This window comes from Oryx dammah, unplaced genomic scaffold (assembly GCF_014754425.2).
Source record: "Oryx dammah isolate SB20612 unplaced genomic scaffold, SCBI_Odam_1.1 HiC_scaffold_21, whole genome shotgun sequence".
In the NCBI taxonomy this organism is placed as follows: domain Eukaryota; kingdom Metazoa; phylum Chordata; class Mammalia; order Artiodactyla; family Bovidae; genus Oryx; species Oryx dammah.
This window is the reverse complement of record NW_024070205.1, coordinates 36,560,660-36,703,282: the sequence shown is the minus strand read 5'-3', so window position 1 is coordinate 36,703,282 and position 142,623 is coordinate 36,560,660. Positions and strand designations below refer to the sequence as shown.

The window sequence follows — 142,623 nt, the reverse complement described above, 5'->3', positions numbered from 1 at the left end:
ACATGGATTATCGAGGAATAGAATGTAAAATTATTGTTAGGATTAAAAATAAAACTTGAAGCTTCAAAGCAAGGTCATGGTTGGGGTGGGCTGCAGCAGGCAAGGGTCACAATCCCATCTCTCTGGTGGGAGGAGTGGGTGGGAAAGTTGGAGAAGCAAGGTCTATGAGGGTAAAGGTCATGGCCAGCTGCCTAGCCATCTCCCAACCACTTTCCCACAAACCTGCAGCAGAAAGCCGTCCTGGGACGGCTGCCTTCGGAGCAGCCTGCCCACTTGGGCACCCCATCTCACTGCTGCAGCTTGCAGGTGATGGGGCCGAGATCATTTGATGGTAGTCCTCACTAGAAGCCTCACCTCCACCCTCCTCAGCCTCTGTCCTCCAAGCTCCTCCAGACCTTGAACAGTTAGAAAAAGCTGGGAAAAAAAAAAAAAAAGAACCTCCTGGCTTTGGCACATCTGAGAGGAACAGGCTGATAACAAAGGGCAAAGCGATTCCAACCTAAAATGGGGGTATTTACTGACACACACCCTGTGCATTCCAAAAGGATCATTTGTGGGAGAATCAAATAAGATAGTGGTTGGGGACTTTCCTGGTAGTCCAGTTGTTAAGATTCCACACTTTTTTCAATGCAGGGGGAGAGAGTTGAACCCTGGTTAGGAAACTAAGATCCCACATGCCAAGCAGCATAGCCAAAAAGTTAAAAAAAAAAAAAAAAGATAGTGGTTGAATAAACCTTAGCACAGAAGCAAGCCTCAACAACTTATGACAAAGATACCTGTCATTTAAATCCATTCAGTCCTCCAGTGTGGGGTGCAAAGATTCATTCATCCAGTGGCAAACATAGCAACTTTCGAAGTGCCCATTCCAAACTAATGCAAGTTTTTCCTTATTTCTAATCCTCACGACAATCCAATAAAAGAGATATGGTTATGTCAATTTTCAGATGAAAATCTGGAGGCTCAGAGAGGTCAAGATCACTAAGCATTTAGGATCAAAACCAAGATCTCAACTTCCATCTAGTTCCTAAACTCTTGCTTTTGACATGAACATTAGACTTTCTCTCTACTCATTCTCAAACACTGTGCCTCCCACTGGAAATACTAAGCCTCACACATCTTATGAAGCTCCCTTATATAAGACACAGGGCAGCACTTAATTGAAAATAGAGCACGCTTCATCACTGGTTTCCCAATGACAGTAGGTGAATATTTATTCAAATATTCATCAAACCACACAATAGGGAAAAAAGATTCATAACCCAGTGAGCTGGCTTTTGGACCCATGAACCATCAGAAACAAGAGTGTGGTTTTGGTCATCTTTTCATTGGCTCTGAACATGAGAAAGGTTTTTCAATGGAGTTTTTTAAGAGGGACAGGTGAGAGGGGAAGTTGGGGGGGTTTTTGGTGGTTTTTCCACTAGAAGAAATTTCTCATGAAGCTGTTTGAGATCAAGACCCTGATTTTATTGATTTCCTCCCCAGACACAGGTCGGCAGCAAAGAGTAAAATGCATGCTTAAACAAACTGTGTATTGGATGGACGACCCTCACCTCAGGCTACCTGACGCGCGCTTGAGAGGAGCTTGGATGCCGTTTCACTCTGTGCTGTGCTCAGCTGTGTCCGACTCTTTGTGACCCCGTGGGCTATAGCCCACTAGGTTCCTCTGTCCATGGAACTTTCCAGGCAAAAATACTGAAATGGGTTGCCATTTCCTACTCCAGGGGATCTTCCCCACCCAGGGATCGAACTCATGTCTCTTGCGTCTCCTACACTGGCAGGATTCTTTACCACTGAGCCATTAGGGAAGCTTTACTTTTTACTCTAAAGGGCTGCAAAAGCCCACTTCATGGTCAGGAACCCACGCTGGTGCTACCCCAGGGTCCTGCGCCTGTGGGACCAAACCGCATGAAGGAGCGATTGGATGCGGACAGAAACGATCACCAAGATGAATTCTGGACGCCACCATTCGTAAGCCTTTACCCTCATTTCCATGCTACAGGGGTGATGGACCCCAGAGCACAGGTCCTGCAGCCCCTCAGTCCCGCCACACCTCTCAGCAAGCATCGGTTCATGCATTTGCTCTGGGTAGGCTCACACCCAGATCCAGGCAGACAGCTGGGGACTAGGTCCATTTTAACAGAAGGGCTGATCATCTACCTTTACAGCAGAAAAACGGATCCCCATGCTTAACCCAAATCCCTTTGGCTTAAGTGTAAACCATCTCTCCTTGTAGTAACAAGATTAATCTTGAGGGTAAATGGAGACTTGTTTAATAAAATAATGATAATAACAGTAGTAGTGGAGTGGGTTGCCTTGCCCTTCTCCAGGGGATCTTCCTAACCCAGGGGTCAAACCCACAGCTCTTACCTCCCCTGCACTGGCAGGTGGGCTCTTTACCACCTGCACCACCTGAGAAGCCCATTCCTTGGCCACACCACCCTAAATGCACCTGATCTTGTCTGATCTCAGAAGCTAAGCAGGATTGAGCCTGATTAGTACTTGGGATGGGAGCCTGCCCGGGAATATCAGGTGCTGTAGGCTTGGGCTTCCCTGGTGGCTCAGACAGTAAAGAATCTGCCTGCAATATGGAAGACCAGGTTTGATCCCTGGGTGGGGAAGATCCCCTGGAGAAGGGAACGGCAACCCACTCTAGTATTCTTGCCTGGAGAATTCCGTGGACAGAGGTGCCTGGTGGGCTGAGTATCAACTATATGATACGCAATGTTCATTTTCTAGTTTATCTCATTTAATCCTTAAGACAACACTAGGAACAGCTCCCATTAGCTTCACTTAACAGAAGAGGAAACCGAGGATCCAGAACGTAAGAAATCTCAAGGTCACACAGCAGGAATGTAGGGAAACTACAGTTTAAATTCCAGAGTTCCATCCAATTCTAGAGGTCAAATGTTTAATTGCTATGTTATACTGCAGCAAACTTCATGCTATACCTACAGCTAACAACCAAATAGAAAGCTATTTAGCCTCATTAGTAAAATAAATAAATAAAACAAAAAAATTTAAGATGACTACCTTTTAAGCCAATTAGTAAAACATTTTTTACCAATATTATTAAATGCCATCATGAAACTGTTCTATATCACCGGGATAAACTCATTCAATATTTCCTGGAAAAATATTTAGTTCCACGAGCCGTAAAAGTGGTCAATACCTTTGATGATAATTCTTGAATATGGGAAAATTCAGATGCCTGAAAATATCTGTTACAGAGCTTCAAAAGTGGGGTGTGTGTGTGTGTATGTGTGCCTGGAAGCAAGATAAACGTCCCACAATGGAGGATGCCGGAGAAAGTAATGGTGTCCCTGCACTAGGACATTTATCCTGCCAATAAAGGATAACCAGGTGATGAAGTGATGTGGAATGCTAACGTGCCCCCGTTAAGTGAAAAAAGCAAATTACAAAAGCACATGATTTGCCCCTCACACAATTAAGTGTAGAATTATCACATGACCCAGCAATTACACTTCCGGGTATATAGGCAGAAGGATTCAAAGCAAGGACCCAAACAGGTATCTATGAACATCCACACTCATAGCAGCATTATTCCCAACAGCCCCAAAGTGGAAGTAACCAAGTGTCCATAGACAGATGACTGGACAAGCAAAATGCGGTCCGTCCATACAATAGTCCTTATTCAGTCCTTAAAAAGAGGGGGGTGCTTCTGACACATGCTGCAACACAGATGAATCCAGAGGTCATGATGCTGAGTGAAACGAGCCAGTCACAAAAGGACAAATGCTGTGCGATTCCATTTGTATCAGGTACCAAGAGTAGTCAGCTTCTGAGACAGAAAGCTGAATGGTGGATGCCAGGGGCTGAGGTGGGGAGAGCCATACAGAGCATTACGTTTTAATGGGTAAAGAGTTTCGATTTTGCAAAACAAAAAAATTCTGGAGACAGACAGTAGTGATAGGTGATGACAATGTGAATGTACTAAGTGCCACAGAATGAAATACACTTGAAAAAATGATCTAAATGGTAATTTTTATGTATGCTAAGCTGCTAAGTCACTTCAGTCGTGTCCAACTCTGTGCGACCCCATAGACGGCAGCCCACCAGGCTCCTCTGTCCCTGGGATTCTCCAGGCAAGAACACTGGAGTGGGTTGCCATTTCCTTCGCCAATGCATGAAAGTGAAAAGTGAATTTTACCACAATTAAAACATAAAAATCAAAGTAAAAAAGCATATGCCTAATGCAGGGTTCGATCCCTGGGTTGGGAAGATCCCCTAGAGGAGGGCAAGGCAACCCACTCCAGTATCCTTGCTGGAGAATCCACATGGATAGAAGAGCCTGGCAGGCTACAGTCCCTGGGGTTGCAAAGAATCGAGCACGACTGAGAGACTAAGCACGCAGCACACTGGTCACAGTTGAAAATGCACATTAAAAGATGGAAAAGTGGGAATTCCCTGGTGATCCAGTGGTTAGGGCTCCACGCTTCCACTTCTGAGGGCCCAGGTTCCATCCCTGGTCGTGGAACTAAAATCCCACAAGACGTTCTACACACCCTGTACACATCAGCTCTTACAGACATAAGCGTGTGCCTGGCACTTTACACATGACTATATGAAACGTTCAAGACTGGTAATAAAATTGCTATTCCAGTGTTAAAACTGGGGACTCTGAGGCTTTCGAGGGTTCTGTGATTTGTCTAGTGGTTAGGAAGGACTTCCCTGGTGGTCCAGGGGTTGGGACTTTGCCTTCCAATCCAGGGGGTGTGGGTTCGATCCTTGGTAGTGGACTTAAGATCCCACATGCTTCTAGGTCCAAAAACCGAAACATAAAACAGAAGCAACACTGTAACAGGTTTAATAAACGGCTTTAAAAATTATCCACACTAAAAAAAAATTTTTTTTTAAGTGGTTGGGATTAAAATTGAGTCTGCTTGCCTCCAAAGACGTACTTTTTCTTCCCTGTGGCAATCCCTCCATCATCACCTCTGCACCCCACCCCGCCTATATATAAAGGACTTCAAGTTTCAGTATCATAGCTATGAACCTGCTTCCCTGTTGAGAAGACAGCATGTCTCCAAGATTTCACAACCAACACAAAAAAAGGCAATGCCCCCCTGCAATTCTAGATGGGGAGGTGGAATAAGAGCCCTACCCCTCCAGAAAGCTTCCACCCCTACAAACTTCAGTAATAGGGATGGGGCTCCCCAAATCCCTTCCCACACCACCAGCCCCATCCCGCCCCACCTCACAATGGTGGCGCTCAGGAGAAGGACATAGGGACATAGCAACAAAACTGAGCCACCCCAACAACTGCTCAAGAGAGGAAACTCCAAACTGGGAGGGGCTGTGTGTCCCCAGACAGAGGTGGGAAGCCCTGAGCTGAGAAAGCGCTGTCCGAGGTCAGGTGGGACCAGAGAAGAAAAAGGGGGCTGAAACAATTCCCTGCAGGCGAAGAGCTTGGTCTCTTGGCAGTTCCTTTGAATTCCAGGAATTTTCTTTTCTACCTTTGGGACCCTGATTGTGGAGGGTACTACTAATAGCAGAGCTAACTTCTAAGGCGGCTGCCAGTTCACGAAGCTAGGGAGAGGGCAGCAGGAGGGCGGAAGGAAGGCTGGTGACAACAGGACCTCTAGTGACTCTGAAATCCTTGCCTGATGTCACCCACAGTAAAGTATAGGGCCCAGACATAGGGAGCGTTCCATTCCCTGCAAAGATGACTGGGCTCAAACCTTCCCCAGAAAATACCAAAGACACACACTCCCATCCTTCTGTAGTAGGCTGAACGGTGGCCCCCTAAAGATATGTCTGCCTTCATCCCCAGAACCTACGAATTATTTGGAAAATTAACTTTGTGCAGAAAGGGTCTTTGCTGATGTAATTAAGGACCCTGAGATGAATTCATCCTGGACTGTTCAGGTGGACCCCAAATCCAATGACAGTTGTCCCTCTAAGAGACTCAAGAGGAGAAGACAGACAGAGAGGAGGAGCCGTGTGAACAGACGGCCAGAGATCAGATGATGCTGCCACAAGCCAAAAACAGCTGGAGCCCTCAGAAGCAGGAAGAGGCAGGGGGGAGGCTTCCCTAAGTCCCTGGAGAGAGGGTGGCCATACAGACACCTTGATTTTGAACTTTTGGGCTCTAGAACTGCGAGGGAATACATTTGTGTTGTTTTAGACCACAAAAACTGTAAGAATTTGTTATTGACTGCCACAGGAAACAAATACGGCATCCCTCCAAGACAGTAAAATCCAATTCAAGCAGTTCACTCCCTTTCTGCAGCTCTCCCCTGGCCCATCACCCCATCTCACTTACTCTCACGTTCCTGGCATTTCCTCTAAGTGGAAAAAGTAATTTCCCCCAAAGTGAGTGAAACACAAGTGAACTGAAATACCACTTTAGGAACAGACACACCCATCATTCTGAGGACTCTCACTCTCGGCTCAGAAAGTAAGCAACCTTGGAAAACACCCATTTCCAGGAGAAGCCCCAAGAGCCCTTCTCTGAGGGGGGTCAGGTCACCACCTCTGATGGGGAGGAGTAGAGATTTCTACAAGCCACACCAGTGCAGCACCAACCTCAGGCCCCAGGGGCTGTGCTGGCCTCCAGGGAAGGGAGAGGGAGCCAGATTTTGGAATGACCCAAAGCAAGTCATTATTTGTCTGCAAGGAAAAGAGTGAAGAGAGGGGCTCCCCAGTTTTTTTATTGTTTTCTTCCCCCACCTTGAAACTGGCAGCATTTCTGATATGATTGCAGGGGATTTCCACCAACCAAGTTGAAGAAAATTCAGTTTTAGCATTAACTGCAGGGAGAGAGGAGGAGTTTTGCAACCTTTGTCATTTATGAAACACCAGCAGTGGCCCCAAAATGAAGATGCTTTCCTTTCTCCCAAAACAGTCAGGCTCCCACCACCCTCCATGGGCTGGCGCTAATTACCATACGCGTCTTGACTCTGACGGGGGCAGTGGGGCACTGACCCTCCCTGACCTTCCTGGGAGCCTTGCCCTCCAGTCCTGCCCCTCCAACAGCTCGGCTGGGAAAAGTGTTTGTCCTCTGGAGAGTGGCGGTAAGAGCTCTTCTGAGGTCCCACGGTAAGGAAACACTTGGTGGGGCCCCAAGCCCCACCGTCAGACCCACAGAAGCAGCTGGAGGGAGGGAGGTGCTCTCTAAACAAAAATGGTTTTGAAAAATAAGCTAGCCAAAGGGGAATTGCTTCATAAGTTGCACATTCACTTCTCCCTTTAACTGTGCAATTGAAGGAAAACAAGGTGAAGCAGGAACTGACCCTTCATACCCCCTCATTCTCCCCCACCCCACAATCTCTCTTGACATAGGCACAAAAGCAAAGCTAACCAGGTTGCTCTCTATTTATGGATTGTCTTGCCTTGTAGGCACCCCCAGGGGCTGGTACTCTCTCTGCCAGCCTGCCTTGTTTTTAGCCTTGGCCCCCAGGGGGATCCGTAATAAAGCAAGAGAAAGAACAGAGCCCCAAGCATCATTCAAAGATGTACTTTACCCGTCCTTCCTGGGCAAGGACCAAAGCAGCAAAAATGCAGCTTGTCCTGCTGGAAAGGGACATCAGCGTGGCCAGAAGGACCTCTGGGGCAGTTGCCCTAATTCCAGAAACATCTGTATTGGCAGCGTTGTTTCTAAAGGTGGGTGGAGAGGTGAGGGGAAGTAAGCTTGGCTTGTCTTTAGAGCTGGCAACTGCCAACTAGGTTTTAAGAATATACTCATCCTCCCACCCCACCCCTACACCCCGGGTGTTTTCCACTACTTTGCTGAAAGCACCAGAAGAGAATAAACCTCACTATGTGCTAGTCAGAGCCCTCCTGAGCCAGGATGGACAGAAACCCACCATCAAGACATTAAGCCACAGCGGGCATGGGAATGTGAAGGGGTTGGCGATTTCTGCTCTAGGGAGAACAGAAAAGAAAGCTCTATTCTGCTCTTCTTGTGTTTGCTGGCAGCCTTCTAAATCAGAAAAATCTTCACCCCCACTTATCATGTTCCTCAAACCTGGTGGGTAAGGGTGGCAGGGTTTTACAGGAGAGCATCTAGGTGGGCACCTTAGACTCTACGGCTCTGAAAGGACACCCACATCCCAGGTCCGAACACCAAGCAAACTGTTAGGCGACATACATTCTTCATCTGCAAACAGCAACACTATCAGATGACTAAATGCTCTGGCGTCTAAAGGAACCAGGATTCTGGATCAGCTAATTGTAAACGTGTGGGTCAGCAAGTTTTTGCTGTGTTGAGCCTTGGTTTCCTCCAGCGCAAATGGAGCCCTCATTCGGCGCCTATGGCTAACTGAAGATACACGTAAAAAACCCTATGGCACCATTCACTTGAGAAGAACACTGAGGCACTCAGGCACGCAGGCGGTAGGTGTGCAGACCCTCTGCAAGCGAGCAGTGGGATTAGTTCTCGGTTTCAAAGTCCCTCTGGAGCATTGAACCTTTCCCGGGGAGATTCCTGGGAAAGGAAGCAGCTCCCTGCCCCAGGGCACACACCTCACACACGCGTGACTGTGCGTGCAGGACATTTCTGGGGGTGGCGTCTGTCGGGGTTTCTGCAAGAGCCCCGGGGAATAGAAGCCCCATTTGATGGTCCTGTGGGGTTCGAGACCCACAGCGCCCTCCTTCCTGGGGACACCTGAACGAAATGAAAGCTGCCCAATCATCCGACGGCTCCAGACCGCTCCATATGCAAACTGGGCAGATCCCAAGGGTGCTGCGCTTGAACCTGGTACGTGGGCCGCCGGCACGGGCTGCCCCACGGTGTCCCCCACTCCGACCCCGAAATCCCATCCCCACTCGCTTCCCCTCCCAAAGCGCCTCCTATCAGTCCTCTCCTGGCTATCCATCTCCCCACCGGAGCAGGGCTCAGGGCGCAGACTGCAAAGCAGTGCCCCTGCCCCCACGTCCCGGTCCCCCAAAAAGTTCCCCCGAGTCCTCTCTCCTAGATCTCAGAGAAGGGGGTGCACAGGACGGACCCTAAATAAAAACAGGAAACTCGATTAAAAAAAAAAAAAAAGCAGCAGCAGCAGCCTCATTCAGGCTGAATTACGGGTAAGGGTATTAAAAAGAAGAAAGAAAGAAAGAAAAGAGTCCGGAAATGCAAAGCTGAAGGCGGTTTTACCGGCGTAACCCGGACCAAGCCGCAGATCCGGCGCTCCTCTCGCCGCGCTGCTGCAGTAAACACGCGGTGAGCGGCGCCGGCTGCCCGAGCCCCGCCGTGATCGGCGGGAAGGACCCGCCGCAAGTCCAAGCGCCCGGCAACGCCTTCCTTGGCCTCTCTCCAGCCACGGGTCCCGCTCTCCGGGGTTGGGGAGGGCGCACCGGGCCAGGGCGCAGGGAAGGTGTGTGCACCCCTCTCCCCGGGGCTAGACTGGAGCTCGGGGCGGGGGTGGGGGGAGGCGGAACCGCCGTAGGGAACTTAGCCTGCACTCCACGGCATAGCCCGGGCGCCCCGGGTCCCGCTCGCCAGCCCTCGGGGCAGGGCGCACGCGACTAAGCACTGTCCTTCCCTGGGCTCGGCTGGTGCATACGAGGCTGTCTCGCCGCAGGAGCGCACCCCGTACCCCGCCTCGGGCCCGGGAGCTCCCCGGTCCCGCTCCGCGGGGCATGCAGTCCCCACGCACGGGAGCTGTGTGCACCCCTCTCTCGGCGGACGCTCCGGGGGCCGCCCCGACCCCGCGCACAACCTTGACCCAAGTTCCGGGGGGCGCCCCCTCGCCCGGCTCGCTAGACGCGGGCGGGTGCATAGGACCCGGGTGCACCGGCTCTTCGCGCCGGGAGACGTTCACAAGCCGGTCCCCCGTCTCTTCGAGGTCCCCCGAAGTCCCCCGTCCCAGTCCTCTCCCCCACCTCCCAGAGGCAGCCGGAGGGGAGCGCTTACCCGTCCGGGCGCAGCTGGCAGCCGCTGGGAGCTCCGGCGCTGGGCGCGAGGGAGCCTCGAGGGACGGGGGCGGGGCGCGGTGAGGGCGCCCCGCCTGCTGACAGCCCGCACACTCCACTTCCCACTTTGTTTCCCTTTTACTCGCAACTGGAAAAACAGCAGGTCCTCCTGCCGCTTCCAACCCTCCGCTTGCCTCGCCTGCCCCGCTCCGTCTCGGGCTGGAGGGGCGTCAGCCCAGGTGCCTCTGGAAGCTACACCTTGCCCTTCTTCAAAACAAGTTTCTATCTGTATCCAGAAATGGAGTGTTTCCTGCCGTGTCAACATACAAAGATGTCACAGCCATCAGCGATTCCGGCCCTCCAAATGTGAATATCTGAGCCCGGAGGGCGCCCAGGAAGAAGGATGAAGCTCCCATAGACCAGCTGTGAGGAGCTGAGGGTATTGGTGGCTGGGCACGGGCATGTGAAAAAACCCAGGATTCTGGCTCCCCTAGCTGAGATGCATATGAAAGCAATGATTTCTGCAAGCCCAGGCTCTTGCATCTTTTCGCACACAGAAAAGTGCTGAATTCCTTAACTTGAGATATCTGGTTTTTCATAATTAATAATAATCTTTTGATGTTCAGACTACTTGCCCCTTGTTGCAAACTTCTATATAATTTCACTCCTCCGCACCCCCCCCCCCACCACTTTATCACTAGCAGTTCTCTCAGGGTTACCTGGGATGCTGTCTCCCAGGCTGGCCGTCTTAAAAAATTCCCACCAAATAAAACATAACTCTTGACTTTTATGTTGTGACTATTTTTTAAAGTCACAGTTTTTATTTATTAAAGAAAACAATCAAATCAAGGTCCTAAGAGCTCATAAAAGCCCCACACCTTCCACATGCACACACCAAAGGATTTTAGCCCTGGAGGGAGGAAAGCTGGAGGCACCCAGGAGGGCCCCAAGGCCAAGAGCAGGGAACTGGACAGGAGGGTGGGTAAGTGGGGCGGGACTTGGAGCTCAGAGTCCATTGCGCCCAGTCCTGGAGGGAAAGCAGTGGCCTGTGGGCTTGGATGAGTCAAGAGCATGGGTCAGTGCCCCCCAAGATTACTACAGTGGCTTCAGATCTTTCCAGCATGTGATGGGCGATGAGCCAGTCAATTTCTTTGTCCAATGACTTAAAGGACCCTCCCCAACCCAGCCTGGGAAAGAAAGCACCTGTTTGCTTTCCTTGAACAGAAGAAGACACTGAGGCTTGGAGAGGCATTCCTTCTACCCAAGAGATCCTCTGGCCACCCCCAGGGCGGGCTTGAGCCCAGCACTGGCTACAATACTGGAAGGACAGGCAGTTCTGTGTTCAGCCAGGAAATGGGAGAGAATTTGGGCAAGACGAGTGGGTTACTAAGTCATCCCCGTTTCCTAACATTTGGGCTGCAGGCTCTGGTCTCTCAGCTGGATACCTGTGAAGGAGCCAGGAGAGACCATGGGTCCCTATGGGTGAGAATGCTGGGTCTGTTCCCAGGAGTATACATCCTTCCCAATGAAACATCTGAGGCTCACAACCTCACTACTACACCAGGCCAGGACCACTCCAGGGCTATCAAAAGCCAGAAGAGAAATGGACATTTCAGAGAGAAAAATCTGATGGCAGGTTCTGATTTTCTGAACACCTGTCCCAACCCTGATTTTGCCCGTGTGCGATTTAAACATTACTCGATAATTTCCAGAGCTGGTTGTAAGAAACAGTCAGGTGAGGAAGGTTTTGCATCATCCAAAAGAACTCTTCGTTGAATATGTATTTTCTGTGCGTGTGTGCTAAGTCGCTTCAGTCATGTCTGACTCTTTGCGACCCCATGGACTGTAGCCCACGAGTCTTCTCTGTCCATGGGATTTTTCATGACAAGAATACAGGAGTGGGTTGCCATGCCCTTCTCCAGGGAATCTTCCCCACCCAGGGACGGAATCTGCATCTCTTGCTTCTTTTGCATTGCAGGCAGATTCTTTATTACTTGAACTGCCCTCAGGAAAGCCCTATGTATTTGCTGACAACCAGTCAAATCATGCTTTGTAATATGCAAGACAGAGGCATGCCAAGTATTCAGATGCACTTCACACATTGTTATCTCTGATCTCAACAACAGCCTCCCAAGAAAAATCTTATCATGTCCACTTAACAGATAAGAAAACTGAGACTCAGGAAGGTTGAATCATTTTGAGGGGCCACACACTCACTGTCTGCTTTCAGATCCTTGATTCTTTGCCCATGCCACACTGCTTATGTTCCAGTCTGAGACCAAGTTTCACTTTCTGTAACCCAATGCACTTCATTTTAGAGGCCAGATTATAGGACTTATCCCCCCTCTTTTGCCTGGGGTGCCAGGAAGCTCAGGCTAACTGTAGCATCAAGTATACAGCCCCTCAAGTTCCCGGTAGACTTCTGCCTTCCTCTCTACAGTTTCTGATCTCTCTTTCTCACTTTATTTTTAACTGTTGTCATGTGTGTTTTGGAGGAAGCTACTTCAAGTTCCTTTTGAATCGTAAGTGAAATGGACCAGCTATGGTAGAGCATTTATTTATAGCAGTCCTAGAAGAAAAGTGACACCTGGGCTTTAAGGAAGGCAACACATGTTACTCACGTGACCTCCTGACTGGGAGATCCTCTGGCCCCATTTTATGGAAAGGAAGGGAGATCTCAGGTATTGAGGGGAGCCGGTCAGTGGAGAACATGGACGGGAGGTCCCCCGGGGGACTCAGAAGAGCACACACAGCTCTCCAGACCTGTTTCCTTCTGAGCCTGCTACCCTCTTCCTGCAGAACTTCCCCTGCAGCAGCCATCCAGCCTCCGTGGTTTCTCACAGATGCAGTGAGCATCTTTGCTCTGTTCAACCTTGAGTGCTTACTACCGCCACCCACACATGCCCACAAGCAGGGTTAACTCAGGGCAGCCAGAGCCAAGTTGAACACCTAGCTGCATGGGTACAAGTGAGGAGCCCACTTCCTCAGTGCCTCCACGAGGGGGTCCAGACACTCACCTCCATGACCTGTCCTGGCACAAAGCCCAATTTGCCGAAAGGCCTTTCCTTCCAGGCAGAGCAAAATTATCCACCTCAAACCCTTGCCCATTTGCCTGGGTGTGGTGAAGGAAAGTGTGGTGAAAATTCGCAATTAAGAGCACCTTCCCTGCAGCCAAAGTGCCTGGCACTGCCCCTGTGGAGCTGTGGGACCTCAGATGAATGGCTTAACCTCTCTGTGCCTCCATTTCCTCATCTGAAAAATAAGGACGCTGATAATGGCTTCCAACATTGAGAACTGTTGTTAGGTTAATACACGTAAAATGCTTTGAGTACCCAACACAGAGTGAATCCTGAGAAAATATTAGTTATTGAGCTATTCCAGAACAGAGTCTGTGGTTTGCGGGACTGGATGTTTCTGCTCTCAGTTCAATTCAGTTCAGTCGCACAGTCGCGTCCGACTCTTTGCGACCCCATGAACAGCAGCATGCCAGGCCTCCCTGTCCATCACCAACTCCTGAGTCCACCCAAACCCATGTCCACTGTGTCAGTGATGCCATCCAGCCATCTCATCCTCTGTCTTCCCCTTCTCCTTCTGCCCTCAATCTTTCCCAGCATCAGGGTCTTTTCAAATGAGTCAGCTCTCCGCATCAGGTGGCCAAAGTATTGGAATTTCAGCTTCAACATCAGTCCCTCCAATGAACACCCAGGAGTGATCTCCTTTAGGATGGACTGGTTGGATCTCCTTGCAGTCCAAGGGACTCTCAAGAGTCTTCTCCAACACCACAGCTCAAAAGCATCAATTTTCGGTGCTCAGCTTTCTTTATAGTTCAACTCTCACATCCATACATGACTACTGGAAAAACCATAGCTTTGACTAGACAGACCTTTGTTGGCAAAGTAATGTCTCTGCTTTTTAACATGCTATCTAGGTTGGTCATAACTTTCCTTCCAAGGAGTAAGTGTCTTTTAATTTCAGGGCTGCAATCACTGTCTGCAGTGATTTTGGAGCCCAGAAAAATAAAGTCAGCCATTGTTTCCACTGTTTCTCCATCTATTTGCCATGAAGTGATGGGACTAGATGCCATGATCTTAGTTTTCTGAATGTTGAGCTTTAAGCCAGCTTTTTCACTCTCCTCTTTCAGTTTCATCAAGAGGCTCTTTAGTTCCTCTTCACTTTCTGCCATAAGGGTAGTGTCATCTGCATATCTGAGGTGATTGATATTTCTCCTGGCAATCTTGATTCCAGCTTGTGCTTCATTCAGCCCAGCATTTCTCATGATGTACTCTGCATAGAAGTTAAATAAGCAGGGTGACAATATACAGCCTTGACGTACTCCTTTTCCTATTTGGAACCAGTCTGTTGTTCCATGTCCAGTTCTAACTGTTGCTTCCTGACCTGCATATAGGTTTCTCAAGAGGTAGGTCAGGTGGTCTGGTATTCTCATCTCTTTCAGAATTTTCCACAGTTTATTGTGATCCACACAGGCAAAGGCTTTGACATAGTCAATAAAGCAGAAATAGATGTTTTTTTTTTTAACTCTCTTGCTTTTTCGATGATCCAGAGGATGTTGATATTTTGATCTCTGGTTCCTCTGCCTTTTCTAAAACCAGCTTGAACATCAGGGAGTTCACGGTTCAAGTATTGCTGAAGCTTGGCTTGGAGAATTTTGAGTATTACTTTACTAGCATGTGAGATGAGTGCAATTGTGTGGTAGTTTGAGCATTCTTTGGCATTGCCTTTCTTTGGAATTGGAATGAAAACTGACCTTTTCCAGTTCTGTGGCCACTACTGAGTTTTCCAAATTTGCTGACATAGTGAGAGCAGCACTTTCACAGCATCATCTTTTAGGATTTGAAATAGCTCAACTGAAATTCCATCACCTCCATTAGCTTTGTTCATAGAGATGCGTCCTAAGGCCCACCTGAGTTCACATTCCAGGATGTCCGGCTCTAGGTGAGTGTGAGTGATCACACCATAGTGATTATCTGGGTTGTGGAGATCTTTTTTGTACAGTTCTTCTGTGTATTCTTGCCACCTCTTCTTAACATCTGCTTCTGTTAGGTCCATACCATTTCTGTCCTTTATCAAGCCCATCTTTGCATGAAATGTTCCCTTGGTATCTCTAATTTTCTTGAAGCGATCTCTAGTCTTTCCCATTCTGTTGTTTTTCTCTATTTCTTTGTTTCTGCTCCAGGGCAGTATTTTTCAAAAGCAGCAACCACAGGTTGTGACATACTAACGTGGTAGTGTACTGGGAATCCATTCAGCAGGTCGGAATGAAACAGAATAAGGTTTCCCTGGTCGCTCAATGGTAAAGAATCTGCCCACCAATGCAGGAGACACGGGTTCAGACACGGGTTCAGTCCCTCATCCAGGAAGGTCCCACATGCTGGCCTTGGAGCAACTAAGCCTGTACGCCACAACTGCTGAGCCTGTGCTTCCTGAAGCCACAACTGCTGAGCCCATGTGGGCAACGACTGAAGCCCTCGTGCCCTAGAGCCCGCAACAAGAGAAGCCACCACAACGAGAAGCAACCAGAGAGTAGGCCCTGCTCGCCGCAACTAGAGAAAAGCCCAGGCAGCAAGGAGGACCCAGCGCGATTAAAAATAAATAAATAAACACAATCTATCTGATTTTATTCCACAAAGTAAGGGTGATATCCCTGCCTGAGGCTTTGTGTCTCATTGATTGGTGTGTGTGAGCGTACATTAAGTCAAGATGTAAGATGTATTCTCACTGCGGTTCCCAGTCAACACAACTGGCAAGCTGCTACTTTCTGCAGACAACATACTGGTGATAGCGATACAAGGGCACCACAAATGAGTAGAGAACTAGGCCAAGGTCAGACTTGATTCCTGGAAGGTCTGACTTCTTTAAAAATATATTTATTTGGCTGTGCTGGGTCTTAGTCGAAGCACGTGGGATCTAGGGTTAGGATTAGGCCCAGGGATTGAACCCAGGGCCCCTGTCTTGGGAATGCCAAATCTTAGCCAATGGACCACCAGGGAAGCCCCTGCAGCCTGATTTTTGAGGACACAGACTCCAGCCAGTACAGGGAGGCAGTCAGGTGGGAAGGAGAAGAGAAGTCTGGGCTCCAGGCTGTGCCTACTGTCCGAGGAATGACACAGAGGTCACCCCCAAAGACAGAGGGGGTGTGCCCTGCACTTCATCTCATTGTGTTCATGAGGTTCTCAAGGTAAGAATACTGAAATGGTTTGCCATTCCCTTCTCCAGTGGACCACATTTTGTCACTCTCTGACTAGCAGGGACCTGCCCTTCAGTCACTCCACAGAGCCTGACGACATGCCTGGTCTGCAGTCTTGGACTGCAAAGAGATCAAACTAGTCAATCCCAAAGGAAATCAACCCTGAACATTCATTGGAAGGACTGATGTTGAAGCTGAAACTCCAGTACTTTGGCCACCTGATGCAAAGAGCTGACTCACTGGAAAAGACCCTGATGCTGGAAAAGGTTGAGGGCAGGAGGAGAAGTGGGTCGCAGAAGATGAAGTGGTTGGATGGCATCACCAACACAATGAACATGAGTTTGAGCAAATTCAGGGAGATAGTGAATGATAAGGAACCCTGGCGTGCTGCAGTTCGTGGGGCTGCAAAGAGTTGGACATGATTTAGTGACTGGACAACAGCTTTATCTGAGAGCAAAGTAGACTGGAGGGTCTAGAAAGTGAAAGTGAAGTGAAAGTCACTCAGTTGTGTCTGACTCTTTGTGACCCAATTGACTGTATAGGCCATGGAATTCTCCAGGTTAGAATACTGGGGTGGGTAGCCTTTCTCTTCTCTAGGGGATCTTCCTAACCCAAGGATCGAACCCAGGTCTCTCACATTGCAGGCAGATTTTTTACCAGCTGAGCCACAAGGGAAGCCCAAGAATACTTGCGTGGGTAGCCTATCCCTTCTCCAACGGATCTTCCTGACCCAGAAATTGAACCAGGGGCTCCTGCACTGCAGGTGGATTCTTTACCAACTGAGCTATCAGGGAAGCCAGAAAAACCCAGGTTAAAAAACTCAGAGGTGGCCTGGGTGAACCTGTGGGGCCAAGGCTTAACTGATGGAGAATGAGTTTTTGTGCCCACCTGGATGGGATCTCCAAACAGAAATCAAGTTATCTTTTTTTGTAAAATGAATTCAAAACCCAGGCTGCCTGGGTTCAAATCCCAGCCGTACAACTTTGTTGTAGTCAGTTTGGTACCTCCTGACTCTGCGCTGGGGAGGGTTCCCTTAGTGGGTGGTTCTGCCCTGGCACAGTCAATATTACAGAAACAGGAGTTGGCTTTATTTCTTTATTTAGCTGCATTGGGTCTTAGTTGCATCTTTGATGCACCATGCAGGAGTTTTCCTGGTGGCATACAGGACTCTTTGGCTGTGGCGCTCGGGCTTAGCTTCTCTGCGGCATGTGGGATCTTAGTTCCCCAACCACGGATTGAACCTGCGTCCCCTGTGTTGCAAGGCAGATTCCTAACCACTGGACCACCAAGGAAGTCCCAGAAACAGCAGATGACTTAAAAAAAAAATCCTCTATGTGTTAGTTGCTCAGTGTTGTCTCTTTGCAACCCCATGGACTTCAGTGGACTGTAGCCCTCCAGGCTCCCCTATGCATGGGATTTCCCAGGTAAGAATACTGGAGTGTGTTGCCACTCCCTTCTCCAGGGGATCTTCCCTACCCAGGGATGGAACCCGAGTCTCCTGTGTCTTCTGCACTGCAGACAGATTCTTTACCATCTGAGCCACCAGCTTTTCCTATTCCAAGGTCTGGGGGAAATGTGGAAAGGGGATGGTGGGGAGCAGCAGGGTTTGGGGTCATGAAGCTAGATCCAAGCTTGATTCTCCATACACTGAGGGTGACCCAGGCTTTGCAACACTGATTCATTTGGCAAGTTCTGGGCTTTGGGAGACAGCACTGTATGAGCCAGAGACCCGCCCTTCTGGGGCTTACATGCCAGTGAGAAGAGAAGCTCTGAAGAATGAAAATAGGATACAGTGTCCTGAAGTAGTAAATGCTGCAAAGAAATATTCAGCGGGTTAGGAGGGGAGAGGGTTTGGGGAGGAGATACTGGAGGTCAGGACCTTCCAGCAGAGGGGAGATCTGAATGAGGTGAGGGAAGAGCCCTGCTCAGTCTGTGCTCAGTTGTGTCCGACTCTGTGCAACCCCATGGACTGAAGCCCACCAGGCTCTTCTGTCCTTGGGATTTTCCAGGCAAGAATAATGGAGTGGGTTCCCATGCCCTCTTCCAGGGGATCTTCCCGACCCAGGGATAGAACGCAGGTCTCCTGTGTCTCCTGCATTGGAAGCCAATTCTTTACCGGCTGAGCCACCAGGGAAACTCTGTCTGAAGAAAGAGCATTCCCAGCAGAGGGAACAGCCAGTGGAAGCAACAGCATGCTGGAAAACCAGGAAGGAGGCCAGGGAGGGTGGAGGTGGGGTGGGTGTGAACAGCAAAGCGGGGGATCTGGGAGGGGCAGCGGGGGATTTGGGCTTTGGCTGAAAGGGTGATGAGAGCAGAGGGAGGGCTCTAAGCTGGGCTGGGAAGAGTGGGCTGTGACTTACATGTTTAAAAGTCTACAATATGTGCTTATACACTTTCTTGGTCTGCCAGCTCTTAAGTTGTAGAAACTTTAACCCCCAGGAAGCAATGAGCATACACCCAGCACCCAGATCTGGGTCTCTAATCCCACAGTCCTTGATAAAAGGAACCAAGGCTCTTTGGAGAAATGGCTGCTTCTTTGATGGGGGCCGGAAATAGACAAGATGACCCTGGAGCGTCTTAAAGTGCTGGAAAGAAAAGAACACCACAAAAACAACCAAACAAAGCACCACAGTGACAGGGCCAGTCCATGGGACACGATAGTGAACTGAACAGGTTTCCAGTGGCCAATGAGGGGACAGTTTGAGCAAGCAAACAAAGTAGTATTGGATTAGAGCCAAAGGTACAAAATCTTACCCAACTTTTCCTCTGCAAACATATTATGAAGTGAAGTTGCTCAGTCGTGTCCGACTCTTTTGCAACCCCATGAACTGTAGCCTACCAGGCTCTTCAGTCCATGGAATTTTCCAGGCAAGAATACTGGAGTGGGTTGCCATTTCCTTCTCCAGGGGATCTTCCCAACCCAGGGATCGAAACCTGGTCTTCTACATTGTAGGCAGACGCTTTACCATCTGAGCCACCAGGGAAGCCCTGGAACATATTATAGGATGTTAATAATCAGCCATGAGACCACAGCCCTCAAGGCACTCTCCTGCAGGGCTACAATCGTTTGCCTGGAGGGTTGCCGCCTTAAAAGTTTAATTCATATCTCCCATGCTACTGATATAGCCATAAACTTCTAAGAAACAAATGAATACATCTACAAAAATAAATCTGGGAAGAGAAGTTAGAAAATTCAAAACTAATCACAATAAGCAGGAAAGATTGAGAATTTAATTTTTTTGAGAATTTAAATTTTTTGAAGGTAGAGATCTTAAAATTTCTTTTTTATTTGTTTGTTTTCCTACACTGGGTTTTAGTTGTGGTATCTGGGATCTAGTTCGCTGACCAGGAATCCAACCCAGGCCCCCTGCACTGGGAGCATGGGGAATTAGCCCCTGGACCACCAGGGAAGTTCCCAGAGATAATTTTTATTCATCTTTACTATCATAAGAGTTGTCACTATATTTAACTTAATAAATTATTTTTAAGTGAATGACAAAAAAAAAACACAAAAAACCCAAGGTATAAAATAAATATCTGTGAGTCCAGACTGATACAAATAAATAAACAAAGGAGACTAGACCAATCTTCTGCACAGATGAGATAATTTAGGAAGAAGCTTCACCAGCCCTCATGGGGGAGGAGCTTAAGTCATCACCCCCTCAGTGCAGGCTTTTGGCTTCTTCCAAAGAGGACAGAGTGGAAGGGGGACAAACAGGGGCTTGGCAGTGGACACACCGGGCAGCCGCCACCTCGGCCGGGTGACCGAGGTCCCATCGTCAGCGCTAAGTGTGTTGACAGCAGGCACCCTTGGTGTGATATGGTGAGAATGACACTTTGCTCTGTGGTCTTTCTACGAAGAGCTGATAAATAACCAGTCTAGTCATGAGGGAAACACACACACATTAAAAAAAAAAAAAAAAGCAACCATGCAAACTCAAATAAGGAAACAGTCTGAAGAGTACCTGGCCAGTTATCTTCAAAACCATCAAGATTATCCAAGACAGAAAACTGGATAAACTGTCCCAGCCAAGAGCAGCCTAAGGTGACCTGACAAAGAAACGTCATGTGATGTTCTGGATACAATCTTGGAAGAGAAAAAGGACATTAGGTAAAAACTAAGGTAGTCTGGATAAAGTATGAACTTTAGTTAATAATTATGTACTTGTGACAAATATACTGTAGTAATGTAGGATGTTGAAAGTTGGACCACAAAGAAGGCTGAGTGCTGAAGAATTAATGCTTTTGAATGTGGTGTTGGAGAAGACTCCTGAGAGTCCCTTGGACTGCAAGGAGATCAAACCAGTCCATCCTAAAGGAAATCAATCCTGAGTATTCACTGGGAGAACTGATATTGAAGCTGAAATTCCAGTACTTTGGCCACCTGGTTAAAAAGCTTGACTCATTGGGAAAGACTCTGATGATTGAAAAGACTGAGGACAGGAGGAGAAGGGGACAGCAGAGGATGAGATGGTTAGATGGCATCACCAACTCAATGGACATGAGTTTGAACAAACTCCAGGCAATGGCAAAGGACAGGGAAGCCTGGTGTGCTGCAGTCCATGGGGGTCACAAAGAGTCAGACACAACTTAGCAGCTGAACAACAACAACAATGTAAGATGTTAGCAACAGAGAAACCAGTATGGGGTGTATGAGAACGCCCTATACTATCTTTGCAACTTCTCTGTAAATCTGACACTATTCTAAAATTAAGATTTTATTTAAAGAAAAAATATTAGAATGATGTTGGGGGAATGTGGAGAAGGGCCAAGCTGAATCCCTTGAGACCATGAAGGATGTGCAACCAGGGGCATTGTGTTAAAAGCTTGGCATACAGGGACTTCCCTTGTTGTCCAGTGGTTAAGACTCAACACTTCCAATGCAGGAGGTAGAAGTTCAAACCCTAGCTGGGAAACTAAGATCCCACATGCTGTGAGGCACAGCCAAAAAAAAAAAAAAAAAAAAAACCACCAACAACCTGGAACACAGTGGTTTGGGAGGTGAGGCAGAGCCACAGAAAGAGAGGAGTCAAAGTGCAGAAAGTTCAAAGGCAAGGCTTTTATTCTCTGGCCCTGGAGATCTGCTGGAGTTGGGAGGATGAATATTTTTGAACCCTCTCTTCTGGGAAGCCTGAGATCCAGTCCTGCTCCCACATCTTCCAGTCTGTCCCTTCCTCTGTAAAATGATAATAAAAAGTTGTGAGGCCAACTTCAGAGAGATTGTGAGACTAAAAAGACATGCTTCAGTGAAAATGGCCTGGAGCCGGTCAACACTTTGCAAATACAGTGCAGAAGACGTAGTGCTAAATGGAGCTGATGGTTATTTCCCATCCATAAACCAGCACACACCTTACCCCTGCTCTAAAAATGCCTGTCTACTGAGAAAAGGCCCCTCTAGATAGCTAGCTATCTTTTAACAGTGCCCATTCTGAGGAGCACCCTCATGTGAAACCTTTACAACCTCAATGAGAAGGCATACCGCTGATTACTCTCCCTGCCACAGACAGAAAAAGCATCAGCAAGAAAAAGACAGGGACTTCTCCGTGACCCAGTGGCTAAAACTCTGAGCTCCCAATGCAGGGGGTTTGGGTTCAATCCCTGGTCAAGAACTAAGTGTTCACATGTCCCAACAAAAGATCCTGAGTGCTGCAACTAAGACTCAGTGCAGCCCAATAAATAAATAATGTTTTCAAAGAGAGAAAGACAGAGGAAAATTCAAGTCAGACTATGAGGAGGACACAGAGATAGGAACGAGAGAGGGGCATATGAAGACAGAGGCAGAGGCTGAACGAATGTGCCCACCAGCCAAGGACCTCCTGCAGCTACTGGGTGCTGAAGAGGCCAGGCAGGAATCTCCCCTGGAGTCTATGTAGGGGGAAGCCCTGCTGAAACCTTGATTTTGAATTTCTGGCCCCCTGAACTGTGAGAAAACAGATTTCTGTTGCTTTAAGTCACATTGCATGTGACAATTTGCTACAGCAGCCACAGGAAACTGATTTACACTCATTCCTTCCTTGGAATATTACACAACCAGTAAAGTGAAAATTACAAGATGTGGCCTTATGGTGAGGGTCTGTTGTTGTTCAGTTGCTAAGTTGTGTCTGACTCTTTGCGATCCCATGGCCTGCAGCACACCAGGCTTCCCTGTCCTTCGTTGTCTCCTGGAGTTTGCTCAAACTCATGTCCACTGAGTCAGTGATGCCATCCGATCATCTCATCCCAGGTGAGGGTCTGGGTTACATAAACATGAAAAAAGGCAGGAATATTGTTGAGCAGTCAGCCTGCACCCTTTTTGTTCATTATCCTGTCTTAACCTTTAGTAACCATGTGTACTGGGTGTTTTTATTCCCGTTTTATGAAGGAAGAAATTGAGGCAGTGCCTTGGGTAACTGGCCAAGGTCACCCAGTTGGCAGCTGAGGGTTAGCAGACCCCATGTGTCTAGATCGATAGCTTCACCAATAGATGGCAGCCTCCTTGTCACCTGACTCCACCTTCCAATGCAGGGTACCTGAGTTCAATCCCTTTTTGGGGAACTCAGAGGTCAGGTGACAAGGAGGGTGAGGGGTCTATTGGACGAGCTGCGGCAGTAAGTTGGCCCATGAACCAAAAATGGGAGGAAGAAGACAAGTCACCTTGCATCATGGAGGGTCTTCCCCTGGCCCGAACTGTCCAGAGGAAGGCATGGTCCACTCACAGAATGGAATAGTATGCAGCCATTGAAAACAGTGATTGTGAAGACCTGTAGCATCACAGGAAGTGATCCCGTCATCAAGAGACAAGGGCTCCATGCAGAATTGCCTCTGTGCTGGGTATCACTACATGAGCACCTTACACACACACGTGTGTAGTAGGAGGTGGCTTAGGACAGTGAAAGCTGTGTGGGAGGAAGGTGACAGATGTTTTTCTTTCCATTTCATTTTCTAGTCACACTTTGCCAAATGTGTAATAAAAATGCAAAAAATGTAAAACTTTATTTCCACTCCCCAAGTTAGAGCCAACCCCTCTTTACATCCATACATTACACAAGCCATCTTTTCATCCTGCCTGGGCTCCAGTCATAGCGTACTGCAGCCAAGTGTCAAGTATCAAGTCTCTTGGTCAAGATGGTCAAGCATCTGCAAATCAAGAACAGGGTGACCCTGTAGGGATGAGTATCCAGAAGAAGGACTCCTTTGGGAATGCAGGTGGCATCCGGGAGGTCTGTCAGTGGATAGCAGGTCCTCAGCCAACGAGAATTCCAAACGAGCAAGGCATCAGTTGGTGAGAGCACAGCGCTCTTGCAGGGGCGGGGGGCGGGGTGGGTACTGTGTTCAACTCCTTTCTCTAGACACACTCCTCCATTGCATGCCTGTGGCTACACTGCTGTCTCGGTCAGATGCGCTTGTCTTTGAGCCTGCCTGAGTTGATGGGGCCAAGAGTTGTCACCTGGTGCCACATTTGCCAAGCAGTGATCTTGATGGGAATATGGAGTTAGAACCAGGAGAATAATGTTTCTTCAGGTCCCTGGAGCTTGGGTGCTGTGACAGGTAAGCTGGGGCGCTGTAGGACCTCTTATGCCCATCAAAAAGACTAAAGAAGGGACTTCCCTGGAGGTCCAGTGGTCAAGACTCCACCTTCCAATGCAGGGTACCTGAGTTCGATCCCTGTTTGGGGAACTAAGATTCCACATGCTGCAGGGCAACTAAGCCTGAGCAGTGCTCAACTATTGAGCCCACATGCCACAACTGGAGAGAAGCCCTGATGGCACAATCTGACACAGCCGAAATAAAATAAATATATTTTAAAAAGACTCCACACTTCCAATGCAGGGGACTCAAGTTCAATCCCTGGTCAGGGAACTAAGAGCCTATGTGCTAGGCAGCATGGCCAGAAAAGAAAGTGTAAAAAAAAAAAAAAAAAAAAAAAAAGACTAAAGAAATCAGAGAGGCTGCTGAGCAAGAGAGATTGAGAGATGACCCCTAAAGCAGGTGCATGGAGAGGAAGTGAGGATCACAAATGAGAGTGAAGATTTGGGCAACTTTTCAGCTCTCATCTTTTTGAGGTCCCAATGCGTCCTTGCCCTTGGGTTCTTCTGAAAACCCCCTACACCCTTAAGCCTGGCTTCACATGCTGCTTAAAATCTGGACCCACTTCCCAGAGTTGCTGTGATAAATGACTGCAACCTGGATGGTTCCAAACAACAGAAATTTATTCCTTCACAGTTCTGGAGGCTAGAAGTTTGAAACTGAGGTGTTGGCAGGGGGGGTTCCCTCCAGAAGTTCTGAGAGGGAATCTCCTCCATGCCTCTCTCTTACGTTTATCAACCAAATCTCTGCCCCTCTCCAAAGGGCATTCTCCCTATGCCTCTGTCTCTTTGTCTGAATTCCCCTCTTCTTATAAAGACACCCTCATCCAGCACAACCTCATCTTGACTCATTAGATCTGCAAAAACCTATTTCCAGTTAAGTTCATATTTTGAGGTTGAAGTGGGCGTGAATTTTGGAAGGCCAATAGTTCACCTAGTACAAACTCTCTTGAGTCAGGATCTGTTATTTGAAACAATCAAACATTAATAAATCCCGGTTAAAACAGACATTCTATCAGAAGGAGGGTGTTGAAAGAAACAGCTTTGCAAAGAAACTAGGTATCTCTTTCAAAAATGTTACAGAAGGATAGTTGGTTTACACTGTGGTGTTAATTTCTTCTGTACAACAAGGTAACTCAGCTGTATATATACATTCTTTTTCATATTCTTCTCCATTATGGTTTGTCACAGGATATTGAATATTGAAACTATATGATTTGAAGCAGAATGAAGGGCAGTAAGGAATCTCTGTCCTAGGAGAGGACACCAGCAGGTCTTGCTATGTGGTAATAGATCAGTTCAATTATTTTCAATGGTCTCATGAGGCCCAGAACTTGTGCTCATCAAGGCTGAAACTTTAGGAAACTTGGTAGCAAAATGTCCAGGCTATCAATCTATCTGTTACATCTAGCTATCTTTAGAAGGTGCTACAAGGTAAGTTCAGTTCTGTTCCATTCTTCTAAAGATCATGAAAAAAGTGGGACAAATATTGAGCTCTGTTAAGGGAGATTCCTTTTTCCCTATAGCAGGTGACTATCCAGAGTCTGCTAATCATGCCCATGCTATGAGCTGCAGCCCGGGTGTCTGCCTCACCTGTTTCTAACACGCATGTTGGCACACATGCATGTTAACAGAAGAAAAACAGAAAGTCTGCAGGCTCAGCATTTGGAATGAGGATAACTGGGAAAGGCCTAGGAGTGAACAGTCCTCAGTGTCTGGTCCCTCTGAAGCCTTCCATTGCCAAGTGACCTGAGGGCAGGAATGGGTAACATTCCAAGAATATTAATTTATTTTTTAAAAATGTATTTACTTGTTTATTTTTGGCTATGCTGGCTCTCCTTTGCTGCTCAGGCTTTTCTCTAGTTGCAGCGAGTGGGAGCTGCTCTCCAGCTGTGGTGCGAAGGCTTCTCACTGCGGTGGCTTCTCTTGTGGAGCACAGGCTCTAGGCGCTTGGGCTTCTGTGGCGCGTGGGCTCAGTAGCTGTGGTGCAGAGGCTTAGTTGCTCTGCAGCATGTGGTATCTTCCCGTATCAGGGCTTGAAACTGTGTCTCCTGCGTTGGCAGTTGGATTCTTTATCACTGAGCCCCCAGGGAAGCCGGCAAGAATATTTAGAGAAAGAAATCGTCCTTCTATCCTAAGTCAGATGATGATCCCCCTTCTCATCTTTAGGTTGAAAGAAGAAACTTGCCCCTGTGCTTGCTGCTGAGAAACCCCAGCCCTGGGGCACAGTCTAGCCTAGTATTGAGCTGGACAGGATTTCATGGAATTGGATGTTGGTAGATGACATGACCCAAAATAAAATTGACAGGCCAACAATTCAGGTTTCATGAGGGTTGAAACTTCAGGAAACCCTGAAGCCTGGAAGTTGGGGCTTGTGATGTCTTAAACTCTGGGCAATTCCTAGGCTCAAGTACTGGTACCAACAAGAAGCCTCCTGATGAGCCAGCTGCATCCTTTTCTAATTTTCTTTTCTACTTCTTTTTTTTTTTTTTTCTGTGCAGTGTGCAGGATCTTAGTTCCCCGGCCAGGGATTGAACCCATGCCCCCTGCACTGGAAGCACAGAATCTTAACCAGTGAACCACTGGAATGTCCATGCATCCCCTCCCAGAAAAAGCCTTCCCTGGTGGTCCAGTGGTTAAGACTCTGTGTTTCCAATACCAGAGTTGAGGGTTCAATCCCTGGTCAGGGAACTAAGATTCCATGTGCTGCATTGTGTGGCAAAAATGAAAGAAAGAAAGAAAACAAAAAGTCTTCCCATGAACTTCACAAGGTCAGGCCTGAAAAACTCTAGACAAGGGATCTCCTCACAATGGACAGAACCTGGGGCAGCCACTTTTGCCAACAAGGGGGCCAAGGAAGTTAACCCGCTGAGCAAACCCCACATGATAGCTTGTTCCTAAAGCTTCATTCACTCTGCCCATCTAGAAGGCTGTTTTGTGTGCTCTGTATGGTGCTGCCTTTTTTTGATCTATAGATCAAGTACAGATGTTGTTCAGTAACCGAGTCATGTCTGACTCTTTGTGACCCCATGGACTGCAGCACGCCAGGCCTCTCTGAGCCTCACCATCTCCCGGAGTTTGCCCAAGTTTGTGTCCACTGAATCAGTGATGCCATCCAACCATCTCGTCCTCTGTTGCCCCCTTCTCCTTCTGCCTTCAGTCTTTCCCAGCATCAGGATCTTTTCCAATGAGTTTGCATTAGGTGGCCAAAGTGTTGGGGCCTCAGCTTCAGCATCAGTCCTTCCGGCGAATATTCAGGGTTCATTTCCATTAGAATGGACTGATTTGATCCTCTTGCTGTCCAAGGGACTCTCAAGAGTCTTCTCCAGCACCACAGTTTGAAAGCACCTGTTCTTCGGCGATCAGCCTTCTTTAGATCAAGTACGGCAGGGTAAGTTAAATTGGTCATTTAGTCTATCGATTGAGGGGGATCCTGAGGAGCCACCATAGGGGAGATTCAACAGAAATAGAGGGGGTGGGGGACTTCCCTGGTGGTCCAGGGGTTAAGACTCTGTGCTTCCAGTGCAGGGGACACGGGTTCGATCCCTGGTGGGGAAACCAAGAGTCCACATGCTGTGTGGCTCAGCCAAAAGATTAGAGAGAAAGTAAGAAGGAAGCAGAGGGGGTGGGGATCAGCTAGGGACGAAGCCTAGGGCACAGTGGTTTGAACGACCTGGGCTGCTTCACAAGGGGTGGGGCATCTGTGGTTAAGGTTGCGGCGTCTGGTTGAGCAAGTGTAACTGGAACGGAGATGCCTTGGGAAAGCCACCGGAGAACAGCAATGGGTGTCGGGGCAAGGCAGGACAGACAGTCCATCTGTTCCCCTTTTCTGGGCACCCTCTCTCATGTGGTCATGGGGACAGGCAACTTGGCACAGGAGCCTGACCCCTAGCCATAGTCCTCTGGGTCAGAGGACTGATTCAAAAGTGAATAGTCAACTCCTTCCTGGGAAGATGGCCTTGGGACCTGGAAACAGTTCTATCTAGGGCAAGGGATCCAGGATCCCACACTGGGGGGAACCAGCAGGACCTCTGTCCTTTCTCTCTCTTGCCTGCAGGCCCCTGACCATTCTCCTGGGTAAAGCCTGACTTGTCCAGCTGTGATTGTGTCGTTCACACATCTGATTCATTCAGCGCTGCAAGTGGGTCAGTGGGGACCAGCCAATAGTGCTGAGAGAGTGTCCAGGGGTGTTTGGTTCTGGGACCCCAAAGCTGGGCTGTGTCTCTGGATTCCGTGTGTATACACTATACCCGTGCCACAGAGTCCTCGTTCTTCCTTCAGCTAACAGGGCTGATTTCAGATTCTCGGAAACATTTGTGTGGTGGGAGAGTGACCTATACTAGGTATCAAGTGAGGCTGAGGTTCAATAACAAGATTGTTGTTCAGTTGCTAAGTCATGTCTGACTCTTTGTGACCCCATGGATTGTAACACACTGGGCATCCCTGTCTTTCACTATCTCCCGGAGTTTACTCAGATTCATGTTCATTGAGTCACTGATGCTATCTAACCATCACATCCTCTGCTGCCCTCTTCTCCTTTTGCCTTCAATCAAGAGCAAGGAAGTCATCAGAAAATCAAAGGAGTCAACCCAGCTGACCCCCCAGGGTTGCGGGCCATCCTCCACATGGCACCCTGAACTATGACTTGAAGCTCCAGGATACCCCGGGCTTGCTTTCTGACTCTGGGCCTTTGCTCATGCTTTTCCTTCTGCCTGGAGTGCCTTCCCCACTCCTCTTTCTGTCCCTCCCCACCACTTTATATTTGCTTGACTACTCAGCACAGGTGTTACCTGCCTGGTTCCCTCACCCAGAGGGAACCCCCAGTCTATTCCAGGCTATGCCATTTCCACTGCAGACTTGGGTGACCGCCTGCATGCTCGGCTGCTCCCTGGGAGCAGGGACTTTGCAAGGATGTGGCCTACTCCCTGGCTGCAAACTCCTGTGTCAAGCACCCAGAGTGTAACAAGTGAGTCTAGAAATGCTGAATGAATGAATGACGCAGTCATGGCTGGACAAGTCAGGCTTTGCCCAGGAAAATGGTCAGGGGCCTGTGGGCAAGAGAGAGCAAGGACAGAGGTCCTCCTGGTCTCCGCCAATGTGGGAACAGCCCTTTCATTTCTTTCCAGCAGGGTCGTCAAACCCAGTGACACTGAAACCGGATGCTCAGAGAGCATCAGGGAGGCAGGGAGGCTGGGCCACCTTTCAGAGCGGCCCCTCCACCCCTCATATCAGCAGAGGTGTGGCTGCAGCCTGGATCAGTCCATCCCTCAGGCCTGCCCCAAGCATAGGAATGCTGCTTCCTGATTGAGAGTGAGAACATATTACCCCCTCCTCCTTTTATCAGGCAGCCTCCTAGCCTCCCCCTCAGCCAGCCTCCCAGCCCCTAGCATCCTAGTTTACTCTGAGTGGGAGCCCACAGAGTCCAGAGCTCACAGCTGGGAGGCAGGGCACAAGGCACACAGCACACTCCTCTTTCCTGCTTCCCCAGTTCGCCTTCCCAGCAGGCCTCCGCCTTCACCCACCACCCCCCAGCAAGGCCTGATGAAAGAGCAATGGTGCAAAATTCGTTGGGGAGAAAAACAGGAAGTGGAGCCGGAGAGCTCGGCTGCAGAAGCTCTACCCCAGCGGAGACTGTGGCAGCCCCCTGCCACCCGCAGCCTTACAGGAAAATGGTGAGGGGGCAGCCCCAGCCCTCCACAGGTGGGGATGAGGGGAGAGTCCGGTAAGGACCCTTTGTCCGTGAGGGGCTTCATTCCTAGGTCAAACATCACACCTGCCTCTCGCATTTCGCATCTTTTCTCACCTACTCAGGACAATTCCTCAACGTTGGTACCTTTACCCCATCTTACAGATGAGGAAATAAACCCAGAGAGGTTAAGTGACTTGGCCGAGGCCACACAGCCTTTCCCACGGCTGGGTCATGGCTCCTTGATTCTTTCTCAGGCTTTGATTTCTATTTGTGGTGTGTTTTTGTTCTGGGCCTGTGAGCGCTCAGTGGGTGAGGGGAGGGTGTGTGTGTGGTGGGGGAGGGCTGTTTCTGGCTCTTGCATCTGAGCACATCTGAGCTGGTGGGAAGACAAGGAGCAGGGCCGGCAGCTGAGGGCCTGGTTCCTGGAATGTGTGAGATGGAAGGAGCAGGAGAAGAGGGGAGCCCAGGACAGGGGGTTGGGGGGGGGGAAGGCACTGGAATGAGGGCCTTGGAGTGAGGCTCCCCAAATACTAAATCAGGTGTTTATGACCTCAGCTGGCCGACTGTTCAAAGGACTCAGAACTCCAGCTGAGTTCAGAAGCCCCTTTCCCTCCCAGGCCTGGAACTCGGGAAGCCTCAGTTCTCTCTATATGTATATATGTCTGAGAAGCAACATCCGAATGGGGCCCAGGGGAAAGAAGCAGGACTTGAGGTGGCCTGAGTGCAGCAAGGTGATGGGGTGGGGAGGTTTACCCCCCAAAGGCTGCTCCCCACCCAAGCCCTCACTTGGACCCCAGCTCTCCCCAGCCCGGGGATCATGAAGCCTGCCTCACTCTGTCTGCCCTCTCCTGGGACAGACCCTGGACCGCAACCTGGGGCTTCTGGGGACCTCCCCACGGAGTTCCCACCCCAAGCCTCTCCCTGCCCAGGTCCGCTCCCAGCTCTTGGGCACCCCCTCTCGCCAACATTCCACAGAGCTGCCCCGGCCCTGCGCAAGGTGCTGCCCTGCTGTCCCCTGAGGTGGAAACCATGGTGTCGTGCTGTGGCCTTTGTGTGCCGCCGCCGCCACCAGGCGACCTCCCGGAGATAGGGCGCCCTTCCCAGAAACGTCTGGGCTGCGAGACCACAGGGCCTAGTGCTCTCCCCGTGGGCTGCAGGCGAGAGGGGCTCCTGCCTCAGCGTCAAGGCGTCCCTCCTCTCCCTGACCCCTGCGGGTAACAGCACCCCCCAGCAGCATCCCCCCTCCTTTCCTCTGTGCAGGAGCCTGGGCCTCTGGTCTCCAGCCCCTCCCGTTTAAGAGGGTGCTGTGAGGACCTGCTGGTACAAGAAAATGCTTAGAACAACGCCTGCCCTCAGGGAGAGCTCAAAAGACGCGTATTACCATCATCTCCTTTAATGGTCACAACAATCCCGTAAGTGAGCATTATGCTCCTATTTAACAAGTGAGAAAACTGAGGCAGAGAGGCCGGCAGTCGCCGGCAGAACGAAGGGGCTGATGAGGGATTTGCATCTCGGTCTCTTGGAAGCTGTGCTCTCAGACCATGCGGAGGGCTTGCCCACCTCTCCTGGTTTAGGGCCAGACTTGGATGTACACACATGCACGCACACACACACACCCCAGCTTTGGATGCACATACACTGCACACACACACCCACACAGCAGCACACACTGCAGCACATCCTGCACACACTGCGCACACGCACGCTTTGGATGCACACACGTTGCACACGCACGCACGCACACACCTAGTGCCTCTCCCACCCCCGCAGAAGGGCTCGATGGATGCGAGGCTGCGCCTCTCTCTACAAAGAAGTTGAAGTGGAGCCGGGGGCGGAGCCTTCCGGCCGCTGGGCCACCTTCTCCCACGCAGGCCTCTCGTTTGAACTCCAAGAGATCACGGCCGCCACCTGGTGGCAATGTGAGGTAAAGGCACCGCTGTCCCAGCCGTGCTCCACTGCGCTCACTGCGCTCCCTGCCGCCCGAAGGAAGTAGGCCAAGCCAGTGGATTACAGGACTGGGCATTCACTCTCCTTTCTGCCTAGCTCCCTCTAGGGAAGGGGAAATGAGCAACCCTAGTGTTCCTCCAGTACTCTTGCCTGGAAAATCCCATGGATGGAGAAGCCTGGTAGGCTGCAGTCCATGGGGTTGCTAGGAGTCGGACACGACTGAGCGACTTCACTTTGACTTTTCACTTTCATGCATTGGAGAAGGAAATGGCAACCCACTCCAGTATTCTTGCCTGGAGAATCCCAGGGATGGGGGAGCCTGGTGGGCTGCCGTCTATGGGGTCGCACAGAGTTGGACACGACTGAAACGACTTAGCAGCAGCAGCAGCAGCAGCAGCAGCAGTGTTGCTGTGTTTGGGCTACTGGTGGTTTGGGGTAGATATTGTGTCAAGAAGTTTATTTTGCTGAAAATACTTTGTATATTGCAACAAACTTCCTGTTCTTTTCTTAATTCCTGTATGCAGGTGGCAGGTTATTCCAGAGGTATTTAGCTTGGCGCTGGCAGCTCAGCTCTTCCCTCCTCCCACCACCTTCTCCCAGAGGCTCAGCTCCTGGGCCTGGGGGTGCTGGCTGCACCTTGTTCCTGGACTTTGCTCCCAGGCTCCTGGCTGGGTCCCCAACAGCCTGGTGGCCTCTCCACTTGGGCCTGTGGCAGTCCCCTCCAAGGAATCTGCCCCCAACCCGACTTCCCACCAACCCGCCCTCATCTTGCATTTCTTTTCTGCTTCAGTGAAAGTTGCTCCCTCTCCCCCGCACCCCCAGTGGCCTAAGCCGAAACCTGCCTCACTGTTTATTTCTCTTTCTTTTGTGCCTCACTTAGGTGTCACCAAACCTCACCATCCATGTGACCATCGAGGGATGGGGGCTACAGGTTTCACTCATTCATTAACACACGTTGTCAAATGCCACCAAACATGGCCCGGAGAATGCAGGGTGGCCTATGTCCCTGACCTTGAGGACTTTCTAAAGTGGGGTGGGGGGAGTGGTTTGGAGGGGATGGGAGGCAGACAATACAGGAAAAAGCAAGAAGCAAACAGGCACATTCATAACACGTCACAGGCAGTGTGCACCATGCAGAAGAAAGCAGACAGGGGCCACCATGGCCAGACCCCCCAGGTGCCCTCCTCACCTCACTTGGTCTCCCACCTCACATCAGGAGGCTGCCGCCCTCTCTACACAAGCTGCCTTCCTCACTGTCCGGGCTCCTGGCCCCAGGCAAAGACCCACTCCCTCTCCCCTTCCCCGTGCCTCACCCTCAGGCTCTGATACCCGCCACCAGGCCGCCCTCCTCATCCGGCTGGGACTCCAACATCCACACCTGGCCACCCAGGGCAGCTGCTGTGTGGCCTGTCTCCCCCTTCCTGGTGCCTTTTGGACAGAATTCATTAAGAAGGAAGGGAAGGAATGGAAGGGGAGGAGGGAGAGAAAGCCGCCTCTCAACCTGATATTTTGAAAAATTTCAAACTCTCCAAAAGCCTGAAAGAGTAGTACAGCGAGTGCCATACGCCCTAAAGATGCCTAAGATGGGAAGAAAACCAGCCTGGGGGGAAGCAGGTGGAGGGAATGGTCCAGAAGGAAGGAAGGCAGTGACGAAGCAGAAGTGGGAGGGGCTGGGCTGGATGGGAGCATGGATGGCCCCGGTGACAGGCAGGAGGGAAGAAGACAGGGGATAGCTGTCCATAGACTGGCAGAGAGGTTGTGGGAATATAGGGACTTCTGGGGTTTTTTTCCTGTTAATTAGGAAGCAAGCTCATCAGCTGAGAGAGAGGAGAGGGGAAGAGGTGCTGAGAACGGAGGCGAGAAGCGAGGGTGTGAAAGTCCGCCTGGGATCCTGTGAAGAGGAGCTCTGGGAGAGGGGTGGCCGTGTGTTCTCCAGATGCTCTGGGCTTTCGTCCCAGTGAATCTGCACCTCTGTCTTCCCTCCCCAGCCTCTGCCCAGCCTTGCTCCCTGCCTCACCATGGAGTTCCCCATCTCTAGGGTTGAGGAGGGGAGGACAGTGAAGCTCCTGCCTCCTCCTGGCTCGAGTCTCTCTGCTGAAGTTGGTTTGAGCCAGTTTCTCTCACTGTATCTCCTTGAACACTTTACTCGAAACTTCTAACTTCAATTTCTCTCCTCTTATCCATCTGCCCTCCTGTCCCAGCCAGACCCTATTTCCAGAAGAGATCGTTGCTCTATAGGCATTAGCTAGGCAAAGACAAAGTTCTGGAAAGTTCCAAGGTCCTGAGTGGGCGTGATCACAACCAGTGCTTACCAAGCATCAGGCATTGTTGTAAGCAGTCTTCACCCAGTTAACTTACCCAAGTCTCACAGTGGTCCTCCACTCAGCCTCTACTATGATTCCACAGCACCCAGGAAAGGTGGGGGAGCGGGGGTGGGGCTGAGCTGGAATCCATGCCCCTGGGGCCTGCCTTGGTCCAGAAGCTGCCAGGGCCCGTGCAGCTGGATGGTGCAGGAGGTTCTGGTTCAGGGTTCTGGTGGGATCGGTGTGTTGTTGTTGTTGTTCAGTCTCTTAGTCGTGTCTGACCCCATGGACTGCAGCCCACCAGGCTTCCCTGTCTTTCACCATTTCCTGGAGCTTGCTCAAACTCATGTCCATTGAGTCAATGATGCCATCCAACCATCTCATCCTCTGTTGCCCCCTCTTCCTCTTGCCCTCAATCTTTCCCAGCAGCAGGGTCTTTCCCAATGAGCTGGCCCTTTGCATCAGGTGCGAAAGTATTGAATTGGTATATAACAAGCAAAGGGGAGTTAAAATTTTCCAGATGAAGATTTCCCTGGTGGTCTATGTGATTAAGAATCTACCTTCCAATTAAGCGGACATGGGTTTGATCCCTGGTGGGGAACTAAGATCCCACAAGCTGTGGGGCAAGTAAGCTTGCTTGTGGCAACGAAGATCCAGCACAGCCAAAAAAAGAAAAAGAATTTCCAGATGGCTTTTCAAGCAGGTTATTAAACCGAGTGACAGGCCTCTTTTACCACATGGCTCAGACACCCAGAAACTGGGCATGTGGTGGAAAGAGACAGGAGGACTGTGGCTCAGGGCCTCTTAAGGGAGGTCCAGAGTGAGTTGTCACATACAAACGTGAGAGTTGGACCATAAAGAAGGCTGAGCACCAAAGAACTAATGCTTTCAAACTGTGGTGCTTAAGAAGACTCTTGAGAGTCCCTCCTAAAGGAAAGTCCATCCTAAAGGAAATCAACCCTGAATACTCATTGGAAAGACTGATGCTGAAGCTGAAGCTCCAATACTTTGGCCACTTGATGTGAAGAGCCGACTCATTGGAAAAGACCCTGATGCTGGGAAAGATTAAAGACAGAAGAAGAAGAGGGGGACAGAGGCTGAGATGGTTGGATGACATCATCGACTCAATGGACATGAACTCGGAAAACTCTGGGAGATGGTGAGGGACAGGGAGGCCTGGCGTGCTGCAGCGTATGGGGTTGCAAAGTGTCTGACACAACTTGGCAACTGAACAGCAACAACAGGGTGGGTTGTAGTAGGTGATGCTGGTGCTGCTTTTGCCTTCCCACAAGGGGCCCCCTTCCCAACCTTCCAGGGACCCCTTGTTAACAGTAAAAATGTCCTCAGGTCCTGAGACCCAGGAAGCAAGGGCAGGGGAACAACCCACATCAGAGGGGGGGTGTTAGGTCTTTCCTGCCAAGTTTGACGTGATCCTTCCTCCCTGTCCAAATTCCCTTCTCTGAACTCAGAATCCCCAGAACCCAAAGGGATTCTGGCCTCAGTACTAGCAGCTGCTTCCCATCCCCTTCTTCTCCCCACCTTCTCCCGAGGTCACTGGGGCAGGAACATTTTAAAATGTGTGGGAGATATGTTCTGAGCATTGCTCACATAGAACTCATTCTAACTCATCTTCCATCCAGGGAGCCCAGCGCTGCTCACTTTAATGAAACCTGATTCTCAACAGCAGGGGGTTGCTTAGAAAAACTTATGGTGCCAAAGATGAAAAAATGTGCCATCATCAGGATTGTGTAGAAGAATATTTAATGAAAAGGGAAAATGCTCAAAAGATGAGACATTTTTTTAGAAAGCTGCCTTAAGGAAACAAAACCAGCATGCCCCAACATCATCCCAGTTTTGCTAAACAAATACGCACATTTTCACTCATTTATTCCTTCAACTGACATCTATCAAAACAGGAGCCTCCTCAGAGTCAAGCCTCACTCTGCAGGCAGCAGGATAGGAGCCGGGGCTGGGGGGCATGGCTGTGAGGAAGCCCACCTGCTTCAGCCTCTCAGGTGAGCCCAGGCAGTCTAGGCCACGGAGGAAAGTGCCAGGGGCTGTGGGAAGCTTTGGAGTCTTCCTGGAGGAAGCAGCACTGGAAGGAAAAATTGCAGGAGTGAGCTACTTGGGCAGAGAGTGAGGGAGACCCAGAGACTTTGGAGACCTCACCAGTTTGGATACTGGCTAGATTAAGCCCAGGCAATGCTCAGGCTGAACTGGAGGAGGGGTGAGGGGCTCCTGACTAAGCCACATGGGGCCCCGGGAGCCACCAGAATGGGAGCCGCCCAAGAGTCTGAGTTGATCCATCTCCTGTCCCTCACATACAGTCTTACAAAGGAAATAAAAATGGGTGGGAAAAATGGGGGTGGGCAGGGAAGGCTCCTCTGAGGGGATGAGATCTAAGCAGAGACTCTTGGGAAGAGTGTGGGGAGGGTCATCCAGGTAGGAAGTGTCATATGTCTGCGGGTGCCAAGGCTTGGAAGTGGGAGGGGCCTGAGATATTCCAGGAGCTGCAGAAAGATCACTGCATTGGAGGAGGCTGCTCCGCCACGTGCAGGGATCCTGGAGGGTGTCTGCGGGGCTTATGTGGTGTCTTAGACAATAAAGAATCTGCCAGCAATGCTGGAGACCTGGGTTTGATCCCTGGGTAGGGAAGATCCCCTGGAGAAGGGAATGGCTATCTACTCCTGTATTCTTGCCTGCAGAATGCCATGGACAGAGGAGCCTGGCGGGCTGCAGTCCGTAGAGTCACAAAGAGTCAGACACGACTGAATGGCTAACACTTTCACATTTGTCTGTATAAACAATCCTGAAGAATGCAGAATCAGCGTGGCATCACTGTCTGGGCAGCCCAATCTCATGTGATTCCCCGAAGTAATGCCCTTCTGGCCAGTGGGAGGCACCCCAGGCTCCCTCCTGGGCTGGCTGCATAGGTGTGAGGACCTGAACTTCTCAAAGCATCTGGGTGGTTAAATGCCCCAGCTAAAGGACAATTCTAGTCTCTGTTGGTCCCAGGCATCGAGGAAGATGTTCTTTGAGAAAGGTGATCCGAAGTGTGGGGGACCCTGAGGTGTGGGGGCTGAGGTTCCTGTACTGTCTTTTCTGGGTCTAAGGGTGGTAAGGGGTTGGAGGGTGGGTGGTGAGCCAGGGAGCCAGGGATAAGGGAGGGAGGGGAAGGCAGGGTTGAAGGGGGCGGGGCCCCCAGGGACTTAGCTGGATGCTCAGAACCCAGGGAAGCCAGCACTAAGTGTTGGCAGCACTGGTCTCCTTTGGGTCTCAGGCATTGGGAAGCCATGAACAAGCCCCCTGCCTCCCAGAGCCAGAGGCAAGCCCCTAGTTGCACAGGCAGGACCAGTGAAGGCAATGAAGCTCTGCCTCTAGATTGCTGGGATCCCCAGTACAGCTGTGACCAGCTTGAGGCATGTGGGGTTTTCTCAGTGCAGGGTGGGAGCGGGGAGCCCCTCCCCACCTCTTCCCTCCATGTACTCCTGGAATTAGGTGAGCTGGTCTCTCCCCAAACCTCTCCCTGGTGTGGGCCCTGCTTAAGATAGAGGGCCCAGGTGCCCTCTCTGCAGCCTGGCCTTCCAGTGTGCTCAGCACCCAATTAACAGGTAAGCAAATGTGACCACCATGACCGAGCAACTACTCTTCCCTCCCGCCTGGACTCTTCACAAGCCTGGTAAAATGCCATGATGTGGCATCAATGCCCACAGTATAGGAGACCCAGAGACCTTGTGCACCTTGCCCAAGCCCACCCTGATAATGAGGGACAGAAAGGAGATTTAAGCCCAAGTTTATCAGGTGACATCAAGTAGCAACATCCTCGTGGGTCACTCCCATGGACCAAGCACTGACTGGTGTCTTACTGACAGCAAGGCATCTAACCCTCACCATGGCTCTGGGAAAATCCAGATCCACCGTATCGCAGCCACAGGGGCATCCAGAGAGCCCCTCGTTGTGAAACCCATAAGTCATTCTGCAGCAAAATGTATGGCTTGCATGCAAAGCATGAGGGGGCAGGGACTGGGTGGATAATTGAGATTGTAGCCTCACCTCAGTGGTCAGAGATTTAACCAAGTGAGTTTGTGCTAAATTCAAACACATTCTGTTTTCAGAGCTTTGGGGGCTTAGCGATTGACAATAATGGATTGTGAGTCTAGATTGCTCCCATTTTATAGATTACAAAACTGAGGCACAGAAAGGATCCAACTTTACGTGGGAATTGGTTGAGTTTGGGACTTACATACTTTTTTGGTTTGATTTTTTTTTGCCATGTTGCTTGTCCTGCAGGATCTTAATTCCCTGACCAGGGATTGAACCTGGGCCCTGGCAGTGAAAGCACCAAGTCCTAACCACTGGACTGCCAGAGAATTCCTTGAGTTGAGACTTAAATCAGGCCATGTTGTCAGCTTCTGTGCTCCCCTGCCCACTGTATCGCCAGCTCAGTAACTATGTAACAAGCACCTTTATATACAGACTCAGTCTTACACCAGCCCCAAGAGATAGAAAACAAGCCCCTAGTTTTTTTCCATGAGGAAACTGAGTCTCAGGAGAGTAATTTACCGAAGATGAGCAAGCCGGTAACTGACTGGTAGAGGCAGAGTTTCACCTGGTTCTGCCTGCTCCAAGCCCACGTTCTTTCTACTGGACGGCTAGATTGTGTTCTGGGTATACACGTAAAAGTTACAAAAGAGTAAATGCTTGTAAATACATACAGTGTACAGAAAGATACCAGAAATCCTGGTGTTTTCACGCCCTCCAGTCCTATTCTGCACCCCACTCCAGTACTCTTGCCTGGAAAATTCCATGGATGGAGAAGCCTGATAGGCTGCAGTCCATGGGGTCACATAGAGTCAGACATGACTGAGCTACTCCACTTTCACGCATTGGAGAAGGAAATGGCGACCCACTCCAGTGTTCTTGCCTGGAGAATCCCAGGGACAGGGGAGCCTGGTGGGCTGCCGTCTATGGGGTCACACAGAGTTGGACATGACTGAAGCAACCTAGCAGCAGCAGCAGCAGCAGTCTTATTCCGCAGAGGTTAGGGCTGACAGTCGGACATGAGTTCCTTCCTGGCAGGAGGGGCTACATAATCGCAGGGCCCAGTGCAAAATAAAAATATGGGGCCCTTTGTTCAAAAAAGATGAGGAATTTCAAGATGATGATAGTAAACCAAGTGGGTCACAGAGCCTTTCTGGATAGGGGCAGTCTGTGCCACTGTCTGGTTTTTACACCCATGAACCCAGCTCTGCTCGCTGACCAGGGATCAAACCCAGGCCTGCTTGCATCGGGAGGGTGGAGTCTTAGCCACTGGACCACCAGGGAAGTCCCCTCTCTCTCTTCTTAAAAGGACCCCAGTCCTGTTGGGCTCAGGACTCCACTTTTATGACCTCATTTCATCTTTTTTTTTTTTTAAGTTTTAATTTATTTGTTTTAACTGGAGGCTAGTTACTTTACAATATTGTAGTGGTTTTTGCCATACATTGACATGAATCAGTCATGGGTATACATGTGCCCCTATCCTGAACCCCCCTCCACCTCCATCCCCATCCCATCCCTCTGGGTTGTCCTAGCGCACCAGCTTTGAGTGCACTGATTCATGCATTGAACTTGGACTGGTGATCTATTTCACATATGGTAATAAACACGTTTCAATGTTATTCTCTCAAATCTTCCCACCCTCGCCTTTTCCCACAGAGTCCAAAAGTCTGTTCTTTACATCTGTGTCTCTTTTGCTGTCTCGCATATAGAGTCATCGTTACCATCTTTTAAATTCCATATATGTATTTATTAATATATAGTATTGGTGTTTTTCTTTCTGACTTACTACACTCTGAATAATAGGCTCCAGTTTCATCCAGTTCATTAGAACTGACTCAAATGCACTCTTTTTGATAGCTGAGTAATATTCTATTGTGTACATGTACCACAGATTTCTTATCCATCTGTCTGCTGATGGATACGTAGGTTGCTTCCATGTTCTATCTATTGTAAACAGTGCTTCAGTGAACATTGGGATACACGTGTCTCTTTCAGTTCTGGTTTCCTCAGTGTGTATGCCCAGCAGTGGGATTGCTGGGTTGTATGGCAGTTCTATTCCCAGTTTTTTTAAGGAATCTCCATACTGTTCTCCATAGGGGCTGTACTAGTTTGCATTCCCACCAATAGGGTAAGAGGGTTCCCTTTTCTCCACACCCTCTCCAGCATTTATTGTTTGTAGACTTTTGGATGGCTGCCATTCTGACTGGCGTGAGATGGTACCTCATTGTGGTTTTGGTTTGCATTTCTCTGATAATGAGTGATGTTGAGCATCTTTTCATGTGTCTGTTAGCCATCTGTATGTCTTCTTAGGAGAAATGTCTGTTTAGTTCTTTGGCCCATTTTTTGATGGGTGACCTCATTTAATCGTAATGACCTTAAAGAGTGTTTCCAAATACAGTCACATTGAGGGTTAGGGCTCAACATATGAATTTTAGGGGAGTACAGTTCAGTCTGTAACATCATCCAGACAGGAAGGCACACGAATCCTAAGTGTACAGCTTGATGAGTTTTCACAAGGCATACCAGCTGCATCCAGCTCAGGAAAGAGAACATGATAAGTGCCTAGAACACCACCTCTCCAGGTTCCCTTCTAGGCACTTTCCGTTCCCCCAAAGACTGACTGATACAACTCAGACTTGGCTGTGCTCACTGGACAGCGCATAGGAAGCCAGTCTGCCTACACTGGGCTCTGGTGAAGGAACGGACAGCGTATAGTGCAGCTGCCCGATGTGGGCCAAGCGCCGAGAACGCGCAGCTTGTGCTCAGAAGACCTGAACCCCCCAGTGGCTTTCGGGGAAGGTGTTTTGTACTTTTGGCTGCATCGGGTCTTAGCTGCAGCACACAGGATCTTTGTTTCGGCACACGGACTCCCTAGTTGTGGTTCATGGGCTCTAGGATGCAAGGGCTCAGTAGTTTTTTGGCATGTGGGCTTAGTTGCTTTGCAGCGTGTGGGGCCCTCAGTCCCTGATCAGGGACTGAACCTGTGTCCCCCACATTGCACAGTGGATTCTTAACCACTGGATCACCAGGGAAGCCCCTGGGGAAGAATTTTTAAAGGCAAGGTAAGGGAGAAGGTCTCAGGGTGCCTGATCAGCTTGTGGACAGTCTTCTGATTGGTTGGGAGGTGAGGCAACTGGGTGGTATTTCAGGAGTCAGCATCATCAACCTTCAGGCTCCAACTGGTCTGGGGTCTAGGTACTGGTGGTCAGCAAGCAGTTAACTTCTTCCACCTGGTAGGGGGTTTAGCATCTGCAAAACAGCTCAAAGATATGGCTCGGTATATTATCTACAGTCCTTGAGGAGGAACTAAAGGTCCTTGACTTTGTTTTATGGCTAAACTATTAGTATTGTCTTGTTTGACTGTTTTCCTTTGTTTCTGCATTTTCTCACTTCTCTGATTATGTTTGCTCTTTGAATCTCAGAGAAGACCTAAGAGGTTAAAACTCTGGTACACCTGGAGAAGGCAATGGCAACCCACTCCAGTATTCTTGCCTAGAGAGTTCCATGGACAGAGGAGCCTGGGCTACAGTCTATGGGGTCTCAAAGAGTCGGACACGACTGAGCGACTTCATTTTCACTTTCACTTTCCTTTCTCTGTAAGTACAGGGAACTACACTCAGTGCTCTGTGGTGACCTGAATGGGAAGGAAATCCAAAAAAGAGGGGATATATATGTATATATAACTGATTCAGCAACTACACTCCAATTAAAAAAAAAAACAACAAAAAACTTTGGTACAAATAAGAGGTGGGAGGGAGACACTGGAATCTGTTCCCAAGGAGGCCCCATGGGGTCCTTCTTGATTTTACAACCACTATTGTGATTCTAACCTTATAGATTATTGTCTGATTTTAAACTTTTGTTTTAGCAAATGTATTTATTTTTAATTATTATTCTTAAAAACAATTTTTTTTGGCTGTGGTGGGTCTTTGTTGCTGCACGTGGGCTTTATTTAGTTGCAGTGAGCAGGGGCTGCTCTCCTGTTGTGGGGTGCGGGCTTCTCATTGCCGTGGCTCCTCCTGTTCAGAGCACAGGTTCTAGGCTCGAGGGCTTCAGCAGCTGCGGTTCCCAGGCTCTAAAGCTCAGGTTCAGTAGTCGTGGCGCACAGGCTCGGAGTCCCATGGGGTCTTCCTGGATCAGGATCAAACCCGTGTCCCCTGCATTTTAAGGAGGACTCTCAACCACTGGACCGCCAGGGAAGCTCTGTTTTAAGTTATTTTTTAATGTTTCTTTTTATTTATTCAATGTTTTGGACGCTCCTTCCAGCATGCGGGATCTTAGTTTCCTGGACTAGTGACTAGAGCCCCCTGCATTGGCAGGGTGAAGTCTTAACCACGGGACTCTCAGAGGAGTCCTTGATTTTGAAATTTTTATGTATTTATGTGTTCAGGGCTGTGTTATGAGTTCATCCATTAAAAAACATCATTTTATTTATTCAGTTAGTTTTGGGTCGTGCTGGGTCTTTGTTGCTGTGTGGGCTTTCTCTACTTGCGGTGAGCGGGGCCTTCTCATTGTGGGGGCTGCTGTTGTTGTGGAGCACAGGCTCTAAAGCGCAGGGTTCCTAGGCTCTAGAGAACAGGCTCAGTAGTTGTGGCACAAGGATTTTGTTGCTCTGAGGTTTGTGGGGTCTTCCAGGATCAGGGATTGAACCCATGTCTCCTGCATGGGCAGGTGGACTCTTTGCCACTGAGTCATCAGGGAAGCCCATGAGTTCATCCATTTTGTTGCACATAGAAAAAATCTGCTCGTTTCATCTCTGCGTCAGTGTCTACATGTGTAAAAGTCCACTTTAACTGTAATTTTTTACCCATTCCATTGTAGATGGACATTTAGTTTGTTTCCTGTTCTGGGTCCTGCAGCAACTGCAGAGAGCAAACAGGGACTGCGAAATGAAGGTCAGTCTCTGAGAATCTAACAGGTGAAAGAATCGGATTTTTTTTTTAAATATTTATTTCTTTGGCTGCATTGGGTCTTAGTTGTGGCACGTGGGATCTTTCGTTGGCAGCACACAGACTCTCCAGTTTCAGCGTTCAGGCTTACTTGCTCCGCAGTGTGTGGGGTCTTAGTTCCCCAACTAGGGATCAAACCCAAGTATCCTGCACTGCAAGGCAGATTCTCAACCACTGGGCCAAAAAGTGCTTTTGTTTGATCTCTTGTGTTTATCTGCATCCATATTTTCCCCCTTCCCCAGCTCATTTAGCACATCAGGATCTCTGAGGGTGTGAAGCAGCAACAGCGCTTCTTAAAGTTCCCCATGCTTCCTGCATGGCTCAGTGGTAAAGAATCTGCCTGCCAATGCAGGAGGTGTGGGTTCGATCCCTGGATTGGGAAGATCCTCTGGAGGAGGAAATGGCAACCCACTCCAGTATTCTTGTCTGGGAAATCCCATGGACAGAGGAGCCTGGTGGGCTACAGTCCATGGGGTCTTAAAAGAGTTGGACATGACTTAGTGACTAAACAATAATAGGTGATTCCAGTACCCTGCCAAGGCTGAGAATCAGGGATTCAGGCTTGGAATTTAAGAGCTGTGTGTTAGTGAGGCAGGGAGTTCCAGCCAGCCTGTGAGTGTTGCTTGGGTAATCTTGGTGGGCCCTGCATCAGGAACTGGGTTCTAAATGCCAGCCTCGGATCAGAAGGAAGATTGGAGGTGGTGGGGAGCAGGTGCTGCCTCCTGGAAACACCCTCAGGGTCCCTTCATCTGGCAACACCCTCAGGGTCCCTTCATCTGGCAACAGACTGTGAGCACTGTTTCTGGAGCTTGTTAAAAACGCAGATACCTGGGTTCTTCCTCAGATCGAAGATTCAGACTTTTAAGGAGTCCTGTGCACTCAAACTACCACACAATTTCACTCATCTCACACGCTAGTAAAATAATGCTCAAAATTCTCCAAGCCAGGCTTCAGCAATACGTGAACTGTGAATGTTCAAGCTGGTTTTAGAAAAGGCAGAAGAACCAGGGATCAAATTGCCAACATCCGCTGGATCATCAAAAAAGCAAGAGAGTTCCAGAAAAACATCTATTTCTGCTTTATTGGCTATGCCAAAGCCTTTGACTGTGTGGATCACAAGAAACTGTGGAAAATTCTGAAAGAGATAAGAATACCAGACCACCTGACCTGCCTCTTGAGAAATCTGTATGCAAGTCAGGAAGCAACAGTTAGCACTGGACATGGAACAACAGACTGGTTCCAGATAGGAAAAGGAGTACGTCAAGGCTGTATATTGTCACCCTGCTTATTTAACTTCTATGCAGAGTACATCATGAAAAACACTGGACTGGAAGAAGCACAAGCTGGAATCAAGATTGCTGGGAGAAATATCAATCACCTCAGATATGCAGATGACACCACCCTTATGGCAGAAAGTGAAGAGGAACTAAAAAGCTTCTTGATGAAAGTGAAAGAGCGGAGTGAAAAAGTTGGCTTAAAGCTCAACATTCAGAAAACAAAGATCATGGCATCTGGTCCCATCACTTCATGGGAAATAGATGGGGAAACAGTGGAAACAGTGTCAGACTTTATTTTTTGGGGCTCCAAAATCACTGTAGATGGTGACTGCAGCCATGAAATTAAAAGACGCTTACTCCTTGGAAGGAAAGTTATGACCAACCTAGAGAGCATATTCAAAAGCAGAGACATTACTTTGCCAACAAAGGTCCGTCTAGTCAAGGCTATGGTTTTTCCAGTGGTCATGTATGGATGTGAGAGTTGGACTGTGAAGAAGGCTGAAAGCCGAAGAATTGATGCTTTTAAACTGTGGTGTTGGAGAAGACTCTTGAGAGTCCCTTGGGCTGCAAGGAGATCCAACCAGTCCATCCTAAAGGAGATCAGCCCTGGGATTTCTTTGGAAGGAATGATGCTAAAGCTGAAACTCCAGTACTCTGGCCACCTCATGCAAAGAGTTGACTCATTGGAAAAGACTCTGATGCTGGGAGGGATTGGGGGCAGGAGGAGAAGGGGACGACAGAGGATGAAATGGCTGGATGGCATCACTGACTCAATGGATGTGAGTCTGAGTGAACTCCAGGAGTTGGTGATGGACAGGGAGGCCTGGCATGCTGCGATTCATGGGGTGGCAAAAAGTTGGACATGACTGAGCGACTGAACTGAACTGAATTGTGCACACAAAAGTTTGAAAACCACTGATTTTAAAAGTCGGCAAGTTCAAGATCTGGAATCCAGAGCATGCATGAGATTCCTGCTGATGTTGTGTATTATCATGGGGAGAGGCAGTGCCTCAGTTTCCTCATCTGTAAAATGTGTCCTGTGGTCTCTCCTGTGGTTTCCAACAAGAGGTTCTGGTCCAGTTTGAACTAAGTCTGAGTTAGTTGCAAGTTGAAAGCTTTTAAGTTGCCATCAGGTACAATGTTAATACCTTTAAAAAGACACTACAAAAATTTAGCTGGCGTGTTTCTTTATGGTTTATTTCTTTATTTAATTAATGTATCGACTGGTTTTTGGCTGTGCTGAGTCTTTGTTGTGGTGGGTGGACTTCTCATTGTGATGGCTTCTCTTGTTGCTGAGCACGGGCTCTAAGCTCACAGACTTCAGTAATTGCAGCATCCGGGCTCAGGAATTGTGGCGCTTGGGCTTAGTTGCTTCGGCATGTGGAACTTTCCCAGACCAGGGACTGAACTCATGTCACCTGCATTGGCAGGCGGACTTTTATCCACAAGCCACCAGGGAAGTCCCTGATGTGTTTCTAATAATGAGCTAGGGATCAAGTAGAAGATTAGGGATATTTATTAGGAGGAAAATGCATAAGAAAAATAATTAAAGCAACTGTCCCATTAAGCAGTGTTATTGTAATGACCAAGGATCCCCCAAGTTCTGGAAATAAATTTTTTTAAATAAACATTTTACTTTGAAACAATTTTAGATTTACAGAAAAGAAGGCGCAGAGAATTCCTATTTATCCTACATCTAGTGTTCACTATTGCTAGCATCTGGTACAATCTTCACAATGAATAAACTGATATTACTCCTAGAAAAAACTCTCTATATTTTATTTTTAAATAGATTAATATTTTGGAAATCCATAGCAATTCCATGTGTTCTAGTGATTTTGTGGGGGAAATATACAAGGTCAACAAAATGTGTTGAGAAGCAACTTCAGGCTGGTTACTGCTTGCTCAGCACAGAAGCAGAAAAAGATAGACCTGCTGATGTGGCTTCTTCCTATACTGCGTGGCTGTGCCAGGGGTCACTTGGGGCCATTTATACCAGCCCTTCTATAAAGTCATCAGCTAATGCAGTTGGTAATTTGGCAGATTGGAGTGAAGGGGCCAAATAAAAATGAAATATTGTACCCAACTCTCCTGCCCACTTTGCTGTTTTTAAGGTCAAACTTGAGATCCATGTTCCTTGGGCTCCACTGCAGTGAATTTGGAAGCTGCAAGTTCATGATAAGCTGTTGATGTCTCTGCAAACAGAAAATCGAATCTCCAGACACAATCCCAGCTCAGCAAACCTTTCAGCAGCTGCAGGCAGGCCTCAAGGTCATAAAAGACCCTAACTGGTGATGGATGGCTGCCCGGGACTAGATCTAGTCATCAAGTCAACCCCAGAAAACCACGAGCTTTCCCTTAACCCCCTTATTCTTCCAGCATCATGTCTAAGCAAGTTGAAAGGAGGCAATCATACATCCCCTGGTGGCATCTGGCAATTCTTAGGGAATGTTCTGGCAACTTGGTGGGCAAGCGAGGGCTATGCCATGTGGATTTATGCTGACACATGTGATTTAGATGGGTGAACTTGGAAAGGTCCACTGGTGTTAGAATGGAAGAGCTCAAGTTGCTTAAAGGAATTCTTCCTACAGAGGGCACCGAGCAGCCGCAGCAGCGCGCCCTGACGCACAGGCTGCTGACTCTGGCTTAGGTGCCGCAAGCCGTCAGGAAGCCCCTATATACATACTATGAATTGCCACATTCGATCCAAACTTGTTGCTGTTGCTGTTCAGTCATTAAGTTGTGTCCGACTCTTTGTGACCCGATAGACTGTAGCAAGCCGGGCCTCCCTGTCCCTCACTGTCTCCAGGAGTTTGCCCAAGTTCGTGTCCATTGAGTTGGTGATGTTATTCAAAGCTATGTAGCGAATAATTCAGTTAAGTCAAGGAAAAGACAAAACACAGAAATGCTGTTATGCTCATAAATTTTGGGCTCTGATCTTACTTGGTTCTCCAAAAATTGAACAATTTTTATTTTTTAGAATTTTATTTACTTATTGATTTTTGGCTGTGTTGGGTCTTTGTTGCTGCTTTGGCTTTCTCCCCCTTCTAGTTGTGAAGAGCGGTAGGCTACTCTGTAGTTGAGGCGCGAGGGCTTTGGATGGCGGTGGCTTCTCTTGTTGCCGAGCATGGTTTCTAGGGAGCCAGGGCTTCAGTAGTTGTGGCTCATGGGCTGAACTGCTCCGTGGCATGTGGAGACTTCACTGACCATGGGGTCGAATCCATGTCTGCTGCTTTGGCAGGCAGATTCTTAACCACTGGACCATCAAGGAAGTCCAATAAGTCCTCTTTTAAAAATGCTCGTTTGCTCCTGTCCCTTCCTTGCTTGCACTCAACACTGGCTTTCCCTTTGCTCTTAGGATGAAGTCTAAAATTCCTAATGTGACCTTTGTGGGTCACAAATGACATCCTTTGTGGGTGGCTTCTGCTCTCCTGGGCTCAGCTGGAGCTACTCATACCTTCCATCCCAGGGTTTTTGTCACAGTAACCTTCCAATTCCTTAGGCCACCCTAGGGCCTTTGCATAAGCACTTACTCCTACTTACAGTGACCCGTCTCATCTTGCCTTAAAGTTTTGTCTCCAACCTCAAGGGACTGTGACCCATGACTTCGAAGCCCTTTCAAAGGTGTGTCACTGTGTACTCACTGCTTACCTAAGCCCGCACTCCTGCTCTATGTAGCCCCCGGGGAGCAGGGACATCTCTGTTCTGCCCAACATTGTAGCCCCAGTGCCTGGCACAGCCTGGCGCACTCTAGGGACACCACAACGCTTATTGTGAAAATCTAGTTATGGATGAAGAAGACGCACAGGAATCCTGTTTCTCGCCCCTCTTTCACCGTGATCTAGCCCACTCGCTATCACCTGCCAGATGCTTTGGGGGCTGAGAGCAGCTTCCCCCACTTTTACCCTCTGTAACAAAATGCCCTCAGAGCTGCTACCACAAAAAGCATTTTTGCAGGACTTCCCTGGTGGTCCAGTGGTTAAAAATCCGACTGCCAATGCAGGGGACATGTGTTCGATCCCTGGGAAGATTCCCCATGGCTCCAGGCAACTAAGCCCTCAAGCCCCAACTACTGAGCCTGCGCTCTAAAGCCTGTGTTCTGCAAGAGAAACCACCACAATGAGAAGCCCCCACACTGAAACTAGAGAATAGCCCTGCTCACAGCAACGAACACCCAGTGCAGCCCCCCTCCCCCGACAAAAAAAGCATTTTGCAGCAGTGGAGCCACTCCAGACCCCCCAAACATCCTCTAACGGGGGGCTTCTGTCTCTGATTGCCCCTCAGGAGGGACAGGAGGTCCACTAGGTCCTTCCACTTATGTTGCATGGAGTGGTCCAAGTGTCACACAGCTAGTAGGCAAGGTGGCTGGTACGCTGTCGGTGATTTTTCTTTCTAATCAGCACACCTTTTTTCTGACATTCAACCTTATGTGCAGCCCAGACTATGAAAACTGAGCTTCTCTGCTGGACTTGGTGCTGAGCACCTGCTCACCTCCCTTTTCCCTCCACCCACCCCCAAGTCCCTCCCTGGGGGCCGAATTGGGGTGGGGACTATCTCTTTACCAACATGACCAGGGAACTTGGATCCTCTGACCATCTTTCTATCGCCCCACATAAGCTGTCTGGGAACAAGGTGCAGGTATCCAAAGCTAAAGTTGGATCAAGGATTTTTGAAGGGAAAAAAACTCCCAAGACAAAAAACCAAACCCTAGATCACCTTCTTGTTCTTTCTAGAATGCAACCAGGCAATGCATATAAAATGCTCTGGGTTCCTGATAAACCTGTGATAGAACAAAACCCCCAAAACCTATCCTAAGAACAGTCTTTAGGTACAGAAGACGCAGGTTCCCACAAGATGCTTACCCCTGTCCTGATGCTAAAAAGCAGGAATCGAGATGCTTGGGAGTAAGGGAAGATCAGATTGCCTGCTTGTGCTCTCCAGGAAGGCACGCTGTAAGAGGGATGAGCAAGCATACTTGATACGGAATAGGCCCATGATAGTGTAGAGTGAGAAATAAAGTGACAGAATGCAGCAGGCAGAAAGATGCCATTTTCATAAAATAAAATATGAAGATATGTATGTAAAAAAAAAAGAGTAGACACCAATATTTTAATTGTGAGATTATGGGTCATTTCTTTTTTGCTCACTTGAATTTGTAGATTTTCTACAATAAACTTATTTCCCTTTCATAAGGAGACAACAGAAGATGACATTAGTGAGGTGATAATAGACACATCTAAATCCTTTTCAGAAACCAGGGTGGTATCACAGCCCTCTCAGCTGGGTCTCCTTGTCCCACCACAAGGCTGGGTGGGAGCTCTGAGGAGGGGGGCGGGTGCGACTTTTGAGGGAGCCTGGGGTTCTTCCTGGGCATGCACTCGCAGGCTCCCTGGAGGAGAGGGCTGCTAAGAACTGGGCCCTTTGGCCTCCTGAAGTCACAGCCTCAGAGGACATCACAAGACCTCTGAGATCAGTGAAGGCAACCCACTGCAGTCTTCCTGCCTGGAGAATTCTATGGACAGAGGAGCCTGGAGGGCTACAGTCCTTAGGGTCACAGTCAGGCACGACTGAAGGGACATTGCACACACACTTGGAGCAGCTTGGCCCTGCTGCCACACATGGTCGGCTGTGGTCTGTGTATGGTCAGAGCGAGTGGCTCGGGCCCATCCCTTCCCATCTGCCCTCAGAGCTGGTGAGACAGCCTGCCCTGTCATCCTCAGGGAGACAAGGCCCCACCAACCACCCTCCCTACAGGTGCTAGGCTTGAATGAGTCCTTTGCCGTAGTGTGGTGCTTCAGTCATCTCCAGATCAGCCCTGGCTGGTGGGCCTGCTTCAGAGTTAAACTGAAGCCCACAGAAATGCAGACTCTGGTCACTGAGCAGCCTGGGCTCAGAACCTGTGCTGGGACACTCAGGAGGCCAGGCCCTGGGGTTCCCACCCAGGCTCCCAGCTCACTGGGGCATCTCCCATTGCTACGTCAGGGCCCAACGGGGCCAGCGTGTGGGCTGGGGGTCCACTGGTGCACCTGGGGAGGCTGGTGCCAAGTCCACTTGCTGGGAGGATGGCTGGGCCAGTCCAAGCGGGCTTGGGGGGAAAACGTCTGTCACGTGGGTGATCCAGGGCCAGATCAGGGGCCGCTGGCTGGGAGGGGCAAAGAGCCAATTGAACCCCTGCTCTCGCTGCTTACCCAGGGCCTCCTATCTCTGCTCCAGTTCACCCTCCTGCCCAGGCCCACCCAGGTAGCTGATTGTTGTTCAGTTGTGTTTGACTCTTTGCAACCCCATGGACTGCAGCACACCACACTTCCCTGTCCTTTACCATCTCTCAGTTTGCTCAAACTCATGTCCATTGTCGATGATACCATCCAGCCATCTCATCCTCTGTCTACCTCTTCTCCTCCCCCAGATATCTGCCCTCAATCTTCCCCAGCATCAGGGTCTTTCCAGAGTCAGCTCTTCACATCAGATTGCCAAAGTATTGGAGTTCAGCTTCAGTCCTTCCAATGAATGTTCAGGGTTGATTTCCTTTAGGATTGACTGGTTTGATCTTCTTGCAGTCCAAGGGAGTCTCAAGTCTTCTCTTTCCAACCACAGTTTGAAAGCATCAATCCTTTGGTGCTCAGCCTTCCTAATGGTCTAACTCTCACGTCCATACATGACTACTGGAAAGACCATAGCTTTGACTAGATGGACTTTGTCGGCAAAGTATGCTGATGTCCTGTTCAAATCCCTGAGCCCTTCTGGGAACACAGCCATTGGTACCCACCACTCAACACCAGCAGCCCTGGGCTGCTCACCCTGGGCTCTGTATAGAGTGAATATGCCTCCACCCACCCTCCCCCAACACATCCACACAATCCTGTCTGGTGCATGAGCAAAGCAAATGAAGACAAGACAGACTGGGGTGTAGTTCAAAGGTTGGTATCTTTTTTGGTTTCCTTTTCTGCTTTTGTAAAGAAAAATAAGGTTGTGTTTTTATTTGAAAGAAAACATAAGTCAGCCCCCTCCTGGCCCAGCCTCTCCCCTGCCCCTAGAGGCGCTGGGACCACAGGCCCTGGACAGGAAGGGCCTGGCTGGCCAGGGCAAAAGAGGGCTGGGCACTCGGTTGGAGCTTCCTCAGAGCCAAAGAAGAAGGGCATTCGGGAATGGAGTTTGGCTTGGTTAGGCAAAAAGTAAAATTAAAAAACTCGACACACATGCCCACTGTACAGATGGGGGCCAAGAGGCATCACCTCCGAGTTGGAACCATCTCTGGCAGTTGGAGTCAGGGGCCTGGCGTGGCCCCTGGCCCCCCAATTCCCCGTGTTCCGGGGTGGGGGGCAGGGCAGGAAACAGTAGCTCTCAGGAGTGGGGGAAGTCAGAGCAATCTCCTTCCCCACATGGTAAAAAAAAAAAAATTACTAAAAAAGCACCCGAAGCTTAAAAAAACTAAACCTCCCTGGCAGGGAGGATTGGGGGCATCCTGCTTAGGAGCAGAACGCCTGACCTGGCAAAAATGTGTAGAAAAATAAAATTAAACTTTATCCCTGAATGACAGAGTGAAGACCCTTCCCCTGCCCTCACGACCCTCCCCCTAAGGAGACTCAGAGTTCACCGAGTGGCACAAATGTGCACGGACACACGTAGGAGTGTGCACGCATGCACGCCGCCCCACACCTGCGTCCAGAGCCTTGGGCAGTGGCGTGGGGATCCTGACTCCTGCAGGCAGTCTTCTCATTCCTCACAGCACCGTGAGGGTCCCTGTGCCTGACTTTCAAGGGCAGGATGGGACTTCAGCCCAAGGTCAGGGGGCTGCGTGGGGGACAAACCCGCAGTATCAGTTGGAAGGGCAGTGGCAGGACCGAGGGGTTCGGGGTAGGAAGCAGGCCAGCCACGGTGGCCTGGAGACAGAAGTCACACTGAGCCCACTGTGACCGCAGGACGCCTAGAGGAGCCGAATTCACGGCAGGATGGGGGCAGGGGTCCAGGGTCCTCAGAGACCTGCGGGCAGAGGGGCCCAGCAAAGCCCCTGAGGGCAGTGCATGAGGGAGGGGCCTGGAGACGGGGTGGCCCTGGGTAGTGTTCTCAGGGTGGCCGGGCTGCTGCTTGGGAAGGTCACCAGAGGTAATAAAATGGGGGTGCAGCAGGGAGAAGGGAGCTTGCAGGGGTGCTTACACTAGTCCAGCTGGGCCCCAGAGACCCAGGAACTCTGAGGAGCCCCGGGCAGGAAAGGCTGCCCACCCGGGAGAGCCAGAAGGCAGGCCTAGCCCACAGCATGGTGCAGGACAAGGGCAGACAGCGCCGGTCCTCATGGCGGTGTCCACGGGGGCTTTACCTTCCACCTGACCGGGTCAGGGAGTACAGTACAAAGAGGTGGCAGGGTCGGGGGGCAGCCCAGCTCCTGCTCCCCTCACAGTAGTAGTGGCATTCCTGCCAGGCAGGGCTGGACGGTAGGGAGGGGACCCTAGAGTCACGCAGCCCCTCCGGGATCTCTGGTTGGGGATCAGAGTGTCAGCACCAAACGCACAACTGATACCAGCCAAGGAAGAGGGCGGGGAGGAGTGCGCCCCCGAGACCACGCCCAGGCTTGCAGTCTTTTAGGTGGGGGAAGGCGGCGGGGAACAGGACTCCCTCCGGAGGCGAGGTCAAGGGCCCTGGAGAAGAGGGCGGAGGCGGCGGGCCCTCTGGAGGGCCAAGACCGGCAGTGGTGGAAGCGGCATGCACCTGGGCGCACCCTCCGAGGTTCTCCGGGTGCCAGAAGGCTGCGGACCACGGGTCAGCGCAGGCTCTGGTACAGGTAGGCCGAGGTGAAGAGGGCGTTGGCGGTCAAGCTCACGGCCAGGAGGCCCCGGATCACGGAGGGGCCAAAACGACCTTCCAAGAGAAAAACCGAGACCACTGAGCTGAGCGCTGCCGGGTTGAGGCCCCGCCCCCAGAGGGGTGGGCTCCCCTGGGCTAAGGCCCCGCCCCCAAGAAGCCTTCCTATCTGAAAAGACCCCAGGAACCTGCTGTCATTCCAAGTCTTCACTTTTTTTTTTTTTCACCCTGCAGCTTGTGGGATCTTCCCTGACCAGGAACCCGGCCCTTGGTAGTGAGAGCGCAGAGTCCTAACCACTGGACTGCAGGGGAATTCCCAAGTCCTGACTCCTTGAAGGTGCCTCCCTTCCTGACCCTGCACCACCAGGCAAGTACCTGGCTAGGGCAGTAACACCTGTACCTTGCCATGGGGACACCAGCTTTACAGTCAGGACAGGAGGAGGCCCCTGCCCAGGCCTCAAGGTAATAAGCTGACTTGGCCTCCCCACCCCAAGTTGATGCTGCTGGGTCATGTCCCAGACTCCACATGATCTGGGGGTAGCCCCCATTTCCGGTCACCCCAAAATGATTGTTTCAGGAAAATCCTTGCTCAATACACAAGGCTTCCACGTGCCCCGGGAGAGTGTCAGGACCTGATCACTGGGCTTTATCCAGAACCCCGATTCAGTCTCACAGCCCACCCCGAGCTCGCAAGCTGAGAAGCCTGGATTTGAACCCAGGCAAAATGCTGCCCAGCACAGCCTGCAGCCTCCGCACTGGCCGCCAGTGTGCCCAGGCCAACACCCACCCTGGGGAAGTTTATGGAATGGTGACAGTGTTCTGTACCCACTGTCCTCCTGAGCAGCTGCGGGCCACACGTGGCCTTGGGACACCTGCTATGTGGCTGGTACAGCTGGGCAGCCAGATTCTTATTCTGATTACACAGTAACTGTTAGACTTAAGGCAGCCACCTGAGGCCAGAGGCCCCTGTGACAGCACAGGCACAGACCCTTCGTAACTGAACCACAGGGGGCACAGCAAGTGTGGGGGGCATCAAACCACCCTCTGCCACCCAAAGGCCCTTGAGGGGCTGTTCTCCGACAGACAGGAGGGGACAGTGGCTGCAGACCCATGGCCCTGCCCTCTTCCCACACACTCCACAGGGCGCAGACCTCGCCAACTGGTGGGCTCCTCGGCGCACCCTCGGGTGGTGGTGTCCACCACACAGGAGGACTGGGATGAGTCATCCTCTCTCTTGATGGAGCGGCTGCTGCAGCTGCTGCCCCCTTCCGGCACTGACTTCGTGTCTGCAGGGAGAAGGGGCGTTTCAGTGGGAGCTCGGGGCACACCCCCAGGGACAGATGTGGGCAGCTCCACCTCCAGTCCCAGGATGGTCCATGAATGCGGCCAGTGGCCATCAGCCTTGCTGGTCCCAACTTGCTTGGCCTGCCCTGGACAGTGGGTGGCCAGCTCCTCATTCAGGTCCTGTCTGCGTAGCTGCCGGGAAGGGAGCTGGCTTTGGGTCAGGAGCTGCAAACTCAAACGCCACTAGGTGTGGAAGACGATGCCACAAGCAGGGCTGTAGAGGGGCAGAGGCTGGGGCGAGGGACCTCAGCCTGCCCTTCTACCTGTCCAGCCCGGTATGGCCAGATCTTCTGATGTCATGAGAGACACAGGAAATCCACAGGTTCATGGGAAACGTCTAGAGGTTAAATGTTGAGGCCTAAGTTAAAACGTTCTAGAACGCTTTGTAGAAAAACAGCATTTGAACAAAATAAAAAACATCTGCAGCCTGATGCACGGAACAGAGGATCCTCCAAGTCAATTGCAAAAGAAGGAAATAAAAGCAGCCAACTAGGGGCAAGGTCCTGAAGGGTTCAAGGTCACCAGAAGCCAGGCTGGAGGGTGTCTGGACTTGGGAGAGTGGCCACAGTCAGATAAGAGCCAGGACAGGCCGTGAGCAACCTCTTGATGGTGTCCCCACCACTGCACACTGACTGGAGGCCTCCCATGGCCTGTGGGGCTCTCCCACCTCCAGGGTGAGGTCAGAGGGCCGTACCCGCCGTGTGCTTTGTGTCCCGCGCGGGCTGCTTCTGTGGGGCTGGGGGCGACTCGACGGTGTAGAGGCTGCCGTTGTGGGGTGAGTGTTCGTCGGAGCTGCTGGGGGTGTGTGGGGCATCCCCAGGGGGCGACGGGAACAACAGCAGCTTCTGCCCCTTCAGATTGAGCCGGGCCGGGCTGATGAGGGGCCGGCGGTGGCGCAGGGAGCCGGCACTGGAGGCCACCGAGCCGGCCACAGAGGGCGCCGGGGAAGGGACCGGGGAAGGGGGGCAGCTGCCTGACAGCAGAGAGAAGTAATCTGGAGGTGGGAGGAAGGCAGAGATGACAACATTGTGAGTGCTCGTTCTGCTTACAGGAGCGCCTATTCTGATCTGTTGCTTTCTCGTCTACCAACCGAGCGAGAAAGGCAAGGCTGGGCCTAGACTGCTGGGCACAGGGGGCCCTGCTGGGAACTGTGGGAGGAGGCACCCAGGGAGGGAAAAAGGATCGCAGAGCCTCAGCGATGCCCCTTCTGCCTCTCTCCAATTTCTGTCCAAATCTCTGCTACCTCCCTCAGCTGAGAACAAGGCCTGGGGAGAAAGAAACCCTGGAGACCCAGGCTCAGCTAACCTGGGCCCTGCTCATTTCCAAGTGCCACCTCCATGTGTCACCACTGTAAGGACGATGGCACCATAGCTAGTCCTAGAAACTGGTGCCCATCTCACAGAAGAGAAAAATGAGGCACAGGGGTGTCAGGCACTTGCCCAGGGCTGCACGGCTGGGAGGACGGGGGCTGGGATTTGAACAGAATCCCCTCCAGGGGCCTGTCTGCCGCCCCGCCCTGCACACGCGCTCTGGAAACCCCAGCTTGCACACTGCCCGCCTGAGCCAGCTTCCCATCACTCCCCTTGGTGCTCGGTCCTTCTTACCTGAAACTGAGGCCTCCCCGGGTCGGGACACCTGAGATGGAGGGCGGCTCCCACTGAACAGGTACCCTGAGTCTGCAGACAGGAAGGCAACACAGGTCCCTGGGGAGATGGCCCATCTGCAACCCCTCCCCGAGGCATGGCTCCTCTGCGTCACCCCACATCCTGTGTCCTCAAGGGCAGGTCCCTGCTTCACAAATAAGGAAACTGGAACCCACGCAGGCCACACAGGAGGCCGGGCCTGGCGCCTGCCTTGTGCCCTTCTTTTCTCCAGCCATCTTGAGTCCCGCCTCCTCCGCTAACCTGGCGGGTGCAGGAGAGGGGCCTTCCTGCCTGGTGTGAGCTGCAGGGAGCCAGGGTGAGGCCTGCAGCAGGAGCTGCAGAGGCAGGTAGAGCTGGGCAAGACGGATCCTAGGCCGCCAGACCGCCTGACACCTGAGCCAAGGGCTGGCCCCAGCGATGGTGACTGGGTCCCGGCCCTCACATGTCATTCTGAGACCAACCTGTGTCCCACAGCACCGCCCTGGGCCCTTGGGGCAGGGGGCCTCCTGAGCCCTCACCTCAGGCCTCCCAGGGCAGCAAAGAGACAGCCTGTGGACACAGCAGGCAGGGGCCAGACCTGTGCCATCCAGCAGCGGTCCCTGCCCCGACCCTGGAGGCTCTGCAGAGAACACCGTTTTGCAGATGGGTCCAGAGGCTGGGTCCCCAGGTTCCCAGGTCCAGGGTCTTCCTGTCCACTCCGCTCCTCTCTGTCTCAGCTCAAGGGACTGTTCACAGAGGGGCCCCAGGGCCCCATCCATCAGCCCCAGGTCTGAGCAGGGCCTGAGCTGCGACTCACCTGCTCAGGGAACTCTGCTGAATAACCATTACCAGACGAGGCCCTTCTCCCAGCAACATGGCTCATGTCAGGTGACATGGAAATGCCTGGAGTCCAGATCTCAGAACTACTCACGGCTCACTCTAACCCCGTCAATCCCACCTTGCAGGCCTCAAGCACTACCCACCGCTTGGCTCACGGTGTGTCCAGCAGTGTGACCCACCCACTACCTAGGAGGACGCTGGACCGCACACAGGGCGAGCAGACGCCTGGGTTCAAACCCCAGGTCTTGGCAGCTGCAGCTGCTGGACAAGTTATGGGGAGAACAGGCCCAGGGGATGTCGGGCTGGGCAGGGGGAGCCCCCACATGGGGGAACTGCTGAAGGGCTTCAGAGAGACACTACATGTCCGAAAGTCCAGCTTAACCAAGATGCTGCCCACGTTCCTGGAAGCTGGATGCTGCCACACCACCCTGCCCGTCAGGTCATCCCCCATAGGATAAAGCAAACCCTGTGGGCACCAGGCAGCCTCCCTAAATGAGGAGGGTCATTAAAGAAGACCCAGCAGGGCCACTGGAAAGATCCTGCCGCGGAAGAGGGATGAGACAAAGCTTCTCGCGGTGGGACCAGATGCTGGTCCCCACCAGGGCTCCATGAACACGACAGGCTTGAACCAAACCCCTGGGCCCTGGACTGCAGAGGCTGGGGGCAAACTTTCCGGCCCCCAGGGTCTCAGGGGCTTCCCAGGTGGCTCAGTGGTAATGAATTTGCCTGCAAATTGCAGGAGACGCTGGGTTCTATTCCTGGATGGGGAAGATCCCCGGGAGGAGGGAGTGGCAACCCAGTCCAATATTCCTGCCTGAAAAAGTCCATGGACAGAGGAATCTGGCAGGTTACAGTCTACGGGGTCACAAGAGTCAGATGTGACAGAGCACACACATACACAGGATCACAAAACAGAAGTGATAGTAACAGGAAGAGCTGTGACACCTAAGGCTTTAAATCCATCGCCTGGCTGACCCCTCACCCAGGGTCGGTTCCACGACTGGCCTCATTTGCTTTTTGTGGGAAACTGAGGCTCAGAAAGGTTAAGCCCCTCGGCTCAGGCAGTTACTGAGTAGACACACCAGGGTTTGAACCCAGTTCCACCACCTCTACAGCAGGACCACCACCCCCACCTCGAGCTCAGCTAGGTGCCCCGAGCCCCGCACTGCCCGCCAATGCCTTTTAGTGCCACTTACCTGTTCGTGTCAGAGAGGGGATGGTTCCCAGCGAGAGGGCCCGGCTGAGGCGGCCAGGCAGCGAGGAGGGCGAGGCCCGGCGGGGGGACCGGAACAGTTGCTGGTTGGCGATTGGCAGGAAGCCCGGCGGGGAGGGGACGAACAAAGATGGCGAGGGGCCCGTGATGCTCAGGCTTGGGCAGGGGGTAGTCAGGCTGGGGCCGGTCAGGCTGGGGCCAGTGGGGAAGAGGCTGACGGAGTCTCCTGGGAAGCACCTATGAGAGAGCCCGGCGGGGCGTGGGAGAGAGGAGCAGGTCAGCCCCGGGGGGCTCTGGAGCAGGGCCTCCACCTCGGTGGGCCCCTCCCCTCCCCCACGGTGCAAGGTGGGGCCTGAGTTGGGGTCCCAGAGGAGGCGTGTGTTAGTTGCAGCAGAAAAGCGGTCCGACCACATTCACGCCATTAGGAGCGGGTGGCTGGGAGGTGCTGGCGTGACCCACCCCTCCCTGCATGCCCCCTCCGATCCCCCTCAGCCTCACAGCAAACTAGGTCTACTACGAGTCTCGGTATTAAAGTGACACTGTCGCCCTCGCCAACCTCACGCCAACCCTTCACCTCGAAGCAGAAATGCCCAGTCCTGCGCCGGGCGCTCAACTGGGCCACTTCCTGCTTGGTGCCCAGAACCTCCTCGCAGTGGCCGAGCTCGGGGAGCCCCTACTCCCCCGGGCCGGACCCCGGGAGTCCCACCGCTGCTGCTCTCTAGTCTCAGACACCGGACACTCCGCTAAAGCCCCTGGCAGAGCAGAGGGGGAGGCAGCCAGGCTTGGGGATCTCCAGGAAAAGGCTCTGGCAGGACACTTAGAAAGAGCTGTGAGCGATCGAGAGGCTGTCTGCAGACGGAAGGTGACAGTGTCTCTTTAACTTGAGCGCGGTACAGATCACACCACACGACCCAGTGGCCCCAAGCCAGAATGTCAACCATGCTTCTGATTAAGGCAACTGATTACAGAGGGGGAGGGGGTAGAGGCAGTTAATAAGGGATTAGTCCGCCGTGTGGACGGAGCTGCAGAGGTCCAGCCTTACCTCGGTCCCAAGGGACAACTGAGCCCAAGGACAATGTGCCGACGGACGGGCAGGTTGGCTCAGGCCCTGCAGCAGAGCCGGGGGCTGGCTAAGGTGCCCACCCCAGCTGCACACCTGGGGTGCCGCTGGCCAAGCTTCAGTCTACTGATCTCCCTGGTTTTCACCCCTTCCCCTCATTTTAAATAACTTCTAAGAGGGTGGGTCAGCTGATGCTGGCCCGGACAATCACGTGACCTTTTTATTGCCTTTCTAAGTGCCAGGAGGCCACCTGGACTTTGGAACCAAAGGCGGGCCCAGTGTTTGCGGGACATGGGGAAATCAAGGCTGTGGAACCTATCAAGCAAATCTATAAAGGACTCTGGGCACCTGGCTGGCTGGCCCCAGGCTGGATGCACCTACATTCCACCCAAGGACCCGTTCTGCCCAGAGTGACCCCTACCTCCTTTCCCTCAAAATGCCTGGGAAGGTTCTGACTCTAAACACAAGACACAGGTTGGTACTGTCATTTTAGAACTACAATGCCATGCAGCAGGACACTGACGACCTTGGGGAGTGGTCGGAGGTCGGGGGGGGATGCTCGGCACCGAGGGGCAGTGTGGGTGCACTGGGACCCTTGGCTAACTTGCTCCAGTCACACGAAGCCCGGTTCCCTGCACCTATACCCCCAAGACCCCTGTTGTTGTGTGCAGCAGCAGCCTGAGGGCAGGGTGTGTGGGCCACAGTGGGAAGTGGGGGCGGGGGGGAGGGGGAGATGACGACACACACACACACACACACACGCCTGAGCCTTTCCAGCGGGCGGCAGCATGTCTGCCTGCCCTGGGCTTCCTGTGCTACCTCACTGGGCAGCCCATGGGCTGGGCCAGGCCAGGCGCTGGCCAAAGTACACCGCAAGTAATTGGCAAGCTAAAGCCCAGTCGGGCTATGGGTCTTGGAGGTCGCCAGCTGGGCCTGACCAGCTCCTCCCTCCCAGGTCCTGCTCACACCCGGGGCTGCCCATCTGGCACAGGTGCTCTCCCAATCTCTGATGCAAGTGAACAACGTGGCACTGGGGGGTTGCGGGGGAGGAGGGGACGGTTCTTCAGTCCGACCCTCTTGTTGGGACATGTGATGGCATCACTCAACTAGCAGATCGTGTGAAGTGTCAGGCATGAGCCTTTGTCCTGGCTCCACAGAAGACAGTCCTCGGGAGCCTCTGGCAAAGGAGCCCCACCTCCGCCAGGCTCCCGAGCGCTGCACTCAGACCGATGCTTCCTCTTAACACCCCCCCCCACCCAGAGACCACCTGCACCCTCAAACCGCATCTCAGAGAGGCGTCCGGCCCCGGAACCCAAGCCTGTGTGCCCGCCGTGATGGAGGGGCTCTGGGGAAGTTGTGGGCTGCTGGCTGCACTGTACCCCATCTGACACTGAGGGGGGCCTCTTGTTCTCCAACCCCATCCTGGCCCAGGCCAGGAGCAGGAGAGAGAGGACGACACTTAAGGAGCAGCTTAGGGAGACAAGGAAATAAACGCGCCACCCGAGGACGGTGGGCCCTGAGCTGCTTGGGGCCCATGTTGCCAGCTCCCAAACTTGACTCTGGTGGGCGCTCCCATCCCTCGAAGCCCCCGCCCCTGGCAAAAAAGCCTCTGAAGGAACGAGAAAGAAAAAACAGAAAAGACGTGGTGCCTGACGCCCCCCGGTCAGAGCAGGGCCCCGGAGGCATTTATTGAAAATACAGCATCAAACACACTACATCTAAGGCTGGGAGTTGTGGTTACAGCAATTACAGGGTCACTAGACAGTCATCCACGTCTACACAACAGAAAGGACGGGACTTGGTGACAGTCACAGGCAGAGGGGACACTGGCCTCTCCCGGGGCTCCTGGGAAAGCATTATGAGGGAGCCTACTTGGCCTGGGGTGGGGGAAGAAGACGGTCACACGCCCCCACCCCCCATTCTGGAGGGTCTGGAGGTGGTCCCCAGTGGAGGGGAGAGGAGGCCAACACACTCCCAGGGAATGAGCCATGGTCCCAGTGGTGCCCGCACTTCCTCAGCTGTCGCCAGTAATGTTGGAAGGTGCTGAAATATGCTCCATGTAATGGAATTTGAAGGGATAGATGCGTGGTTTTAAAAATCACACAAACTCTAAAAATGCCAGGAAGCCTTCCTTCGATGAGGTCCATCTCGCAACACGGGGGTGTCTTTCCGTCCCCGCCCACTAGAGGGCAGGAGAGATGTCTGCTCAGCAGGCTCCTGGCCAGCGTGAGAGCTGGTTACGGTTATTATAAATAATTTAACTTAAATACACGCGTACACACAGATGTCCTGCTTCTACTCAATGCCAAGAAAAGCGGTAATTAGCACCATGCTGCCAGTTTCCTTGAGAACAGGGGATTCCAGAGACCAGGGGAGACACAGCCAACAGATACGGGTTCCTCGCCTGGCTCCTGCCGCCCCTCTCTGGGAGACTGGCTCACAGAGGCGAGGGACAGGCCGGCCACCCCACTCCTCCACCTTGTCAGTGCTCTTCCACCTCACCCTCCACCCAGAGCAAGCTGGGCCCAGCTCCTGACTCACCCAGCTCTCCGCCCATGTATCAGGGTGCAGCGCCACCCAATACACAGGTGGGTGGGTGGGCTGGCTTCTCAGGACCCCGAGAACGGAAGGATGGTGGGGATCGGGCCTGAGCTGGGCACTCTTCACTCAGCCCGTAGGCTCAGTGAGGTGACAGCCCTTTTCCGAGTGTCACCCTCACACACGTGACTGGCTCGTGGAGTTCCCCAGGTCCATACCTGGAGCGGGGTTCGTGCTCACCGCGATTAGAGTAGGACACGAGGCCCTGCAGGGGTGCGCAGCCTTGCTCTACCCCCTGCCATGGCCCTGGGAGGCAGCCCCCAGGCTGAGAACAGCCTCCAGAGCATGTCCACTCCCACACCAGCACCCCAGGGCCCTGGAGGGGTCCAGCTCTCATTATACAGATGGCGCACAGGATGGGGTGGTGGGGTCTGGCAGGCCGAGGCCCTGTGGACTCTGCAGCTGCCCCATGGGGAGGCAGAAAGCAGGAGCCTCCCCATGGGGCTCCAGAGGCCAGGAGGAAAGTGGTGACAAGCCAAGGAGGGACAAGGGACAAGGACCCAGTGTCATGGGCCTGCGTGTCCCTTGGGCCCCTTACCCAGTGCTAACTTCGGGCAGTTGGAACTTTTTCTGGGCGTTAATGGAGGTGGGGTTTTGGGAGGAAACTGGGGACATCCTGGCACATAGGGAGGGGGACAGGGCCCCACTACCTGCCAATCAGAGCCACCTTGGCCCGGGAAGCCTGAACCCCAGCCCTGCAGGGAGCGAGTTGAGGGCTGGCCTGTAAGGGTTGGGGTCCTGCCTTTCCAGGGCAGAGCCAGGGGCTTCCCAGGAGAGTGGGCAAAGTGTGTGTGCCCCAGTTACACTGTCTGGCTCACAGCGGTGCCAAAAAGACAGGGAAGTAAAGAACGTGTAGACCTCTCCCCCCGGTCCTGGGCAATCGTGCTCCCACCATGGCCTGGCTGTTAGGAGAGACCTGCTGACCACGGGAGAAGCACGGGTTCTATCCTCCACCTCCACGTGGGCCTCGCCCCACAAACTCATGGTCAAGGCCAGTCTGGGTCTAAGGGCTGCATTCTCCATCCCTGGGGAAGGAGGCTGAGGGATAACGGGCTCTCATAGCAGGAAACCCAGGGGGTCAGCCCTGCCTCCTCCTGGTTTCATGAGCTCCTGGCGGGGGGTGTCTGGACAACAGGTAGGACCAAAAAGACAGACCAGAGAAACGAAGGTGGGACGAGGTAGGGGGCTCTGCTTGGCCCTGACTCAGCAGCACCTGCCCACACCCAGCAGCCCGAGTTGTCAGGCCATGCGGCGAGGGCCCAGCCTGTAGCCACCGTTGCCAGCCCATGTTGGGGGCTCAGAGACGGGGCAAGGTGAGAGAAGAAGCAGAGAGCAGGCCCGTACCCCTCTTCCGATGGTGTCAGCGCCAGGAAAGGGGCCATGGCCAGTGTGGGGGTGCCTGAGCTGCCAGTGGAAGCCACGGGGCAGAGGCAGGCAGTATGCGTGCTGCCCTGTTCTGGTCTCAGAGCAGTGGTGGTGGGGTCTTTGGCCAGAAAGGTGGCGGCAGTGGTGACCAGCTAGAAAGCACTTGGGGGTGCCGGGTGGGGGGTGGCTTGGTGGAGCCAGAAAGGAATGGGGGGCCTGACTCCTAGGGGAAGTGGAGGAGCTGGGCCAGGACCCTAAGGTGGGGGGTGGTGGGTGGGGAGGGAGTGAGGCAGGTAAGAAAGAAGCAAGACAGAGGTGCCCTGTCCGGGCTGCGGGCAAACCCCGGGGCCTGTTGGTCCGTCTGTCCTCCCCCCTCAGTCACTGCTGCTTCTCTGACCTTCGGGGCCGGAACCTCCGTGGGCCCGTTGCCTTCCTCGTGGCCACGGCTGCCGTGAAGCCCACCAGGCAGCACAGGGATGTGGTGCTGAACTTGAGCGTGTCCAGCCAGCTGGGTGAGGCGGCCTGCAGGTACTGCTCAGCCAGGTGCAGCCCCAGCAGCAGGGCCCACAGGCCGGTGGAGAAGGCATCGATCCTCCGGAGCCTGTGGGGAGAGTGGGAGTGAGGGCCCACGATGGGGGTGAGGCCCCTCCCGGCCCCCACCTCCTGCCTCCTCCGTTCACCCCGGCCCTGCTCAGAGGAGAGCACTGAGGGCCTGAACAGAGTGTGGGGCTCTGAATGCTGCTTCCAACACTTCCTCACCCCATGGCTCTGAGTCAGTGTTTCTGAGCCTCGGTGTTCTAGTCTGTACAATGGGGCAAGGAAACCTCCCTCAGAGCTGCGGTGAGAGGGAGTGTCTGCATCTGCACAGGCAAGCACTACACCCTGTGAGCTAGGTCACCATTGCCCGACTGAGGTGAGGAGAGGACGCAGTGTGGCCCCCAGGGGCCCTGCCTCTGCTGAGCTTCCTCCCACTGCATCCCTGCCCCTCACGCACCTGAGGCGGCCGGCCAGCAGCATGGCCAGCAGGCAGGTGAGCAGACCCAGTGCCACGACGCCCATCTGGTGGCTCTGCCCGAAGGCCCAGGCCTCACGCAGCTTCTCGGCCACGTGCTCGGGCAGCAGGCCCAGCAGCTGCCGCCAGCCCTCAGCCCCGGTGGCTGTTCCGTTGTCTGGTGGGGCCGAGCCATTGCTACCAGGTGGCAGGGTCGGGGGCAGCGGGGCTCCCGGGGCAAAGGGGTTGCTGGTGCCATAAAGCGCGGTGGTCAGCAGGAAGGCACAGGCCAGGAAGGCGAGGGCCCGGAGCACAATGACCTGCGCTGGGGCCTTCACCGCAGATGCGCAGAAGCTCTGAGAGAGGGAGAGGCAGGTCAGCGACAGGGCCAGAGCCACCAACAGCCCTCTGGGTGCCCACTCTGTGCACAGGGGTCTGGCCAGGGGCCCCCAGCACTCGCAGAAGAACCACCAGTGATCAGAGGTGCCCTAAATTCTCACGCACTCTTGGCTTCATTTCTGGCTCACCCCTGGGTCCCATTAACCTGTCTCATTTCTGGGCCTTCACTCCACTGCGAGCTACTGTGGGCAGGAGGACTGTGCTGCCACATTCTCTACAGTAATCCTTCTGATCTGATGGTGACCTCTTCTTTCAAACACATTTCCCAATCATTTTCAAGTTATCGTAAGAAACTCCTACTGTGTGGTTTTAACTAGAATTTTAATGAATATACACACAACTCGGGTCAAAGTTAGAAAATACCCGTTATTAACTTTGTTAACTTAGGCCCATAGCTGTCCCTCTGAAACTATCACAATGTTGTTAATTGGCTATGCTCCAACATAAAATACAAAGTTAAAAAGAAAGAAAAAACAGTAAGTTGTTCAGTCTGAAAAACAGCAGAGGGGAGGAAAGCAAGGGTCAGCAGAGCTCTCTGTGCAAACAGGCGTGCGGGCCAGTGGTCAGGGGCCTGGCTGCAGACCGGAAATCTCACACCAGCTGGTTGGCCAGACGGCCACCACCAGCTAGGCACCTCTGGGGACCCCGGGCTTGAGGAGAATGGTTTCTACTGCTAAATCCACCTGCTCCTATATCACATTTTTTAATGCCAGGACACTCTAGCACCCGAGCACAGTGACAGAAACTAATGATGGTTTTAGTCAGCTGGTCCAAGGTTCAAACCCCAGGGATGCTGCACACTAGGCCCTCTCCCTGAGACTCAACCTCCCTGCCTGGTTTCTAGGGTACCTCGGAGAGCACCCACTACAAAGGTGCTGGAGGAATCCCCAGAGGTGCTGGGAGGTGCCCAGGCTCTGGAGGGCAGCCCAGAAATCCTGGCCATGCACGCAAATGACACACATTCTCCTTGGGACCCCCCCGCTCCACTCTGGGTTGGGGCACAGGTTGGGAGGCAGCCCCACAGGAAGGTGGCTGCCCCAGGGGAAGGGCCTGGCTCTGAAGAGCTGCCCCCAGTCACCAGCCCGCCCTCTGGGAAGGGGTCTCCGGCACAGACTTGTGGGCTGGGACGCCCCTCGCACCTGCATGTAGGTCTGGTCTGCCTCCCGGCGCTTGAACTGGTGGCTGAGCAGCAGGGCGCGGAGCTGCCGGTTCTGGTGCTTGATGTAGTGCTCCACGGCCGCCTGGCACGGCCGGCACAGCTTGTACATCTGCTCCAGGTGGTGCCGGTACACCTCGATCTCCTCGTCGTACCTGCCCTGCGGAGGGGGCACAGGCTCAGGGCCCCCGGGGTGACCATGTGCAAGTCATCCCTGTTCTGCACCTGCTTCCTCGGGGGCTCGACAGGACCAATGGCCTGGGAAGAGGGGCCACCCACAGCCCTGGACACAGCAGGGACCCCAGGGGACGTTCCAGCTAGTTCTGTAGCTGCCAAGGACACACCTCGAGGCCAGAGCCTGGCATGTGGCCCTTGCTCAGGCCCTGCTCCCGGACTCCGGACACCACCTGGGCTTGGACAGATGGGCCACCTGGAGGTAGACCTGCCTCCCCACTGAAGCCCAGCGGCCCAGGAAACACGAGAAAGCTCCTGGCCAGGTCAGGGCCTTGGCAGGAACTGAAGGGCCTCTGTACTTCAGGAACAGCCCAGGAAACGCAAGGCCCACCCTTCCTTCCCCATGAGATGCAGCACACCCCTCCCTATTTGCAGGGGAGCCAGACATTTCAGTCTGCAGGGGCAGGAGGGTCCTGGTTTGGTCTCTTGCTAGGAGCGAAGGTGCCAGAAACCTGCCCTGGATGTCCCGTCACACGTGCCTGCCCAGCTTTCTCCACCAAGCCCCAGCTCACCTCTATTTTCCTCCCTCCCCACCTCCCTCCTAGACTGGGCCTTGGGGAAAGTCAGGGTCTCTGGGCTTCAGCAAATATTGTCTCTTGAGGTCATGGAACCCCCAGACTAGGAGAGGAGAGATGGGCTAGACGACAAGGCTGCTGGCCTCCATGTGGACCCAGGAGGCAAAGGGCTGACCTCCAGCCTCTGGGCAGCACCCACCTCCCCTCGCCCTCCACGAGCTAGCTGCCCACCAGGCGGTGGGCTAGATGGACTCAGAGGGACACAGACAGGATGGACCCAACAGGGCCCCGAGCTGGAGCCCAAGGACCCTGCCTCCCCTTGCCCAGGGACAAATCCCTCTGGACTGGCAGGTGCTCCTAGGCCTGGGGGCCCCACAGCAGTGACAACAAGACAGGAAGTGTGAGAAGCGCCTGGCTGAGATCACACACCCGGAATGCAGGCCAGCACGGGGCTCCGGGTGAGGAGGGGGAGCCCCTCAGCGGCTCTACTGCCTCCAGCAACCCCCACTCACCTCGTCGCGCGGTGAGAAGGCGGCCAGCTGCTTGACCTTGGTGGTCTGGTGGTGGCTGCACCTCCGGCACAGCAGCACCTGGCTGCTCACCCACTGCGGGGGGGCGGGGGTGCGGGGGCCGGGCGAGCCGCTCACCACGTGGTTGAGGTGCTCCAGGTACTGTGCGGGGATCGGCTTGTTGTAGTCACCATTCTGAGGGAGGAGGACCTGAGTCAGGGGGAGGCCTCCCCATGGCCAGGAGCCTCCTGCCCCAGCTCAGGCTGGGCGACGGACAGAGGCCCCACATGCAGATACTCCCCCAAGGCAGATCGCTAACACTCCCTCTCTTTACATGCAACACAGAAGCTCTTCTTTCAAAGGAACTTCACGAGGAACCCCAACTCAGGCGAGATGCAGAGTCTGAAAAGGCCTGGGTCTGAACATAAACCCGCCTATGTCAGTGCCGTGACTCTGCCCACGTCACCCTGGCTCCCTGAGCCTGGTCCTCAGAGGAGGCCCTGGATGGTGGCCGCGGCGAGCGGGGGGCGCACCTCCTGGAAGCCGTTGTACTGCTCGCAGTGGGGGCAGTCCCAGCAGTTGCGGTTCCCGTAGGGCACCACCGTGTCCTGGTTGCAGAACCAACAGTTAACGACGGTGTGTGTTGGCTTCATCCTGCGGACGAGGACAGAGTGGAGTCTGCGGGAGGACGAGAGACCAGGGAGGGTGGGCAGCAAGCAGGGCGGGGGACGCCATGAACCCGTCCATGGGACCTGGGCTTATCCTCAGCCAACCAGGCCAAGCCTCCTTGACCCTGGGGTCAGCTGGAGACGCACCAGGAACCCGGGGCCAGCCAGGCTACAGGCCGACAGGGACCTGGCTCCAGGACCTCCCTCCCTCCCTCCCTGCAAGGCCCACAGACCTGGGCCCATTCCCAGGCTTCGGAAACGGTGCTCCCTGGGGAATTGGTGCTCACAGAAGCCCCAGGAGAGCCAGGGCCAAGGAGACCAAGGGTGGAGACTGCAGACAGCTGCTCATCCCGGGGCCAGCCCTCCCTGGCTTGGGGACAGGACAGGCTGGCCACAGTGGCCCTCGCCAGGCATATGCGTGGTGACAGGTGGGTGTGCAGGATAATCCCGGCCCAGACACTGAGGGATCTGTGCTCCAGTCCCTTCCATCCATCTCCCTGGCTGTTTGGCGGGTGTGTGTCGGGGGGTGGGGGGGTGGGGGAGGTAAGGACATGGCAACTGCCAGGGAAACCTCTCCAGTCCCAGAAATCTATGATAACAGGTGGTGGCAGCTCAAGCCTGGGATCCTGGCCTTGCCACTCCTGTCCCCTTGCTTGCCCCTAGAATCCACCTCCAGCTGTGGGGGTGCCGTCTGGGTCTCTGCTGGGATGGGCAGTCATACCACACGTGGACACCCCTGTTGTCCAGAGGATGGCACAGCCCCAAGCTTCTGGGAGCCAGAGTTCCGGCTCTGCCAATCCCTCCTCTCCCAGCCTTGGCAATCGCGTGTTATCAGGGCCCAAAGACACAAGACACGTAAAGGTGCTCTGTAACACAGGGCGCTGGCTCTGGGGTTGTCGGGGGGCCTGGCCCCCTGGAAAGAGAGCTCCTGCTTCTGACACTGAGCTGCCTCTTGGCCTTGCCTGTCCATGGACCATCAGGTCACAAGAGTTCTCCAAGCCTCAGTCTTATTACCTGTCATCTGCGGACAAGACAAGTGTGGGAAGTGCTTCCAGAGTCTGGCTGACTGCTCAATAAACAGCAGTTTACATGGGGAGGGCAGGGGAGGAGAGGGGCAGGGGAGGAGAGGAGCAAGCCCAGACAGAGGACATGGAACCAGACCCTGCAGGGAAGGGTCCCAGGGTCCACAGCGGGCACCCTGGCTTGCCCCAGCATCATCGAGCTGGAGGGCAAGGCTCAGAAATAGCAGTGCTGGGCAGCCTGGCCCCGTGGTCACGGTGTGGCCTTCAGGGAAAGTCATTTTTTTATCTGGCTGATGGGGACAGCAACAATCCCTGCTCCAAAAAGGGTGCTGAGGGATCGAGTGAGAGAACTGAGGGAAGTGCTGGGCTGGGCAAGTGGTCAGCGGAGGCATTCTGACAGCCTCACTGGCCTTCAGGCCAAGAGCAGTGGAAGGAGGTGCCTAGTGGTATGGGAATCCTCTCTGCCGAGAAGCCGCACTTGGGCAGTTAAGCACTTGGCTTTCTCTCTGTTAATTTGTAACCGCTTTACAGGCTTCTCTGTAATAGTGCACCAAGGGGAGGCGTGTCCACGTGTCCAAAGGGACGATGGAGGCAGGCCCAAACACCTCTCTCCCCTGCTCCCCCAGGTCCTGCTGGCCTCATGATGGGCCCCTCTGCCCCCTCCACCCCAGATGCCCACCATACCACGCCTGCTGCTGGAGAGAAGCCAGCGGAAGAGCTGGCAGCCCACGAATAAAGACAAACAGGAAGTGAATAAAGACGACCCGTGGTGGGCGACCAGGAACTGAGGCTTTGGGTTTGGGGGGCCAGGCATGAAGCCCCTCCTGCCCAGGAAGTCATCGTTTTCGCCCTCAATCACCAGCTTCGTTGGTGGGAAAGTGAGCCCAGACTGGAAAGGGGTGGCCGGGAGGGGAGGGGGGATTAGGCCTGGGCCAGCCCTGGTGGCGCTAGTGGTAAAGAACCTGTCAGCCAACGTAGGAGACGTACGAGACAGGGTTCCATCCCTGGGTCAGAAGGAGGATGGAGGAGGGCATGATAACCCACTCCATATTCTTGCCTGGAGAATCCCATGGAGAGAGGAGCCTGGTGGGCTACAGTCCCTAGAGTCACAGAGTCAGACACGAGTGAAGCGACTTAGCACGCACATGCTGAGCCAGCAGCTCTGGCTTGGTAATCCCTGCTCAGGGTTGTGGGGGTGAGGGTCTTTTCTCATAGACAGAGAAGCTGCCAGCCACCCCGGCCAGATGGGTTCCACTTGGTGGGGTGTCATCCCTCACAGCTCCCCTGGGGAGCGCCCTGAAAGCACGCTAAGGCCTGTGAGCCGCAGACAGACCAGTGATGCCAGGTGGGGATGTCAGTTCTCCAAGGACCAGCGACGCTCCCGCCTGCCCGGAGCTTCACATGCCAGACACGTGGGCGCATGTGACTCACATTCGCAGGCTGCACTTGATGGCTGACCTTGCAGCTCATAGTCTCCACAGCAGTTGGGCGGCCTTGGCCTGTGGGCCTGAACCCACCTCTACTGGGCCTGACACGGGAGCCAGCTCAGCCCCATCCTGCTCAGGCTAACGCCCCCACCCTGTGCCCCTCCTAACCCCTTGACCTACTTCTCTCCCAAGCCAACCACCTCCGTTCCCAGCGAAGCTCTGGTCAAACCCCTTGTGGCGGACAAGGTCGGAGGGACCAAGAGAGAGTGACCTCGTGACACAGGCAGGAGCAACTTAGATGGGTCAAGGCCTGGCCACCTCCAGTAGAAGACCAGGCTCCAGAGGATGGGCGGTTGGCTTGGAGGCTCTGGAAGGTGCTTGCCCAGCTCCTGCTGCCTGCATGCTGAGCTCCTGGGCTCTGCTTGGGTCAGGGGAGGCCTGAGGCAGCCAAGGGTAGGACGGGCCCCATGGGAGGAACCAGGGGGCAGCTGTGTGTTCCGGAACCATCCCTCCACAGCCCCAAACACACAATGGGAAAAAGATGAACACAGGCCCTAATGATGGTATTGCCTCGTGAGCCCCAAACGTGCACGCTTAGTGATGGCAAAGCTCGTGCCCTGACATCCCACTACGTCCTAAGAGGTCAGGTCGGGGCAGGGGGTCAGTTCCAGCTCACCACTCTGAGGGCTGCAGCTCCATGCCCCTTGGCCCTGGCCCCTGCCGGGGGTGGGCATTGGCCGTGAGCCCAGTGCTGTGTGAGACGGAGGAGACTGTGGGCTCAGTCCCTCTTAAGGGTTGGGGGCGGGGGTGGGGGGCTCAGAGTCTGGGGGAGGCCAATGTGTCAAGCAGTCTCCACCACACCAGGCTCTGTGAAGTCCCCCAAGGGGAACCGGGCACACAGCCTGTGACCCGTGTGCTGGTCCAGTGGGTCTGGAAGATGGTCTCTGACAGTCAGGCTGGTTCCCTCAGGACTCGAGAGGTCAGCCTCCCAGGTGAGGGGTCCCTGAGGGATCCCACACACTGCCTTGCTTGCTACTCTGTGCCCTGAGTATTGTGCAATCCAGCTGCAAGAATCCAAGGGCCTCCTGCAGGGCAGAGGCACCAGCACCAACGGGCCTACGGACTGCCCACTCCAGCCTCTAGGCAAAGCACACTTCGGTCCACAGCGGTCCAGCCAACACCAGACAGAAGGCCTGGGTCTGCTCTTGGTGGACGGCCTCCTCAGCATGGCCCGGCTGGAGAGGCACAGCCTGGGCTAGCAAGGAGGCAAAGATGCACAAGGCTCCCCACTCCTGACCCGGACGCAAGGACAGAACGACGACTGCACAGGGCAGCTGTGACAGACGCCACAGCAGAGAGCCAACGGGCAGAGCATCAGCCGTCACTCTCAAGGACAGGCCTGCCGGCCAGCAGGGCCCACAGGCAGATGGCCTTCAAACGGCTGGGACTGCCAGGCAAGGGGGCAGGGACCACCCAGTGTATGTGCGGGGAGCCAGACTGCATGGCTGTAGGAGAGCATGGTGAGAGGTGTGCAGGAGTGTGGCCAAGGCTCCACTCCTTTACCCGGGAGGCTGCGCCCTCTCGTCTCCAAACACCAGACAGTGGACAATCCAATAACCATGTCTGGGGGCTCCAGCAGCCGTGAGCAGGCTGTGCTGGCAGAAGACGAACACGATGCCCAGCAGCAGAGTCCGGGGGCGGGAGTCTGGGTGAAGTGGGCACAGGAAGCCACCAAGACTGCCCGGGTCCAGGGCGAGCAAGCCCAGTGAAGTATAATCTGGGCTTCCACCTGGCCTCCTGGGTGCAGAGCAGCAGCCAAGGTGCTCAGTGAGGACCCAGGGCATGAGGCTTGGTTAGGAGCTGAAGGGTCGTGGTGTCGCTGGGCAGGAAGCCTGAACTCCTTGGCCTGTTTTCTCATCTGCTGAGTGGGGCCACCAGCAGCACACACTGCCCCCCAGGACCCAGGCAGTCCAGTCAAGAGGATTCCATGGGCAGGAAGCCAGGATGGGCCTGCCCGAGGATCTGGGGACCACAGTACTTCAGAGAAGCAGGCTGCTGCCCCTGCTCCCTGGCCAGTCCTCCGTCCCTGTCCCTCTCTGCTGAGCCTGCAAACACCCACCCGGCCAAGTCCACTTCCAAAAACAACTCTCCTCACATGCCCTCTCCAGGGTCATTTAAAACCCACACTATGGCCAAAGCCATTCCTCACTGTCACCGACCTCCTCCAGGAGGGAGAGGGGCTCAGTCTGGGGGCTTGTCTTGCTTCTGAATCGTGACAATGGCCAATTTATGACCCCAGACAAAAGCCAGCACTCAAGGAGAATCTCAGAGCCTCCCGGGGAAAGGGCTGTCTTCTCGGCCGAAGGGTCCCAGGGCCACATCACGACCCAGGTGTATCACTGGTACCCCCGTGGCTCCCCTCAGAGCAGCTCGCAGGACACTGCACGCAGGTCTCAGGCTCTTGCCTCCGGGAAAGGGAAGGCTGTGGCGGGGAGCCCAGGAGGAGAAGAAACAGCCTCCCCCCATACTGCACACCCCCCCCGCCCCGCCGCCCTGGGAACAGCTGTAGCGCAAGACGGAGGCACAGTGGGCATATCCAGCTCAAATCCAGCCACACAATACGGGTGGGGGCCACAAAGCCTGGTGGCTGTGATCTCTGGGCTGACACTTCTTCATTCCATTTCCTGGGAGGCAAACTGGGCTGTGGAAACACCTCTGCTGTCAACATTGCTCTGGGAATCTGAGCAAGTGGCAGGTACCTCTGCACCTCAGTACCTTTGTGTATAAAATGACTGATGTGAACCAGCTGATCCTGCAAGCCCCTCCAGCTTCCAAAAACTGGGCAGAAGCCTGGACATGTTGAGATGTGGGCTGTCAGGGGTCCCGCGAGGCCACCCCCTCCGCAGCCTGCCGTTCTGGCTCATCCTGCAGACACAGCTGATGTCCCTCCCACCCCTTCCTCCCCCGGGAAGACTGTGACTCAGTCGCTCTCACGTCTTTTCCCCTTGGGTAAGAAGCGGTACATGGTGGTGGCTAAGGAAGAACAGACAAGCCCTCCAGGTTCAAGTCTCAGCTCTTCCGCCTGCTGCTGACTGGCCCTGGGCAAGTTCCTTCGCTTCTCCCATCTAAGAGCTGAGCTTCCAACATCTCCTGCTGAAGCTACAAACCTACCCACCCACCCAGAATGTTCTCACAACCCCACCTTTCTTCCTGTCCCCTGCGAAGGTGGATCAAGTGGGGAGACAGTGGAGATGCCCCTGAGGTCCTCCTGAAGTAAGAGGGCCAGTAAGCTTTTATCCCTGACCACGGAAGCCCATGATAGGCCAGCTCTGCATAGGGGTCAGCAAGGTCTGTGAACCTGGGCCAGGGAAGGGGGCCGCCACTGAACCCACCCAGGAGGAGCCCAGCGCAGTATTTCAACACCCCTAAAGTATGTCATGTCAGGCTTTCCTGCTCTTGGAGCCTGCAGAGTCCAAAGGTTAGGGAGGCAGGCTCCACGGCCAGGATGCTTCACTTCACATCCTGACTCGTCTAACTGATAACAATTTTTGCAGCTCTTTTGTCCCTCCGCTTCTCTAGACATAGCGCGGTTGAGACTGAAATGGGCTTGCTTATGTGAGATTACAACAACGCCTGAGGCAGCCTATGCCGCCTCAGGAACCACTGGCTAGTACTCAACCTACCCCAACGTGCTCCTGAGGACCAGGGATCAGGGCTCTGGGCGGAAGAGCGTGCGGCCCGATCCCCGCTCGACTCTGCCGCAGGGTTTGGGGGCCGTGCAGACCCTGCGGCTCGGTCTGCACGGGTCTCCGCGGGGGAGGAAGTTCGTACCCCCCACGCGCCCCACATTCCTGGGCTCCCCCAACCCGCTTCTCCGCCGCTTCCCGACAGAGGAGCCCCAGCCCGGTTTTCTTTCCGGGGGCGGGGCGTGCACGACGGGTCTCGGCGCGGGGGCTCGCGGGCCGGGCCCCACCGCCACTCCGCGGCCTCGAGGCTGACGGACAAGAAGGTGCCGAGCGGCCGCGGGCGGAGGGCGGGGGCGCGATACTCGCCGGCTGCGTGGGCCGCGCGCACTCACCTCCGCGCGATCCGGTAGAGCAGCACGCCGGCGGCGGCGCACGCCGTAACCCCCAGGCCGCCGGCCAGGCCGGCCGTGGGGCAGCGGGCCAGCAGCGCGCTCACTCCCTCCATGGTTCCCGGCGCGAGCGGTGGGCGGTGGCAGGCGGCGGCGGCGGCAGGGCCGAGGGCCGCGAGTAGGACTCGGAGCGGCGGCGCGCGCCTCCTCCCGCCGTGACCTTCGTCGCTTTGTAGCCGGCGCGGGCCCGCCCCCTGACTCGGCGCGCTCCCGCCGCACAGCCAATCGGAGCGCGGGGCGAGCCCGGTGGGCGGGGCGCCGGCGGAAGTCGCGGTGTTGGCCCCAGCGCGCCCTCCCGTGGCCGGAGGTGGGAGGTGACGCGGAGCCCGGCCCAGCCTTCTTCTGCTCCCGCCTCTCTCACTGGCGCCTTCCGCAAAAGTCCGCCAACTTCAGCATCTCAAGCTAGTGTCTTTCCCCTGCTTGTCCTGTTTTCCCAATGCCTTGCCAAACCCGGCCCGTGCGCGCGATGCTGTTTTGCGGCAACTTGGAACTTCTTAAGCTGCTTCCACTGAAGCCACTCCAATGGTCAAAAAATTAGTTTGTAGAAACATGAGCCCCGCTCCTTGGATCATGGGACAGCCAACGCTTCGGAACGTAATCCAACTATTAGAATGTCAGAGCTATAGGTATTGTCTTAGAGGGATAAAACACTTAAAAAAAAAACAACATGCACATTAACTTTAATAATATATGTTTGAATAAACTATCATGTGTTGTTGTTCAGCTGCTCAGTCATGTCCGCCTCTGCGACCCCGTGGACTGCAGCACACCAGGCTTCCCTGTCCATCACCATCTCCTGGAGTTTGCTCAAAATCATGTCCATTGAGTCATCTTATTCTGTCGTCCCCTTCTTCTGCCTTCAATCTTTCCCAGCATCAGGGTCTTTTCCAATGAGTCAGTTCTTTGCATCAGGTGGCCAAAGTACTGGAGCTTCAGCTTCAGCATAAGTCCTTCCAATGAATATTCAGGACTGATTTCCTTTAGGATCGACTGGTTAGATCTCCTTGCAGTCCAAGGGACTCTCAAGAGTCTTCACCAACACCACAGTTCAAAAGCATCAGTTCTTCAGTGCTCAGCCTTCTTGATGGTCCAACCCTCACATCCATACCTGACTACTGGAAAAACCATAGCTTTGACTATATAGACCTTTGTTGGCAAAGTAATGCCTCTGCTTTTTAATATGCTGTCTAGGTTTGTCATAGCTTTTCTTCCAAGGAGCAAGTGTCTTTTAATTTCATGGCTACAGTATCCATGTGCAGTGATTTTGGAGCCCAAGAAAATAAAGTCTCTCACAGTTTCCATTCTTTCCCCATCTATTTGCCATGAAGTGATGCCATGATCTTAGTTTTTTGAATGTTGAGTTTTAAGTCAGCTTTTCCCCTCTCCTCTTTTGCCTTCATCAAGTTCTTTAGTTCCTCTTCACTTTCTGCCATAAGGGTGGTATCATCTGCATATCTGAGATTATTGATATTTCTCCTGGCAATCTTGATTCCAGCTTGTGCTTCATCCTGCCCAGCATTTCACATGAATTACTCTGTATATAGGTTAAATAAGCAGGGTGACAGTGTACAGCCTTGACATACTCCTTTCCCAATTTGGAACCAGGCCTTTGCTCCATGTCTGGTTCTATGTTTATAGAAACAGATGATTGTTAATACTGAACTGCAGTTACCCAGGAAGGGCATGGTAAAGAAGATTCACTTCATGCAAGTGTTTTAGTATTGGTTTGCGCTAAATTACTTCTATAACTAAAAAAAAAAAAAAAAAGGGAATGTTTGTATTTAATGATGCAGTATCTCAGTGTCGCCACAACTATGTTTTGAGGTTAACATTAGAGTCCTTACTGTCATGGGCTGTACTGGGTGATTTAGCAGCAGTTACCTTTGACTCCTGTTGCAGGTCAATCTGTCCCACATCCTAGATCTGAGCCTTCACCAGGAGTTGCACAGAGGCAGGGCAGTGATGAGTCTGGTGGATGCTCCACTGTCTTGGAAAGTCTTTCCCACATTTTTGCTTTCACCTTAAATCAGTATCAGTGAAACTTCCCTTCAAAATGTGCGACGCTGCATTTAAGCACCATTCTCTTTCCAAGGAGACATGACATTCCCCTCAAAGGAAGGGCTCTGTGATGTATGTGGACAGAAAATGCACCCCATTGCTCTGCACTGGGCATGACTAGTACAAGCTCATCTTGAACATCATAATCTTTAAGTGAATGGAATGGAACTATGTGCTGGACCTTGGCCTCAGAGCCAGGTCATCGCACAGGCTCTGCGGCCCCTTCTACCCGACATGCATCTACTCAACAGGCAGCACAAACCACGAGTGGTTGGTTTACTACTTACCTTGGCAAGCCTCAGTGCCTCTCACATCTGTAAGGTGTCGACGGACTACACGCCTCACAAGGCTGTCAGAATTAAATTAGAAATTAAGTAGCACCTCACATACTGCTTGGCACAAAAACAGGTAAACGATGGGTAAGCCACAGGACTACTGAAAAATGGTGAAATCTCCATGATTAAGCTTGTGGAGAAGAGAGCAATCAATCATGGGATTTCTTCATTAGCAGCTCAGTGATATTTCCCACTTTAAAATCCAATAACCCCTTTATAGAGAAAGCATTTTTTCCTGCTTGTACTCCTGGTATTCAACATTTCTTTCATTTCAATGCCCTGGTGCAGAAACAAGCAAAGAACTAAAGGATGTCAGCTCAACATCAAATTTACCACTTCAAGAATGTGTAAGAATTACCTCCAAAAATTCTCATACCCACCTACTGGATATTAAGCAACCTTTTTTCTAAAATGAATTAATTTTGGCTGTGCTAGCTCTTTGTTGCTGCACTGGCTTTATCTAATTAGGGTGAGTGGGCGGTGCTCTCTGGTTGTGTTCGGGCTTTTCTTGTTGCAGAACACGGGCTCCAGAGTGCAGGCTCAGTAGGTGTGGCACCCAGACTTAGTTGACCTAAGGTATGTGGAATCCTCCCGGAATATGGATCAAACCCTATCTCCTGCATTGGCAGGTAGATTCTTAATCACTGGACCACCAGGGAAGTCTGAAACCTAACTTTTAACCTATTAAACTCTTGAGGAAAAATCCAGAATTTCATGCATGCAAAGGGTTTCATTCAAGCTGGTTTGGTCATGTCCAACTCTTCTGCAACCCTGCAGACTGTAGCCTGCCAGGTTCCTCTGTCTGTGGGATTCTCCAGGCAAGAACATTGGAGTGGGCTGCCACTTCCTCCTCCAGGGGGTCTTCCCGACCCAAGGATCGAACCTGCGTCTCCTGCATTGTAGGTGGATTCTTTACTACTGAGCCACCAGGGAAGCCCCCTCAGATTTTTCCTATGAATATTACAATAGGAAGATGTTGCTCAGTTAAAATGAGCTTCTGGAATAGAAATCTCTTTGCTGTCAAGCACTACAGAGCTTGACTAAAGTCATTTATTTTGATTTCCATTTAGTGTTGACAGTTGGAGCAAATTACACTAGAGGGCTCAGAAACACCAACCAACCTACTTTATGACCAAAAGTGAACAAAAGTTAACTTAACTGTATTTCAATTTGAAAATATCCTCTCATCCCTACCAGAACATCTGCCTGAAACTGAAGCTACAAGGTATCCATGATTAGAATCAATTATCTTTCTAAATATTCAGGCTGAAAAATAACCTTAATGTGTAATACATACAGACTGCAGTGACAGAGCTAACGGGAAGACTGTACATAGACCTCACCTGCCTCCTATCTTACTATCTTTTTATTAAAGTTCCTTTATAAATAGGGGTGGAGAGGGGGGTGGTTTAAAACTCCGGTAATTTCTCATTTCCAGGATTTTTAACCTTGTACTAGGGTATTTTGGAGAAGGAAATGGCAATCCACTCCAGTGTTCTTGCCTGGAGAATCCCAGGGACAGGGGAGCCTGGTGGGCTGCCGTCTATGGGGTCGCACAGAGTCAGACACGACTGAAGCGACTTAGCAGCAGCAGCAGGGTATTTCAGCATTACCTGTGCCTCCTACCAGGATAAAAGGGGACTCTCTTGGAGGAGCAGACAGTCAATCCTGCACCCTGCCCCTCTTCTCCAGTGGTGGAGCCCCCACAACAGCGCTGAAGACCACAGAGGGCAGGTCTGCCGCTCGCTAGCCACGTTCCACACTCACAGCCAACTCGGGAGGCGCCGAAGGCTCTCACAAGGTCCCTGGGCTTGACTAGGCTGAACCTGGGGAAATACACCCAGGGGCAAGGAAGTTGGTAAACTGTTCTTTAAAACTCTTGCCTTTGGCACTTCCCTGGTGGTCCACTGGTTAAGACTCCGAGCTTCCAATGCAAGGGGAATGGGTTTGTTCTCTGGTCAGGGAACTAAGATCCCACATGTTGTGCAGTGTGGCCAAAATAATATAAATTCTTGCCTTTGGTTCAAACTGGGGATAGAGAATAACTTCTGGGAAAGGTTTATGTATGCTCAGTTGCTCAGTCGTGTCCGACTCTGTGTCATGCTATGGACTGAAGCCCTCCTCTGTCCATGGGATTCTCCCAGTTAAGAATATTGGAGTGGGTTGCCATTTCCTCCTCCAGGGGATCTTTCCGACACAGGGATCAGACCTGAGTCTTCTGTGTCTCCTGCACTGGTAGGTGGATTCTTTACCACTAAGCTACCTGGGAAAAGGTTTATAGTTTAAAATATTTAGTGTCAGGAAGTTGTATTTATTTTTTTTTAACTTGGCAGCTGGAGAGCTCAGATGATCTAGAAATGAAGAAAGGAGACCAGCTGGGAGGTGTGTCCTGGTCTGCCCAGTGCCATCAAGCTGTGACACTTATCTTTCCATCAGAGCAGGATCTAATATATTAGAAAACAACTGTACTTTTAGTTTATCTCTACGTTTCTAAGCTTATGCTTAACTGAAGTAGTTAGCTACAGTTTACCATACGGTGGACAAAAAAGAGGACACAAACCAAATTTATACTTAAATTAAATACCATGATTTAATTTACTGGCTGCTTAATCCTGTATTCTCTTAAGTTAAAAAAACAAACACAAACACCAACCAAAAGTAGTTATAATTAACTGTTAACGTTAATGAATTTACACCTTCCAGAAAGCATGAATCCAAAAGGAAATGTCCAACAGGTGATGCGAGCCAGGTATTCTATGGCTTTCCTGTTTCGGTCTCAAACATTCTACATGTCAATGGAAAAAAAAAAAATTCTCTAGGGTTTCTCAGTTTTATTCTTCTAGAGCACAGTTTTCTGGCCTGTTACTGAGCATGGTCTTCTAACAGGTACACAATTAACTCGTAGGTAGACAACACAATGGCAGTGTTTGGTATCTGCCGGATGAGCTGGGCAAAGAGTCCTCTATAAAAGGCTAGGTAGCCTTCTTCCCGGAAGACCAGCCGAGCAGTCTGGACGAAAGACTTGTACTTGCTGCCCTCCTCCCGGAGCCGCGTCCTGATGACTTCTGCGGGAAGAGACACACATTTCAGGCTATGGGTGAACTGAACTTCCGAAGGGTGCATGGAGAGAAGGCAAAGCACGCAGCTTTACACATGTTAATGTGCAACTGTGGCTCTTTGCCACCACAGCTCCGTTTTGATGGGGCAGCCACACAGACCATGAAGAGCTCTTTTCAGAACATTTTCTAACTCTAGGAATTAGTCAATTGTCCCAAGACTTACGTATACTTCTAAGGGGTAAGAGTGTCAAATGACTTCTAAAGGATTAGGAAAACAATAGTTTCATTTGAATGAGACAATTTTAAGACAGTTTATCGTTTTCTACTCTTAAGTAAATGCTGTCACTTCCCTAGAGGCCTAATTTATATTAAGTATAGTGAGTGGTATCTCCAATAAGGCTTTCTTCCCATGTACTCCTCAACTTTCTCCTCCTACTAGGATCCCTCTGCACTCCATCCAGCTTAAAAAAACACCTCCTCCTTTCTCAGAGTCTTGCCCACCTGGCCTGGCCTCACCCTGGCCCCTGCGGCATGACACCTGGCACTGCCCGTCAAGCAGACTTCAGGGCATGTGACGCGGGAAGTGGCAGAGCCCCTCCCCGAGAGCCCGTGGGGCTGCGCGGTGCCCCGGCACATGATGAGGCCTCAATGGCCTGTTGCAAGTTGGCCGTGTGCAATGCCACAGCTGACCGTGCAGCAGGCATTGGAAAACAAAACCTGTTTTTCACGGCACAATAAACTGAGCTGTTTTTTTTTTTTTTTTTAAGTAGTTCAGTAGAACATGAGGTCTATTATGATTTCCTTACAAAATAAACTTACCCAAAATAGTTTTCCTCAGCACTCCATTCAAGGTGGACGCTGAGATAAATTTTTTTTTTTTAAAAAAGCTTGGTTCCCATATCATTTTTTTTTTAATTGAGGAATTTTAAATAAAATCCAGATTTTTTTGTTTCTTTGAAAACATCAGATGTTCCACAACACAGGGCTCACATTCTGCCGAGTGTTGGCCACAATCAGATGGAGCCAAGGAAAGCAGAGCTCCCACCACCTGTGTGACCTGCATGCACGAGATGAAGCTGGCTGTACTGGGACTCAGCTACCTTGCATCTCCCGCAGGTACCTGCATCTCCATTTGAACCCCAGAGGCCTGGAAGTACTGACACACACCAATGGCCACTGTACTGCGCTGGAAGGCCAGGCAGGACCTACCGTGGGGGTACGCGACACAGGAGGCGCATCCCTTAGAAAGAGCAGCAGCTGCCATAAGTCCAAAAAAATTCGTGGAATTTTTCTCAGTCCCATTTGTAGAAGAGGCTAACGGAGCTTCTTTCAGATACTTCTTTAAACTTTCATAAATAGCAAAACAGATGATGGTTTCCGAAATCCCAGCATACGAAGCAGTTAATCCCCTGTAGAAGCCGCGGATGCCTTCCGTCTGGTAAACATAGCGGGCACACTGGAGCGTGTTCATCTGCTTGGAGCCTCGCACTCTGCACAAAGGGGACCAATGACAGGCCGTTACGACACATGCTGAGGAGCCTGCCTGCTGCCCCCGAGTCACAAGGATGATGAAGAGAAAGTACATGGGGAGGCACCATAGTCCTCCTTGGTCTGGGGTTGGCTGAGTCCTGTCCACTGTGAGGCCAGGCCCATCAGCTATGTGGGGCCACAGGCCCACAGGATGGCACACGCATCTGTCCCAACTCGCAGACAAGTGCTCAGAGTCTTTGATCTACCTTTGGGAAGAGCTAGATGGAGGGTGTTCCCCAAAGAGGAAAATATGACTGTAATAGAATCAAAACCATCCATGTGTCTACACATTCGGATGGATGGTACAAAGACTAGACTGAAAGAGTCGTGAAGGCAGTAAGACATGGGGAAGTGCTTAAAGTGGAGAGCAAGACGAAATTCCATGAAAAGTACAATTATAATACAAACACGCTTTAAGGAAACACTGAAGGAAAATCCGCCAAGAATCTCACAGGGTGGTAAGTTTAAGTGCTCTTTGTTACCACTGTAGTCTCCAAATGCTGTCATTTTGACTCTTTCTTTTTCGAGTTTACTTATCCGGCTGCGCCAGGTCTTAGTTGTGGCGTGCAGGATCTTTAGTTGTGGCATGTGGGATCTCAGTTCTGGACCACAGATTGAAACCAGACCCCCTGCATCAGGATCTTGGAGTCTTAGCCGCTGGACCACCAGGGAAGTCCCTCCATTATTCCCACATTTGTAAAATTATAAACATGGGAGAAACTATACAATAACTAAAAGGCCTTCAGCTTGGATGCTCCTGCCCCACGACAGGAAGTTTTCATAAACTGCCTGGATACACACAGAATCCCAGGACTGGATGTGTTCACACTGGGCACACGTTGGAGACCCTCCTGTGGGGAAGCAGATCAATTTCCTGGGTTCCCCCACTCCCGCTCCCTACCTGGAATGACCTTTGTAACGCAAATGCAAGCACCCCACTCCCCTGTTTACCATCCTCTCATATGGGGTCTCTCAGTCTTGGCACTACTGAGATTTCTGGAGCTGGACAGTTCTCTGCTGGGGGTGGTCCTATGTGTTGTAGAGTTCTAGCAGTCTCCCTGGTCTCTATCCACTAGATACCACCTAAGCTGTGAGAAACAAATATCGCTGCCAAACATTCCCTGGGGATAGGGCCCTGGAATCCCTGCTCTAATAGCTCTATACCGCCTCCAAACACAGCCGAGTCCAAGCTCCTGTTCCTCCCCAGGGCTTTTAAGGATGCGGCTTCTCCAGCCTTATCTCCCTGTACCTCTTTCCTTCCCCAGCACATTCACATGCACGACACACCCCTTCTGTCCGCTGCTCAGAATGAACAAGGCTTCCCCGTCTCCAAACTTGCGGCACACCTGAGTCTCTGCCTGAGGCACCTTCACTGCCAGTGCCCACCGGCCTCCTGGGCATAGGGAGACATCCCTGCCACAAGAGCCCCTCCCTGGCTGCTTCCCTGCACGTCCCATGCAGACTACATCAGGGACTCCTCTCCACCCCCTCAGGGTCCTGGAACACTGCTGGCCCTTCTCCCACCAGCCTGTAATTCTGTTTTCTGTGAGGCTGTGAGCTTTGGGAAGGCCGGGCTTGTGTCTTGTTCTCTGCTGCTTCTGCTGCCACTGATGCACAGGAAAACATGCAACAAACCCTCATTGTTGAGGGCTCTGCCAACAGAGCCCACCCAAGCATAGCTTTAAAATGTCCTGAGCACAGGTCATACCAGGCAGATTTTAACAAATGCACATAAAGAAGGCTCTCAGCTGACCCACGCGTTTACCCCCTGCTAAACAGAAGTGATGTGAGGACATTGTGTGCACACTTGGAGGTAACTGCCTGAGGTTCTAGGAGAGGACTGGTCAGGAGGTTGCAGGACAGGAGGTTCTTGAGGGTTCTATTCCTGGTGAGGAAGGCAGATTCAAGGAGACCGAAGCAAGAGATCACGTGACATTTTTTGAAAACTGCCAAGGACCTTGAAGGTTAAGCTGAGGAGTTAGGATTTGACCCTGACAGTAACTGACATTCACTGAAGGCTTCTGAGCAAGATATCTCTTCTAGATGATTAGACCTGGTACATTTTAGAAGGTTCCTTCAGGTAGAACGGACAGGGAATGTCAAAGACCCACTTCAGAGGTTACCCGGGTCATTCGAGAGGACAATAAGCAAAGGCAGAGCCCACCTCCGTTTCTAGGTGGAGCTCTTGCTTGTGCTCTCCCCTCCTTTCTCTACAGGTAGCTTAAGGTTAGAGTGGACTAGCTGGAAGTTTCCAGAGCCCCACACACATTTCTAGGCAACCTAGTAACAAAAGGGTACTTAGAATCCTGTCAGAAAATGTTATCATCATCATCACTGACTTGAAATTACAGTAGTTACTGGGATGTTCCTTGATCTTGTTATTTAATATACTAAAGAAGTATATTAACATATTGTAACTTTTAAAAACACTGATAATTGTGTTTCAATAATTGGTTTTCATTGCTTTTAAAAATGTCATTCTAGGGCTTTCCAGGTGGTACAGGAGTTAAGAATTTGCCTGCCAATGCAGCGGACATGGGTTCCATCCCTGGTCCACAAAGATTCCACTTGCAACTAAGGGGCAACTAAGCCTTCGAGCCACAACTATTGAGTCTATGTGCCTAGAGCCCATGCTCCGCAACAAGGGGAGCCGCTATAATGAGACGTCCAAGCACCCCTGCTCAGTGCAACTAGAGAAAGCCCACTTACAGCAATGAAGACCCAGTGCAAAAAAGAGAGAAGAAGAATCATTCCAAAAAGTACCTGTAGGCTTCACTAGAGACTGCCAAAGGAGGCCAGAGCATAAGAGATGTTAAGAATCCCTGGCTACAGTTTTGGGGGAGAAATCCAGGATATTCAAGGGCCTTGCGAGACTAAAATGCCCCTTCTGAGGCTTTGGGCGCTGCTGTTCTGGCACCTTCCCACAAGAGAGGCCATTTAGAGCACAGTTCACAGCACTCCACCTGGGGGCGGGGTCTCCCAGGACTACCCCTGGGATCAGGGGCCACACCTGAATGAACTCCTGACATCCCCTTGTGTGTTATTTCTGCTGGCCTTTGTCTCCCCCCTGAGGCTTGGCAGTATAAACCTCAACACAAGAGAAGTTTCTACATATGCTTATATGCAGATAGAACAAAGATAAGGATGGTTAAGGATGCTACAGGTCTCACTCTATAACTGGAACTGGCGGAAGAAAAAAAACCCCTAAGAATTCAAGTCTTACATTAGGGAAGTAACAAGTAAAAACTTACTTCCGTTCTAGCTGCATCCGGGTTTTAACCATCCATATAGGGTTCATTAAGGAATTCGTGACAAAAGCTGGAAGAAAAAAAACAAAACAAAAACAAATAGAAAATGTTATCACTGAACAGATCTAATGCTTATTAAAACCATGTCTTCCATATGATAAACCTTGAAATCAGGCTTTCAATGGCTTAATAATAAAAATGGTAAGAAGCAGTTCCATTTCCACACAACAGATGGAAAATATAGTCCCCGAAAATGTAACATCTATTGGTAATGTGCTGAACTAAAGTAAATCTCAATTTTCTTGAGCCCTGTCCATGGACAGAGGATCCTGCCTGGAGAGTCACAACTGAAACACAAAGAGGAGGACACAACTGAGCAACTGAGGATGACTACCAGTCCTTCCAGACTCTAGTTGGTGCTGTTGGTATTCCTGTTAATGTGATTCCTATGGTGGTAAATATGAAACTATTCTAAAACTCAATTGAAAGCATCAGGTTCAGAAATAATTTGTTTTAAAGAAACGATCTAATGTGAAAGAATATCTTATATTTAACTTAAAATAGAAGAAACTAAATCTCCATTTACCTGAATCCAAACTTAGACATTTTGATATCTGATTGATCATTTTAGGAAATCGACATTTTAAGACTGGTCTGCCTATAGGAACCATCTTTAAGTCTTCTCCATCTTAATGTTGTTAATCACTCTGCTGCTGCTGCTGCTGCTAAGTCGTTTCAGTCATGTCCGACTCTTTGCGACCCCATGGACTACAGCCTACCAGGCTCCTCTGCCCATGGAAGTTTCCAGGCAAGCGTACTGGAGTGGGTTGCCATTGTTTTCTCCATCAACCAAAAAAGCAGCAGTATCGTGTATCACTGACCTGACACACAGCAAGTCCTCTGGAATATGTCATCCCTTCCACAGTCTAAATAAATTGATTAGATAATATGATTGGTGCTGTTGGTATTCCTGTTAATGTGATTCCTATGGTGGTAAATATGAAACTACTCTAAAACTCAATTGAAAGCATCAGGTCCAGAAATAATTTGTTTTATATTAGATTTATAGATTTATTATATATAGATCTATATTTTAGATTAGATAATTAGATAATATGATAAATTGATTAGATAATATGACCCTAGACATGTTCCAGTTGTGTCCGACTCTTTTCAACCCTATGGACCCTGTCAGGCTCCTCTGTCCATGGGATTCTCTGGGCAAGGATACTGGAGTGGGTTGCCATACCCTTCTCCAGGGCATCTTCCCGGCCCAGAAATCAAACCTGCATCTCTTACATCTACCTGTACTGGCAAGCAGGTTCTTAACCACTAGTGCCATGTGGGAAGACCCACACAGATAGTCCACAGATCAACAGGACCTACTGTATAGCATGGGAAACGATACTCAGTATCTTGTAATAGACCATAAGAAACTGAATCACTCTGCTGTATACTTGAAACTAACACAACTTTGTAAATCAACTACACTTGCATTACAAAAAAAGAAAAAAAAAGAATGCTACCAGGAAGGAGGGGCAAAACCAATTACAGCAACATTAACTCCTTGAAACAGCAAACTGAGGATTATTTAAAAAACAAAATTTTCCTTCAGGTCCATTTTATTTACCAAGGGTTTCTCTAAGTTAATTTGTCAAAAGTTGCAAAACCGGTGCACAGCTTTTAGTTTATGGCTAACTCACTATTGGCTGGGGCAGTGAGGCCCCACACTCCATCCCTTTGACCTCCCTGCCAGCTCTATATCCTGTAAACACCTTTCTTGTGAAGCATCTTTGCTAATGTCATTTTCCATTTGGGATCCAAAAATTATCTGTAACTATTCAGATGGATTCCTAGTAATTTTATTTGGAGGAACAGGAACAAAATGGATATATACAATTTAGAGGTCAGCAGAGGGTGGAAATTTTTCATAAAACATCAATTTAATTCTCTAAAATACCTATCTATTTAAACAGACATAAAATTTATATTGAAAATGGCATGGCCTTCTCGCAGCAATCTACAACTGACATATTTCTGCCAAGAATTTCCTGGGAGAAAAATCCTGTTGTGAATTTTCTATGGTAGGTGGGATGATTCCCTCAAAAAAGAACAGAAACGACACCTGATCTATCACCAACCCTGCTGAACAAACCCCACTACAAGCCCTAAGCCCTCATCAGAGAATCCAGCTGCTAAGGACAACTGTACACAGGGTATGCTAGACACCTGGGAAGTCACAGAAAAAGCAGCTCAAAGTTTAGAAAATAATGTGATAGAAAGACATGAAAACACATTAATATTCCTTTAAAAGACACATTACACTAACCAACAGCATGCATGAGAACATGTCAATCTTAAGGGAGAATAAATGGAAGCAAGTTACAAGCTGTTCTCAAATACTCAGATTTTATCAATTCTAACATAAAGTTTCAGAAAAATGAGTTCAGGTGCAAAACAAACAGAGAGCTAATTTTTAACCCCTGGAAAGAGACTTTCTGGCACAATGCACGCTTTAGGGAGCTGAGACATTCAGCACTCACTGGTGTAACACACCTGCAGAACCAGCTGAGAATATGTGCACGATGTTGCTGTTTGGCACGAAGACACCATTGAACTGCTCTTTGGCTTTGGAGTAGCAGGCGAAGTACACAGCCCTGTCAGAGCAAAGAGAGAACACGGTCAGGACATCTTGGGACACTGGCTCCATGCAACCTCTTGACAAATTCAGGAATATGGGGAAGAGGTTAATAGGTAATCATAAGCTTAACCTCATCTGGGCTCACACCAAAACCTGCTGCAGGCGCCTTGGGGAAGCTCCCTTCTTGTCCCTCCAGAAAGTGTGATGATGGAAGTGTCCTAAATAACTGAGGAAGACGAGGTTTTGATAGTATACATATGAAGTCCATTTACATTCTTCATTCTGGATAAATGCCAATCCTCTTAAGCACCAACATATACTGTAACTGTTAAATTTATAATACATTTCCAACGTGTATCACATGATGTGTCCTGCCTTACACCACAAGGAGTGTGTCACATATAATTTGGACTTTTTTCCTGATGACTCAGGACCACAAAGGAACATGTAGGCTGGCACATGTTTCCATAAAAGGCTCCCTCCACTGATGCACTCCCTACCCCAGAACAGGACCACCGGAGGGGTGGCACCCCCTCCCACCCCGCCCCAGCTCTCCAGTCTCCTCTGCCTGTCTCCTTTCCCCTGTCTGTCTCCTCTCAGATCGGGGCTGAGGAGCAGAGCCTGCTTGTGGCTTTCCCTGCTCTTCACTAGCAATGCCAGGGAAAATGGCATTCTTTTTTTCCAGTTGGCCAATGAATCAATTACAGAATGTATTTTTCAACCTAGGATGCTGACTACTTATCATGATTGGGTTATAAAACTGTCTTTTTTTTTTTCTACGTCCCAACTGTTCTAAATGGGTGTGGTAGCCAAGACTCTATATCAGACTGATCGGCGTTACCAAGTTAAGCACTGTCCACGAGTAGAATGATTCCGTGTTCTTCATCAACTACATATATGCAGCATGTCTGTGTTCTCTTAATAATACGTGCCCCATATAATCTCACAGGCTAGTACTTCCTGTATTTTCAATAGATTACACACACACAAGCTACGGAACTTCTAAAGGAACAAAAGGGTTTAATAAGAATCTGCATATTTATGATATCCTCAGGAAATCTGTGTATAAACTGGAGCACTGACCTGTAAGAATTCAAGAAGCTTTTAGTCTTCACTTCATATAAAATGACATTCTCATTTTTGTTATAAAGATTATCCTTAAAGTCTATTGTATATATCAATTCATATAATTGTCCTAGCAGTCACACCCAACTCCCCTTTCCGGAAGGCAACTTCTAGAAGCAGTTTCTTACCTACTTTTCAGAGATACACTGCCCCCACCCCTCCACACGCAGAAACATTCATTCCCTTTCATATCCACATATGTGTATCCTCTGCATCAGTTCTGCCCAACAGAACTTCCTGTGGAACTGGAAATGCTCTACGCCTATGGTCCTGCAGGCAGGACCCACTAGCCACATGTGAATGTTAAGTACCTGAAATGTGGCTGGTGAGACCAAGGAACTGAATTTTTAATTTTAATTAATTCAAGTAGCCCCATGTAACCAGTGGCTATTGTACTGGGACAGTGCAGCTTGATGTATTCAAATAAACTTTAAAGAAATTAAACCTTGTAACAAAAATGGGGATTTTAAAAAATACATAAAGTAAAACCTAGAAGCCTTTAAAATTCCTTCAGATGAGTGCTTCCAAATGCAAATTTTGATGTGGGTCTGAGATCCTGTCATATAAATCAGCTCTTCGGTGATGCCACTGCTCCTGACCACACACCACACTTAGGAGGAGCAAACAGAGAAAGTTCTAGGTGATAGGAGCAGAATAATTTTCAACTTAAGAATACAACAACCAACAGCCTCTTTCTAACACACACACACATTGAAAGACATACCAAGAGTTAACACTATTTCTATACATCAGATGCATTTAGGATTCTTACACAGAAAAAGAAACTAGTCATCTAGCAGTACTGCCCCTCTGGTTAAGAAAGGACTTGGTATATTACATACTGTATGTTGTGGGCTAGCTGAAAGGTTCAATGCTTACCTTGATGGTGCAACTCCAACCAAATTTGGACCCAAGCCTCTAAAAAGTGACTTTGGTCCCTCCTTCTCCAAGATTGACCTGAATAATAAGAAAAGGTATATCTTTAAAATCCTTAGGCAAGGGCTATGCAAAATGATAAGGGGTCAATCTTCACATTAGCTCCTTGAATAAAGAACAGAATGTTTACAACCCCCCTGAGGTCTTATCTGATTATATTACAATACAGAATCAGAACACTGAAGAATACTGCCTTCATTACTACAGTGAAAAAACATGCTTCAAAAGCTCTCTTGTCCACACAGGAGTAATGTTCAAGGTTTGCACAACATATGGGCACTCTTGTAAGGCAAAAAGAGCACCTGACAGGTATCACAGAATCTTTTCCTTACTAGCTGGTATCAAGTCCAAGCCTTGTAAGTGACTCCAAGGTGCACTCTTGTCTGCAAGGCCCAGACTCACTCTCTGGTCACGCTGAGGGTCACTAACTCTCTGCTCACCACACTAGACACCACTAAAGTACAATGCACATTTCTTTCTTCATGGCATCTGGGGAAGGTCAAAGCAGTGTGTTTCAAATGAAACCTGGCCACACAATGGAGTATCATTTGGTAATAAAAAGGAGAAGACTCTTGAGAGTCCCTTGGACAGCAAAGAGATGAAATCAGTCAATCCTAAAGGAAATCAACCCTGAATATTCATTGGAAGGACTGATGCTGAAGCTCCAATACTTTGGCCACCTGATATGAAGAGCTGACTCATTGGAAAAGACCCTGATGCTGGGAAAGGTTGAGGGTAGGAGGAGAAGGGGTTGACAGAGGATGAGATGGTTGTGGCATCATCGACTCAATGGACATGAGTTTGAGTAAACTCTGGGAGGCAGTGAAGGGCAGGGAAGCCTGGCATGCTGCAGTCCATGGGGTTGCAAAGAGCTGGACACGACTGATCGACTGAACAGCAACAAAAAGGAAGTACTGATGACTCACACAAGGATGAAGCTTCAAAAAACATTAGGTTATGTAAAAGCAGACACAAAAGGCCTTATGTTGTATGATTTCATTTAGATGAAATAATCAGGAGACAAGCCTATCGATAGAATAGTGGTTGGTTGTCTAGGGCTGTGGGTCTGGGGATGGGGTGTGACTACAAACAGTGAGGGGATTCTTGTAGTGGGAAGGAAAATGTTCTAAAATCAAACTGTTGTCAAGGTTGCACAAAACTGTGAACATATTAAAACAGGTGAACTGTGTGCATTTAGTGGGCAATCGTATGGTACGTGAATTACATCTTAAGTGCATTTTGAAAAAAATTTTAATTGAATTTATTTATTTGGCCACACCATTTGGCATGTGGGATGCTAGTTATCGATCAAGGATCAAACTGGTGCCTGCTGCAGTGGAAACACTGGACTGCCAGGGAAGTACTCTGAATTACTATCTTACTAAAGGAGTTAAACCAAGAAACCCAGAGACTCATTGAAGAAGTTCTAAAAGATGAAAGAAATATTGGCAGTAACAGTTTTCATGTTTTTGCTCTTGTGCTAAATCAATCGCTTAACAAAAGATAAACGATATAACTGGAATACAGACTGTGAATTAGTTATACCAATATTAAATTTCCTAAATTTGAAAACCGAACATTTTCAGATGGTTCAGGGAAAAAAAAAAAAAAAAGTATGTATATAGAGCAAAAACAAATAAACAAATGTGGCAAAATGCTAAACACAAGAGACCTGAGGTAGAGTATAAGCAAGGTATGTGCCCTGTTCCTGTCACTTTTAAGTTGGAAATCATTTCACAACAAAAAACTTAAAAATGAAAAAGCTATACGTCATAGGTCATAAAAATACTGAACTCATCCTAACACTCTAAAGGAACTACATGTTTTACTGCATTTTCACACTGGCCAGAACCAAGCCACTTGGTCCTTAACAGAGACATCAGAATTTGGTGTTTTCAACTTTAAATTCTTTACTGTTAACTCTTTCTCAAAACAGGATTCAGCTTAAAAAAAAAAAAAAAATGCTCTCTGGGAAAAAAAAACTTCTCTCAAAATAACCACACCTTGAAGTGACCTACATCTCATAGTATAGTATGTGAAAGCTTTCAAATGGTCAATACATTTAGAATTTCTTCAAGTTTAGGCTCTGTCTGTGGTCCCCACAACTGTTCACTGTACCGCCAGCCCTAGGAGACACTTAAACACAATTAAGGGCGTCTCTGGCTCCAGGAAGCTGGGAGCCACGCATCTATAAGGCAGTGAGGAACTGGTGTCCTCAAGTGACTCAGGCCTTTTAAGAGCTGCAAAAAGGCTGTCTCCATAGTGACACACATTAACAGTGGGCAAAAAGTCAAATCTGTTATATAATTCAAACTTCCAACCTATCTGGATGTTTACAAAACTTTTCTGGAACAATCAAGTGCCTACTATAAATGGTACTCCTCAGCTTCAAAATAAAGCATGTTTAGGGCCCAGACTAAGTTTCCCACAGTCCTATAAGCTTTCATTTAGGAAAGAAATGCAGAAGGAAACTAGGGTCTTGTCTGCAGTGTTTTGTTCTCTTCCCTCTTTTAGATCAGGCTATGTATACCACAGATCAAGTTCCAAGACAAAGTTCTGAGCTGAAGCCATCAGCTTTTAAAATAAAAACTACCTCACTAACATATTACTTTTCACATTAAAAAGGTACTTAAAAAAGCCCTGAAATAGTTTAAAGAACAAGAGTTTTGATTGGAACAATTTTTTTTAAAGATTATGTCCTAAGACTTTTTAAGGCAGACACTTGAATAAACTGATTATGACCCTTTGGAAAATTTAATAGAGAGAGCCTAACTGTGTTAACATCTTGTCTTCAAATAACTATATTCAAAATATAAAGGTAATCAGTGCTCCAATGGAGAATACCTTTTCTCTAATAAATTAACCTGAGACATAAGCATACACTGATTTGTATTTTGAAAAATAAAATTCCTGTAAACAAATTCTGTTGTCTGTTAAGTCTTTAAGTGTAGCACTTCCTGGAAGAATAAGATTAAAAATAAGCAGCTTAGTTTTAAATGAACAACCATCTGACTATAGGCCACCAGGCTCCTCTGTCCATGGAATTCTCCAGCAAAGAATACTGGAGTGGGTTGCCATTCCCTTCTCCAGGGGATCCTCCCAACCCAGGGATCGAACCTGGGTCTTCTACACTGCAGGCGGATTCTTCATTGTCTAAGCCACCAGGGAAACCGCCTGATAAACCCAATAGCTTCTAATTGTGAGCAGATGACCCTGGTGGGCTTTGTGGGACAGAGAAAAGGCCTGGATCCCTGCTCTCAGTTCACCACTTCCTAGAAAAAGAGCCTGCTCAGTAGCTCTAGCCTAGGGGTGATTAGTGGAAGAATCAGAAAGCACAGTCCAGTAATCCAGGCGGGTGAGGGTGATGGGGAACAAAAAAGCAGTCATCTTCTATTAAACTATCCTAAATGATTTACACTGGTACACTGGTGTGGGCGCTGTTCATGTGTTTTAAAAGATGGAGAGGTTGTTTGTTTTTTTTTTTGGGGTTTACATTTTAGTAGAAGATGTGTCCTAACACACTTGAACTAGAGAAACATTCCCATTTACCTAAGGGGTTTGGCCCCAGTGACACCCTTGTCTTCCGGGTAAGAGGTCCCCAGTTACAGTAAATAAATAAATCTACCAGTCATGCGAGATTGGCAAGTATGTAAGAGGAAGTTCACCTTGGATGTTAGCAAAGCTGGCAAATAACCTCTGTTTCACTATGTCCAAAGCCCTTCAAGTTCCTCAGAAGCAAGGCATCACTGGAAACAATGCTAGTGACTAGACGAACGGGGACGGGTGTCTTCAGAGCCGGTCTCTCTCCTTACTGACAGCAAAGCGCGCCTCCCATCTCAGTGCCCCACCTTTCCTGGCCTGCCTCTGACCTTCTGCATTTTGTGACTCCACAATCCTCAGCATTCAATTAAAAAAAAAAGATTTGCCACGAGTCTTGGCTATCAGCGACCTCTTTCTCTAGTTGGGACCTTGCCCTCAGCAGCTGGTGCTGTTGCCCAATTTGGCCCGAGCTTGGATGTACCCTGGTACATGTGTTTGGTGTGGGTGCCTGAATTACCCAGAAGTTGGCTTTACAAACAAAACATACCTAAAAATAAATTAAGCACTTTCAAATCCATTCTACCTTATCTAAACTGTAACTGAACTCTGCTCCAAATTCAAAGTGTTGTCGTTAAGAAGACAGAGAATCTCCATTTTATTGCATCTTCTTCTAACGCTTCCCCACTAAACATCCACACTGGTACACGGCTGTGTCTCTCTTGAACCCGCGTTCTCCCAAACATCAGCTTTAGAGCTCTGAGTGACGCACGGAGTCACAGTCAGTCATCATTGTAAAGTTCTCCTTTAAAAGCACAGGGTCCCCAAGCTAAAATGCAGACATTGCCAAGTGCTCTTCTGAATTTCTGATTTTGCCTTAAGCCAAATTCAACTTAAGAATATTTGGCAACTTGGTAAGCAAATGAAATATTTTAATACAGTAAAAACAGATAAACTAGGTGGGTAGGCTAGGTATGAAACAAAAATTATAAAGATCAGCTTATTAAACATATATTGTCGTTTTCCTATAAATGTAAAATTATTTTCAAATAAAAAGTAAAAAATTACAACATTTTGTTTCCATATTACTTCCTCTTAAAATATTCACAACACTTCTCTTGTGCAATTTAAAAATTCATTCTACAAGCCTCAGAGCTTCTCACTAGCACTCAAAAGACTTGGGGCAAGAGCAACACTCTGATGTAACAATTTAAACATGGATTGTTTTGAGTTTGCTTTGTTAGGTTTACTTTAACTGGCCCTGGATGGTGATCATTTGCCGGGAGCCCTGAGGCCAAGAGAGCAAAGTCAGAGCTAAAGACATTGGTATAGATACCTAGTTCTTAAATTTGGTCACAGCCTCTACAAACAGAATATCCCATCCGATGGGCTGGATAAACATTCTGTGTTGACATTGCAGGGGACGGGTGGAGGGGAGGTGCGGGTGGTATGAGGCCAGAACCGGGACTGAACTTACTTCAGAACCTGTAAGAGTCCAGGCGTCACTGACGTTTGTCTCACCACCCCAGCTCCGCTGATGGTCCCCAGATGAACCTGAGGATAATAGACTGTCCGAAGAGCTAATCTTGAAGACTGCAACCTTGTCTTAATGACTTCTAGTGGACAAGTGAAAATAGCACCAACCGTGCCCCCACACCTGTAAGAAAGGAAATCACAACAGGCTCAGAAACACTATACTGAGCTGTGTATACATGAAATGGGAAATGGAATTTTTCTCTATTAAAAAAAGAAAAAAAAAGGTACCTATGTTCATTTCATAATTAGAGCATACCAACAGGGTGGGGCAAACGGAGAGAGCAGCATGGAAACATTAATACACTAACATATGTAAAACAGACAGCCAGTGGGAATTTGCTGTATGACTCAGGGACTGCAAACCAGGGCTCTGTGACAACCGAGAGGGGTGGGATGGAAAAAGGGGAGACATATGTATACGTATGGCTGATTCATGTTGATGTATGGCAGAAACCAACACAATACAGTAATTATCCTTCAATTAAAAATAAAGAAAGAAAAAAAACTGGTTGAAATCCCAGTAGCTAAAAAGATAACCACCGCTAACATGTTAGTACATCCTTCAGGGCTTTTCATTACTGGCTTTTTAACCTCACATCTTTTTCTTCTTATCTAGATATTATGAACGTCTTTCCATGTCAATATATATACACCTACATCACCATCATTTGCAATGGTTGCATCCTATTCCTATCTATCAATGTATAATATTAGATGTTCACGTCATTTCCAATTTCACTCTCATGCTGCAATGAATATTCTAGAAAACGTATCTTTTCACAGTGAAATAAAAATTATTCAGGTAGGGCTACTATTTTGAAAATCAGTGTTTATTACAAGTCAGATTTTTATTAAAATCTGACTAATTTGGACTCCACTGAAAATCAAACTAAAGCTTACCTTTTAATAATGAAGTCTGTGTGTTTCACTCAGAACTAATCAGTTCATCCTCCAGAATTTCATTAGATGCACTGGCTCTGTGGGTCAGAGTTCCCTTAATGATCCTTCACAATTGGTTCATATAAAAATATTACCTGAACTTAAAATTTAAACATTTTCACCTATTTATCCTAATATACAGTATCTCAAGGCTGTGTATTGTCACCCTGCTTATTTAACTCATATGCAAAGTACATCATGTGAAATGCCAGGCTGGGTGAATCACAAGTTGGAATCAAGACTGATGAGAGAAATATCAACAACCTCAGATATGCAGATGATACTGCTCTAATGGCAGAAAGTGAAAAGGAACTAAGGGCCTCTTGATGAAAGTGAAAGAGGAGAGTGAAAAAGCTGGCTTAAAACTCAAAATTCTGAAAACTAAGAGCATGGCATCTGGTCCCATCACTTCATGGCAAATAGAAGGGGGAAAAGTGGAAACAGTGGCAGACTTTATTTTCTTGGGCTCCAAAATCACTGCAGGGTGACTGCAGCCATGAAATTAAGACACTTGCTCCTTGGAAGAGAGCTATGATGAACCTAGACAGCATATTAAAAAGCAGAGACTTTACTTTACCAACAAAGGTCCATCTAGTCAAAGCTATGGTTTTTCCAGTTGTTGTGTGTGGATGTGAGGGTTGGACCATAAAGAAGGCTGAGAGCAGAATTGATGCTTTTGAACTGTGGTGTTGGAGAAGACTCTTGAGAGTCCCTTGAATAGCAGGGAGATCCAACTAGTCAACCCTAAAGGAAATCAACCCTAAGTATTCATTGGAAGGACTGATGCTGAAGCTCCAATACTTTGGCCACCTGATGTGAAGAGCCGACTCACTGGAAAAGACGCTGATGCTGGGAAAGATTGAGGGCAGGAGGAGCAGGAGGTGATAGAGGATGAGATGGTTGGATGGCATCACTGACTCCATGGACATGAGTTTCAGCAAACTCCGGGAAACAGTGAAGGACAAGGAGGCCTGGCGTGCTCTAGTCCATGGAGTCGCAGAGTCAGACACGACTTAGCAACTGAACAACAATCATGAAATAGCTATTTCTGTCTTTTCTTAAACAATAATATCCATGAAACTGCATGTCTGGTGGGCTGGTTCTAGATAACAACGTCCCAGTACCACCTGAAGCCATTCCTAGACCACCAGTCACAAAGGTTCTTCTCTTTGGAGAAGATCAGAACACTGACGATCAGAACCTGCATCGTATTCATCTTTGTATCCCTGGCATTAAGATTCACAGGTTCACAAACAATATGTGTTCGTCAGAAGAGGAATTACTAAACTGCCCTATAAGGGAGCTAAATGTTCGAAAATAGCACTTACTGTCTACCTTCTATCACATGCTGGAAGGCAGGAGCTGTGTACTGTATGTTCTTGCCCTTGGTTAGAGCACAGTACTGGCCAAACAGGCGGTTCAATAAAAATGAAACAGCAGAAGCATCTATGATTGGGAAAAACAACAAAAAAGAGGAGGGACAGGCCTTGGCAAACACAGAATCTGAAAGTGAGCTTCCTGACTCAATGCAGGTGTTAAAAAATCTGGAAGTGAACCCAGCCCCTCAGCCCCCAGGACAGGCCCTGAGGTAAGGGGTGAAGTCAAGTTCCCAGGAAGCATTTTAAAACCAGGAGCCTATAGTTACATATAGCAAGTAAAATCCTGATAACCACGAGCAACATAGATGCTATCAACTTAAATTGCACTGCTGCCACTGATGAATGATTATTTTATGACAAGAATTCAACCCTCCAACAATCCTAGTAAGGTAGGATTGCTTGGCTTCAATTTACCACAAAAAACGTGAATGTCAGAAAAAAAAGAATGACATACAGACTAGGGAAGCAGGGAGGAGAGGAACATAGCCATTTGGAACTATGTAGGTTAGTTCAGTTCAGTTCAGTCGCTCAGTCGTGACTGACTCTTTGCGACCCCAAGAACTGCAGCACGCCAGGCCTCCCTGTCCATCACCAACTCCCGGAGTTCACTCAGACTCACGTCCATCGAGTCCGTGATGCCATCCAGCCATCTCATCCTCAGTCATCCCCTTCTCCTCCTGCCCCCAATCCCTCCCAGCATCAGAGTCTTTTCCAATGAGTCAACTCTTTGCATGAGGTGGCCAAAGTACTGGAGCTTCAGCTTCAGCATCATTCCTTCCAAAGAAATCCCAGGGTTGATCTCCTTCAGAATGGACTGGTTGGATCTCCTTTGTAGTCCAAGGGACTCTCAAGAGTCTTCTCCAACACCACAGTTCAAAAGCATCAATTCTTCGGCGCTCAGCCTTCTTCACAGTCCAACCCTCACATCCATACATGACCACAGGAAAAACCATAGCCTTGACTAGACGGACTTTAGTCGGCAAAGTAATGTCTCTGCTTTTGAATATACTATCTAGGTTGGTCATAACTTTTCTTCCAAGGAGTAAGTGTCTTTTAATTTCATGGCTGCAGTCACCATCTGCAGTGATTTTGGAGCCCCCCAAAATAAAGTCTGACACTGTTTCCACTGCTTCCTCATCTATTTCCCATGAAGTGATGGGACCGGATGCCATGATCTTCGTTTTCTGAATGTTAAGTTTTAAGCCAACTTTTTCACTCTCCTCTTTCACTTTCATCAAGAGGCTTTTTAGTTCCTCTTCACTTTCTGCCATAAGGGTGGTGTCATCGGCATATCTGAGGTTACTGATATTTCTCCCGGCAATCTTGATTCCAGTTTATGTTTCTTCCAGTCCAGCGTTTCTCATGATGTACTCTGCATATAAGTTAAATAAGCAGGGTGACAATATACAGCCTTGACGTACTCCTTTTCCTATTTGGAACCAGTCTGTTGTTCCATGTCCAGTTCTAACTGTTGCTTCCTGACCTGCATACAGATTTCTCAAGAGGCAGGTTAGCTGGTCTGGTATTCCCATCTCTTTCAGAATTTCCCACAGTTTATTGCAATCCACACAGTCAAAGGCTATGGCATAGTCAATTAAAGCAGAAATAGATGTGTCAGAAGAAATGGAGTAGCCATCATGGTCAAAAAAAGAGTCCGAAATGCAGTACTTGGATGCAATCTCAAAAACGACAGAATGATCTCTGTTCGTCTCCAAGGCAAACCATTCAATATCACAGTTATCCAAGTCTATGCCCCCACCAGTAATGCTGAAGAAGCTGAAGTTGAACGGTTTTATGAAGGCCTACAAGACCTTTTAGAACTAACACCCAAAAAAGATGTCCTTTTCATTATAGGGTACTGGAATGCAAAAGTAGGAAGTCAAGAAACACCTGGAGTAACAGGCAAACTTGGCCTTGGAATGCGGAATGAAGCAGGGCAAAGACTAACAGAGTTTTGCCAAGAAAATGCACTGCTCAGAGCAAACACCCTCTTCCAACAACACAAGAGAAGACTCTACACATGGACATCACCAGATGGTCAACACCGAAATCAGATTGATTATATTCTATACAGCCAAAGATGGAGAAGCTGTATACAGTCAACAAAAACAAGCCCAGGAGCTGACTGTGGCTCAGATCATGAACTCCTTATTGCCAAATTCAGACTTAAATTGAAGAAAGTAGGGAAAACCGCTAGACCATTCAGGTATGACCTAAATCAAATCCCTTATGATTATACAGTGGAAGTGAGAAATAGACTTAAGGGCCTAGATCTGATAGATAAGAGTGCCTGATGTAGGTAAACCTGCCTTTAAATCATGATGGTAATACCACCCTAAACTGAGCTTTCACTGCCAAGTGCCTGGATTCAATCCCTGGTTGGGGAACTAAGCTCTCACAAACTGTGGCAAAAAAACAAATGTAACAAAACAAACAACAGAGCTGTCTCTTTACCCAGTGTTCGCTGAACTATGGCCAAAACCCACTGAACACAAAGCAACCTAGAGGATATCTCAACCAGAACAGGAAGGGAGGATGGCAGGAAGGACTTGACCTGTGCATGGGACAACTATCATGTAAGCTCCCGATTTTGCAGGGTGGTACCATCCTGACCTCACAGGGAACCTGGGTCTCGATGAGGTTTATATACTTTCTCAAAGCCACAAGTGCCTAAGTGTCTCAACTGAAAACCAAATCCAGACCCTTTGTCTGCAGAGCCTGTGCTTCCCTCTATACTAAGGTATCCTCTCTGGGAATATTACAGAAGGACAGGTATTTATATATAGTTTGTTAAAAGCTAGTTCACACTATTTGCAATTCACAGTTAAGATGGTAAACTGTCAATTAAGACAACTAGGACTTATAACTTTAATGTGTCTTTCAGTATGAAGAAAAAATCCTGAGCACAGTTGAATGTTGGTTGATACAACGTGCTCCGAGCACAAAAACATATCTAAAGAAAATGGGATATAATAAATAGCATTTTAAAAAGGGAAAAACAAAACAAAAACAAAAAACCCTTCCAAACCTGTATTGATTCACATAAAATAAATTGCTCTTAATCTATTACAATAAAAACTAGGTGATGATTCCATGTCGTTGAAAAAAAAGAAAAAAACCCAGAGCTTGCGGTAAATTCTTGCATCAGAAAGTCAACAAGTTCCAATAAGACACTGGTCAAACACCTCTGCCTTGTCCCCAGGTCAGCCGTGTTTCTTACCTCAGCCAACTGTCGTCTACACGGAAGCCACCGGTCAGAGGATGGCCTGCAGAAGTGCTAAGCAAACACCTGCTGACAGCGAGCTGGTCACCTCCTGGGTGGGGGTGGCAGGCCACACTCGCTCTACAGCCACCGTTCTGTATGTTACACACCCATGTGCCCAGGGCAGAGGGCCGGGTGGTGAAAAGACCCCAGGCTCCTCCAGGGGCAAACAGAGGGTCTCCATGTGCCTCTTCTACAAGAGGGGTGATACCGCCCGCCCCACGGCATCCCAGGAAACATACATAGTGCTGGGAAAGCACTGCAAACCGTAAAGTGAGTGCGGCAAGAAGTAACTGCTCAGTAGCTAAGCCCCTTCTCATCTACCAGGAAACACCTAAATGAAAAATACCCAAAGGATATTTAATTAGAAGACAAAGGTTCTAACATTACACTAAATTGTCCAAAAGAAGATTCTTCCTGAAATTTAAGATATTCCATAGCAGAATTTTAAAAGCTAATCTTTCCGGGACTTCCCTGGTGATCCAATGGTTAAGAATCTGCCTTGCAATGCAGGGGGCATGGTCAGGGAACTAAGATTCCCACATGCCTCAGGGCGACTAAAAACTCAAGTTCTGAAACTACTGCGTGCCGCAAAAAAAAAAAAAAGTTAATATTTTGGTTCAATTGCTTTTTCTTTCTTTATGAACCAAACACACAGGACATTCACCATCTGAGGAAGACTAGACAAAAGAAATCAAAATACTGACTTCTCTGAGATCGGCTTTCCAAATTCTCTAGATATATAATGAGGTTGGGTCCAAAGCACCTAAGAGTACAACAAATTATATTCTTTGTAGAAAAAAAAGGCCCTGTCAATTCTCAATGCTTCAGTGCAAAGACCTTCCAAGTTAGCCCAGCTCCTCACCATGATCAAGTATCCGGGATGAAGCCCCATCGACAGCGACTCTGCCGAAGGTATTAATATTAACCGAGCTTTTCAGGAATCTCCAGTCAGAAAGGGTGGAGACATCAGCTCTGTCTGCCAGTCCTCCCCAGCCCTTGCCAGTACTTCTTTTCAGCTGTTCTCCACCGAATCCTGCCTCTCCTGCCTTTCAGTTTTTCAAATTTCGTCCCCTAGAACTTCAATCTCAAATCTGATTCACAACTTGCCTCTGCCACTGCCAGCTAGACTGAGGGGACCTGGTCTGCTCTTTCACCTTTTCCCCATTCCCATCCTTTTAGGGCTCTCTGGGCACAGGTCTAGGTCTAGTTGTGGGTCCACCTGGCTACGTGTTACGTGTATACGTATTGGTGGCCTCTTCAAATGTCATGAGTCAGTGTAAATGGTGTGCAGGCCTCCTCGGGGCGCTGCTCAATTCCCCCAAGAGCCCTGTCACTGAGAAGCCCTGTATTCAGACCCCCAGCAGTCCACCCCCCATCTCCTTTTGGCCTGAGAACCTTGCTGGCAGCACTAGGTGTGTCTCCCCCTCCTCTGGTCCTCATTCCTTGACATTAAGGCAACAGGGCCCACTAGCGTCCTTCCATGCCCACCACGAGGCAACAAGACTGACACTCAGTAGGAAGTCACCCTTAGCCCTCTCCGAGCATGCCGCACCGGTCCCTTCTCAGCCTGCTGGCTCTGGCTGATAAGGCAGCAGCCTTCCCCCTGCAGGACGCCTCTGGACACAGAACAAGGTATCCACATCTCAGCCTCACAAGGGGCTGGTGACAGGGATGGGAACAGTGACGGGCACAGCCTCTCTCAACACTCCACAGGCCACAACGCTGACAACTATAATCTATAGCCTTTCTGCTCTGCATATGCAGCCTCGGATGCAGTGGTCGATGGCTGTCCTCCTTCTAAGTTTCAGAGTAGGTTCAGCTGAGGGCCCGGGTATCTGATGCTCAGACAGCAGGGAAAGTCACACTGGATCTGGAGTTTCATGGTGACACCGTGCTAGCCCTACACAGTTAGGCAACTGACTAATTCTGATCGGACACCTGTATTTTAGGCCACTAACCTCCACAGTGGGAGAATGCTCTAAAAGGCACGTACAAAGATCCACGGCATATAGAAAGAAAGTATTACAGTCAAAAATAAAATTTCATTGTATTTAGAATCACCATTTAACTTCTATTTCCTGTATATGTTTTATAACAGGTATAGAATTAATAGGTTAATATAAATATACATAGGGATATGCACAAACATTTTAATCACAGGCTTGGGTGATCAGTCTGAAGACCACTCTTCTAGACCAGTGGTCTCAGCCAGGATGCTGCTGCCCTGGCTCCAGTGACATCCTGCAATGCCTGGAGACACTTTTGGTTGCCAAAATTGGGGGAGGGGTTACTAGCACCTAGGAGCTGGAGGCCAGGGACGCTGCTAACATTCTACAATGCACGGGACAAGCCTGACCTCTAAACAGCTGTTTGGCCAAGCTTGAGAAACCCGGCTCCAGATCGGTAAAATGGACAGTGTATGTATTTGAAGGCGGTATAACCAATGCAGAGTACTGTCCCCAGCATCCATTCCTGCTTTCTCTGTCCCAAACTTCTTAAGTCATACAGTTTGGACAGGCGTCCCTGGTGGCTCAGCTGTAAAGAACCAACCTGGCAATGCAGGAGACCCAGCAGGAGACAGGGGTTAGATCTCTGGGTCGGGAAGATCCCCTGGGGAAGGAAATGGCAACCCACTCCAGTATTCTTGCCTGGAAAATGCCACGGACAGCTCATGGGGTCACAAAGAGTCGGACACGACTTACCCACTAAACAACAAATAGTTTGAATGAGATTAAACCCATTTCTAGTTTAGTCCTACAGAGAAGGCAATGGCACCCCACTCCAGTACTCTTGCCTGGAAAATCCCATGGACGGAGGAGCCTGGTAGGCTGCAGTTCATGGGGTCGCTAAGAGTCGGACATGACTGAGCGACTTCACTTTCATGCATTGGAGAAGGAAATGGCAACCCACTCCAGTGTTCTTGCCTGGAGAATCCTAGGGATCGAGCCTGATGGGCTGCTGTCTATGGGGTTGCACAGAGTTGGACACGACTGAAGTGACTTAACAGCAGCAGCAGTTTAGTCCTAACTCACTTAATCAACATAAAGCTATGTCATCTGTTCAGAGATGGCACATGATTCAGCCTAAGATAAGTGGCATAATTCCCTGGGGAGCAATACCGCTTTAGAGCTGGATGCACGTCCAAGTTGGTCCAGTCAGAGTTAAGCTCAAGGCTTGTTCAGTGGAGGAGAACAAGCTGAGAGGTGCTGGAAGCCATTCTGTGTTCATGCAGGGACCAACCTTGGAATCAAGCAGATATTTCTGGAAAGCAGAGCAGTCATCAAGGGGTCCCACAGTGACACTGTTGAGCTATTTAGGTAAGCCCTCCCTGAAGCCTGTGCCCGCTCTAAAATTTGGGTATACATGCCAATAATCAAGGCAGCTGTAAGTGAATTTGATTTACTACTTATAACTGAAAGTCTCCCAAATGAGCCTAGTCAATTTAAAAAAAAATTATACCCAAGCTTCTCAAGAAAGTACTTAAAGGGATTAACTATTATCAGTAATTTTCTAAAACACATAGAGGACTTGTGTTTCCAGTGGACTATGTTTCTAATGGCTATGAGGAAATTCCCTGGATGTTAATTTAATTTCATTCCTAAAATCCTGCTCTAGTCACAGATGCCAAAGCCAGAGACCATTGGACTATTCCATACCCAATACCCAATACCTCTGGGATATTCTATTCAGTGAAACCATCCCAAGGGCTTGAATAGGGCAACAGAAAGGCCATGAATAGCAGTTAAATCATACATGTCTCAGAGTAGCAACAAGAGGTTCTCTGAAATCTATCTGCCTGATTTTCTAAAACAAAACAAAACTTACGACCTGTATTTTTCTGTACCTTTTTCTTCTTTTACTACTTGTCCTTCCCCTCACCCTCATTCTCTACCTTTCATTCTTCCTGTTCAGAACTGAAGTCTGTTTATTACATAAAGAAGTATTTAACTGTTTATCTTTACCCATGTAGGCCTTGCTTGTTATTCTTCTAAAGGCTGTGGATTAGGCTCCTCCCCTCTACTTTATAGCAGAACAAAGCTAAACTGGACCATTACTACTACAATACATACACTAGAATTTTTTCTATAGTCCTTATGTGATCAAAGATGAATTTTTACCTTTTAATACGTTTTTACCTTTTAACTCTGAGTTGCAAGTAACAAAGAGAATTTTAAAACCTAGACGTTTTCAACAAGAAGCTGTTTTCTATACATAGGCTCACTCAATTTAGACACTAAAGCCAAGACCAAAACACTCTTTATTATCATTGCTACCCAACTGACAGTAAACTGGTTTCTAGACTCATAGCTTATACGTAACTACAATATGGATTCTACTGACTAATAATATGGCCAGACACCCTGTGATCCCTAAATTCTGAGCCTTTGATAACTTCTCCCTTTCATCTGCTATCCCTATAGTCACTATCTGAAAAAAAAGGAATGAATGCCTCTTTACACATAATTTTCTGGAATGTTTTATTTGAATACTTAGCACAAGGCTTAGAAGATTTTGATTACACAAATTGTGTGTTCACTCAGTAAAAGCAAAATGCTTCTTTTTTGATGCAGCTAACTATCCTTTAGATGCTATTTTCTATATCCTACCTCATTTAGGAAAAAAAAAATGAAGTAGCACCTGAACCAGAAACTCTACAGTGGACTTCCATGGTGGTACAGTGGATAAGAATTTGCCTGCTAATGCAGGGGACAGGAGTTCGATCTCTGGCCCAGTTAGATTCCACATGCCGTGGGGCAACTAAGCTGGTGCGTGGCCACAACTGCAGAGCCCCTGGCTCTAGAGAACTCCTGAGCTCCCTTGCTCTAGGGCCCATGCGCCACAACAAGAGAAACTCCCTGCTCAGTGCAACTAGATAAAAGTCTGTGCACAGCAACAAAGACCCAGTGCAGACAAAGATAAATAAATAAGGACCTAAAAAACAACTTTACAGTACTTTCTGAAATGGAAGAGAATCAGTATCTTTTGCAAACACACAAATCCAAAATGTTACCTTATACTAATGCAGTTTCAGCAAATTTTACTACAGAGCCATGTTTATAATTACAAATACAGTAGTGCTTTTATTTGGGACAATTTAACAGGCTACACACCTCCAGGTTAGATGCACGATACCTTTTACTCATCTAGTTACTCGTTAAACAAGTAGCAATGATGTTATCTCTAACACATGGGGGTTACTGTATTTGGGATGGATCAGTGAAGAAAACAGACATGGCTGCTACCTATGAGGCTTAAACTTACATGACGCATAAATTTTAACAGGAATCTTTCATCCAAACATAATACATTAAAAAAAAATGTTGCATGTATGAAATACACTGGAGAAAATCAATTTACAGCCTTAGTATACTTATATAAGCCTCATATAAAATACATGGGCATACTATATTTGTCTTATCAAAGCTTCTTTAATCATTGCAAATAAATCATGCATCTTCTCTATGCGGTTCCTTAGCAAATAAATTAACATATGCCTAATGAAAGTGAAAGTTGCTCGGTTGTGTCCGACTCTTTGTGACCCTACGGATTATACAGTCTGTGGAATTCTCCGGGCAGGAATACTGTAGTGGTAGCTGTTTCCTTCTCCAGGAGATCTTCCCAAACCAGGGATCAAACCCAGGTCTCCCACATTGCAGGTGGATTCTTTACTGTCTGAGCCACAAGGGAAGCCCAAGAAAACTGGAGTGGGTAGCTTATTCCTTCTCCAGCGGATCTTCCCAACCCAGGATTTGAACCGGGGTCTCCTGCATTACAGGCGGACTCTTTACCAACTGAGCTATCAGGTATGCCTAATACTTCAAAGCTAACACTTAGCTGATACAGATTAAACCTGCAGGGACAGGGACAGTACAGAGTACAACAGGTGACAGCTCCCTGCAATGAGGGGAAAGACTGAACTGTGAACATAACTTAGATTATATTATTTTTAAAACCTTAAAGACATACATATCCCCATTAAAGTACAGTTTAAAGGTCCTGTAAATACATTTAGTGACAAGAGAAAACACCATGCCATAAAAATAAGACCTAACGCGTATAATCCAGGCCATCAAGCTCTAATCTAAAGACAGCTTAGTAGAGCTATTTCAGGTGCTAAGTACTCTCCTGAATGCTGCTTGTTCACAACCAGAACCGCCAAGTCATTCCACGTATGTGTGCTCAGTTGCTTGATCACGTCTGACTCTTTGCAGCCCTATGGCCTGCAGCACTCCAGGCTTCTCTGTCCAAGGGATTTTCCAGGGAATAAGACTGGAGTGGTTGCCACGCCCTCCTCCAGGGATCTTCCCGACCCAGGGACTGAACCCACATCTCCCATGTCCCCTGCATCGGCAGGCAGATTCTTTACCTCTAGCACCATCTGGGAAACCCAAGTCATTCCATAGGGAAAGTTTAAAAGATTTTTCTCTGTCATGAGGTCTACACATGGAAGGGCTACTTTGGAGGATTTCCGTGTTTCTCTTAATGGGTTGGGTTTAAATAGCAGAAAGGTTTTGATAGGTTTTGTTAGGGAGTAACAGTAAAATTGGTTTAGGTTTTTGACAGTGCCACCCAGATTTGGGGATAGGAGAGAAGAAAGCAGAAAACAGTAGAATCCCTAAAGATACTAAAGTGAAAGTGTTAGCTGCTCAGTTGTGTCTGACTCTTTGCGACCCCACGGACTGCAGCCCACCAGGCTTCTCTGTCCATGGGATTCTCCAGGCAAGAATACTGGAGTGGGTTGTCATTCCCTTCTCTAGGGGATCTTCCTGACCCAGGGATTGAACTCAGGTGTTCTGAATTGCAGATTCTTTAGTGTCTGAGCCACCAGGGTGGCCAGAGACACTAAAAACCAACATAAATGAATAAGGTTTGCTCACACAAAGAACCCACCCTAGGAGATGGCTAATGAAGGTGCTGATAGCGATCAAAAGTCTTAAAATTGTGTTTTGACTCAGCAATTTTACATACCATTAACACAGTTTACCCTCAGGAAATAATCAGATGACTACACAGGGACACATAAAGATGTCCAGTTTATAATGGCAACAATTAGCAATGAGGACTTCCCTGGTCATACAGTGGGTAGCAATCTGCCTGTCTATACACAGGGCACGGGTTCGATCCCAGGTCTGGGAAGATTCCTCATGCTGCAGGCAACTAAACCCCAAGGGCCACAACTACGGATCCCAAGCTTTAGAGCCTGCCCTAGAGCAGAAGCCACCACAATGAGAAGCCTACACATCACAGCTAGAAGTAGCCCCCACTTGCTGCAACTAGAGAAAGTACTCGCAGCAATGAAGGCCTGGCAGAGCCAAATATAAAATGAATTTCAAAAAATGAGCAATGAGAGGTCAGAAAGAAATTATGTAATCAGAATAAATTAGGTAGCCCTGTCATAAATGACAGTAACAGCCTCACTGAACTCCTGCCACTGGGCTTGGAAATGTTTACATTCCTCACTGCAACCATGGAACAGTGAGGGTTGATTAGACGTCTATTCAGGAAAAAAAAAAAAAAGAAGTCTATTCAGAGAATTCATTACCATGCTGCCATCAAAACTCAACATATTTCTAAGGAGGAGGCAACACATAAAGAAGGGGAGCCTATTTTAAAATTAACTATGAAATTACCTTTGCTGCATATATATATGCACACAGACCTGATTCTGAAGTGCTTATTTCTAGGTGTTGGTTTGTGGGTGGTTTCTTCTTCAGTTCTCCTCTTTCTTAAAGGGCAACGCTATACTAAAAAGATGACTATTAATAAAAACCTGACTATTACAGGTTAATTTAGGAGCATTTTTGCCTCTGCAAAGAACCCCTGCTTTTAATAATGTAGGAAATTTAAAAGACTATATGAGTTGTTTTGGGTGTAGTTTTTATTTTCTAGGATCTAAAATTAATTTTCAACTATTCATAAGTCTGTTAGAACTGATAAAAATATTAACTCGGTATCATCAATTAGTGATAGCATTAAACTTGTTTGATGTTAGCTATTCGATAAATAGGAGAAATGTGACAGAGTCTAAAAAAGTAGGGTCTCTGACTTCTTTTCAAAAGCAGTAAACTCAGTTCTCTGGAAAGAGGGGAGCTTAACAGTGGAAGCTAGTTACTTTGAGCAAAGCAATACAGCCTTCCAACAGACAGGGTGGGACCACTGCACTGCCTGATTTTAACTGCAGAATACACCCACCCATTTGATATTTTAGCTCCTTTAGTGTTCTTCCCTAAAAGAACTGGAAGCACTGTATTTTATTTTAGGCTGGTGGGAATGAGTCAAAATCCAATTAGCTACTCTGAAAGCATCCTTTTCAAACACTTATTTTCTTGCAGATCAGCAAGGAATCTTGAACTGCTAATGAAGGAATAGAAACCTGTTAAATACAATGGCCCCAGGCACCACCCTAATAAACTCCCCCGTTTTAATCGGTTCGGAGCTGTGCTGGCTAATGCAGTTTTCCTCCATCACAAGAGGCTGGTGCTCCAGCAGGAGAATCAGCAGCCAGAGGGCACTGTGAAGGGCGCGCTGGGAGAGTCGACAGGGGAATCGATCACGCAGCGAGCCTCACAGAGGCTGCTCCAGAGCAAGGAACTCTCTGGGTTCAGAGTACAAGCATTAAAAAAAAAGACCACCTCACTAGAAACAGTAAATCACTGAGAATAAAATAATTTTTAAAAAAAATCCCTGTTAGCTTGAGAAACGACTTTAATAACATGGCCAACTTGCTTAAAATCCTCCAGAATGACAAATCAATATTCTGTCTTAATTTAGGAACGCGGCCCCCTCCCCAAACCTTGTGTTACTCTCAAAATAAATCTCAATGGAAAGATGAAGCAAAATGAGAGGGAAGGGCAGAAAAGAGATGAATGAGAAATCATGCCTATGCCTGAAGAACAATGAAATTTTCTGACCGGAGAAACAAAGTACCTAGGTAAACAACTACAATAAAAAGTACAAAAAAACTCAGGAACACTCTCATCAAGGGTATTTTTGCAGACAAATTCTTAACCACTGCTTGTTTGTAATAAGGAACATATCTGGGTAGCAACTAAAACACAAAACTGCAACTAAAATACTCAAACCAGAACAATAGGATAAGTGCTACTTTATGTAGAATTGTCCTACACTTAAAAATGGCTGTGCCAGGGCTGTGAGGTCCTTAAACAAGACTCCAAACACCTAGAAGACTCCAAAAGGACCCAAAGGCTGTATTGAAAGAAAACAAATCACTAATACAAAATATTTTAACTTATCTACCGAAAACCAAAAACACCAGCTCCCTTCTTAACCTCCCTAAAAATACGTTGCCGCCACTGAAACATATAAGATACCATGACGATCCGCCAAATGATGCTTTCAAAACAGGGCACATCTTAGAATTACGTTGTTTCTGACGCTCCAACCAGCAGGTAAGAAGCATTTCAACACACCTTCCCGTTCTCACTTGATCCTGCGGTCCCCCATCAGCCCTCACACCGGTTGCTGACCCCAGCATCACGGTTCACCAGCACGTCCCAGGCCCCTGCTGATGCCCAATACCGGCATCTCTACCTTATGAACTCGTCCCTGCGCTACACTGAGGAACTCCCGGGCCACATTGAGCATCTCCAAGCCCGCCTAGGGCCTTCGGGAAAAGGCCTTGGGGGAGAACTCTGAGGTCGCTAAGTGCAGCGTGGCCAGACAGGACCGCCGAGTGACACTCGTCAGACCAGCCACTAATTGTTTAAGAGAAGAAAAAGGAGGAGACGCCGCGGGGATGGGGATGGGCGTGGGCGCCGCGTAAAACCACCGTCGGGGGATGTGGTCTGGAGGGGGAGAGGCCCCGCGCCCCTCAGGCCTCCCCGCTGCCCCATCGCCCGGACTTCCTCCTTCGGGAGCCCGCATTTCAGCCCAGGAAGGGCTGGTAACCGGCCCCGGTGCACCGAGGGTGCGCGGCGCAGCAGAAGGGCGGGGGCGCGGGGTCGGGCCGGTAACTCACCCGCCGGCGAAGAGGTGAAGCAACGTGTTCTCCTTCTGCTGAGTCCCCGTCGCCATGACCGCACCGGCTCCGCGGCCCGCAGCCGCTGGGTGCCGCGGGCTCGAGGCGGCTCGACGGGGGCGCGAGGTAGTCTCTCCGCTCTCCAAGCTGCCCTCAGGCGGCCTCCGGTGCCGCCTCCATGCGCGCGCAACCCCGCGACCGGCTCCCTCAGCTCACGCCCTCGGCCGCGTGGCTGAAGGCGCCTCACCGGCCACTGCAGCGCGAGCGCGGCAGCCAGAGGGAACCAGGCGCGCGGCTGTCACGTGGGGGGGGGGGCCGGGTCGTGACGTCACTCGGCGGCGCGGGCTCGGGGCGGTGCGCGACGGGGGTGTGGGCCCGGATTCCGCGCGCCTATTGGTCAGAGGGCGGACCTGGGCGGAGCCACTGCGCAGCCCGGGATGGAGAGACGGGTGGGAGCCGCGGGAGCCAATGCGCTTGGAGTGAGAACCGGCTAAAGCTGCCTGGTCCCTGATCCGGGAGGCTTAGAAACTGGGATTGGTGGAGCCTAGCGAGACCGTGTGCCTGGCCTTTATTCATTTTTATAGTCGTTTACTTTGTGATACTTAAACTGTGTAAAAAAGTATATAAATTACGTATGACAACTCAAGCTTTGTGCTTATCACCCAGTTTAGGGGAAAAACAAGATCCAAACAGTTTTAACTCCCAGTGGTATCATTTTGTGATTCTTTGATGTTTCTAGAAATAGCTTTTTGGTATCTTTCCTGATCATCTCCAGCCCAGACGTCTGAGCTTCAAGTTTCTGTATCTGAGCTGTTTCTCTACTTGTGTGTCTTTGGGTCATCGTCAAGCTTAACCTGGCAACTTAACTCCCAAGTCCCCACGCTCACGCAGGCCTTCCTTTGCCCCCGTTTGCTGTACATTCTACCACGTGACTCTATCTAATTTCCTCACATAGGCTTCTGCAGTTTTTTTGTTGTTTTATTTATGTAAATTGTCCTTCCGCCCCTGGAGTGTAAGCTTCAAGAGTGCAGGGACTTTGTTCCTTTCTTTCAGGGTTTTCCCTGAGAAGGTGTCTGCCCCTTGGCAGATACCAAGGTATATGCCCAAGAAAATAATGAATGAATGCCCTGAATAGGACTCGTCACTGCATTCTTCCCCTCCCCCAAACCTGTCTGCCTCTTGTATTTCCTGTCCTGGAAGAATACGATGCCACCATCTGCACAGCCACCAACGCCAATAACTTTCCTATTACTTTCGACTCCTCTCTCTCTTTCTCTCTCTCCTCAGCCCACAAGGCATTTCTGTCCTTGGAATTCTCCCAGAGTCATCCCCCTCTCTGTGTTCCTTCCACTGCGGCCGCTGGTTTCAAGTCTTCCTGTCTCTTGCAGCAAAAATCTTCCACCTGTCACAAGCCACCCTTTCATCCCTTTAGTTGGTTGCCCTCCACTCTCATTCCCCTCCAGAGGCACCAGGTACAGACTATATCAACACTTTGTTTACAATCTTCCAGGGCTGCTAAAAGCAGTACCTCAACCAGACCAGGCTGGTAGCTGTCCTGTGTGTAAACACAGTGAGAGCTTAGGCAGAAGGGAAATTGTGTGCAAACACAGGAGCTGGGTATTTGATTGCTGGGGCTCTTTAAAAACAAGTCTTAAGAGCAATCATCCAAAATACAAATATGGTGACTACTGTATATTAAAGCCATTACTACCCCTAGGAGCAGGAAAAGTCACATCAGTGCTCCATATATGGGGAGAAATAAGGAAAGAAGGAAATGAGGCAGCCAGGAAAAAAAGAAAGCTGTTTCTTCCTGCTTCCTGGATCTCTCAAATCCCTTGATTCAGTTGCTCAGAAAGTCAATGTTCGTTTTGGCTGAAGATGGTTTATGAGGCATGAGTAGAAAACAGGAGAGAGTAATGCAATGATGTTAACCAGGAGAAAGCTGTTCCCATCCCGGTGAGATTCTAAACCCAAGGAGATTCACTCTTGGAGCACAACCCTCCATCTTGGCTGCTTTTTCACACAGGTGTCTGAGGCTGGAACCCAGGCTTCTCACCCACACAGCAGCCCCCTCCTCTTTCCCTAAGCACTGTCAGTCTAGTCTGTGCCGGACACATAAATGTGTGTGTGTGCCAAGTCGCTTTAGTTGTGTCTGTTTGCGATCCTATGGACTGTAGCCCACCAGGCTCCTCTGTCCAAGGAATGCTCCAGGCAAGAATATTGGAATGGATTGCCATGTCCTTCTCCAGGGGATCTTCCCGGCCCAAGAATCAAACTCGTGTCTCTTATGTCTCCTGCACTGGAGACAGCTTCTTTACCACTAGCAATACATAAGCAGGCTCCCCCATCCCCTTGTTAATAGTAATGCTGCCTTCATGTTTGAGTTTTTCCAAGGTCTTTCTGTATTCATCTCATTGGATACTCATACTGTTTGACAGCCCTCTTGTTTTCCTTCCCTTTTATGGATAAGCAGGGCAGATTTGCCCAAGGTCACTCAGCTAGTTAGTGGATGATGCACAACCTTTCATGCCTCCTTGACTTGGGCCATGCTGTTGCTTACGATGTCCTCTTCCTCAATTGGCCAGACTCCTTCTGGACCTTCTCTGAAACCAGCTCAGAAATCACCTTCTCTGTGAAGTCACCCCATGGAGTGCTTCTTTCTCCTGGTTTTCACTGCTTAGCCTAGACAGCATATTAAAAAGCAGAGACCTCACTTTGCTGACAAAGGTACCTATGGTCAAAGCTATGGTTTTTCCAGTAGTCATGTATAGATGTGAGAGTTGGGTCAAAAAGAAGGGTAAGCACCAAAGAGTTGATTCTTTCCAATTGTGGTGCTGGAAAAGACTGAGAGTCCCGTGGACTGCAGGAAGATCAAACCAGTCAATCTTAAAGGAAATCAACCCTGAATATTCATCAGAAGGACTGATGCTGAAGCTGAAGCTCCAATACTTTGGCCTGATGCAAAGAGCTGACTCACTGGAAAAGACTTTGATGCTGGGAAAGATGAAGGCAAAAGGAGAAGGGGGCAGCAGAGGATGAGATGGTTGGATAGCATCCCTGACTCGGTGGACATGAATTTGAGCAAACTCCAGGAGATAGTGAAGGACAGGGGAGCCAGGGGTGTGACAGTCCATGGGGTTGCAAAGAGTAGGACATGACTGAACAACAACACACCAGCATTCATTCCCTGGTGTATGTGTTGGTGGGAGTGAAGACTGGGACATTTTCAGAGAGAAATGAATTTCTGACAATATGTTGAAATGCATATATGCATACATCGTTTGATCCCCATGTCAAGGAAAGGAAGCTATCTGGTTCATTTTTTCAATACATTTTTATTGAGCATTGACTCTGTTCAGAAAAAGCACTTGAGGGACTTCCCTGGCAGTCCAGTGATTAAGACCCCGCTTTCCAATGCAGAGGGTATGGGTTCAATCCCTGGTTGAAGAGGTAAGGCCCCACATGCCTCCGGGTGTGGCCAAAAATTTAGAAAAAAAAAAAAAAAAAAGACGTTTGATAACACAGAATACCCATTCCTGAAAAAAGTTCTTAGCAAACTGGAGCAAGGAATGAAAGGTGTCACAATAAACCTACAGCTGACATCATAATTTTTGGCATAAATCTGCATGTCTGTCCCTCTAAGATGGGCAACAAGGAAAGATATTTACTCTTATCATTTATTCAAAGTGGTACCTGAGGTCACAGTGCAATAAGACAAGAAAAAGAAAGAAAAGGCTTAAAGATTGAAAAGGAAGATGTATAACTAATTGTCTTTAGTCATAGATGATGTAATAGTTTACTAGGAAATCCTAAGGAATCTATATAACATCTGCTAGAACTAATCAGTAAATTTAGCAAGATCAAAGGAGACAAGGTCAATATACAAAAAAAAGAAATACTTCTTTTGCTAGCTACAAACAATCTGAATATGAAATAAAAAAAAATTATTTACAATAGTATCAGAAAACCCCAACAACAATAAAGGAGCCAGACATAAAGGAGTACATGATTCTATGAAAAGTGTGAAATTGTTAGTCTCTCAGTGTCCAATTCTTTGCACCCCATGGACTGTAGCCCGCCAGGCTCCTCTGTCCATGGAGTTTTCCAGGCAAGAATAGCAGAGTAGGTAGCCATTCCCTTCTCCAGGGGATCTTCCCAACCCAGGGATTGAACCCGAGTCTCCTGCAATGCACACAGATTCTTTATCATCTGAGCCACCAGGGAAGGCCACAGGATTCTATATTTATGACAAATTCTAGAAAAAAACTAACCTTTAGTGACAGAGAACAGATCAGTAGATGCCTGGGGCTAGGGCTGAACTGGGGGTTGGGAAGGGGATTAATGACAAGGAGGCCAGAGGAACTTCTTGGGGTGATGAAAATGTTCCGTATTCTGGTCAGGGTATATACATTTGTCAAAACTCAATAAAACTTCTACTTAAAATGGGTGCATTTTATTGTATGTAAATTATATGTGAATAATATTAATCAAAAAGAAAAACAAAGTAAGGCAGGCTACATATATGCATATGTGAACATCATATCAAGTTTAGACATGAGAAAGGGCTGATGGATGGGTACACTGAGAGATCCACTTAGACACTGCTGAATTTCAGAAGACGTGAACTACTCCCAGACTTGGCTGGGTCTGGAGGAGAGGCTTGTTTGGGTTTTTGGTAACCAAACCTGAGGTTTTTGGCTTTAAAGGGCCTGAACCTTCCTGCTGAATTATGAACCTGTTTTCTTTTTGCTTTCTTCCTCTGACTGTCAAACCTCTAATTGCTTCTTTAATCCTTGTTTTTCTACAAAAGGGATAGCATTAGAAAAACATTCCACCACTCACCCTTCCCTCCAGGGGCTGGGATCTCATTTTTACTTATTTACTTATGTATGGCTGTGCTGAGTCTTCGCTGTTGCCAGGCTTTGCTCTAGTTGCGGTGGGAGGGCTCATTGCCGTGGCTTCTCTTATTGCAGAGCGCAGGCTCTCGGCGCAAGGGCTTCAGTAGTTGCAGCACATGGACTCGGTCGCTGTGGCTGGGATTTCATTTCTTTGCAGGAAATTGTAAGGAGCATTTCCATTTTGCAGAGCCTAAGGCTGGGATAGGCCCCGTGCATGCATGCTAAGTCGCTTCAGTCGTATCTGACTCAGTGCGACCCCATGGACTATGGCCCACCAGACTCTTCTCTCCTTGGGATTCTCCAGGCAAGAATACTGGAGGCCCCAAATCACCACAAATGGTGAAAGGCCTGTGCCTGCCTGGTGGCTGGAGGGAAACAGGGGCAGGTGATGAGATTGGGGGCAAAGGACACACGCCCAGCAGGCCTCTCTTCCTCCTTTCCTTTCTCTTTATTAGACCCAGCCTGAGCTGGGTTTCCGGTTACAGTCCTAATGAGGCTCTGCAAAGCCAAGCCTTCTCGTTGATGAAAGGCTGTGTTGTTCTGGCTCTGGCAAGAATAAACCACTGCCAGTGGGTCTCTCTCTCCTAGTCCATCAGCATGGAACCTGTTTTTTCAAACGTTTTGTAAGCTTTGACCCTACCCCCACGTTTTCCTGACAGTTCCTTAGAAGGGAAGCACCTTAGGTAAAAGGTCAGTTCTGGGAGGCCCAGACTCGTGTTCCCGATATGTTTGGAATAAAACTTGGAAATTGACTGGACGGTCTGTCCAGCTGGGCAGGCACTGCTGGGGTGGATAATGCCCATTTTCTTCACTCCTCCCCCTCTCCCACTCTTTCCTTTGTCCCAAATTCTGAGAGGCAGTGGAGCATAGGGCTGTGTTGCCCAACTGCCAAGTTACTTAATCTCCCCATGTCACCCCACCTATTCAACAAGGCTAGTTAAGGGACATACTTCAGAGTGAGGGTTCACAATAATTCTGGGGGTTTCCCTGGTGGTCCAGTGGTTGAAAATCTGCCTTCCAACGCAGGAGACTCAGGTTCGATCTCTGGTCTGGAAACTAAGACCCCACATATTTTAACTACTGAGCCTGTGCCACAACTAGAGAAGCTCACGTGCTGCAACAAAGATGTCAAGTGCAGAAACTGAGACACGACGTGGTCAGATAAATAAGTATTAAAGTAATAGTGATGATAATAATAATTCTGCTAACACTTATTATGTGCCAGACATTGTTCTGAGTCTTTCTGGGACCCTTTCGGTTGGAGCTATGATTTGTATCCCCATTTACTGTGTCATGGGGTAGAGCGGTCACACAGCATGCCTTGCTAGTAACTGACCGAGCTGGAATTCGAACAAAGAGAATGAGCTTAATCACCCAGTTGCATGGTCAGAGGTAGAACACATGATAGGCTTAGAGCCCTACCCATGCTCAGCACTGAAAACACGGTAGTTTTTACCAGAATTTGCACCACTATCTATTTGCATTCATTGAAAGCCACAAGAACTCTTGTTTCTGATTTAGAAGAGCAAAGTGGGCTGGAAAGAGGGGTTAAGGACATGAAAAAGAGAGGAGGGTTATTTGTTGATCACCTGCTATATGCCAGCCTTGTGCAAAGGATGCTATAAACACAACTCCTTATCTAAAACCTCGGGTGTGTTTCACAAGTCTGAGTTATTCTGACGATTTTAGAGACATCGGACCGTCCATTAACTGGATGCTAGATGACACTCCAGGCCCAGGGCAGCAGTCCATCAGCAGGAACATAACAGTTCTGAATAGCCACACTGTGTGGGATTAAAAAACACTGTGTAAATGGAACTTTTTAAGAGGGCAGAGGGACTTCCCTGGAGGTCCAGTGGGTAAGACTCCATGCTCCCAATACAGGGGTCCCAGTTTCCATTCCCGGTCAGGGAACTAGATCTCACATTCCCCAACTAAAGATCCCACATGCCACAGCTAAGATCCTGCACAGTCAAATAAATAAATATTAAAACAAATAAGATGACTGAAATGCTCTCTATTGTGAATGTATGGTAATTATATTGGTATATGCTTTGATTAAATCTTATCAAAGTATACACTTTAGATATATACATTTTATTTTAAATTATATTTTAATAAAGTTTACTAAAAATAGAAAAAAAAAAAAACATTGTGTAAATAGCCTTGTGATCCAGCAAGGTCAGATTCTGCTACTAAATGAGGCAGATCCAGATCCAGGTCAGGTTCTGCTGCCAAGGGAGTTCGCCTCCGATTTTCAGGGCATTTTGGAATTTAGAATGGTGGTTAAGGGATAGTGGATTAGTGTTTCACTTCATCCTTCCATCAAGGTTGGGAGGTGGGTATTCTTCCACCCGAGTGGCCAGGCTGAGTGAGGACTTTGCCTGAAGTTACAGAGTCTTGAGTGCAACAATGGCAAGATCATTTACACCAGCCAGTTGATAGTCCAGCTTTCTTTATAGTCTAACTCTCACATCCATACATGACTACTGGAAAAACCATAGCTTTGACTAGACGGACCTTTGTCAGCAAATGTCTCTGCTTTTTAATATGCTGTCTAGGTTGGTCATAGCTTTTCTTCCAAGGAGCAAGCATCTTAATTTTATGGCTGCAGTCACCTTCTGCAGTGATTTTGGAGCCCAAGAAATTCCATTGTTTTCCCATCTATTTGCCATGAAGTGATGGGACTGGATGCCATAATCTTAGTTTTTTGAATGTTGAGCTTTAAGCCAGCTTTTTCACTCCCTTCTTTCACTTTCATGAAGAGGCTCTTTAGTTCCTCTTCACTTTCTGCCATAAGGGCGGTGTCATCTGCATATCTGAGGTTGTTGATATTTCTCCCGGCAATCTTGATTCCGGCTTGGGCTTCTTCCAGCCCAGCATTTCTCATGATGTACTCTGCATATAAGTTAAATAAGCAGGGTGACAATACACAGTCTTGACATACTCCTTTCCAATTTGGAACCAATCTGTTGTTCCATATCCAGTTCTAACTGTTACTCCTGACCTGCATACAGATTTCCCAGGAGGCAGATAAGGTGGTCTGGTATTCCCATCTCGTTAATAATTTTCCAGTTGGCTGTGATCCACACAGTCAAAGGCTTTGGCCTAGTCAATTAAGCAGAAGTAGATGTTTTTCTGAAATTCTCTTCCTTTTTCTATGATCCAACAGATGTTGGCAATTTGATCTCTAGTTTCTCTGTCTTTTCTAAATTTAGCTTGAACATCTGGAAGTTCTCGGTTCATGTACTGTTGAAGTCTGACCTGGAGAATTTTGAGCGTTACTTTGCTAGCATGTGAGATAAGTGCAATTGTGTGGTAGTTTGAACATTGTTTGGCATTGCCTTTCTTTGGGATTGGAATGAAAACTGACCTTTTCCAGTCCTGTGGCCACTGCTGAGTTTTCCAAATTTGCTGGCATATTGAGTGCAGCACTTTCACAGCATCATCTTTTAAGATTTGAAATAGCTCAACTGGAATTCCGTTACCTCCACTAGCTTTGTTAATAGTGATGCTTTCTAAGACCCACTTGACTTCGCATTCCAGGATGTCTATCTAGCTCTAGGTGAGTGATCACACCATCATGTTATCTGGGTCTTGAAGATCTTTTCTGTATAGTTCTTTTGTATATTCTTGCCACCTCTTCTTAATATCTTCTGCTTCTGTTAGGTCCATACCGTTTCTGTCCTTTATTGAGCCTATCTTTGCATGAAATGTTCCCTTGGTATCTAATTTCCTTGGGCTTCCCTGGTAGTTCAGAGGTTAAAGCATCTGCCTGAAATGTGGGAGACCTGGGTTTGATCCCTGGGTCGGGAAGATTTCCCTGGAGAAGGAAATGGCAACCCGCTCCAGTATTCTTGCCTGGAGAATCCTATGGACAGAGAAGCCTGGTGGGCTACAGTCACGGGTTCACAAACAGTCAGACATGACTGAGTGACTTCACTTTCACTTTCTTTTGCATGAAATGTTCCCTTGGTATCTCTAATTTTCTTGAGATCTCTAGTCTTTCCCATTCTATTGTTTTCCTTTATTTCTTTGCATTGATCACTGAGAAAAGCTTTCTTCCTCTCCTTGCTATTCTTTGGAATGCCAGTCAGGTCCAGTGCTACCTCATTTAATCCTCCCATCAAGCCATGTCTTCTTACTATACCATTTTACAGCTGAGCACACTGAACTTAGGAGAGGTTTAAGTAAGCTACCCTGCCTGCAGAACGGGAATGCTTTATCACCAAGAGGGGGCAGAAGATAACTATACTCACCCTGGAGTCAGGCCATGTGGGTTCAAAGGCCAGAACCTTGGGCAAGTCACTTAACCTCTCTGAGCATCTGTTTCCCAACTATAAAGAGGAGATGGACAATATAATAGTGCCTGCTGGGAATTCCCTGGCAGTCCAGTGGTTCAGACTCCGTGCTTCCACTTCAGGGGACACAGGTTCGATTCCTGGTAAGGAAACTAAGATTCCACATGGCAAGTGGTGCAGCCAAAAAGAAAATGAACAAATAAAAAATAATGATAGTGCTTGCCTTTCAGGGTTGTGGTGAGGATTACATAAGCTAATTGTCCCTTGGTCATAGAAGCTGCCAGTAAACATGCATGCATGCATGCTAAGTCGCTTCAATCACGTCCGACTCTGCAAACTCCTGCCAGGCTCCTCTGTCCATGGGATTTTCCAGGCAGGAATACTGGAGTGGGTTGCCATTTCCTTCTCCAGGGAATCTTCCCGACCCAGGGATCAAACCTGGGTCTCCTGCATTGCAGGCAGACTCTACCATCTGAGCCACCAGGGAAACCCCTGAAAGTGAAGTGGCTCAGTTGTGTTCAACTCTGCAAACTCCTGGACTGTAGCCCACCAGACTCCTCTGTCCATGGGACTTTCCAGGCAAATACTGGAGTGGGTTATCATTTCCTTCTCCAGGGGATCTTCCCGACCCAGGGATCAAACTTGGGTCTCCTGCATTGCAGGCAGACTCTTTACCGTCTGAGCCACCAGTAAGACTATAAACCCATAAAGATTTAAGCTACACTGATTGGTGGGGGCGGCTGGCATTTGCCAAGGCTATTAGGCGAGAGAGAGACTTTGAGAAGTGGGGTCTGGGTCCTTGTCCACAAGTTGTGGCTCTGAACTGGGGAGAGGCCCTTGTTCTCCTTAACCTGGTACCTGAGGCTGACTGTGCTGACCTCTATGGGATGCTGGGCCAGGAGTATCAACATAGATGCAGCTATCCCAGGGAGACGCAACTGTGTCTAGACACAAAGCAACCTCTAACCACTGAAGAGTTGGGCTGAGCAGGAAGGAGAGTCAAGGCAGGCACTACTCATTCATTCATGCAACTAATACTGATTTGCCCCCTACTCTGTTGCAGAGCTGAGCATAGCAGAAGGCATCTTTAGGGGCTAAACTTTAGAGGGTCATGCATGCCTGGGGCTTCAGTCTCTTGGAAACCTGACGATTAATGGGTAACGAACTAAGTCAGGGGACTAAAACCCCACAAACTGTGTGACACGGCCAAAAAAAAAAGTGTGGACCCAACCTAGATGACGTAGAGCCTGGGTGCTCATCTTAATATCAACACTGATGACCACAAATGTCAGAGCCCAGTGGGGACCCCCGTCACCCTTTTGTGAAATCCTTCACCCATGTTAGCAAACAGGGAGAAATGCATTGAGAATTCCCCTTGGGGAAGCTGAGAGAAGAGCTCTTTATCTCAGGGCAGTTTCAGCTCAGTTGTAGTTGACAAAATCGGGGGGAAAACTGCTCTCTCTGGCCTCCTGTGGGACCTCAGGGAGTTGGTAGCTGGGGGATATGGGAGCAGGGCTGAGAGTCCCAGCAGGTTCCTGCAGACGTGCAGGGGGGCACAGGTGCCTGTGTATCCTTGGATTATCCTTCAAGCTCTGATGGTCACTTCTCAATGGGCTTTTGTCCTGGGCCTACTCACCCAGGGAGGTGGAACCAAGGCATGCTTCAGAGGGCCGACGAGTGATGTGCCAGCAATTCCAGGGTTTGAAGGATTCATTAGCTCCTGGAAATTATCCCATGTTTGCAGTCCTCCCAGGGAGCTGGCTCTGGTTGCAAGCCTGGCAGTCTCACAGTCTAAGCAGGGGCTGAGCTGGGCTACTGCCCTGGGCCCAGGTCAAGGGGAGGTGGCTGTTCTAAAAGAGTGACCCAGGATCCTAGCTAACCTTTTTTTTTTTAAAATATGTATTTAAAAATTTTATTTGGCTATGCTGGGTCTTAGTTGTGGCATGTGGGATCTTAAATTGTAGCATGAAACTCTCAGTTGCGGCATGTGGGATCTAGTTCCCCGACCACAGGTCGAACCTAGACCCCCTGCATTGGGAGTATAGAGTCTTCACCACTGGACCTCCAGGGAAGTCCTCTAGCTAACCTTTATAGAGCACCTGTACCTGTGTGAATTCATTCAACTGTTCCTAGATCCTGTGAGGTGAAGACTGCTATTCTTGTCCCCATTTTACAGAGGAAGAGACCAACGCACAGAGTTTTTGAACCATGTTCCGGCCCTCCCAGGCCTGGATTAGGGACTCTCAGCAGAACGCATTGCCATTCTTTCTCTCTGGCCTGTAAGGCACCTTCCCACTGATCACTCCTCTTTGTGCTGACTGGGAAATCTGTTACCATTGAAGGGGGAGGAACACAAGAGTAGGGAAGGAAGACAAACTGGGTTCTTACCAGAAGGACTTTGGCTGCCATGGCCGTGACCATCCAAGTTAATAACAGCTGAGCACGTCACTATGTGTTGTGGTACTTAATGGGCTGTATAACTTGGGTTGAGTTACCTGACTTTCCTCTTTTATAAAAAGATGCTTATAGTGCTTACTTCACCAGGTTGTTCAGAATCTCCCTCACACATACTGTCTCTCACAGGTGGCTCAGTGGTAAAAAGTCTGCCTGTCCATGCAGGAGATACAGGCTCAACCCCTGATCTGGGAAGATCCCACAGGCCGCAGAGCAACTAAGCCTGTGGGCTACAATTACTGAGCCTGTGCTCTAGATCCTGGAAGCCACGATTACTGAGCCCACAGTTCCTAGAGCCTGTGCTCTGCACCCAGAGAAGCCACTGCAATGAGAAGCCTGAGCACCGCAACGAAGAGGAGTCCCTGCTCCCTACCGCTAGAGAAAGCCCGCATACGGCAACGGAGACCCAGTGTAGCCAAGAATAAATCAATCAATAAAAAGAAGGACGTTGTCACCCACAGGTTGTCTTCTAGGTCTAAGCTTGGTTCAAGGGCTTAATGGAGTCATTGTGATTTGTTTTGTTTTTTTTTTACACAACTTCTACCTGAATTCCTTCTGATCTGGGCACTAGGAACTCAAGTAAGAAAAATAAGTGGTCCCCGCCCATCTCAGAGCTCAAATTCCAGCAGAGGTGACTGTCAATAAACAAAGGAACAAATGGTCTGTGAAGTTAAATTATTACCTCATGTCCCACTCCATGAAGGAAGTAAGTAGGGTGCTGTGATGGTAAATTGTTTTAAGTACCTAACATTCATTTCAGAGAGGATGGTCAGGGAAGGCCTGTCTGCAGAAGTGGTATTAGGCTAGATGTGGAGGCTACAAAGGAGCTAGATGTGTAAGAGCCTGGGGAGAGTGTCCCCACCAGCGACACAGCAGGTGCAAAGGCCCTGAGGTGGGAGTGAGCTTGGATTTGTGAGAAACTGGAAGAAGGAGGCCTGGGTGGCTGGAGCCTTGTCAGAAAGGGAGGGGAGATGCCAGGTCAGCACCAGGCCAGACAGGCTGTGTGCACAGACATGGACTTCAGGATCTGGTTTTACCCCACCCACACCCATAGTCTGGGGATTGTCTTGCAGCAACCTACACTCTGAATACTTCCTAGAACTTCACTAATTCAAGCCTCATGAGTCTGTAGCAGTGCAGACATGGCTGAACCACACACTCAGGGAGAAGCAGGCTCTCTGATGGCATTTACAAGACTGTGAAGGGGATGCTGATGGGGACGCTGAGTGATCTTGCAGGCCCTTCACGCTTTGGTACCAGAGCCTGTGTTTCTGGAAATACGACTGATTTGAGATCCTGAAAAGCACCCTTGCTGCAAAACTCCTCCACATCAAGATGGGACACAAAGGAGAACTTTTAAAACACAAAATCAGTTTTTCTCTGATTTATTTATTAAAAAAATTTTTTAATATACCCTTAAAAATTATTTATATTTTTGTATATGGTCTTTTTAAAAAACCCTTTTACTATTCCACATTATTACTTTATTTATTTATTTTTGACCGCACTGGATCTTCATTGCTGTGCACGGGCTTTCTCTAGTTGCAGTGAGGTGGGGCGGCTACCCTTTGTTGTGGTGCATGGGCTTCTCATTGCAGTGGTTTCTCTTGTTGCAGAGCACAGGCTATTAGGCACTCGGGCATCAGTAGTTGTGGCTCACAGGCTTAGTTGCTTCATGGCATGTGAGAACTTCCCAGACCAGGGGTTGAATCCATGTCCCCTGCATTGACAGGTGGGTTCTTAACCACTGGACCACCAGGGAAAGTGAAAGTGAAAGTCACTCAGTAGTGTCTGACTCTTTGTGACCCCTTGGACGACAAAGTCCATGGAATTCTCCAGGCCAGAATACTGGAGTGGCTGGCCTTTCCCTTCTCCAAGGGATCTTCCCAATCCAGGGATTGAACTTGCATCTCTTTTATCTCCTGCACTGGCAGGCAGGTTCTTTACCATTAGAGCCACCTGGGAAGCCCAGATTTTAACATAACTGCCCGTAAAGTCACGGGATGAAACTTGTCTGTTCATCTGGACACAAGGCGGAAGAACAAAAGAGCTCCTCTGAAAACTTGTGACCACAGGCCTGCCTTCATGTGAGTTTGGAGTTTGAATTTATACCATCTTTGTGATCCAGAGAGAACCAAAGGGGAGGGACTTCCCTGGTGGTCTGGTGGTTAAGACTCCGTGATCCCAACGCATGTGGTCTTGGATTCAATCCCTGGTCAGGGACTTAGATCCCACATGCCGCAACCAAGACCTGGCACAGCCAAAAAAAAAAAAAGAAAGGGGGAAAAAAAACTAAAGGGAAAATTTGTGTTTGTCTTTCAGTTCAGTTTAGTTCAGTCGCTCAGTCATGTCTGACTCTTTGTGACCCCATGGACTGCAGCATGCCACGCCTCCCTGTCCATCACCAACTCCAGGAGTTTACTCAAACTCCTGTCCGTTGAGGCCATGATGCCATCCAACCATCTCATCCTCTGTCATCCCCTTCTCCTGCCCTCAATCTTTCCCAGCATCAGGGTCTTTTCAAATGAGTCAGCTCTCTGTATCAGGTGGCCAAAGTATTGGAGTTTCAGCTTCAGCATCAATCGTTCCAGTGAATATTCAGGACTGATCTCCTTTAGGATTGACTGGTTGGATCTCCTTGCAGTCCAAGGGACTCTCAAGAGTCTTCTCCAACACCACAGTTCAAAAGCATCAATTCTTCGACCCTCAGCTTTCTTTATAGTTTAATTCTCACATCCATATATGTTTGCCTTTGCTTTTCCTCAAAGTAGGGCCTGTGAGAAGGCCCTGGGTTGGGCCAGTCTGTGTGGGAGGTGTTCATAAGTAGGGCAGGGAGGTGAGTAGGGAGAAGAAGGATAATGGGGTGCCAACGAGCTGTTACTCATGTGGGGATGTGGGGCCAGACCCTGAAGGGACCCCAGGGAGACTGAGTGGAACGAAGCTCAGAATGTCCCTGCAGGGGGTGGGGGCTGGGCATCTCTCCATCAAAGTGACTCTCAGGGGACCAGCTCCTGGTTCACTCTGAACATGTGTCCCCACAGCCCGGAAATGTTCTTGTCCTCACAGAGGATTCCAGAAGCCATGGGGGCCTACTGGGAAGTGTCTACCATGATGTGGGGCTAGTTGAGGAGATGCAGTGAATCCCAGACAATGTTTTAATCCGTTAAGTTCAGCCGTCCTGGGAGCAGTGTTGGAGGGTCTGGCAGAGGCCTCATACCCTCAACCCTGACTCTGCAGAATTCCCATCCTAAGGTGCCCAGCTGAATGCCAGCCCAAATTCACCAGGGCTTCCCAGGCAGTCCAGTGGTTAGGACTCCACACTCCCACTGCAGGGGGCACGAGGCTCAGTTTCTGGTGGGGGAACGAAGACCACACGTGCAGCGCGTGTGTGTGTGCTCAGTCGTGTCCAACTCTTTGTGACCCCATGGACTGTAGCCTGCCAGCCTCCTCTGTCCATGGGATTTCCCAAGCAAGAATACTGGAGTGGGTTGCCATTTCCCCTCCAGGGGATCTTCCTGACCCAGGGATCAAATCCATTTCTCCTGTGCCTCCTGCATCGGCAGGTGGGTTCTTTACCACTTGAGCCACCTGGGAAGCCCTCCCACAGGCTTCGAGGTGTGGTGGGAAAAAAAAAAGCCCAATCTTCCCTGAGAGTATCACCAGATTCTTCTTCCATGTGACATTTTCATGTCCCCATGCTTTTGTACATGCCATGCCCTCTCCCTGGGATTCTTTCCCCTTTCGCTGATGTAAAGTAACCTTAAGTGTCACCTCCTCTCCTGGAGGAGCCCTGCTGCTGTCCTCCCCGCCCCCGCTCAGCATTCCTTCCTCTGCACCCCCATGGACTCCCTAGGACATTTCAGCCGGATGTCCCAAGGAGAAGCATTTGTTTACAGTTTTCTTTCCTGCTACAGTGTTTACAGCTCACCCTGTGCCCAGCCCAGGAAGTACAAGTAAAATGAGTAGATAACAGAGTTGTGAAAGTTACTGACCTGCTCCGACCTCCTTCTCATCCATCACCTTAACAAGGGTGAGCCTTGCTATGGAAAAGTTGGTCCACTTAGTTTCAGTAAATAACTCTGTACCCATGAAAATAATAACACTTACTTCTTTAAAACAGTCCGTGAATTTTATGGGACTTCCCCGGTTTGATCCCTGGTCAGGAAACTAAGATCCCAAGTGCTGTTCTGTGCCGCCATAAGATTAAAAAAAAAGTATGAATTTTAGACCAGATCTCCTTTTAAAGTGTTTTGGTTTTGGCTTTAAATTGAGGTGAAATTCACCTCCCGTTTAGTGTAGAGTGAGGTTTTTGCTTTTTAATTTATTTTATTGATGTATAGTTGATTTACAATGTTGCATTGATTTCTGCTGTATGGCAAAGTGATTCAGTTATATTCATTACATACATAGTCAATACATATATATTCAATACATACACAGACTTTTTTTTCATATTCTCTTCTACTATGGTTTATCACTGGTTATTGAATATAGTTCCCTGTGCCATACTGTAGGATCTTGCTGTTTATCCATGTGCTCAGTCACTCAGTTGTATCCAACTCTCTGCGACACAATGGCCTATAGCCCCCCAGGCTCCTCTGTCCATGGAATTCTCCAAGCAAGAATCCTGGAGTGGGTTGCTATTTCCTTCTGCATGGGATCTTCCTCACTCAAGGACTGAACCCTCATCTCTTATTGGCAGGTGGGTTCTTTACCTATCTGGGAAGCCCCTGTTTATCCATAGAGGGAGGTTTTAAAGACACTTCTTGGTTTGGGGCATGCACCGGCCGACTTGATGCCGCTTCCCTGCTTTCTCTGTTTGTGCATCCCTGGGAGACTGGCTGGTCCTGGCAGTGGTCCCAGGTACTTGCTGTACTGTGAGGTTGGAGATGTTTCCTTCCTCTAGATCTGCCCTCTCACTCCTAGGGCTTTCCCTTGGGGGAGCACAGAGGAGCTTGGCTGATGCTCTAGGATAAGCCTGGGGTTGCCAGCACTACTTTAGCAACCACAGGGATGAGCCAGGCTTCCAATGGAGGAGCAGAGCTGGCACTTCACGCCTGCTTGTTAGGGACATCGCGCTGGGACGTGGCTCCCATCTGTGCCCTTATAGGCAGCCCATGCAGTCACGGATCAGATTTCCATTCCCAGAACTTTAGAAGCAGATTGGGTCACAAGTCACAAGTCTTGAGTGATGAGTAAACTGGGAAAGTGAATTTAAGTGAATATTTTCATTCCAGAATCAGCTTTCCAGGGTGGAGGTGGAGATACCCATCCTGCAGAAATAGCCCATATTACGTTTTCTTTCTTTTTTGGCCATGCTGTGCAGCGTGCAGGATCCTAGTTCCCTGACCACAGATTGAACCTGCATCTCCTGCAGTGGGAATGCAGAGCCCTAACCATTAGACCACTAGGGAAGTCCTGTCATCATTTAAAAAAAAAAAATTGACATGAAGTTGATTTTAGGCTTCCCTGGTGACTCAGTTGGTAAATAATCTGCCTTCAATGCAGGAGACCCAACTTTGATCCCTGGGTCAGGAAGATCCCCTGGAGAAGGAAATGGCAATCCACTCCAGTATTCTCAGCTGGGAAATCCCATGGATAGAGGAGCCTGGAGGGCTACAGTCCATGGGGTTGCAAAGAGTTGGACACGACTTAACGACTAAACCACCAACCACCACAGCTGATTTACAATGTGTATTTGTGTTTTTTTTTGTTTGTTTGTTTGTTTTGCTTTTGTTTGTGGCTGTGCTGGGTCTTCATTGCAGGAAGCAGGCTTCTGTAGTGTCTAGTTGTGGCAAGTGGGCTTAGTTGCCCTGCAGCACGTGGAACCTGAGTTCCCCAACCAGGGATCAAACCCAAGTCCCCTGCATTGGAAGGTGGATTCTTAACCACTGGACCACCAGAGATGTTCCTGTTGTGTTAGTTTCTGTGGTATATTCTTTTTAAAAATATTCTGTCCCATTATGGTTTATTGGAGGATATTGAATATAGTTCCTTATGCTATACAGCAAGACCTTGTTGTTTATCCATCCTATATATAATAGTTCAGATCTGTTAATCCTGGACTCCCAGTCCATCCCTCCCACTCTCTCCCTCCCCCTTGACAACAAGAATACAGCAAGTCTGTGCTCTAAGTCTGTGAGTCTGTTTCTGTTTCTCATTTGTGTCATGTTTTATATTCCACTTCTAAGTGATATCATATAGTATTTGTTTTTCTCTTTCTGATTTACTTCCCTTAGTATGATCATCTCTAGGATAATCTCCATCTGTGTTGCTGCAAGTGGCATTGGTTCATTCTTTTTCATGGCTGAGTAGTTTTCCATTGCATCTGTATGCCACATGTTCTTTATCCATTCATCTGTTAGTGGACATTCAGGTTGTTTGCATATCTTGGCTATTGTGAATATTGGGAGGAACCCATCTTAACTTCGATTTTGTAGCTCAGATATGACATCAAGGATCATATCCATCTGGCTTCCCTGGTGGTCCTGTGGTTAAGAATCTGCTTGCCAATGCAGGCGACCCAATGGGTTTGACCCTTGCTCCAGGAAGATTCCCACATGCCACTTGGCAACTAAGCCCCTGTCCACTACTACTGAATCCTGGGTGCCTGGAGCCCATGCTCCACAGCAAGAGAAGCTACTGCAAAGAGAAGCCCGAGCACCGCGACCAAGAGTAGCCCCTGATCACTGCAACCAGAGAAAGCCCTAGTGCAGCAAGGAAGACCCGGGAAGCCCAGCCAAAAATAAATAAAGAAACATGTAATTAAATAAATCTTAAAAAAAAAAAAAGACTCATATTCATCAACAAGGCATTGAAACAGAGGAACCCTGATGAATCTGTTAGACTCTGGGTCATTTTATTAATATTTGGCTTGATGAATTTTTTGAAAAAATAGAATAAGGGTCATCAAACTGTAACCTTAAGGTCTGTTTTTGTATAGCCCAGAAGCTAAAAATTCTTTTTATACTTTTAATTTTGGGGGCTGTGCTGAATCTTTGTTGCTGTGAGAGGAATTTCTCTAGTTGCAGTGCTTGAGCTTCTCACTGTGGAGGCCTTTCTTCTTGCTGAACATGGACTTTTGGTGCCCAGGCTTTAGTAGTTGTGGTACATGGGCTTAGTTGCTCCCTGGCATGTGGAATCTTCCCAGACCAGAGATTGAATCCATGTCCCCTGCTTTGGCAGGCGGATTCTTAACCCCTGGGCTACCAGGGAAGTTTTATTTTTACTTTTTTGATTTTTTTTAAGTTGTATTTTTTTCTTGGCCACATCATGTGGTTTGCTGGATCTCAAGTTCCCTAGGATTCTCTGGGAATCCCTAGTTCCCCGACTACGGATTGAACCCATGTCCCCTGCACAGGGAGCACAGAGTCTTAACCACTAGACCATCAGGAAGTCCTGGTTTTCACATTTTTAAAGGATTGGGAAAGAATCACCAGGATAATAATATTTCATGACAGGTGAAAACTACAGAAATTTAAATTTCTCTGTCCTTCAAGTTTTGTTGTGACACAGCCCTGCCCATTCATTTATGTAGTGCTCATGGCTGCTGCTTTCCCTATGTAGGCAGAACTGTGTAGTCGAGACATAAATGGGGTGGCTGTAAAGCTGAAAATAGTTACTGTTTGGTGCGGAAAGTTCACTGAGCCTTGGGTTGTGATAATGGAGATAAAGGACTTAATGATACTGCCACACCCGGTACAATGCCCCTTACACTAAGCATTACTTACACTGAAGGAAGGGAGGAATGGATGCTGGGAATGAGCAAGATCACTTGGTCTCCCATGGAGGTTTCAAAGTTCTTGTTACCAGATCCAGGTTCCCCCCACCCCCCACTCCCCAGCTGGATCAGTGATAAAGAATCCACCTGCTAATGCAGAAGACACAGGAGACATGGGTTCAAACCCTGGTTCGGGAAGATCCGCTGGAGTAGGAAATGGCAACCTACTCCAGTATTCTTGCCTGGAAAGTTCCATGAGGACCCTGGTGGGCTACAGTCCATAGGGTCACAGAGTCGGACACGACTGAGTTGGACCCACTCACCTCAGATCCAGGCTGCACCAGCATCAAACCCTGAAGGGAGATGTGGTGGTCACGGCCTCCAGAAGCCCACACACTTCTGGACAACGAGGATGAGATTCTCCGCGTCAGCTTCAGGAAACTGCGCCCTGGCCGGTCATCCGGGAACCCGCCCACCCTTCTCAGGAATTCACCCTCCCCGCCTGGTGGGTGTCAATGCCACTCCTTATTCTCAAATGCCAGATTACCTAATGTCTCAGTCTGCTTGGGCTGCCTGCACAAAGTACCAGACTGGGTGGCCGCAGCCACAGAAAGGGATTTCCTCATAGCTCTGCAGGCCGAGCCTCCACAATCAAGGTGCTGAAGGTTTGATCTCTCCTGGGGCTTCTCTCTAGGCCTGCAGACACTACCGTCTCCCTGTGTCCTCAGCCGGCCTTCCCTCCCTGGCATCTCTCTCTCTTAGCTTTGAGCCTATCTGTATGACCTCATTCAACCTCAGTCACGTCTTTAAAGGCCCTGACTGCAAATACAGTCACGTGCTGAGGTCCTACCAGTTATGGCTTCTGAAACCGAGTCTACCTCAAAACTGAAAGAACTGAAACCAAGTTTTCCTGCCGAGTTTATTTTTAACCTCTCTTTCCAAAACTTTATTCTCTTTCTTGTCTGTTCCCCATTCCCCTCAGGATTGAGGAGTATCTAAGAAAAGTAGGGAACTGGAACTAAGCAGGACTTTCCGGTGTCCCCCTGGGAAAAACAGTACCTCCACTGTCTCTCGTTTCTTGTTTGTAGAAAAAAGACTTTAGTCTCCTAGGCTTTCCCCAAGTTCCAAAGAGCAGATCCAGCAGTTAATGATTAGGACAATAAAGCCCCAGGACTCCTAGTTCCTCCTGAAGGGACAGAGATAACTGTCTGATCCAACTCTTTGAGTTGTTCTGCATAAACTTAGACCCCGCCTAGTGGAGGATGGTGGTGACATGCTGACCACAAGCACCAGACCCCAGGCTGGTTGGAAGCAGAAGGTTAAAGACTGAGATTCCCATTCATCACTCTATTGTCACACCACAGACCAATCAGAAGAAGGTCCATGATCAGCCATCCTACCCCCTAACACTGTCTTTAGTGTCACACATTCAAAAAACTAAGATCATGATATCCAGTCCCATCACTTCATGGCAAATAGAAGGGGAAAAAGTGGAAACAGTGACAGATTTTATTTTCCTGGGCTCCAAAATCACTGTAGATGGTAATTGCAGCCATTAAGTTAAAAGATGTTTGCTTCTTGGAAGAAAGCCATGACAAACCTGGACAGTGTATTAAGGAGCAGAGACAAAACTTTGCCGACAAAGATCCATGTAGTCAAACCTGTGGTTTTTCCAGTGGTCGTGTACAGATGTGAGAGTTGGACCATAAAGAAGGTTGAGCACCAAGGAATTGATGCCTTTGAATTGTGGTACTGGAGAAGACTCTTGAGGCTCCCTTGGACTGCAAGGAGGTCCATCATAAAAGAAGTCAACCCTGAATATTCTTTGGAAGGACTGATGCTGAACCTGAAGTTCCAGTACTTTGGCCACCTGATGGGAAGAGCTAACTCATTGGAAAAGACCCTGATGCTGGCAAGGGTTGAGGGCAGGAGGAGAAGGGCATGGCAGAGGGTGAGATGTTTGGATGGTATCATTGACTCAATGAACGTGAGTTTGAGCAAACTCTGGGAGATAGTGAGGGACAGGGAAGCCTGGTGCACTGCAGTCCTTGGGGTTGCAAGAAGTCGGAGGTGACTTAGTGACTGAACACCACCACCACCAGTGTCTTTAAAAACCCTTGCCGTCAGAGAGTTTGAGTTTTTTAATCATGAGCTGCCCATTCTCCTTGGTGCTCTGCAAATAAATCTTTCTTTCTCCAGAAACTTGGGTGTTTTGTTTGGCCTCACTGTGCGGCACTGATACTGCAGCCGAAACTGCAATACTTTGACCACATCACACAAAGAACTGACTCACTGGAAAAGACCTTGATGCTGGGAAAGATTAAAGGCAGGAGGAGAAGGGGATGACAGAGGATGAGATGGTTGGATAGCATCACTGACTTGATGGACATGAGTTTGAACAAGCTCCGGGAGTTGGTGACGGATAGGGAAGCCTAGCCTGCTGCAGTCCATGGGGTTGCAAAGAGTCAGACATGACTGAGCGACTGAACTGAACTATGCAGCAAGCACACGGACTTGGGTTTGACAATTTCAGCATGAATTTTGGGGGAGATGTGATTCAACCCATGTCCCTTAATTTTCTTGATTTTGTTTAAATCAGAGTGTATCTGGGGACTTCCCGGGTAGTCCCATGGTTAAGAATCTACCTTGCAATTCCGGGGATACAAGTTAAATCCCTGGTTGGGGAAATGAGATCCTACTTGCCTGGGAACAAATAAGCCTGGGCACCATAACTAGAGAGTCCATGTGCTGCAATGAAAGATTCTGCTAGGGCTTTCCTGGTGGCTCAGTGGTAAAGGATCTGCCTGCCAGTGCGGGAGACATGGGTTCGGTCCCTGATCCAGAAAGATCCCACATGCCTCAGAGCAACTAAGCTTGTGCACCGCCTCTATTGAACCCGGGCTCTAGAGCCGGAGAGCCATAACTGTTGAAGCCTGTGTGCTGTGGAGTCTGAGCTCTGCAACAAGAGAAGCCACAGCAATGAGATGCCAGTGCATCGCAGCCAGAGTAGCCCCCCTCTTCAAAACTAGAGAAACGTCTGCACAGCAAGAAGACCCAGGACAGCCAAAAATTAAAAATAAATAAATATTTAAAAAAAAAGATTCTGCCAGCCCCAATTAAGTCTTGACACCAGCAAATAAATTATTTTATTTAAAAAATAATTATATTTTTAAAAAGTGTAACTGCTCTGGAACCCTGTCAGGCAGCATGGAAGGGAAATTCACTCTCAGGAAGGCAGCTCTGGCTTCCTGCCTTCCCACCTGCAGAGATGCTGAGGGTCTCCGGAGGCCATTGAGACCCTAGGGGGCAGGACCCTTGGAACTTCCCTCCTCATTGGTTGGTGCTGATATGCCCTCGTCCTAGCTGCCCACTTCCAGATGAAACTGGGAGCCCCACTCCCACCTGCCCCCACATTCTCCAGGTGCTTGTTCCCCCGGGGCCCTCCAAGGATACAGACCAGCCCTCAGTTTGCCCCTTCTCTGCCGGCCCCTCCCTCAGCCCCCAGCCGCATGCAATTCAATTCTTTTCTGAGTCTAAGAAAACTCCGAATTTGGCCTCAGAGCAGGGAATTCTAAGTGTCCAGCCTCAAAACCCAGTTGGTATGTCTTAAGGAGGAAGGGAGGGAGTAACAAATAGCTGGCTTCTTTTTTCCAAGAGTAGGGAAACCAAATGCTCACATTCCATAGTTTAGTAGATGATTCTGGCACATTCAAGCTTTCTGCCCTCCACTGTGCTCTCTCTCAGCAGTGGCCTCTGCAAATCTCTATTCTGCTTGGAACCACCCTCTGCCACCCTCCTCCATGCCACCACCCCCCTGCCCCCGGCTGACCTTAAATGATGCCAGCTTGTCTGCCTCCTTGAACCCCCGTGATTTCCTGCCAGCAACCCTTGCACACGGCACCATCTCTTCTCCCCTACTTCCCTGGGAGGTAGAAAGTTCCGGCCCCAGGCCAAGTGCTCCCTACCCTCCTCCAGCTCCATCAGTGGCCCCTCTTTTAGATTTTTTTTTTTAAATAAAGTTTTATGTTTGGTGGTGGTTTAGTTGCTAAATCCTGTCTGACTCTTGGGACCTCACCATGGACTGTAGCCTGCCAGGCTCCTCTGTCCATGGGCTTCTCCAGGCAAGAACGCTGGAGTTGGTTGCCATTTCCTTCTTCCTGACCCAGGGATTGAACCCTGGTCTCCTGTACTGTTTATGTTTAGAAACATTGATGATTTACAGAAAAGTATACAGAGACTTCTCATATACAACCCTCTCACCCAGTTGTACACTACTATTAACTAAGTTCACACTTCACTCAAATTCCCTTAGTTTTTACCTAATGTCCTTCTTCTGTTTCAGGGTGCCACCCAAGATGTCACGTGACATTCTGTTGCCATGCCTCCTTTGGCTACTCTTGGCTGGGACAGTTTCTCAGACTTTCCTTGTCTTTGAGAATCTTGATGTTTTGGGGAAGTATGGTTGTCAGTAGACTGTCCCTCATTTGGGGTTCGTGTGGCGGTTTGTTTGTTTTTCTCATGACTAGACTGGTGTTTAAGGGCTCTTGGGAGGAAGACCACAGAAACGAAATGTCATTCTCATCACAACGTTTCAAGGCTGCCTGATGTCAACATGCTCACTGCCAAAGTCACTGGATGTTGACTTTGATCACCTGGCTGAGGTGGTGGCTGTAAAGTTCTTCTTTGTCTCCCATTCCATACTGTGCTCCCTGGAAGAAGTCAGTAGGTGTAGCCCCAGCTTAGTGGGTGGGGAGTCAAGCTTCATTTCCTTGAGGGGTCAATATTTACATCAATTATTGACAATTTTCCCATACAGAGACCTCTCTCCCTCTTTTATTTGCTTATTCAATCATTTATTTGCATCAATACAGACTCACAGATATTTATTTTATCCTTTGAGTTGTTATCAAATATGTTATTTCTTTTTTGTTCAAATTGTTCCTACCTTTGACTCTGGGTTGAGTCAATTTTAGTAGCTTCTGTGGTCCTTTGATGTGGCCCCATCCCTTTGTTTTGGAAGCACTTCCTTCCTTCCCGGCTTCCAAGATGCTCCAGGCTCCTCCCCCAGGCTAGAATCAGACACTTCTTCCAGGAGCCCTGGTGTCTGTTATCAAGGAGAACAGGCTTAGGAACCTAGCTCTGGGTGCCATCTGCCCTCTAAAGGAACAAAATTGGAAATTTATATGGAAATATAGATAACCTGTGTATAATACACACGAGTAGGATGCTGGAAGAAATATCAACAACCTCAGATATGCAGATGATACCACTCTGATGGCAAAGAGTGAAGAAGAACTAAAGAGTTTCTTGATGAAAGTGAAAGAGGAGAGTGAAAAAGCTGAGTTGAAAGTCAACATTAAAAAAAAACTAAGGTCATGGCATCCAGTCCCTTCATTTCATGGCAAATAGAAGGGGAAAAAGTTAAAGCAGTGACAGATTTTATTTTCTTGGGCTCCAAAATTAGTGCAGATGGTGACTGAAGCCATGAAATTAAAAGATGCTTGCTCCCTGTAAGGAAAGCTATGACAAACCTAGACAGCATATTAAAAAACAGAGATACCACTTTGCTGACAAAGGTCCATCTAGTCAAAGCTAAGGTTTTTCCAGTAGTCATGTATGGATGTAAGAGTTGGATAATAAAGAAGACTCAGCACCAAAGAATTGATTCTTTCAGATTGTGGTGCTGGAGAAGATTCTTGAGAGTCCCTTGGACTGCAAGGAGATCAAACCAATCAATCCTATAGGAAATCAATCCTGAATATTCATTGGAAAGACTAATGCTAAAGCTGAAACTCCAATATTTTGACCACCTGATGCAAAGAGCTAATTCACTGGAAAAGACCCTGATGATGGGAAAGATTGGGGACAAGAGGAGAAGGGGGTGGCAGAGGGTGAGATGGTTAGATAGCATCCCTGACTCAATGGATATGAATTTGAGCAAACTCCGGGAGATAATGGAGGACAGGAGAGACTAGCATGCTGCTTTCCATGGGGTCACAAAGACTTGGACATGACTTAGTGACTGACCAACAACAGCAGCATTTCTGTATTTACCCGTCTATATTTTTATAAGATAAATGAGTTGCTGCTGATATCTCCAACTTTAAACCAGTACCACGTGGTTCATTCCAGCCTTTCCCTTGCTCATCTATAACTTCCCTCTGCAAATGAGAGAAACTCAGCTCCCACCACCCGTCATCCCTGTACTTATTTATTTCTCCATGTGATTCAGCAGTGTTAGCTTGCTCACCATGAGCAACGAATTTATCAGCAAGAGGACAGCACTGCATGCAGCTCCCTTTGTCAACAGACTTTGGCAGGACCAGAAAGGGGAAACAGAGAATGAGGGAATTGGATGGCATCATCGACTCAGTGGACATGAGTTTGGGCAGGCTCCAGGAGACAGTGAAGGACCGGGGAACCTGGCGTGCTGCAGTCCACGGGGTCACAGAGTCGGATACGACTGAGTGATGGAACAGCAACAACAAAGTCTTATGGCCACCAGTCATTCCCACAGTTGCTTAAGAAACTTCAGATCAGCACCTCTTCTCCCCCATCTCCTTCAGGGAGGTTGTGCGACTTTTCTAATACAGTTACATTCTTTTTTCACAGTCTGCACTCTATCCTGGGATTCCCCCACTATCTCCTAAATGAATTTTTTTAAAAAAATGTGTCTCCATTAAGGTTTGCTCTGTGCTGTAAAGCTCTGGGGATTTGACAGTGGACAATGTCTTGCATCCATCATCACAGTGTTATACAGAACCGTTTCATTCCACCCCGCTAATTCTCCTGTGCCTTCCTTCCAACCCTTGGCAACCACTGATCAGTTTTCAATTTCTATCTCCTGCATTTTATTTATTATTTTATTTTTGTCTTTTCATGGCTTTACGGCTCATTTCCTTTTTAAAAATTCTTTTTGGAGTATAGTTGGTTTACAGTGTTGTGTTAATTTCAGGTGCACAGTAAAGTGAATCAGTCATACACACACACACACATTAATATATGTGCTGTGCCATGCTCAGTCGTTCAGTCATGTCTGACTCTGCAACCCCATGGACTGTAGCCCTCCTGACGCCTTTGTCCATGGGATTTCCCAGGGAAGAATACTGGAGTGGGTTGTCATTTTGTCCAGGGGATCTTCTCGGCCCAGGGATTGAACCTGCATCTCTGATATCTCCTGCATTGGCAGGAGGATTCTTTACCACTGAGCCACCCAAGTAGCTATATGTAATATATATATGCACATACCCCTTTTTAGATTTTTTCCCAACAGATCATTACAGTGTTGGGTAGAGTCCCCAGTGCTCTACAGTGGTTCTTATTAGTTATCTGTCTTATATATGTATATGTGTGTGTGAGTTGCTCAGTCATGTCTGACTCCTTGCAACCCCATGAGTTGCACCCACCAGGCTCCTATGACTTGGGGCCCACCAGGCTCCTTCATCCATGAGATTCTCCAGGCAAGAACATGGGAGTGGGTTGCATTCCCTTCTCCATATCTTATACAAAGTAGTGTGTATATGTCAGTTCCAATCTCCCAATTTATCCATTCCCCCACTTCTCCCTAGTGACCATACGTTTTTTTTCTACATCTGTAACTCTATTTCCATTTTGTAGATAAGTTCATTTGTATCCTCTTTTCAGATTCCACCTATGAGTGATATCATATGTTACTTGTTTTTCTCTGTGTGACTTCTCTTGGAATGATAATCTCTAGGTCCATCTCTGTTGCTGCAAATACATTTTAACTGTACTCGACTTTCTCCATGGAATCCTGCCCACCAGCATTTATCATCTTTGAAAATCCTTTTCTCATGTCAATGTGTGGCAAAACCAATACAGAATTGTAAAGTAAAATAAAGTAAAAAAAAAAAAAAAGAAAGAAAGAAAATCCTTCTCTCTAATCACTTTGGGTACCTCCCACTATGACATCACCTGTTGTCTCCCTTTCAGAGACAAACTCCACATTTGCCCTGAATCTGAATGAACTTTTTGACCAGCTAGACGGTGCATGTGGTTTCCTTAAGGACATTTGTACATCTGCTGGCTGGTGATGCCAAAAAGAAAGCAATTTGAAAACTTGCTTACACGAATATTCATAGCAGCATATCCTTGAGAACTAATTAGCATAAAAATCCAAATGTCCATCAATTGATGGTTGGATAAACAAAATGTGGTCTGTGCTCATAATGGAATATTACTCAGCAGAAACAGGAAAGAAGTGCCGATACAGGCTACGGCGCAGATGAACCTTGAAAACATTGCACTATGGGAACGAAACCAGAGACAAAAGGCCCTGTCTTACGTTACTATGATTCCATTTATATGGGAGGTCCAGAACAGCCAAATCCATAGACAGAAAGAAAAGAAGACTGGCAGTTGCGAGGGGCTGAGGGGAGGGAGAATTAGGGGGCGATGGCTAAGGGGTGATCAACATGTTTTAAAATTGATTGTGCTGATGACTGCACAAGACTGTGACTATACTCAGTCAGTTCAGTTCAGTTGCTCAGTCCTGTCCGACTCTTTGCGACCCCATGAATCGCAGCACGCCAGGCCTCCCTGTCCATCACCAACTCCCGGAGTTCACTCAGACTCACATCCATCGAGTCAGTGATCCAGCCATCTCATCCTCGGTCGTCCCCTTCTCCTCCTGCCCCCAATCCCTCCCAGCATCAGAGTCTTTTCCAATGAGTCAACTCTTCGCATGAGGTGGCCAAAGTACTGGAGATTCAGCTTCAGCATCATTCCCTCCAAAGAAATCCCAGGGTTGATCTCCTTCGGAATGGACTGGTTGGATCTCCTTGCAGTCCAGGGGACTCTCAAGAGTCTTCTCCAACACCACAGTTCAAAAGCATCAATTCTTTGGCGCTCAGCCTTCTTCACAGTCCAACCCTCACATCCATACACGACCACTGGAAAAACCATAGCCTTGACTAGACGGACCTTTGTTGGCAAAGTAATGTCTCTGCTTTTGAATACGCTGTCTAACTTTTCTTCCAAGGAGTAAGCATCTTTTAATTTCATGGCTGCAGTCACCATCTGCAGTGGGAGCCCCCAAAAATAAAGTCTGACACTGTTTCCACTGTTTCCCTGTCTATTTCCCATGAAGTGATGGGACCAGATGCCATGATCTACATTTTCTGAATGTTGAGCTTAAGCCAACTTTTTCCCTCTCCTCTTTCACTTTCATCAAGAGGCTTTTTAGTTTCTCTTCACTTTCTGCCATAAGGGTGGTGTCATCTGCATACCATCAAATTGTACACTTTAGATAGGTGGATTGTATGGTATGTGAATTACAGCTTCATAAAGTTGTTACAAAACAACACAAAATAATTCCCTCACTGATTTGTGCTAAGGCGATATCCATTGAGATGAGTCATACTCACTCTGTGAATTCTCAGGATGACTCAGGGTTACAGGGTTATTTTCAAGACAGCCCCAAGTTGGGCTTCAGGTCGACCCAGGACCAGCCAGGGAGGTTTATTCAAAGGTGCTCAGAACTGCTTTACGCAGGAGCTGGCCACGCACACCTGTGAAGCCTCTTTGGCTATGCGGTCCCAGAGATGGAGCAGGCTGTGAACAAAAACACTGTCAGGGTCATTTCAGCTCTGGACCCTCCTTTCCCTCCATTCTAGGGCTTCATTTGGGATTGGAACCTGGGACAGTTCTGCAGGTGACAGAATCTGAGCCCTGTCTGTAGGACTGTGGCCCACACCTCCAGGGTGGGGGTGGGGTGGGGGGACCACTTTCTGATGCCAGATCAAATGTGGACGTGATTACAGTGGTAGGGTTAGGTTGGTTTAAGTCGCTCAGTCGTGTCCGAGTCTTTGTGATCCCATGGACTGTAACACGCCAGGCTTCCCTGTCCTTCACTGCCTCCTGAGGCTTGCTCACACAGCAACAAAGCAGCCAAAGAAATTGGTGCCAGAATCTAATCTGAGAGGGAGTGTCACACGTAGAGTCATACGCATTCGTTCTCAATGGGAGTGACCTGTCACGGGGGACTGAGATCAGGTGGATTGTCAGAGCAATTACGTAGAATTCGCTCTCCCTCCAGTTCCAGCTCTACTTACTGACCTGTTGGGCTTGCTCAAAACCTCCCAGCATGTTCGTCAGTAGGAAATCTGGACATTCTGTATTTCCTGCTGATCGGTCTCCCTGTCCACGACCAGAGAGCAGGCAATGAAGGAGCTGGTTTGTCTTCCTTTTCACCACTAACTCACCTGGTCTTACCCTCTGTGGTGGGTTGAATGGTCCCCAACCCCCTGCCCCCATGGATCTACCTAGAACCTGTGAACATGACCTTATCTGCAAAAAAGGGTCTTTGCAAATGTAATTAGATATTTATTTATGTATTTGACTGCACTAGGTCTTAGTTGCAACACCTGGGAGCTTTAGGTCCAGCAGGGTAACTCTTAGTTCTGGTAGGTGGGATCTAATTCCCTGACCAGGGATCGAACCTAGGGCCCCTGCACTGGGAGCCCAGAGTCTTAGCCACTGGACCACCCGGGAAGTCCTCTGCAGATGTAATTAAGTTAGGAATCTCTACTTGAGATCATCCTGGATTATCTGTCATTGGCCCTAAATCTAATGACTGATACTCTCATGAAGGACAGAAGAGGAGAAGCCACACAGAGGGGAAGGCTGTGAGAAACGAAGGCAGAGATCCAGGCGGTGCACCTCAAGGCGAGGAAGGCCTGGAGCTGCTGGAAGCTGCTAGAAGCCAGGAAGCCTCCTCCCCGAAAGTCTTTGGAGGGAGTTGGGTCCTGCTAACCCCTTGATTTCGGACTTCTGGCCCCTGAAATTCTAAAGAATACATTTCTGTTGTTTTATGTCACCAAGTTGGTGGGGATTTGTTATGGCCGCCTGAGGAAATGAATACATCCCTGAGTCTCTGAACTTCATCTATAAGATGTATTAAAACAAAACTGCATGGACCATGTGCCAGGGATGACGTAAGCTAAGCCTTAACCTACTTATGCCATCTAATTCCTGGTATTCCCATTTTGCCACGTTGGAAGGAGGTGAAACAGGAGGCTGTGACTGTGCTCTGGACCGGCAGGACCTGCTGTGTGGTCAGCTCCCCCAGGGCTTTTGCCCTTGGCTCCCTAACACTCAAGCACTGGGAGTCTAACTCATATAGCCTCTGGCCCGGCCTGTTTCTGAGATCTTCCATTCTGTGCACCAGCAAGCACTGCAGGGACTTGAGGGGCCACCGGGGGATTAAAGGGTTAAACCCAAACCTCAGTGGCCAGGCCTCCGATGTGGTCCTGTTGCTGTTGTTCAGTCACTAAGTCATGTCCAACTCTTTGTGACCCCATGGACTGTAGCACACCAGGTTTCCCTGTGCTTCACTATCTCCCGGAGCTTGCTCAGACTCATGTCCATTGAGTCAGTGATGCCATCCAACCATCTCATCCTCTGTCCATTTCTCCAAACTACAGGGAGGGAGCACAGCCCCATCTATCAGCAGAAAATTGGATTATTGGATTATTGGATTAAAGATTTACTGAACATGGTCCTGCTCACCAGAGCAAGACCCAGTTTTCCCCACAGCCAGTCCCTCTCATCAGGAAGCTTGCACAATCTTCTCATCCTCATCCATCAGAGAGCAGACAGAATGAAAACCACAATCACAGAAAACTAACCAAATGGGTCACATAGATCACAGCCTTGTGTAACTCAGTGAAACCATGAGCTATGACGTGTAGGGCCACCCAAGACAGACAGGTCATGGTGGAGAGTTCTGACAAAACGTGGTCCTCTGGAGAAGGGAATGGCAAACCACTTCAACATTCTTGCCTCAAGGACTCCATGAATAGCATGAAAAGGTAAAAAGTGGTCCTGGGATTCTCCTATTGCTCTGCCCAGAAGGTCCTCTCAGCAGTTCTTCCCATCCCTGCTGACCCCTAATGTACCCTGATTTGGAGAGGGATGCTTATGCTGGGAAACAGAGTAGACCCAGAAGTCCTCCCAAAGAGCATCCTCTCCTCATCCAGAGAGACAATGAGTCCAACCTGGGTGGTGACAGGCAGGTTGGCCTGTTGCTTCGTTTTGGTGCTAGTGTGGACGGTGACTGCAGCCGTGAAATGCAAAGACGCTTGCTAGCTAGAAGAAAAGTCATGAAAAACCTAGACAGCAAAGCAGAGACATCACTTTGCCAACAAAGGTCTGAAAAGTCAAAGCTATGGTTTTTCCGGTAGTCGTGTACAGATGTGAGAGTTGGACCATAAAGAAGGCTGGGCACCAAAGAATGGGTGTTTTTAAACTGTGCTGGAGACAACTCTTGAGAGTCCCTCAGACTGCAAGGAGACCAAACCAGTCAATCCTAAAGGAAATCAACCCTGAGTATTTCTTGGAAGGACTGATGCTGAAGCGCCCATACTTTGGGCACCTGATGTGAAGAGCTGACTCATTGAAAAACCTTAATGCTGGGCAAGATTGAAGGCAAAAAGAGAAAGGGGTAGGACAGGGTAAGATGGTTAGCTAGTATTATGGACTCAATGAACATGAATTTGAGCAAACTCAGGGAGATACTGAAGGACAGGGAAGCCTGGCATGCTGCAGTCCATGGGATCACAGAGAGCTGGACACAACTTGGTAACTGAACAACAACAACAAGTGGGAGTCATGGCAAGATGCTGACAGCTTGGCAGGGCAGAGACAGGGCCTGTGAGAAGAGTCATGGTCACAGACAGTGCACAGGGCAAGTGGGCTCACTGGGACACCCCCCACCCTCAAGGGTGGGGACCCCTTGTCACTTCCCAGAGCCATAGCTTCTGAGCACGATGGCTTCTAGGAGGCTGCCCGCAGGCACCCCTCATCTCTCATCCTTTAGCCTCAGAAGAAAGCAGCATGGTTTGTTAAAACACATTTCACAATAAAGTAAACAAGTCTGGGTCCCAGGCTTCAGGACATGTGTTCAAGGCAAGTAACATGAGCCCTGTGACCTTTCCCACGCTGGCCGGCTGGGAGCTCGTCCACCTGTTGGGCCAGAACAAGTGCACCCGTGAAAGTCACCCAAGCTGCCTCCTGCCGTTCCCTCTTCCTCCAGCAGCAAATAGCAGCTTGCAGATGCCATAGGTGCCAGCTGAGGCCCAGGCGGGACGGGCTGTACGCAATGGCTCCTCTGGGGCTGGGGCCACGGCGCAGTTATTTATAAGCTCTGGCTGCTGCCAGCCGTCCTGGATCAGGCTGGTTTGTTTGAGTTTCTGGGGCCAAGTGTTTTCCTTTTTTTTCTTTTCCCAGTGAGCATCTGAATCTGAACATTGCCGGAGAAACCCAGAATAAATCACTGCATCAATACTTGCTCAACACCCACTGTCAAGGCCTCAAAGGTACAAATGTATGGTTTATCACCCACTCTACCCTGGAATGATGGTGGGGCTGCTGGGTGTGTGTGTTGGGGGGTACTTCCAAGAACACCTGTCTAGAATTTGTCTTTGAGTGTGTCCGGTGGCTTAGTGGTAAAGAACCCGACTCCCAATGCGGGATACCCAGGTTCAATCCCTGGGTTGGGAAAATCCTCTGGAGAAGGAAATGGCAATCCATTCCAGTATTCTTGCCTGAAGAATCTCATGGACAGAGGAGCCCGGCGGCCTACAGTTCATGGGGTTGCAGAGTCAGACACGACTTAGCAACTAAACTGCAGTGTCCTTTTCAGAAAGGGCTATGTCAGAGCTTTGTTGTTATTTACCAAGTAGATTGATGTCCCTGAAGAAAGGATATCCAGAGTATTTGCATAATGTAGGGCTCAGGGCTGCACTGTGACTTCCACAGGCCCTGAGCACTTATGTTTTCTTTGGTCTCATCCTTCATTAAAAAAAAAATAATAATAAATTTTAAATTAAAAATTGGTATTGTGTTGGCCAAAAAGTTCATTTGGGTATTTTAATATCATCTTTCAGAAAAACCTGAATAAACATTTTGGCCAGCCTATCACT

The 142,623-nt window shown here is 49.2% G+C and overlaps 3 protein-coding genes, 1 non-coding gene and 1 pseudogene across 5 annotated transcripts in view; 1 reads left to right on the top strand and 4 right to left on the bottom strand.

The window, feature by feature from the left end:
• The window catches only part of PIK3CD (phosphatidylinositol-4,5-bisphosphate 3-kinase catalytic subunit delta), a 61,528-nt gene extending 51,540 nt beyond the window's left edge, over positions 1–9,988 (bottom strand). Inside the window, exon 1 of one of the 2 annotated variants that reach the window (XM_040263369.1) lies at positions 9,872–9,988. The gene's annotated coding sequence lies outside the window, so the exon portion shown is untranslated. The remainder of the gene's footprint in view (positions 1–9,871) is intronic. The other variant, XM_040263368.1, reaches the window with a different exon arrangement.
• Positions 2,422–2,541, top strand: LOC120880708 (annotated as a pseudogene).
• A 27,889-nt stretch (positions 9,989–37,877) lies between the features above and the next one.
• On the bottom strand, positions 37,878–37,949 carry TRNAE-UUC. Its single transcript has one exon. It is a non-coding gene; the product is annotated as a tRNA-Glu (tRNA).
• A 12,802-nt stretch (positions 37,950–50,751) lies between these two features.
• TMEM201 (transmembrane protein 201) lies at positions 50,752–73,864 on the bottom strand. The gene is made up of 11 exons (XM_040263367.1): positions 73,684–73,864; positions 67,022–67,142; positions 66,492–66,683; positions 65,214–65,390; positions 63,679–64,031; positions 63,082–63,285; positions 57,645–57,898; positions 55,591–55,662; positions 54,681–54,980; positions 53,794–53,928; positions 50,752–52,699 (listed from the first exon to the last, which is right to left on the bottom strand). Exons 1-11 carry the CDS (start codon positions 73,794–73,796, stop codon positions 52,602–52,604), a joined length of 2,019 nt encoding a protein of 672 aa, XP_040119301.1. The 5' UTR covers positions 73,797–73,864; the 3' UTR covers positions 50,752–52,601.
• A 4,833-nt stretch (positions 73,865–78,697) lies between these two features.
• Positions 78,698–109,567, bottom strand: SLC25A33 (solute carrier family 25 member 33). The gene is made up of 7 exons (XM_040263366.1): positions 109,308–109,567; positions 93,687–93,866; positions 88,616–88,693; positions 86,527–86,627; positions 83,974–84,040; positions 80,402–80,682; positions 78,698–79,198 (listed from the first exon to the last, which is right to left on the bottom strand). Exons 1-7 carry the CDS (start codon positions 109,361–109,363, stop codon positions 78,996–78,998), a joined length of 966 nt encoding a protein of 321 aa, XP_040119300.1. The 5' UTR covers positions 109,364–109,567; the 3' UTR covers positions 78,698–78,995.
• Between the last annotated feature and the right edge of the window lie 33,056 nt (positions 109,568–142,623).

Coding starts and splice junctions, on each gene's coding strand:
- TMEM201 (XM_040263367.1), bottom strand. CDS start 73,796: ATGGAGGGAGTGAGCGCGCTGCTGGCCCGCTGCCCCACGGCCGGCCTG. Junction 65,391..66,491: donor CCTTCTCACCGCGCGACGAG/GTGAGTGGGGGT, acceptor CCCCCTCCGCAG/GGCAGGTACGACGAGGAGAT. Junction 53,929..54,680: donor GGACACAAAGCACACGGCGG/GTACGGCCCTCT, acceptor TTCTCCCTGCAG/ACACGAAGTCAGTGCCGGAA.
- SLC25A33 (XM_040263366.1), bottom strand. CDS start 109,363: ATGGCGACGGGGACTCAGCAGAAGGAGAACACGTTGCTTCACCTCTTC. Junction 93,867..109,307: donor CTTCACCTCTTCGCCGGCGG/GTGAGTTACCGG, acceptor CCTTTCTTACAG/GTGTGGGGGCACGGTTGGTG. Junction 84,041..86,526: donor ATTCTCAGCTGGTTCTGCAG/GTGTGTTACACC, acceptor TTTTTCTTCCAG/CTTTTGTCACGAATTCCTTA.